General features: G+C 40.1%; 4 protein-coding genes and 1 pseudogene across 7 annotated transcripts in view; 1 reads left to right on the top strand and 4 right to left on the bottom strand.

Annotated features, from left to right (window-relative positions):
* Nucleotides 1-12562: 12562 nt before the first annotated feature.
* Nucleotides 12563-16535, bottom strand: LOC144227299 (cytochrome c oxidase assembly protein COX20, mitochondrial-like; annotated as a pseudogene).
* A 28170-nt stretch (nt 16536-44705) lies between these two features.
* On the bottom strand, nt 44706-54626 carry TLR10 (toll like receptor 10). The gene is made up of 2 exons (XM_077758861.1): nt 54577-54626; nt 44706-47329 (listed from the first exon to the last, which is right to left on the bottom strand). Exon 2 carries the CDS (start codon nt 47265-47267, stop codon nt 44838-44840), a length of 2430 nt encoding a protein of 809 aa, XP_077614987.1. The 5' UTR covers nt 47268-47329; nt 54577-54626; the 3' UTR covers nt 44706-44837.
* Nucleotides 54627-70303: 15677 nt separating this feature from the next.
* Nucleotides 70304-112366, bottom strand: TLR1 (toll like receptor 1). 2 transcript variants are annotated; one of them, XM_077758949.1, is made up of 2 exons: nt 112298-112366; nt 70304-74258 (listed from the first exon to the last, which is right to left on the bottom strand). In XM_077758949.1, exon 2 carries the CDS (start codon nt 74189-74191, stop codon nt 71807-71809), a length of 2385 nt encoding a protein of 794 aa, XP_077615075.1. In that variant the 5' UTR covers nt 74192-74258; nt 112298-112366; the 3' UTR covers nt 70304-71806. The 2 variants fall into 2 exon arrangements, with proteins under 2 accessions (XP_077615075.1, XP_077615076.1); XM_077758950.1 differs by lacking the exon at nt 112298-112366 and adding an exon at nt 82231-82264.
* TLR6 (toll like receptor 6) lies at nt 93353-112360 on the bottom strand. Of its 3 annotated transcripts, none has more exons than XM_077758947.1 (3): nt 112298-112359; nt 97929-98104; nt 93353-96282 (listed from the first exon to the last, which is right to left on the bottom strand). In XM_077758947.1, the coding sequence occupies exon 3, from the start codon at nt 96211-96213 to the stop codon at nt 93805-93807; it is 2409 nt and encodes an 802-aa protein (XP_077615073.1). In that variant the 5' UTR covers nt 96214-96282; nt 97929-98104; nt 112298-112359; the 3' UTR covers nt 93353-93804. The 3 variants fall into 3 exon arrangements, with proteins under 3 accessions (XP_077615073.1, XP_077615074.1, XP_077615072.1); XM_077758948.1 differs by lacking the exon at nt 112298-112359 and adding an exon at nt 98806-98820; XM_077758946.1 differs by lacking the exon at nt 97929-98104 and having other exon boundaries at nt 112298-112360.
* A 10234-nt stretch (nt 112367-122600) lies between the features above and the next one.
* The window catches only part of FAM114A1 (family with sequence similarity 114 member A1), a 67295-nt gene continuing 45716 nt past the window's right edge, over nt 122601-144179 (top strand). Inside the window, exons 1-3 of the mRNA XM_077758944.1 lie at nt 122601-122713; nt 130970-131322; nt 142202-142289. Coding sequence (XP_077615070.1) covers nt 130975-131322; nt 142202-142289 — 436 coding nt within the window. The 5' untranslated portion in view covers nt 122601-122713; nt 130970-130974. The remainder of the gene's footprint in view (nt 122714-130969; nt 131323-142201; nt 142290-144179) is intronic.

Here is a 144179-nt window from a genome sequence, read left to right as displayed (position 1 = left end):
AATGAGCTGGACATTATCTGCTTGGATGCAGACTCTCAATGGAGTTGGACAGTTTTCCTTCTTTTTCAATTTTCTGGAATACCTTTAAAAAGATAGAAATTCTTGAAAGTTTGGTAAAATTCTTCTGAATAACTGCTTGAGCCAAATGCTGGGCAGTGGAGTTCTTTGTTTTTAATAACTATTAAATAATCATGTATTTAAATAATCATTACTCTGTTTTCAATGTTCTCTTTCTTTCTTCCATCAATTTTTAGCTTTCTTATTTTTCCAGAAATGTATCTGGTTCTTCTAAGTCAATACTTATTTGTAAACAGTTAGTCATAATAGTATTTTCTAATTCTAATTTAGTCTCCATGTCTATAGCAATTTTCCTTTCTATTATATATTTTATGTATTTCTGTTTTCTTTTTCTTGATCAGCCTTTCCAGAAGTCTATCATCCCAATTTTTTCAAACAGCTAAATATGTTTTGTTAATTAATCTTCTGGAGTGCTTTTGTTGGTTTTGTTATTATCTGAATTCCATTAATTTCTTTATCTTTATTATCTCCTTCCTTCTCGTTGCGTTTGCATTGTTGCTATTTTTTAACTGCTTGAGAAAATTGCATAACTCATTTGTTTTCAATCTCCCTTGTTTCCTTGTTTTTAGAATGCATTCAAAGTTATAAATTTATTTCTAAGTTCTGCTTTAATTGGGTCCCATAAATTTTGACACACAGGCAGAGTAGCCCCATAGTGTAATACATTCTGCTCAGCGACCATCAGGCCTGGAAGGTGTGAATTAGGAAAGGAAGGAATGTTATTTCTTTGCCCAAAGGAATCTTTAGCTGACTTCTCATAGACCCTCAAGGTTGGAATCGCCCAAAACAGGTGCCTCTTTCTGATTCAGAGATGCCATATAGGGTGGGGGACATCTTGAGATGGGCTGTTGCTTGCTCAGCCCCAAGTCTTTGGTTATCTGTCTTCTTTACTTTTTTCCTAAAAGTCACATTTTTATTCATTAATATATTATTTATGGGGAAGAGTTGAAAAAGGCAAAGGTTTTAAATGATTTATGGAAAAAGTATAGGATCTCAAAAATGCTTCTGAGGAAATTAATTTAACTTCACTAGAGATAAAGGGTGACTGGGTGGCTCAGTCAGTTAAGCATCTGACTTTGGCTCACGTCATGATCTCACAGTTCGGGAGTTCAAGCCCCACCTCTGGCTCTGTGCTGACAGCCGAGAGCCTGGAGCCTGCTTTAAGATTTTGTGTCTCCCTCTCTCTCTCTGCTCCTCCCCTGCTTGTGCTGTTTCTCTGTCTCTCAAAAATGAATAAACATTTAAAATTTTTTAAATAAATAAATAAATTCACTAGTGATCTTTCTGAGAAGGGCTCAATGGATAATATCATATGAATGAACTAAGCAAGAACTAAACATATAAGAATATAAATAAATCCCTAAGAACTTAAATCCTGTTTTTTGTCTTTCTTTCTTCCCAGACTTATTCCAAAGTCTCACTTTTTGTCTACATTTTGCCACTTAGTAATTTTAATTTTTAAAAGTGGAAGAAGTGTTGCTGATGATTAGACCTTCTTTTGAAAACTATAGAAAATATGAAAGCACACCTGGGGACTAGTAGGTATAAACACAAAGAACCAGAAAGTCTGTGCTTATCATTCTCGGTGCAGGCTTACATTCTCCATGGTGGAAAGTCTCCTTTAAAGAGAAGACAAACCAAATGCTGCTGAAGGATTCCTGGAGTCATCTTGTAAAGAAGGCTGCTTTTGGTTTCCATGAGAATTCGCCATTGGGCCCATGTACCTGCACTCCTGGAAAATCATATAATTTTTATTTTTGTAGACCAAGTGTTACTTGGTGGTGGTTTTTTTTTTTTTCAGTTTCCAGATATCTGTGATTCTGTTAATACACTAGAGAAGGAAGGGGAAAACAGACCAGTGAAACTGGACAAGTCAGAAATATACCCTTGCACATATGGGTACTTGATACGTAAGAACAGCAGTATGACACGTGAATGGATGAAAAGCCACTTAGGAAATGACTTGAAAAGAACTGAATCACTATTTGGAGAAAAATAAGCTGGATCTTCTACCTTATATCATATACAATGACAAATATCTGGTATAAAGGAAAAAACTACAAGCTAGCTGAAAGAAGAAATATAGGAAACCATCACTGTGACCTCTCAGGGAGGGAGAGATTTCTTCAATACCGAACATACATAAACCACATGGCAAGGTTTTGATGGATTTGATAGTACTGGAAAAAAATTTTTAAGTGAAGTCAACAGTAGTTAACAGAATGTAAGAAGATACTTCCAATATCTTTACAAGAACTATACAGAGAACACATGTAAATCAATATTGATAGATCTCAAAAACAGGGTGATGTGAGAAAAGTAGGAAACAATATTAATATCACACACCATTCGTATAAATTAGGTACACATATATACACAAAACAAAACTACATGTTTTATAAGAATACACTCATGGACTCCTGGGTGGCTCAGTTGGTTGAGCGTCCAACTTTGGCTCAGGTCACGATCTCACAGTTCACGAGTTCGAGCCCCACATCGGGCTCTGGGCTGACAGCTCAGAGCCTGGAGCCTGCTTTGGATTTTGTGTCTCCCTCTCTCTCTGCCCCTCCCCTGCTCGTGCTTTCTCTCTCCCTCTCTCCCTCCCTCTCTCTCTCTCTCTCTCTCTCTCAAAAATAAATAAACATTAAAAAATAAAAAAGGAATACATGCATATTGGGGCACCTGGGTGGCTCAGTTGGTTGAGCAACCAAATTCAGCTCAGGTCATGATGTCATAGTTCATGTGTTCCAGCCCCACATCAGGGCATCTGCTGTCAACACAGAGCCTGCTTCAGATCTTCTGTCCCCTTTTCTCTCTGCCCCTCCCCCGTGCTCTCTCTCAAAAATAAATAAACATTAAAAAAATAAATACATGCATATTTAAAGCCACAAGTTAAAGCTTCATTGGAGGTAGGAAAATCAGGAACTAAGGAAGAAGGGGGAAGAAAGAAAAGAAAGAAAGAAAGGAAGAAAGGAAGAAAGGAAGAAAAAGGAAGGAAGGAAGGAAGGAAGGAAGGAAGGAAGGAAGGAAGACAGAAAGAGACAGAAAAGAAAGAAGACCTCAGCTCAGGGCCTAAGGTCATCATTAGTCTGTGCATGAGAAACTCAATTGTACGCAGAAAAGAGTGGACTAGTCTAGTACCGTGTATACTAACTGAATAATTGTTAGCTCTCTTACTCTACCACTACCTTAAAAACTCACGGAAGACTGTGCACCCAGCCTAGGCTTGTTGTACATATATTTTCTTTAAATAAACAGAAGCTTTCAACCTCACTAATCAGAATTTTCTTTTTACTAAACCTAAACTAAAACTAAAATGTGAGAAAACGGCTGAACTGAATGTTTGAAATGAAAAGAGGCATCTGGTTAATTTCTTTTAAAGGCCTCTCTTCCCTCATAAAAAAGGGAGTGAAACAATTGGTTTCATTTGAGCTTTTAATTAGACTAAATTTAACATGCCTACAAGTACTTTGCCTGCCAGGCATTGCAAAAATCTCTGTTGCTGATTTTACAAGAATTTAATACATGGGCAGACAAGTTGGCTGGGATTAAACAGTAGATTATCTGAGTAAGTGAGAATGACAAAAAAATCAAGGAGAAACCCAACCTTATTGGGAGGAGTGGCATGACAAATCCCTGGATGGGCTGGCAGAGATGGGCAGGCAGCCGTGTGGGAAGTGAGTCCCAGAAATGCAGTGTAACTTAGTCAAGGGCAGAGCTAGGTTTTGCGAGGTCTGAAATTTGCCTATTTGGGAAGAGGAGGAATTAAAAAAAAAAAAAAAGAGTATAAAAATACAAACACAGGCTGCCTGGAGGGCTCAGTCAGTTAAGCGCCTGACTCTTGATATGGGCTCAGGATATGATCTCACAGTTAGTGGGATCCAGCCCTGAGATAGGCTCTGCGCCAACAGTGTGGGACCTGCTTGGGATTCTCTCTCTCTCTCTTTCCTTCTTCCCTTCTCCCATTCTGTCTCCCTCTCAAAATAAGTGAACAAACTTTTAAAAAACACACAAACACAACATCAGCTATGATTGTGAATATTTATTTTAAATGAGAAAAGAAATCTGAACCTGAATAAAATTTAAAAGCCAATAGATATGAAAATATCATAGTATCTCTTAGCAAACTGCCTGACCATCTCTACAATTACTTACTTCCTGCATTTTTTAGATGCAGAGTCTTTTTTCTGTTCTTTTATTTATTTATTTTTAAAATAGTTCATTGTCAATNCATCCATGTTGCTACACATGGCCAGATTTCATTGTTTCTCATTGCCATGTAGTATTCCATGGTATAGATAAACCACATCTTCTTGATCCATTCGTCTGTTGATGGAAACTTAGGCTCTTTCCATGATTTGGCTATTGTTGAGAGTGCTGCTATGAACATTGGGGTCTATGTGCCTCTATGCATCATCACTCCTGTATCCCTCGGGTAAATTCCTAGCAGTGCTATTGCTGGGTCATAGGGAGTTCTATTGTTAATTTTTCGAGGAACCTGCACACTGTTTTCCAGAGGGGCTGCACTAGTTTACATTCCCACCAACAGTGTAGGAGGGTGCCCGTTTCTCTGCATCCTGGTCAGCATCTAGAGTCCTCTGATTTGTTCATTTTAGCCACTTTGACCAGCATGAGGTGGTATCTCAGTGTCGTTTTGATCTAGGTGCAGTCTTTAACAGCCTCTTTCTAATGACAACAGTTTTATAGTTTTTTTTAGAGAGAGAATAGAAAGACACGCCAGTCTTTCCTCTAGTGTGGTTGATTACTATTGGTCTTTTACTTTTAATAATTGGATGCATAAAACATGTGACTTCGCACATGGATGTACTGACTTTCATAGAACTGCTACAGGTTGGTGCCCTATAAATACAGAAATTCTGAAAAAAATCTAATTTGTGTGATTCCTTCAAAAATTATGTGTACATGCACATATATATGCTTCATTTATAATTTGCTGCATTATTGAGTAGATTCCTTTTTTTTTACCTTTTTTAACATTTATTTATTTTTGAGAGACAGCAAACAAGCAGGGGAGGGGCAGAGAAAGACAGAGACACAGAATCTGAAGCAGGCTCCAGGTTCTGAGCTTGACGTGGGGCTCGAACCCAGAACCTCGAGATCATGGCCTGAGCCAAAGTCAGATACCTAACAGACTGAGCCACCCAGACGCCCCTAGGTTCCTTTTTTTATTGAAGTATAATTAACATACACTGTATCAGTTTCAGGTGTACAATATAATGACCCAACAATTCTATACATTACTCAGTGCTCGTCATGATAAGTGCCCTCTTAATCCCTTTTTGCTGTTTCACCCACTGCGCCACCTGCCTCCTCTCTGGCAACCACTCTGTATTCAGCAGTCTGGTTTTGTGTAGACCATATGAATTCACTTACATGTGGAATTTAAGTAACAAAACAAATGAACAAACAAAGGAAAAAAGAATAGATTCTTGATAGGAAAGAACTGTTTGGATCAGGCGTTGATGAGAACTGAGTCCGCTGCTTATGATTTTACATGCCTTGACGACTGGAAGAATTTTCTATGGATTAGTTTCTGACCCTGTCCATTTCAACACTTATTCTTCCACTGGCCTCTCTGGGCCAGATGCCACCAGACACAATCTTTATTTTTGTTTTGTTTTGTTTTTTGTTTTCGTTTATTTATTTATTTATTTATTTATTTACAAATAGTTTATTATCAAGTTGGTTTCCATATAACACCCAGTGCTCATCCCCACAAGTGCCCCCCTCTATGTCCATCCCCCCCCCTCCCCACCACACCCATCAGTCCTCAGTTTGTTCTCAGCATTCAAGAGTCTCTCATGGTTTGCCTCTCTCCCTTTCCCCCACCATTTCCCCCTTTCTTCTCCCCCACAGTCCTCCATTGAGTTCCTCCTATATGTGCAAACATATGGTGTCTGTCGTTCTCTGCCACCACCAGACACAATCTTATTGCGATACAACCTATGACCCTGCAGCACGTTTCTTTGCAGGCTGAGCTAGCCCAGTGGCTGATAAAAGTATTCCTGGACATTATTCCCATGCCAGGATGAGCTGACATTAACTCAGCCTGGAAGTAGTGTGAAAACACGAATGCATCCTACTAACCCCGAACAAAATGAAATTCCTTAGATAATATCCCTTTAGGTGAATCCCAAATTCACCTGCAGCAATTTCAGTCCCGTTGACATGAGTAGAAGTCAGGGAGCAACTTTGACCAAGTGCGGTTAAAGTATTGTATTATTGCACATTTCACAAAAACAAACGGCAAGGGAGCATGACACTGGCGCCTTTCCAGAATTTGCAAGGACTCATGCAAGTGAATCCCTTGAAGCTTCACAGTAAATCCACATCGGACCCTCTTGGGCTGTAAACTTGGCTGATAAACTCATCTGCAGACCCTATTCAAGAGTGCACCTTCTAGGGTCTCACCTCTGGAGACTCTGACTCCAGTGGAAGTGGTGCTTTGGAGCCCAGTGGGGTGGGGCGAGGTGCCTGGGGAGGTGGGAGGGAGGAGAGGACGGAGGGAACTGAGTCCTCATCATCTTACCTTCAATAAAAGAAGGAAGCGTTATCTCCAAGGCTCATCCTGGCAACCTACAACCTGCTTGTCAGCTTTCAAAGTCTCCTGGAATTCCAAGAAATGATGGCCAGGGTCAGCTTCACCATATTGCTAGCACTGCCCTTGCTCCACAAACATACACACTGTACTTCTTCCTGGGTACTCCCATTCTGACCATTTTTATTTACTTATTTATTTTAATTTTTTTTTATTGTTTAATGTTTATTCATTCCTGAGATAGAGAGAAAGAGACAGTGCGAGCAGGAGAGGGTCAGAGAGAGAGGGAGACACAGAATCTGAAGCAGGCTCCAGGCTCTGAGCTGGCTGTCAGCACAGAGCCTGACGCGGGGCTCGAACCCACAAACCGTGAGATCATGACCTGAGCCCAAGTCAGACGCCCAACCAGCTGAGCCACCCAGGCGCCCCTCCCATTCTGACCATTTTTAGTCAGGCGCAGGCACGTGCATGCACATGCACACGCACCCTCTGCATCTTCCTCCAGGTGACCGCCGCAGGGCGCACATGAAGGCAAGGGCTGAATCTATCCATCGGAATCTTGGACTGGCTACTTGCAGACTGAAAAGTTTTGGTCTCTTTTCTGTGTTCTAAAATGGAGGTAATAGGACTTCCATTCATCTCCCATGCAGCCAGTTCAGGTGAGCAATTAAATCAACATGATCCTCTTAGAACTCATAGAAAGCTGCTTACATCCTAAGGATGATTTTCCTCCTAACAAATAAGGCTTTCTTTCTGCACTGCTGGAGGTAGTCACAACTCTGACCTTGAGAGACTATTTGAATAATCAAATATGATGATTAAAACAATAAAAACCCTTGCCATTAAGTCCATCTCTATTTTTGACGCTTCTACACACTGGCTTCCTTAAAGAGGGGATTGCCCTGGGGCGCCTGGGTGGCTCAGTCAGTTAAGCACCCGGCTTCGGCTCAGGTCATGATCTCATGGCTCGTGAGTTCGAGCCCCACGTCAGGCTCTGTGCTGACAGCTCAGAGCCTCGACCCTGCTTTGGATTCAAAAACATTAAAAAATTAAAGAAAGAGGGGATTGCCCTTGTTCACATTCTTGCAGCTTCCCTTGCCATTCTGAACTCCCAGCAAGCTTTTTAACCTCTCAGACCTCACTTGCCTGATCTGTAAAACAGGGACAGTTCACACCTATGGGCTGGGTTTGAATGGAGTGGAACGAAATCGTATTTGTAAAGCACTCAGTGCAATGGAGAGCTTTGCTCCATAAAACCATAGTTACTGTACTCATTCCGTTACTGTTTGTGCTCTCAGAATGAATAGGAGGCCATGCCAGTGAAAAGAGGAAAGAGACCCCAGAGCTGCTGAGGTGACAGGACATACCTGACCACTGTTAATAGGAGGATTGATAAAGAATTTATTTTTTAGAAAGCAACTTGATAGTGTTTATCAAAATTTAATAATTTCTAGGAATGTGCTGCAAACAGATCTAAACTAACTGGACTAAGTAACATCCGTCAGGTGCTCTTGGTAAAATCAGTTGATTCCATGAGTACAGGTGCACAATAGAGCGTTAATACGGAGCCGCATACCTGAACCGTGGGCATCTGATGAGGGCGTTTCCAAGACTAAGGAGCTGCCCTCGTGTTATTGCAAGACACGCTATCACACACACTGCTCACACTCATGATGAATAGGGTGCATTGGCCCTCCGCATTCATGCTATGTTTTCCTAACATGCCTTCTTGGACTACAGCCTGGAAAATGAAAAATTACATTTCCTGCACTGTCTTGCAGCTAATATTTGGGATGAAAATTCGATCCCACCAAAGCCATGTCAGATGCAGTTCAAAATACTCCCTTTTTTACAGAAAAAGGCTAAGCTTGCAGGCACACTTTGTGCAAGGTCCAGATGGCCTGTCAATTGAAGCCCGGGACTGGGCGAACATACCTGCCCCGTATATGACTGGTGGTGGCCTTCCTGCTGCGGGGAAGGGGTGGTGGGATTGGGTAACACTCAGGGTAGAGGAGAATTTGCCTTTCTTACAGAAAGCTCACTCCCAGGAGGAAGAAAGGCAAAACCCGAGCTGAGCATGTCCAGTACTGTTCCCAAACTCACCATCTAAGTACAGCCACCTCCTTCCTCCCCTGGGCACGCCAGAAAGTGAGAGGAAGAGAGGATGGGGTGTCACAACCTCACACAGAGGAGAGACTTCAAGGAGGGTAAGAAGGGTTCATCTTTCTCCATTAACCTATCGGCCGAAAGTCTCAGAAAGGGGCAAAGCGAACTGTCACAATTTACTCTATTGCCGTGCTGATAATTATTTCAAATGAATTTGTATAAGGATATTGTACTTGTGTACAACTTGTGTAGTTAGAAAAAGAAAGAAATGTGTGAAAATAAGGGATGTGAATTCCTCTTCTATGTGGGCTAAAGTAGCCGACAGCACACCAGAGTTTCTGCCAGAAAAAGAACTGGAAAATCTAGATACAGCAGGAAACAAAATCTTTCCAAAGCATCAGGCTGGATGAAACGAGAAGGATTAGGCAGTGCTGATTCTGGAGAAGTGAGAACTGCAAGGAGGTAAGAAACCCTGAAAACTGAAGAGGAAAAGTCACCTCCTTGGAGAACCCTCTCTCTGTAGAGCAGCTCACCTCCACTATTTTCTGTCCTCACTGTCTCTGGCATGCACTACAACTAATAATTCAATATTGAATTCATTGTGTTTTTATCTGTGTCTATCTTTAGACTATACACTTTGTGCAGGCAGAAGGAGAGTGTGTCTGACTTGTTCACTGTTGTATTCCTAGCTTCCAGCACACAGTACATACTTAGCCAAATTCATTGAATTCAGTTGAGTTGAGTTGTTTAATGGGAACAGTAAATGCTGTATGGCTCTTTCAGATTTCCTGGGCTCCAGAGGCAACCTCTTCTCCAAGAAGGCCTATTCCCGTGAAACTTTATCCGTAAGATCACACCCAAGCCCTTTCTGAGTAACTGCATCCTTGGGTCCGGCCCTAATACCTCTAGGGCTTGGAAGTGGGTGGGGTCGGGAGCCTTACCATCCACCCACCTCCCGAACTCACTCCCGCACTCTCGCACTCCCGCCAGCACCCAGGCCACATCGCTAGAGCCCTGGGCCTTTCTTCTCCTAACCACAGAAAGTCCTGAGGCCCTAACAGAAAAACTCTAAGAACTCAGACACTATCAAGTATCCAGTTTCAGTTTAACTCAACCCATTTCACGACCTCTCCCAAACCCTGTGGGTTCCGCAAGTCTACCTGCTCTCAAACGCTTACCCTGAGACTCTGAAACTGGGCTTGTCCAACGTTAGCACCAGTGCCAGGCCCCTGGCCCAACTTTATCCATTGTCACTAGCCCCTGGCATCCACCCCATCCACCCCAGGGCTTCCCCGGTTTCCACGCTGAAGGAGCCCCTGCCCCACGAGTGAAGACGGTTGATGGAAAGAAAACAAGTTAGTTCCACAGTACCCATTTAACTCCTCAATTGTGATATACTTCTTTTGTTTTTTAAGCTTACTTACTTATATTTCAGAGAGAGAAAGAGGCTGGGAAGAATGAGTGGGGGAGGGGCAGATAGAGAGAGGGGTATGGAGAATTTCTGACATGAGCTCTGTGCTGACAGCATGTGGGGGTCAGACTAAAGAACCACGAGATCATGACCTGAGCTGAAACCAAGAGTCGGTTGCTCAACGGACTGAGCCACCCAGGCGCCCTGAGATACTTCTTATAAGTGTGTTTGTAAGTGTGGCTTGATGTCCTCAGAACCTCATTCCTGTATTAAGTCTTCCTTTCTTTTACTTTCCAAGTATAAACTCCCATGATGGAAATGAAAAACCCTGGGTTCTAGTCATGATTCTCGGCTGTAAGATCTTGTACCATCTGTTTCCTGATGGAACTCTGATTCATTTGCTCTTGAGTTTGATCCTTTCATGTTCCCAGTACAGAATTCGATTTTCTTCTGTGTACCCTGAGGCTATTAGGCTCAGTGAAACTGATTCTTGTATATGAGACTAGAGTACAAACCCGATCCCATATAATCAGATTGCAGTGAGAGAGAGGCATGCCTGTACTGTGTCCTATCCACCCACGATCAAGCGATCAAGGAACCCAAACCCCTCATGAGAAGACTTTTTGTCCCTGTGAGAGAACTGCTTGTGCCATTCATTCTAGCCCCGGTGCCAGATTGTCATTCTCTGTCATCTATCTGGCTGTACGATATACTCCCCTTGGATAAATCACTCCATCTCTTGAGGCCTCAAATTTTGGAGTTTTGAGGAGCACCAAACATGCTCCATAGATTTATTGTGAGGAATAAATGAACCATGAGGTATCATATGCTTAGAATAGCCCTGGGCCCAGAGGAAGCCTCTGTAAGTTCTAACGTGACTTTGTACGGAGAGCCCAGGAAAGCTTTCTCTGGCCTAGGCAACTAGCTCATAGCTCTCCTGATAGGAACCCGGGCCCTCCCAGGGGCTGGATAAACACTCAAGGGGTGGGCTCAAATACCCCTTTTCTGGGATTTGATGCTGGCCACATACTTTTAGTGTCACGTCAAGGCTTTAAACACTCAGATTAATTCAGTTGGTTGGGTTACACCTTTCTTTGTTTACATTTAGTCCCAGATTATACTGGCACCTGGAGGCAGGGACTGAAGTTGGTTTCATCTGAAATCCCCACGGTTTTGCATAGTGCCTGGACAGTTTTCCATCAAGGTCTGTTTCATAAACGCATGGGTTTGATTTTGGTGTTTCAGGTCTCGCTGGGCAGCTACCTACACCACACCTTGGGGGTGGGTTACACCTGCGGATAGCACTTCCCATCTACTACTTTCTCCCTAGCTTCTCATTGAGTAACATTTGCCCAACCTCTCTTCCAGAATCTAGACGTAATTTGCCAAAGCCACTACTTAAAGAAAGCCTGAGCCCAGAGGCGTGTGTACCGCCACAGGGGTCTTTCCTTTTCTCCAACCCTTACCAAGTCTTTCTAGTCTTTCAAGGATGAATTGATAACTGATAAAGGATGGTTAATGTCTCCCCCAGTTTATTCCTTTCTTTCATCTTATTTAACAGTCTACTTTAAACCTCAATCTAGATGTGGGAAATTTGAACAAAACGGGGCAGATATTTTTAGTTAAGGCCCTCAAAAGAGGTGAGGAAGTTCAAGAAACTATCCAAAAGGAATTGCAAGCACAGAGAATCCTTAGGCTTGTAAAGGTGTTCGATCACCACACAGGAGCTTTTCTGTTTGCAGACTGGCCAGGGAGCTTCCTGGGCAAGACCAGCGACATCTTATTCATGGAGGCCGATCCAGGACCCGGCCCAGTGACCACTCAGAAGAGCTTTGTAAGTGCTTATGAACTCAGCATATTGGAAGGTTTCAACCGATTAAACAAGGTCACAACAGCTTGACTCATAGTAAGGTGCTCAGGCAAGGTTTCTTTGGGTGACATCGGCAAAGGAAAGGCAATAAGACACAGTGATTTTGGATCCAGATTTGAGATTCAGAATCAGATAATCCTGGGAGCAAATCCCAGCTTTGCTTGCCTCTTTCACCGTGCCCTAAGCCTTTCCTCAGTAGAGGACTTAATTCAGGTTGTTATGTGAATGCCATGAACTCATGCATGTGAAATTTACATTAGCAACTGCTAATACTTACTCAACATTACCTTGGGCCAGAAACTATTCTAGGGCTTTCTCACTTAATCCCTCCAACAACCCAAGGAGGAAGGTGGTTTTTCTGCTCCTCCCCCCACCTCATCTTCTTCCCCCTCCATCTCTTCCCCTTCCTCCTCCTTCTTCTTATAATTTACACATACTTTATTTACTTGATTGAAAGCCTTCTTATAGTACATAACATGTTTTATATAGGGTTTTCAATGCTCAAGACTCTGCTCAATTACAACTGGCACCAGGTGGTTTATTTTCTCTCGGGATCAAGGTGGATATTTTCATATAAAATCTTGTTTTTGATTCCTTCTCTGGCGATTCTTTCCTGGATTCACAGCTTTGCGTACTTATACCTACATGAACCCAGTACTCTAAAGTCACCAAGATAAATTCCCCTACCCCAATATCACATGGTCTAATTCTACCTTCCCCTTCCTGGGCGCCAGCATGGTGGCTGTGGGGTCAAGCCCTGCCCTTGAGAAAGGTGCTTTTAACCACCTCACTTCCTACAGAGGAGGATGTGGAGGAATAGAGAGGCTAAGTAAAGTCCCTGAAGTCACACAGCTAGTGAGTGGTGGCTCCAGGACTCACACATAGCCCACGGTCCTAATGATTAAGGGAGTGCTTGCAGTGCCACACGCGGTTAATAGGAACTCGGGGAAGGCATGCTATTAGTGTTGCTGTTGCTGTTGTGTTTGAGGAGCAGACAGCCTGAGTCCCCACAGCTGTTCCACAACAGAGCAGGACCCACAGGTGGCCTCAGCATTTCGACCTGAGCCACCGTGGCTGGTGGCTCGGCTCCTTTCTCCAAGGCCTGTCCTGGGCAACCACGCCCAGTGTTCTCACCACACCCTGGTGCTCTCACCACCCCACAAGTTCTGGCCACACCCTGCCCGCTCCCGGAAGGTAAACAGGGCCACCGGAGAAGGGACACATTGTTGTGCCTGCAGTTTTGGCCCTGGAGGCTGTGCACTTTGGCTTATAAACGCCACAAATCAATAACAGTAAAAGTCAGAATTGAGGCCCTCTTGAACTTCAAGTGACCTCAACCCCAAGCCAGTTAGTCACGAGGTTAAATGCCCAGGGACCGAATTCCAGGAGAGAAAACTTCCGGCCTGGCATCTAGTCAGTGACCTTGAAAGAGGGAGTTTGCAGTTTGGAGGATGTGAGGGGGGCATTATGTTCTGGGGAGAAGACAGGAAGTTCGCCCATGTCGCCCAGAACACAAAATACTGCCCTGGTAGCAACAACGGTCACAGTGGTGACAGAGTGCAAGATTCCTTTTCCGAGGAGTGCTGGCTTGCATGAATAGGTTTGACCACAACAGCTAAGGTTTACTGAGTACTTCCTACATGCCAAACACTGTGTTTAATCTTTACGTGCCTTAATTCACTGGACGTGCTCAAACGACCCTATGAGATGGATTTTATGATCTTCCCTTGGCACATGAGAAAGCCAGGTACAGAAAGGGTAAATAAACTTCCTGGGGCTGTCCAGCCCCTATGAAGCATAACCAGAGTCTGAGCCTGGGCGATCTCTAGCCCCTCTCTGGAGGCTGGCATTGGGTTATTTCTCTTTCTGTTTTACCTCTCATTTAATTTGAATCAGATTTCGAGGGGCCTGGGTGGCTCAGTTGGTTATGAGTCCGACTTCGGCTCAGGTCACGATCTCATGGCTCATGAGTTCGAGCCCCACGTTGGGCTCCGTGCTGACAGCTCAGAGCCTGGAGCCTGCTTCAGATTCTGTGTCCATCTCTCAGCTCTGCCCCTGCTCCACTCATGCTCTATCTAATGTTTTAATAAACACTAAAAACAATTTTTTAAAATGTTTTGATTCAGATTTCTTATACCAAAGTATGTTCAGAAAAGGGATCACGTGGCTGGGAGGCGCCACTCACAGGCTGCTGGGGAATATGTGGGGTGGGAGAAGCTGGCATTCTCAGGGCAGTCAACCCTGTTCCGGCTCGTAGTCTGAGAGGCCCCCTTAAAAGTGAGGCCCCCAGCCCAGTCTCTACTGCAGGGTGGAGGCAGAGCTGAGAAGGGGCACGGATCCCTCACAGAGCCATTCTTCTCCCACCGCTATGAAAGGTACAAATTCTGTCAGACCTGGTCTCCTGTCTAACGTGACCAGGTTAAAGTTTGGCCTTCTCGGTTGCTCCTCTCAGCTAGTTCCTACAGAGCCTGTAGCAAAGGTCGCGAGAGAGAAACCACCTCAACGTTAAGTTCCAAAGGGCAGTGCGGTGCGTACAACACGGGCTCCACGACCTTACAGAGCAGGTGGGGGGAAGGGTGTGTTCGAGGCCACCCCAAGAGCTGAGGCTCGTTCAAATCCTATGCTTTCTGAGTGTGGTGAGAAAAATCCCTCCCTCTAATGTCTCTGTGGCTTATCTGGAGCCAGGAAGTGCTGCATAAGCCTGGGGCCTAGGCAGGTTCATTGGGCTTGTGGTTTCAATGCCCACTGAGGGTACTCCAAGAAATGCCCTGTATTGTTCTTTGATTATTTCCACACTTTGGGTCATTCCTTTGATTAGTACACTATAAATACTTCAAGAATGATAGACCAAGTTTTAAGATCAGGGCTCTTTCTGATAAGGGCCAGGAGTTCTGGTTCTCAACAGTTAAGGTGGCTGTCCCCAAAAGGGTGTCCAGAAAATGTGGACTATAGGCGCCCCCTGCTGGAGGGGGGGGGCCCAGAAGTTGGGGGTCTTGAGTTCAGAGCCAAGGTCTTCTCAGGGTTTTTCCCAGCACCTCCTGCTCCCCTCTGATACCTGGCTCTTCTCCTTCTTCTCCATCTAGGACTGAAGTGCACATGAGGAATGAAAAAGCAACATAGCTTAGGGGTGAGGAGCGTGGACCCAGAGCTAGACTGTCTGAGTTCCAATTCTATCTCTGCCACTGCTGTGTGACTTTGGGCAGATCATTAAACCTTTCTGTGCCTTACCTTCCTCATCTGTAAATCAGGAGGATAATACTAGAACCTACCACACAGAGTAGTTATGAGACATAAACGAAGTAATATGTGAAACACTGAGAGATAAATGAAGTAAAAGAGCATAGCTCTTAATTATATACATATTGATAATTGCTATTATAAATGCTATCATCATTATTCTCTTTGTTGTTATTAATGAAACCTATGAGAAAGTTTCCTTCCTCTCTCTCAACCCTAAAGGTCACTCTCATGGCCATCAAAAATTCTAACAATCTGGGAGTCCCTAACAGGGAAACAGCTCAGAGATGGAATATGGTAGAAACAATGATATGTATAAAATACATCTCCCTTTCCACCCCCTCAATAAATATGCAATTACTAGCAGCTGTTAGATAGCCAAACCTTGGCATGCATCATAGCACACATTATTCTAGACACCAAAGGAAGGGAAGAAATCATTAACACTATTCCAACAATAAAGCTTTCTCAAATGAGAAAGGTAAAATAACACGTATCAGCCAAGCACTTGCAACCAGCCAAGTCTGTTGGGTTTGCTGGCTGCTTTCTGATAGCAAAATGACTTGTAGTCCACCTTTTATTATTCCTTCTGGAGAAATTTAATAAAGTTTGGTGTCTGAGGTAGCAACAGTAACCTCACTGAACAATTAGTGTTCTTGGAAATTTGGTGATTATACATACATATATTTGTGCATACACATACACACACATGCATTGGGTGTAGATGCATGAAAATATGTATACTTATAGTTTACGTCTTAAGGCATTTGCATATGTATGATGAACACTTTAAAGACTATAAATATGTACATATACATCCATACAGAATGCCTTAAAGATATTCATGCCTCTTTTGAGTGGAATGTTGGCAGTTGCGGGGAAGGAGGGAGGCATGACGGAATTTTTTGGTAGCTACAGGACGACACAGGGCACTGGATTCTTAAAGAGTTTGGAAGTTGGGCAGGGAAGGGCTTGGAAAGGGAGGTAGTGATGATTGATGGTGATGGTGTATCTAAATGATGCCGCTGGTAAGTGGAAGACCCAATAGCTTCATTTCGGGGGTGGCTAGAAGTTGTGGTAGAAAGAGCTTTGCCATCCTTTTGTTTGGAAAAACTTGTGCTGGGCATTGCTACTTGCAGAACACCTTTGCTGGCCCCAGTGCCTGGACCATGTGCCTCCTCTGAGCCTCTGAAGCATCCCGTACCAGCCATGGCACTCACCACTCTCTTCTCGGACTTCTCGTTAGAACGGGAGCTACGTGGGGGTGAAGCCATGTCTTTCCTTCCCACTTCTGAGTCTCCAGCACAGAGCTGACATGCAATAAATATTTGGTCTGGGTTTAAGTGAATAAGCAGACAGACGGACACATGCAGGAATGGACAAATGAATGAATGAGTAAATGACTAAGAGAACCAAAGGGCTGTGAGCCTGGAATGGAGAAGTACTCCTACCTGAGGCATTCCAGAGAGGCAGGACAAGGGCCTGAGACTTAATATATTCTGGAGTTTGCCTCCTGGTAGGAAAAGGATTAGTGGCAACAGGAGTTTACCACAGCCCAAGGACTTAATTTCAAGTTCTAAGTCACAAAGGCTTTTTTTCTAAGACTGAGGAATCTCCTTACTGGCAAGATAGTTCCCAGTGCAACCAGAGCCTGGTGGGAAGTCATTTGGGATGACATCACCCTGTAGCAGTTAAAATATACGTATATGTATAAATATACATATGCATATATATATATTGGGGCACCTGGGTGGCTCAGGTGATTGAGCATCCAACTCTTGATCTTGGCTCAGGTCATGATCCCAGAATCATAGGATCGAGCCCCATGTCAGGCACTGCCCTGAGCCTGGAGCCTGCTTAACACTCTCTCTGTCTTTCTCTCTCTCTCTCCCTTTGCCCCTCCCCTGCTTGCACACTTGCACGCACACCTTTTCTTTGTCTCTCACATTAAAAACAAGTGTTTAAATATACTAGCAATACCTGGAATCAACAACTATTTTCATATATTCTTGTTGAGTTCAATCTGTACTCCAGCCTTGTGAATTCTTCTACGGATCAGAAAAGCACACCTCAAAGAAGATGGGAGACCCGCCTGAAGTCACACCACTGGAAGGCAGCAGAGTCAGGATTCCAGTGTAGCTCTGTTGGCTCCAGGATTCCTCTACAGCTGTTTGGGAAGCCAGGGAAAATGATGCCAATGGTGAACAGAGGGAAGAATGTCTGTCGGTAGGACAGTTCTCGCAGCTGTAAGAAGTTCTGAAATTTGGAATTGCTCCAATCACGGAAGTTTGCTTCGCCCTCATAGAAGTCTGAAATGGGGTTCCCAGTGAGCTGGTGGCTCTCCTCCAAGCAAGGATTCAGGAGCCTATGCTCCTTCCGTGTTGTGTCCACCGACTTCAACGTGTATTCGGAAAGAGCTTGCCACACCTGTCTGCATCAAGCCGGCGGTAGGGGGAGGAGCATGGAGAATGGGAGGTTTTACGGGTCAGACTTGAAAGAAGCACACATCACTTTCAGCCTCATTCCTTTGGCCCAGTTTTCTGGTCGGTGCTTAGCAACTGCAAGGGAGTTGCAACTGCAGTGAAACTGCAAGGGAGGCTGGGAAATGTAGTGCAGCTCTGTGTCCAGGATAAGAAGGGAATGAGTTTTGTAGAGCTGGACAGTCTCTGCCATAGCCTGCCCCAACAACCAGGAATGTGAGAGCCCAGGCCGGAGCAAAAGCATAGGTGAGAACTTCGCTGGAGGCAGTAGTCCCCAGGCAAGCTTGCAGGAAGCCAAACTTCTCGCTGCACCTCAAGCTGCAAATGTGTGCTTCTGTGATGAGGACCTTGACTGCTTTGTCCTCTTCTTTGGGCAACTACGCCTTCCAATTTCACCCTTGCCAGTCCTGGTAGCCCCAGACCTATGACTGGCAATGGGCACATGTTCCAGGTGGGCCCAATCATATTTCCTTGTCCCCTCAGAGTCCGAGGTTGGTTAAAAGAAAGTCATATGATTCAAGGAGAGCCTATTGGCATTCTTCCTTCACCAACTAAAAAAGTTCTTAATTCTCTGGTTACAAGGCAGTATGGATGGAAGCATGGGGTAGTCTAGCATCATGCCTGCAGCCTCATGGAAACAGCCAGAAGAAGGAAAGCAGCAAATAGGAGAAGAGCAGAGGATAAGAGATTCGATGGCCTTCAAGTCCCTTAATCCTTAAGGCTATTCCTTTCTTGCCATTTCTATAGTTTGATTATATAAGCCAACACTTTCTCCCTTTGCTTATCAACTTCAAGTTGAGTGACTGTCACTTCTAATCCAAAGAGTCACGACTTAACACATCCAATGTACCAGAGGCCAGGGGACATGTAGCCAGTAAGTCCACGGTCCCCAACAACAATTCTTCTCTCTCCCAATATTTTTTTCATCCAGTGCAAGCCTTGCTTACATGGTTTCTCTTACACACACACACACACACACACACACACACTTCTGTACACTGTAATTGGTTGAATTGTAATCCTCCCCCAAAAGATACATTGAAGTCCTAACATCCAATACCTCAGAATGTGACCTGATTCAGAAATAAGGGTCTTTAACAAGGGTAACCAAGTTAAAACGAAATCATTACGGTGGGCCCTGATCCAATATGACAGGTCCTTATAAAAGGGGGAAGTTTGCACATGAAGATGTATATGCACAAAGGGAAGACAGTGTGAAGAGACAGAGACACAAGGAAAACACCACGTGAAGATGAAGTAAGAGATCAAGGTGACACTTCTGAGGCCAAAGAATACCAAAGATTGACAGCAAACCACCAGAAGCTAAGAAGAAAGAGGCGCAGAATAGATTTTCCCTCACAGCCAATGGAAGGAAGATTTCAGACTGTGAAACAATAAATGTCTGTTGTTTGAGTTACCCAATCTGTGTTCCTTTGTTACAGAAGCCTTAGGAAACTAATATGCACTCAGTTTATTGGCAGATAACTTGGTGACTTTGCCAGAGTCATCTATTTCCAGGAAGAAAAGCAGTAGGTATTTTTCTTGGTTGTTGTAAGCTCTCTGAAAAGACCTTAAAGGCTTCCATTTCTCCTTTCATATGGTATATTTATATGCCATGAGTGATCAAATGAATAAAGAAGGTTAGGGCAATGTAGTATATTCTTTGTAATTGTGTGTGTGTGTGTGTGTGTGTGTTGGACATGAGGGAGGAGGCCCCCATAATAATGGTAACAATAGGGGTGTCTGGGTTGGTTGAGCAAGACCGTTCATTTCAGCTCAGGTCATGATCTTGCTTGAGCTTGAGCCCCATGTCAGGCTCTGCGCTGACAGCACAAAGCCTACTTGGGATTCTCTCTCCTTCTCTCCATGCCCCTCCTCCTCTCTCAAAATAAAAAAATATTTAAAAATAACAGTAACAATAATTGCCATTTGTTAATCATATACTTTGTGTAAGATATTGTTCTTGGTCATTTTTTAAATGACCATTTAGTTCTAGGAAAAAAGAATAGTGTCTCTTGATGTGAAGTCAGTTCAAACCTGAGTTTGAATCCAGTTCTGTTGCTTATTAGTTATTTGGTCTTGGTCATGTTTACTTAACTTTCATGAGCCCTTTTCCTCAATGGAATACTAATTTGTACTTCATGGAATTTCTATAAGATTAATCCAATACTATATATAAATTGATTGGCCTACAGTAAGCCCTCTAATAAGTGATAATTTTTTAAGTTTATTAATTTATTTTTTAGAGCGAGAGAGAGAGTATGAGCAGCGGAGGGTCAGAGAGAGGGAGAGAGGGAATTCCAAGCGAGCCCCTCACTGTCAGCATGGAGCTCGAACTCAAGAACTGTGACATTATGACCTGAGACGAGATCAAGAGTCAGATGCTTAACCGACTAAGCCACTAGGCACCCTTAATAAGTGGGAAGTATTAATATTCAAATCCAGACTCACGCTATATGGCATGTATTTATGATCCCCATTTTATACATAAGGAAATTGAGTCCCACACAGCTAATAAGTTAAAGAAAATAAGTTAGACCTACATCTGTCCGGTGGCTTCAAAGCCAACATTTTTCTGCTATACCCTTTTTGCAAAGAAAAAGACCCTCCCAAACAATAATTTGTCAGTACCATAATTACATTTTAAGTGAATTTGAGTTACATGTAATTGTGTGATACAAAACATTCACAAGGTTTTATTTTGTGCTCAAAATGAGAAATCATACAAATCCCACAAATTAAAAAGGAAAGAAGAATTGCTCAATTTCGAACCTGCTCAGACAAGTGAATTGTGAACTGTAACACTTTGGTTCTAAAACAGAAATCCTTTTTCTTTTGTTAGTATCTCATAAACTGTGCTGCTAGTCACATGGCTTAGAACTTCATCAAATGATTTTGGTGATAATTGTGTGGTAATTATAATTTAAAATGTTTTTTATATCCTGTGACCATGTCATCAGAGCATTTATAATGTGGAAGTGCAGAAAAGCACCAAGAGCAATGCATTTATTACACACTTTAGACATCGTTAAAAGGCTTTGAAGAAGACCTAACAGCCATGATGATATGATGTGCTTATAATCTAGCAGATTCCTTTCTACAAAATATGAGAGATCATGCTGAAGAAATGAAAGGCATCATTACAATGAAGTTATACACCAATGGGTGTAGATTTATGTGCTTTGGAATATACCCCACCGTACTTTAAATTTATTAATATGGGAACATTTGCTTTGAATTATATGAGTTTTGAACAACGCAAATTCTTCAAGAATTCATCCATTTCATAAAAATGAACTCACACTAAAGCTATCATCACTGACTCCCAGGAACTCAACCATTGTACTCAGTAGCTATGTTTCCCATGACGATTTATAAATTGAAAGTTGGATTTATACATCAGTCTCTAATGAGCTTGATTATCATGAGTCATCTTTGGAAATACTAGGGAAAAATAATGTCCTGGTTTGTAAACTGAGGTCCATTTTACTGTGACAATCCAGTCCCTGGTATGTGGTTGCATCCAACATACCTAGATGGACCCCAGTTTTACCACAATGTGGACTGAGAGCCAGGGCTTTCTGAGAGGCAAGTGGAAGATGTATAGTGGCATAGAGTATACCGCTTATAATAATAACTTACTTATTATCAGTTGCTTTTTGTATGTCAATACTAAGTACTTTACATGCATTATTTCCTTTTGTTGACCCAACAATTCATGTGTGCAGATAAATGGGAAAAATGAGGCATGGAAATGTTATCTTTGTCCAGGATGTGGCAGAAGTGGTTGTTTCAATGTCTATAACTTGCTTTTTTAAATGTTTGTTTGTTTGTTTGTTTATTATTTTTGAGGGGGGGAGAGAGAGAGAGAGATGAGGAACTTGAACTTAGGAACTGTAGGATCATGACCTGAGCCTAAGTCAAACGCTTAACCCACTGAGCCACCCAGCCAACCTTATAACTTACTGTTAAATACTTGCACATATACAACGTGATATATGTGTTACTTTGGTTAAACAACAACTCAGGCGGTCTGTTCTAATGAGTAGTAGCCAGCAAGCACTCTAACCAGGAAGCTTGTGCTCCCGAGGCAGCTACGACATGCCTCAGTTATGCCTACTTCGGTCAACATCTATCACGTTGCCAATTACCATGGTGAATGTCAGAAATGGGTTTTCATTTGTGATCACAGTGGCTGGTGAAATAGCATGATAGATTTTAGAGATGAGCTTTGTGTGGAGCAATTAAAGGTATTGAAAATTTGTGGCTTAGCTAAACTATTCTAAAGACACTCCCCACAACTGCACACATGAAATAATACTTGGACCCTTGACGCCTGCGGCTTTCACCCTTCAGTGTAAAACTCCAGGCTAAGTCCCTAACTGCTTCCATGTACAGACATGGATTCCAAGGATATTGGCTCACTCTCCAGCCAAACACCAGCTCTCTGGGTGTTCGGTGAGTCTGTTTTGAAAGACCTTATTGGGGCACCTGGGTGGCTCAGTTGGTTGAGCGTCTGACTTCAGCGCAGGTCATGATCTCACGGTCCGTGGGTTTGAGCCCCACGTCGGGCTCTGTGCTGACAGCTCGGAGCCTGGAGCCTGCTTGGGATTCTGTCACCTCAACACAAATGTGGCCTTTCTTCTACTGGGGTGATAAACTGTATTGATTTTTGGAAGGAAATCAAACTCTGGTTTCTGGAATAAGCCCATTAACAAATAGATGTGGTCACGATGTTTTATATTTTTCATACATGGCTGCATCCAGCTGATTAATATTTTATTCTGGATTTTTTTTCATGTAGGTACAGAATTGGCCTGTAATTTTTTTTTCTTATAATGTCCTTGTCAGATTTTGGTGCCAAAGTTATGCTGGCCTTTAAAACAGCTTGCAAATTGTTCCACTTTTTCTTTTTTCTGGCAGAGTTTGTATAAAATTGGTCTAATTTCTTAAAGCTTTAGTCAAATTCTCTTGTGAAGCCATTTTAGCCTGGAGGAGTTTTTTGTTTTGTTTTGTTTTGTTTATTTGGGAAGGATTAAATTACAGATTCAATTTTTGAAAAATATTTAAAGGACTATTCAGATTCCTAATGTCTATTTTGGCAGGCTAGTTTTCTAAGAGTTTGTCTAATTTGTATAAAATTTTTGAAAATATAATTGTTCATAATATGATATATTTAGACTCTAAGGTGAAGTCTTTTTTTTCCTCCCTTTTCTGATTTTAGATCTTCTCTTTTTTGCTCATGATCAGTCTCACCAGGGTTTACTTTTCACTTTGCTGAATTTTTCTATTGTACATTGTTTCCCCATTCATTTTGACTTTATCTTTGCAATTGCTTTCCATCTGCTTCTTTGGGTATAATTTGCAGTTCTTTCTCTAATGCTTGAGATGATTTGTTGATTTCCAGTGCTTCTTTTATTTTTTTTTTTTCCCATGATCTAAACACACAACACAAATAGGGCACCTATGGAAATATAAAACCCTATAAAAACAGCCAAATTTACAACCCTCAGGAAATTTTAAAAGTCAACACTGAATCCAATAGGAATTAAATTAATGCAGCTCCATTTATATTGTACCATTACATTGTTTGAATTCCATCACTGGAAAATCCTGCTAAAGGTGGCAAGTTGAAAATATCATTTACAGTTTTGTGTCTCTCCTACCTCACCCACCACCAGCCCCGTCAAAATGACAGTGAATGTTTAAATATATATACATATACAGTGATCAGGTCATGATCTCACAGTTCATAGGTTTGAGCCCCGCATCAGGCTCTGTGCTGACAGCTAGCTCAGAGCCTAGAGCTGCTTCAGATTCTGCGTTTCCCTCTCTCTCTGACCCTCCCCTACTCGTGCTCTCTCTCTCTCTCTCAGAAATAAATAAAACATTTTTAAAAATTAAAAAAAAAAAACAAAGAGAAGATTCTGAACACATGCAGAGATGAAGTAACAAGGCTCATTCAGAAGAAAAAATATCAGACTTCTCAAGAACTGCACTGGAAGCTAGAAAAAACAGTGCCTTCGCATTTCTAAGGGAAAAATGTTTTCAACTTAGAATTCTATACCCAGCCCAGCTATCATGTATGAAGGTGAGGTAACTTTTTAGATATTTGTAACTGAGAAGGTATTGAAGGATGTGCTCACTCAAAATGAAAGTGTAAAGCAAGAAAGATTTCATGGGAGGGGAAAAAAAGAGGATCTAATATACAGGAGAACATAAAGGGATTTTAAGGTTGATAGTGAAAGTCAATCCCAGAGTGATAGCTGTGCAGCAGATTTGGTGAAGAGCCAGTCACTGTAAGGCAGGAGGAGAGGGAGCACTGGGAAGGATATCTTCCCCTCAACATATTGAGAAGAGATTTACATTTCTTGTGGAGGATTTGGGAATGACTTAAGTAGTTGTACACAGAAAGTGTGCACATTATGATTTATAATAAATCTATATTTGGTCTTTGTCCCTGTTCCTGACACAGAGCTCCTAAACCCCTGGAATCTCCTAAGTGATGAGTGATGGTGTCTTTTGTGATGTTGATGAGATGACTTTTGGACAGCCCTTACATAATACATAATACGGATGGGGGTTGGTTGCCAGGGAACCAACCACATGATTGCAGGATTAGGACTTTCTGTCCCAGCCCCCCGCCTCCAGGGAGGGGAGAGGGGCTGGAAGTTGAATCAGTCACCAAAGGCCAATGATCTAATCAATTGTGTCTAGGTAATAAAGTCTCCATCATTACCCAAAAGGAGGGGCTTTGGAAAGCTTCCTGATAGGGGCGCCTGGGTGGCTCAGTCAGTTAAGCGTCCAACTTCGGCTCAGGTCATGATCTCACGGTTCGTGGCTTTGAGCCCTGCGTCGGGCTCTGTGCTGACAGCTAGCTCAGAACCTGGAGACTGNAAGGAAAGCTTCCTGGCTGATGAACACATAGATGTTCAGGAAAAATGGCAGGCTTGGAGAAGGCATGGAAGTTCTGCACCCTTTCCCCACACCTCACTCTATGCAGCTGTCCCCACCTGGCTGTTTCTGAGGTATAACCTTTTCTGAAGAATAGGTAATCTAGCAAGTAAAATGTTTCTCCAAGTTCTATGAGCTCCTCTAGCAAATTAATCCAATCCAAGGAAGGAGTCATAGGAATCTTCTGACCCAGGGTTCAGAAGCACAGGTGACAACCTGGACTTGGAATTGGCATCTGAAGTGGGGGAGGGGCAGTATTGTGGGACTGAGCCCTTAACCTGTGGGATCTGGCACTATCTCTGGGTACATAGTGTCAGAATTGAATTGAGTTGTAGGACACTCAACTGGTGTCAGAAAACTTTTTGCTGGTGTGAGAAACACACAAACATTAGAATTGGTGTCAGGATTGTACTAAGCAAGCAACAAGTAAAAAAAAAAAAGAAAGATAATGATTAACTCCAGTAAGAAAGAAAATGTAGTCATAATATTCTATGTGGTTCAACCACGGATATTCAATATTACAGTAATATAAACACTAAATATAGATCTTAAAAATGTATGATAAAAATAATACTGGCCGAGAGGGGAAACTCTGTATGTAAAGAGGGTGTTGTAAGACAGCTAAACATAATGTTTTTATAGTAAGAAGACAATAGGAAATAACTAAAACCAAAAAGTTAATTTAACAACAGTGCCAGGCACTGTTAAAAGTGCTTTTTATAAATTGATTCCGTTTTTTATTATTTTAATTTTTTAAGTAAGCTGTACACCCAATGTGGGGCTTGAACTCACACCCTAAGATCAAGAGTCATGCTCTACAGACTGCCCCAGCCCCTGAATTAATTCCTTTTAATGCTCACATCAAACTTAGGAGGTTTTTAAACACATTTTACAGGTAAGGGTATGAAAAATAGTAGTATGAGCATATGATTTAGAAATCTGAAGACAGATTCTTGAAGAGACAGCTTTAAGAAACAGAAGTGATCAGGTGGCTCAGTCAGTTAAGTGACTGACTCTTGGTTTCTCCTCAGGTCTTGATCTCACAGTTTGTTCTGCACTGACAGTGCAGAACCTGCCTGGGATTCTCTCTCTCCCTCTCTCTGCCCCTCCCCTCCTCATACGCTCTCTCCTTCTCTCTCTCTTTCTCTCCCTCTCTCAAAATAAATAAATAAACTTTAAAAAACCCGGAAGTGATCATCTCTGTGGAGAGGAAAACAGGAAGGGAAAGGGACAGTAGAAGATGGCTGGTTTCCAAGCGAAGACTTATAAAACCATTTGATGTGTTAACCTTTGTACATGTTGGACATTGGCAAAACTAAAAAAGCAGTTAACAGTGCACATTTAAAGAATATTTTTAAGTAATAAATAGAATCTACCTATTGTAATCATTCCTATGTGAAAACCTCACGGAAAGAAGCTCTCACACCTCCTTCTTGTCATCCCTGCCCCGTGGGGTCCTGGCACACTCAAACTGCCATCAGATCTCTGCTCCGTGGAGGGTGGAAGGTTCTGTGTCACAGAGAGAAAGCCACTCTTCTTCCAAGATGTGTAGCAAGTGTGTGCACATACACAGGTACATACACATTAACCTTCCATCCAGATAATCTGGAAACTACATGGTCATCTGCTATATTTTCTGAGGAGATATCTGTTAAACAAACAGACATAACTGGAAGAGCCAATTATACCATCTAATTTAATTACAACACAAAATTAAACATCATATTTATGTTGGTCAGTTTTATGAATGATGATCTCACTGATATTTTTATGGAAAAAGTTACTCATTAATAAACATTAGAGAAATAAGAACAATGACGGCTTCATCCATTACTCAAACTGCTCTCGGATCCTTGCTTTCCTCTCTTCCTAAGCCATTCATATAGGTCTGTGCCTTTTAAGGCTCACGTTTTTCCCCTGTCACTCAAGGTAGAAACAAAGGACTCCTTAAATTATGTTAGAAACACATCAGCTCTTGGGGTACCTGGGTGGCTCAGTCCACTAAATGGCCGACTTCAGCTCAGGTCCGATCTCACAGTTCATGGGTTCGAGCCCTGCATCAGGAGCTACAGCTGACAGCTCAGAGCCTGGAGCCTGCTTTGGATTCTGTGTCTCCCTCTCTCTCTGACCCTCCCCCACTCGCACACACTCTCTCTCTCTCAAAAATAAATAAACATTAAAAAAAAAATTTTAAAAGCTCAGAGCCTGGAGTCTGCTTTAGATTCTGTGTCTCCCTCTTTCTCTGACCCTCCCTCACTCACACTCTGTCTCTCTCTCAAAAATAAGTAAACATTAAAAAAAAATTTTAAAAACCACATTAGCTCCCAGATAACACGAAATCCACCATAGAGAGGAAGGAAGGGAAAGACTAAGTGCTGAGGTAAATTAATCCCCTGATGTACATGGTTGGACTTTACTCATAAGCTCCAGTGTTTGTGAAGTAAACATATAAAATCCACAGCTTGTTTATTTGTGAGAAGTTTGGGGAGAGGGAAGAAGGAGTTCCTAGGCTCTTAAACAAGACCATATTTAAATGGTCCTTTTAAAAAGTAGCCTTAATTTTTTTAAAAAGTAATCTCTACACCCAACATGGGGCTCAAATTCACAAACCTGAGATCAAGAGTTGCATGAGCTACCCACTGAGCCAGCCAGCTACCCTTAGCCTTTATTATTTAGAGCAGTTTTAGGTTTACAGAAAAACTGAGTGGAAAAAAAACATAACTGAATAGAAAACAGAGATGTCCTATATATCTCCTGTCCCCACACCAGCACAGGTGACCCCACCATCAGCACCAGAGTAGTACATGTGTTAGAATCTAGAAACTGACACTGTCATATCACTCAAGGCATGTAGTTTACATCAGTATTCATGCTTCGCACTGTGCATTCTATGGGATAGATATATAATAACACGTATCCACCATTATAGTATCCTATAGAATAGTCTCGGTGCCGTAAAACTCCTGTGTCCTCTGCCTATTCATCCCCTCCCCTCAATCTTTTACAACCACTGATATTTTTTACTGCCTCCATAGTTGCACCTTTTTCAGAATGTCGCAGTAGTTGGAATCATACAATCTATAGGCTCTTCAGATTGGCCTCTTTACTTAGTAATATGCATGTAAGTTTCCTCCATTCCGCTCCATTCCTCCTATCCATTGATAGGATCCTTAGACACTGATTTTTAAAGGAATCTTTTCTATTATAGTATAGTAGGTATTCATGGATATTTATGCCTTAAAACATCAGAGAAACAGAATGCATTTCCACTTATTTCCTGAACAGCTGTATCTCTTTTCTACCTCCTAGGAGGGTCCAGGAATCCATGGCTGGCCATTCACTAACATGCTTTGTGTCTGTCATTGACCCCTGTTCCAAATACTAGGGCTGAGTAGCAAATAACCCCAACACTTAGTTATCCACTGCAAACATTTATTAAGCTCACAGATTCCGGGGGTCGAGAATTTGGGCATGACAAACCAGGGACACCTTGTCTTGCCCTACAATGTCTGATGCCTCAACTGGGAGACTTGAGGGCTACAGGGTGCTATCATCTGAAGGCCCCTTCATTCACCTGTCTGGCAGTTGAAGCTGCTATCAACTGCGGGCATCGTTTGCTCCCCGCAACCTGGTGGCTGGTTTTAAGGTGAACGCCCCATGGGAGATGGCATCAGGCAGAAGCCTCACTTCTTTCGATAATCTAGCCTTGGAAGTGAAGCATTCGGCAGGATTCTATTTATCGAGGCAATCATGAAGCCTGCCCTCTCTCTACCCTGGGTCTCAGCGGAGGGGAAATAGATTCTGCCTTGCAACGGGGAGTGGAAAGTTTATACGTGAACACATGAGACCGGAAATATCGCTGTTGCTGTTTCCGGAAAATACAATCGCCTTTGTAGGGCAAAGACTTTGCTAGGCCCTGGGAATTCCTAGTGAAAAGTTATGGTTTCTGACCAGAGAAAGGGTATAGGAAGAGTGGGTAGACAGGCAATACCCCTAAGAACCTTAAGTTCTAGGATAGCGAGTAGTCAGGATGCGTTGGAAAACATAGGACAACATCCTATGGAGTTCAAGAAAGGTTTCACAGGGAAGTTTTTGCAGAATCCCATGCAAAGTCTCACCTGAATTTGTGAAAATACCGATGCAGATCTGTGGGAGTCCACTTCAACACAGGCCACAGGCCTCCGTCGGATAGCACAGAACCTACGGGTCCTTACCAGCCACCAGGCCTGTCACCAGGTTTCCTCAGTGTCCTTGAGAAAGAACTGATGCCGGGTGGAACCTTCCAAACCTCCTATGGGCTGCAATGCGGGCCAAACCAGTACAAGAGGCAGTGCCTCTGTCCTCGGGGATCACCCATAACTGTTGACACACCATTACCATGTCACAGAAATGGGCTTGTTAGAATTAACTGCTTAACTAGGTGGTTTTGAAAATTGTCTGAGGTCAAAAATGACAGAAGTGAAATGGGCCGAGTTGCTTAATGAATATTTCCATTTCCCTCCCCTATACCTGTTCCAGGTTTCAGAGAGGACTCAGGAGAGCACTGTTTGGAAAAGATGGGTTTAAGTTTGCACCTGTATTTACAGAGAGGGAACTGAGAGTCAGAGAGAGTCAAGTGACTCACTCAAGATGACCAAACTTAAGGTTGGTTTGGTGGTTTTGGGTTTTTTCACAGTATGCAAAGCCCTGGAAAACATTCCTTTGAAATGTGTGAACAAATGTCCAATTTGTAGTGGAGTTTTGGAAGATTACCAACCAATCCCCTAATTCATGAATTAGCATTTGGGATGCCACAGAGAGAAACAGGNTTCCCACTCCCCTCCTCCCTGCTCTCCCTCCTCCCCACCCCCCTTCTCCTCCCCCTTGCTCTCCCTCTTCCCCACTCAGCCTCCACTGCCCTGAAGTAGACTCAGTCCCCTCAGGGCTGAGAGAAGCCATTGAAGCTGCATGAATGATACAGCCTTTTAATTTGCTTTTAATTACTGTGGCCTGGTAACCCTTCCAAAGACCCTTCACGGAGAGTAGTTTTATTTTTCCACTTATTAACCTCATTCACTAGACTGGAAAAAGAATTCCCCCTCCCTCAAGACCTCCCCTTTCATTATGCTAGTTCTTTTTTTTTTTTTCCAGCACCAGAAAGTAATGCATGTAAAACTGGAGCCAAGTATATTGTGGTTTCAAACACAAGCCTGTTTGGAGCAGAAGCCCATGGGATTGCTGCATTTCAGCCTCGAGGGACGGCCCCCTTGGCCTTGGTCTGTGAAAGGGAGGGGCCTGAATGGCCCTTTGATTCAGCCCAAATCTAGGGGTTTGAGGAGGAGAAGGCCTGTCATTTGACACTGTCTGTTGCACTTGGCCCTGGGCCTCTTTCTCCATTCAGGCCTCTCTGTGGATGCCCCGACTTGGTGAGTGCCTCAGTGCCTGATATGCCTGGCTCCTCTGTGAAGTATACCAGCAATCCCAAAGGTTTGGGGCATTCCATTCTCTGAGAATGCTGCTCCTCCCAACACACACACACACACACACACACACACACACACACACACACACGTGCCCACACACACGTGCATCCCATGCACAACTTCAATAGGGTATTAACCATATATCTGCTAGTTGATTTTTAAAGTATTTATTCTTTTGGGGGGGCACCAGGGTGGCTCAGGAGACTAAGCATCTGACTCTTGATATGGGCTGAGGTTATGACCTCACAGTTTGTGAGTTCGAGCCCTGAGTTGGGCTAAGAGCTGACAGCACAGGACTCTGCTTGGGATTCCCTCTCTCCCCCTCTCCCGTGCCCCTCCCCTGCTAGTGCTCTCTCTCTCTCAGAATAAACATTTTTTCAAAAAAGTATTTATTGTTTTTGTTCTTTCATTGCAAGCCTAAGAGAATAGAAAAGCAAATCATTCAATTTAATGCAATAGCTTAACAAGGTTAAGAGGCAAATACAGTGTTGTGGTTATAGCCCTGGGTATTGAACAATGAGTTTGAATCCTGGATTTCCCATTTATGATCTTGGAAAATTTATTTAATATCTCTGTGCTCCTCTGGACATCAGTTTCCTCATATATATATGACCTCTTTCATATATATGTATATATATATGACCTCCTTCATAGTGTCATTGTGAGATTGATTAATTCCATACATGCAAAATGCTTAGGACAGTGCCTGCCACATGGTAAGGATTACATAAATGCTACTATTATGATAAAGGTTGCTGGCTTGCATAGATATGCAGCAAATAGTTAAAAGATGTAATTTTTTAAAGATCACACTTAAATACCAGCATAAAAATAAAATTTCTAGGAATAAATTTGGCAAATGATGTGCCTGTTATAAGAAGAAAATTATTAAATTTTGTGGAATGTTATTAGAAACCCAAATAAGTGAAGAAATGTTCTGTGTTCATGGGGAGGAGGATTTATTATCTTGAAAATTCTCTTTCTGCCCATATTAATCTTTACTTCAAAGAAATTTCAAACAAAATTTGGATCAGTATTTTTAGTGTGTATATTGGAACTTGACAAGCTGATTCTAAATGAAGATTAAAGATGGAATAATTAAGAAGTGCAATATTAGCACAAAGGTTGATGAACAGAACAGTGAAATAAGAGAGAATCCAGAGGGGCGCCTGGGTGGCTTAGTCGGTTGAGCGTCCGACTTTCGCTTAGGTCATGATCTCGCGGTTTGTGGGTTCGAGCCCCGCGTCGGGCTCTGTGCTGACTGCCAGCTCAGAGCCTGGAGCCTGTTTCAGTCTGTGACTCCCTCTCTCTCTGACCCTCCCCTGCTCACACTGTCTCTCTCTCACTCCTAGAAATAAATAAAAATAAATAAATAAAAAAAAGAGAGAATCCAGAAAGACACTCTGCTTTATGGAAATTTGGCCTTTGGCAAAGGAAGCGTTATAGATCAGTGGGAATAGGATGAAATAACTAATGCTGGGGCAGTTGGTCAGCCATTAGCAAAAGACTAAAGACTTAAGTGTGAAAAATAAAATAAAGAGGACTATCTTATGATATGCCTGGGGCTAAGAACCAGAAATTTCTTAAACAAGAGTCAGAAAGCACAAACCATTAAGCAGAGATTGATTAAGATTAACTATGTTAAAATTGATTTCTGTTAACAATTTATTATTTTGTGGCCAACCAAGGTAGGTTAATGGTCCTAACCCTGCACCCTTCACTTGCAACAGAACACAATTACATCGATGCCCTTTCAATGGTGACCTTGCAGTACCTGCCTGTAGAGTAAGCAGAATACACATCTCCACACAAATGAGTTTAAGTTTGACCATGTGACTTGCTTTGGCCAACAAAATGATGCTTAACAGAGCATATAAATGTGCTCCCATGGGCTACCTCGCCCTCTACCAACTACCATTAAAAGACCATGATGTATAGGAGGATTAGGAGGAACTTAACTGAGGAACAAGGGGGAGACGAAGGGGGGAAATGGTGGGGGAAAGGGAGAGAGGCAAACCATGAGAGACTCTTGAATGCTGACAAAAACTGAGGACTGATGGATGTGGGGGGAGGGGGGATGGGCATGGAGGAGGACACTTGTGGGGATGAGCACTGAGTGTTATGTGGAAACTAATTTGACAATAAACTATTTGTAAAAAAAAAAAAAAGAAAAAAAAGACCATGCCCTGAGTAGTTAGCTGCTTCTGTCTTCAAATGAAAGATACATGGAACAGACCTAACCAGAGCTGAAGTCCCAAACAACCACCCTGGCCAACCAACAGAACCATGAGTTTGGAAAATAAATTCTTGTTGGTAGAAACAACTGAGATTTTGAGGGTTTTTTTTTAATTACAACATATTCTAACAATAGTTGACTAGCATATTAACTTAATCAAAAGAATTTTTTTTTTTTTTTTTGAAGGATGTTGGGCGCTTACAGATTCAATGAGGTAGAGGCTTGGAAACAGGCAGGAGCTAGGATATTCCTGGAGGATAGGATTCAAAGACCACCAGGAGATCTAAACGAAGGCTCTGGAAGACTACGGCACCACTGTGGGGATGGAATAGAATCTCTTTCTATATCTTTGATCCTCTGGTCAGGATTGAAATACCAAAAGAGAGCATGAAATTGTCTACTGTTTTAAGAGTCTAGGCCACCTCTCTACCCACTAACCAGCAAGCACCAGAATCTTGGTCACTGCCTTCCAGACTATATCTGGGAAGAAAGGATGCCGCAAAAAGAAATAGTGTGCTTTTAGGAAGAGGGAATAGATACTGGGCAGCCAGAAACAAGAGATGGCTAAGACTCATTCTGACCAAGTTTCCTTCTGATTCTGCTATTTCTTCCAACAAGGGCTGGCAGAACAGAACACCAACCAGCATGTGCACTTACCTGGTCAAATCAGTAATTATATTTTCTCCAGTAAACTTGTGTTTACTCTCAAGGGAAAGCTGTCTAACTTTTCCTGTGTTTATGAAGGATCTAACTGCATTCCAAGTGACTTAACCAAGGCAGTGCTTCCCAGGGAGGGTCACCTTAGCCCACTAGCTAGTCTCCTAGGACTCTCCTCTGAGGCCCTCATTCTCCACTGACAACACAGAGGACAAGAGGAATAGTCTAGACAGAGCATGGGAGACATGGAGTAGCAACAAGCAGGTTAGTTGGTGTAAGATTTTGCTTTGAGAACCAAGGTAATCAGAATGGGCTTTATCTCACATAATTTTGAGTTGGAGAATAACTCAAACATAATGGTGTTTTAGGAAAATTATCCTTCCTAGGGTGTATAGGTTGGAGAACGGAAGAGATTGGCCACGACTCTGTTTTTCACAACATAGGCAACTTCCCTAAAGTCGGTTTCCTCATTGGCGACTCCTCAAAGTCTGCCACCCAAGGCCAAGGCAGGCCTGGTCCTGCTAGGCATCCGAGACCAGACAAAATCAGGTGTGTTCAGGATTGTATGATACGGCTTCAACAAAGCATTTGGGATGTGCTTCTGCATTGGGGATTCCCAGCTTGTGGGTACAAGCCCTGCGTCGGGCTCTGTGCTGACAGCTCAGAGCCTGGAGCCTGCTTCGGATTCTGTGTCTCCCTCTCTCTCTCTGCCCCTTCTCCACTCACACTCTGTCTCTCTGTGTCTCAAAAATAAGTAAAACCTTTAAAAAGAAAGTTACTGGATTCATCATAATAGTTTCTTGTTAGTATAGATTTTTCTCAACTGACAACTACTACTAACAAAATTATCAGATAAGGATCTACAAAATGGAAGTGATATGTATCCCCTGCCTCACTGACCTGTGAAGTTTAAATGGCTGAATGCACGCAGGTGCTTAGACCAGTCCTCTAAGCAAAGTAAGTGTGCAGTAATACCAACGATTATTACATGGTGATCGTCATCCATGAAAGGTTAACGACCATTCATTTAGATGATCTCTAAAACCATCTCGTGCCTCTGGGTTTTCACGGCCTTATGAATTTTGCAAAAAACCTTGTGAAGGGTAAAGAAATGCTTTGAGAACTATTGTCCTGCTGTTTCAAACGCAGAAAATGACTAAGCCTATAAGCCGTCCTAAGCATCAGGAGAAGGCATCCTTGGGAGAAGGCCCATATCTCTTCAGCTGACAACGTGGCGGAGAGAGGCACAACACAGAGGCCTCTGGGCACTGACTGGTACCACGCAGTCACCTGTCGCGGCAGTGATGCATGAACTAAGGGCTGTCAGACACAGCTTGACCACCGGAGAGCGCAACAGCAACTACCAAAATAACCACAAGGTGTCGCTGTGACCCCAAAATTTCACACAAGAGCCCGCCCCTGGGGGCAAGACTTCATTTTTTAAAGTTTTCTTTCCCAGGCAGGGGGCGGGGGCTTGTTAAAATGCAGATTCTAATTCACTACGTCTGGGATGGATCCTGAAAGACTGCAGTTCTAACAAGCTCTCAGGTGAGGCCGCTAACAAGCTCTCAGCTGATGTTGATTGCTACGGCAAAGTTCTGGCTTCCAGCGGTTTCCCCTGNGCCACCAGATTTGGGACAGGAATAAGAATGAAGTAGAGCCGCAAAGGGGCTTCAGTCCACGGCTTTCCGAGGTAGAGAAAGAGGAGAAAAAGAAAATTGAGAAACAACAAAAGAAAACTCAGGGTAGCTTTCTTATAACATTCTGATGTCCTGAGTCCAGCGCAGCTCTGCCACCGGAGAATGACTCAGGCGACAGGTGCTCGGGGTCAAGGTGAGCTCTGAAGGTCCGAATGATTTTTCCCTGTACTTCTTTCTCTGGCACGAGGGCTCATTTAGAAATTTATTGCAGAATTTACAAAACACTAAGTGGGCAAATGCCTGAGCCAACACTGTAAAGCTTCCCACCCAAGCCAAGGCTGGGTTTCCACGGAGCCAAGCTGAGAATTGAGGAAGTGCACCAACAGGAAGAGACGCTTTGCTGACGGCCTTACTCTTGCGTGCACAATGGGATCTATTTTAATGCCATGAACTTCTGCTTTCCACACCCGCAGGGGCTGCTGAGAAGCAACCGCTGAAGTGAAACTCTTTATAAACCCCAGGGCGGGGCGCGGGCTTCCTGGCGGCCCTGGCCTGAAGCTTAGTCGCAGCCTGCTAAACGAGAAGTTGCATTATTGCTGGAGAGGTTTCTGTTTCTTCTTCTCTTGGACCTTTCCTCTTTTTCTTTTTTCTTTTCTTTTTTTTTTCTTTTTTCTTTTTCTTTCTTTCTTTCTTTCTTGTTTGTTTGTTTGGTTGGTTGGTTTGGGTTTTCCTTTTTAATAATGGCCGTCGTGTATCCTTTTTGTCTTTTTTCGTTTGGGCCCTGAAGCCAAGTTTTAAAAATTAAAAACGAAATTCCATCTATTCAGTTTTTAGCTATTACATGAAATCAGCTGCAAGCTTATTGAGCTTCCCGCTTCTAAAGACTAAAGAAGATGTTGGCTCTAAGTTCTTTCTGAGGTTCTGACAATGGAAAATATATTCATTTCCCCCCTCCATCCCCTCCTGGCCCTCCTGATGGGGCAAGCCTCCCCATCCAATTTGACTTATAAAATATGTAGCGGTGTGTTCTAACTGAATCCAAAGTAGGACTAAAAATTGGGCTATTTGAATGATGGTCACACCTCCCATTTATATGCACATACTGAAGGCGTAGGTAGGAGGAAGAAAGAGTACCGGGAAGGGCAGGGGTGCAAATGAGAGGTGGGAAGAATGAGGAAAATGGGAGAGATGAGGTACTCATCACACTTGATCCTTGGGCAGGTTTGGAGCTTTTAGGGAGCTAGTGCTGACCAAACACCCTTCATGTAAGACTCTGGATCCCAGCCCTGAGGCTTTGGGTGCCGACCTGTGCATACTTGGTTTTTTTGTTTGTTTCTTTGTTTTTAAGTTTTATTTATTTTATTTTTGAGAGAGAGAGAACACGTATGACAGCGTGAGCAATGAAGGCGCAGAGAGAGAGGAAGAGAGAGAGAATTCCAAGCAGGCTCCACACTGTCAGCACAGAACACCGTGAGGGGCTCAAACTCAGGAAACCTTGAGATGATGTCCTGAGCCCAAAAAGAGAGTCAGATACTTAACAGACTGAGCCACCCAGGCACCTCCTGCACACCTGGTTTTGAAGAGAGTTTTTTTTTTTTTAATCTTGTGTAACACATGTAATTCAACCATTTTTTTTTTATTATATGAATACATGTTTGGCTTAGGGGAGCTGATTTTCCGAACTTTCTAAAGAATAAAATGTTTTTAAATTTTAATTCAAATTTGCCATATAAATTGTCAAGGCCAAGAAACATGACATGACTTTGTGCTCTCTGCACAATTGTGCACCCTGGAACAATATGTACAAAAGCTGAAAGGGAAGCAGCAAAGGACCAAAATTTATTTTTGCCCAATTGGCTAATTACTCACAATTTCACACTCATGAATTTATTAGTAAGCATCGAAAGGTTTCGTGATTTTTTTCACTTCTATTTCTCAGAAAAATATTATAGAAAAGAGCCCAAATAAATATTTGGCAATGTTTTAAAAATGAACAGAAATTTTAATTTTCATGCTTTAATAGTTACAGAAATTTTTCACCAGTTCATTAGGTTGATTACACATACTCATGGTACTATTTTGTTAGAGAGAGGGAGGGGCAGAGAGAGAGGAAGAGAATCTTAAGCAGGCCCCACACCCAGCATAGAGTCAGATGGGGGCTTGATCCCATAATCAGACCATGAGATCATGACCCAAGCCTAAAATCAAGAGTGGAATGCTTAACCGCACAAGCCACCCATGTGCCTAGGTACTATTTTTATTGTAATGAATATACAGTGTTTTTCTGATTGTGTATGTAAGCCACTTTTTACTTTTTAAACAGTTAATGTTATAGATTTGGTGGTTTATGATGAATATTAATGTGCAATTGAATAATTTTCAGTTTTGTGGTTAGAAGTTTATTTAGTTTCTAACAGGGTCATTTAATAAGACATTAGATTTCAAATTATTAGTTATTTTTATTTTTATTTTTTTTAAATATTTTTATTTATTTCTAGGAGAGAGAGAGCGAGAGAGAGCATGAGCAGGGGAGGGTCAGAGAGAGAGGGAGATACAGACTCTGAAATAGGCTCCAGGCTCCAAGCTGGCAGTCAGCACAGAGCCCGACGCGGGGCTCAAACCCACCAACCGCGAGATCATGACCCAAGCGAAAGTCGGACGCTTAACCAACTAAGCCACCCAGGCGCCCCTATTAGTTATTTTTAAATAAACTCTAAGCACTAGTATGATTGTCTTATTTTTCTCTCTAGTTTTTTAAAGTGAGATGTAATTGATATCTGTTACGTTAGCTTCAGGTGTAAAACATGATTTGAAATTTGTATAAACTACAAAATGGTCACCACAACATCGATCATCATACCTAGTAACAAAACGTTTTTTCTTGTGATGAGAACTTTTAAGATCTACCCTCTTAGCAACTTTCAAATATGCAATAAATTATTACTAACCGTAGTCATCATGCTGTACATTACATCCCTAGAACTTATTTATTTTATAACTGGCAGTTTGTACCTTCACCCATTTCACTTACCACCCACCAGCCTTTGGCTACCACCTACCTGTTCTCTGTATCAACGAGCTTGGTATTTGTTTGGTTTTTGTTTTGTGTTTTAGATTCCATACATAAGTGAGATCATTCAGCATTTGTCTCTCCCTGTGCGACTTATTTCACTCAGCTTAATGCCTTCAAGATTTATTCATAGTGTCACAAATGACAGGATCTCCTTTTTTATAGCTGAATAATATTCCATCGTGTGTGTACGTATGTGTGTATGTATACACATATATACACACATATATATATACATACACACGTATATATACATACGTACACACACGATGGAATATTATATACATTATATATAATATAATTATGTATCTATATCACATTTTCTTTATTCATCCATTAATGGACACTTCAGTTGTTTTCATGTCTTGGCTATTGTGAAGAATGCAGCAGTGAACATGGGGGTGCAGATAGCTTTTCTAGTTAATGTTTTCACTTTCTTTGGAATTGCAGGATCATACATTAGTTCTATTTTTAATTTTTTGAGGAACCTCCATACTGTTTTCCAGAGTGGCTGCACCAATCTACATTCTCACCAACAAGGAATTCCCTTTTTTAGGGAATAAAGGTTCACTTTACTCCACATCCTCACCAACATTTGTTATTTATTGTCTTTTTGATAATGGCCATTCTAACAGGTGTGACTGATAGCTCACTGTGGTTTGGATTTGCATTTCCCTGATGATTAGTGATTGACTTGGTGAGATTCTGGATTCCAGCATTGCAGCTTTGGAACGCTGGGATGTTGACACCCTGTTTTAGGAAGAGAGAGTTTGAACCTCCTACTACTGCATGGAACTCAGCATGGCTCCTCACCTCAAAGATAAATGAATTGGGGATTTTTGGGAGAAAACACCTTAGCACAGGCATTAGCAACATCTAGGAGGCACCTCCATTCAGCAATGTCAATAGTGCAAGGCTCTTTCAAGGGCTTCGAAAGGCCCCAGGTCCAGCCACCTGAGTTAGCTACGGTGGGCAGACTATGGTGGTGCCAAATGAGGAGTGTAGCTGTCAGTGTGCTGTGTGAGCAGAACTGAGGCTACTTGGGGTCTCCTAGAATTAATTATTCATGGAGACCTTTGGAGGAGGCCAGAAGTCCTGCATAAGCAGGTGGGGCAAGAACAAAAACTTGGGGTCATTGATGTACCGTGCCTTATTTTAGCCATAGGCTAGTAAGGACTGGCAGCATTTGAGTTACACACTAAATGATGAGATTTATTCTTTTTCTTTTTTTAATGTTTTTTAATTTATTTCTGAGAGACAGTGTGAGCAGGGCAGGGTCAGAGAGAGAAGGAGACACAGAATCTGAAACAGGCTCCAGGCTCTGAGCCAGCTGTCAGCACAGAGCCCGACATGGGCTCGAACCCACGAACCATGAGATCATGACCCGAGCTGAAGTCGAACGCTTAACCGACTGAGCCACCCAGGCGCCCCTGATGAGATTTATTCTTAAACAAAAAGACACTCCATTCAAAAATATGCTCTAGCATGAACAAGTATTTTCATGGTAAATATAAATTTTAGTGAAACCAATAGTTAGCAAGCTCTTGGGAGTCAGTATAGCACAGTACAAATGAAAGCAGGCACTATAATTAGACTACCTTGGATTTCTGTCATTTATTAGCCATGAAACCTTAACTTTTGGGTACCTTGAATACTTAATCTGTTACATAAGAATAATTATAAAATTAAATACATAGATCTATGACAATTAGCAAGTATAACTTACAACATTCTTAGAACAGTGGCTGGCACGTATAAATGTCAAGAAGGGTTAGAATTTGTATTGTTACACACAGGGTCACGATACTAAAAAACAGTATCATGGAGACTGACTCAACTCTTTCCAGAAATCAGGGAACCAGGAGGAGGTTGAGGGCTAATGGGTCTCTGGATCTCCCCAAGACTAATGAGACCAGTAATCAAAAGAAGACATTGACTCTAACGGACAATTAGAACTAACTGGTATATATAGCTTCTTTTTCTGCCCTATTTTTCCCCCAGGGCCAATGGTACTGCCACTGGGAAGTTAAATACTTCAGGTCACTAGGTTTAGAAAGTTCCCAGACACAACTAAAAATCAAACTTCCTCCATAGGGAGAACAGAACGTAATAATGTAGAGTTTTCACCCATCCTGATATAAAACAAGAAATGCTTCCCTTCCTTTCAATTTTTTGTAAAAACTATAGGAGGAACTTTCAATAACCTTAATACTGTGGTGCTAGAATTTGCCTTTGCCAATCTGTCAGATCCATTAGTCTTACCACTAAATTTCACCACACGAGCCATTAGCACTTGAGACAAAACTCTCCTGCTCTCAATGACTTCTGCTAAAACCAAAACAAGTTGAGTAGCCAAGAAATAAGAAGCAATATAAATTCTGGCCACATAAGCCAGGATATTCTCCTTCTCAGAGCTGCCTCCAGGGTGTGCAGAGCTCTGGGAAAAGATTTATTTATTTATTTATTTATTTATTTTTTGCTGTACATGGCCCCTGTCTATATAAATAATTTGATTTAAAAATGTTTCAAAATGTATGGACCCATGGGAGGCTTGGTGTCTTATTGATGAGGATGGATATGGAAGAGTTACTTATGTATTGATTATTATGTTATTGTCTAGGTGGTCCATTGAAAGAGTCTTTGTAGGTTCCAAGAACCTTGTCTTCCTGTTCAAATCCAAGAACCATCTCTTCAGGCATTTTATTATCCAATGCACTCTCTCTGGTTTATTTTCTATGTCCCACTGGGAGAAATCGTAGCAGTGCTGTAATTAATCACAAGGACGTGGGTCTTGAGAGCCTGTTTACATTAAACAGTATAGCTCTTCGTGCCTCTTCAGTTCCCTAATAGTATGTCTATAATACTGGTCACATTATTAGCCATGACACTGCATCATCTGTCCACACTGCCTTCCAATGACTCTTTCTCAACGATTGGTAGTGTGCTTCATTGATGTCAGCCTTCCCCAAAATATGTAGGTCAATGTGAACCAATATTCCTTTTCTGGTCTTGTTAAGTTTACCATTCAGAATTTTATGGTATAAACATAGAACAAGGCATTTTCCAGTGTTGTCTTCCCTTAGACTCTTGAGGTGGTATTCATTGCATTCTCAGAATGGGAGCTTTTTTGGTATTGACTGGACCCTTGCCTTCCATACACTAACAACAGTGGGGGAGGATTGGTGAGGGGTTCACATGTGAAGAGAGAAGCACAGTCCCACTCTTGCAAGATATGTATTTCCCTCTTCAACATGTGCTTAGGACAGGGAGAGCACAATGTCACTACATCAATGGGAAGTAAAAGAGGATATTGATTGGAAGTCCCATTGGCATTTAAGCTTGAAAGCCATCCTTGATGGACTACCTAACACATGACACAGAGCCTACAGCAATGGCAGTTATCACCTTGGACGCCAGAGGCTGGGGGAAGAGGAGTGCAGGGTGAAAGACGCCTGCTGCCATGCTTGCCATCCNAGCTTGAAAGCCATCCTTGATGGACTACCTAACACATGACACAGAGCCTACAGCAATGGCAGTTATCACCCTGGACGCCAGAGGCTGGGGGAAGAGGAGGAGTGCAGGGTGAAAGACGCCTGCTGCCATGCTTGCCATCGTCTGGTGCTATAGACAAGAGGTGGCACCACAGTCAAAACACAGATAGACACAAGATAGACACCACACTGGTGGTTCAAGTCTAAGGGTTGCTGGTAGACTATTGATAGCCCTGACCCCTGAAGTCATCTTGTATTCAGAGTGAGAGTCATCCCCAATCAGCAAGTTAGCACCATTCTGTGTGCTTGGTATCAAGCAGTCTTGGGTATCCCACGCTGCTTCAGCCAGCAGGAGTGATCTGCTCACCAGATTGTCCAACTCACATTGGGATCCAACAACCAGACTCTGAGAGGACCCCCTAGCCATGAGTTCTGGAGCTCCTCAGGATATCTGGTTGACTTCATGTGTAAGGCAGTGGGTCAGAAAGCAGCTTGAGGACGACAAGTGAAGACCAGGATCCATGTGAGTCTGGGTCTGGGCCAGGGAGATCTCACTTGAAGAACATGGCCAGTCTTGGTAGTACCAGACCCTAAGGAGGACTTAGAAATTCAAGGAAAGCCCATCAGAGAGTTGGTAGCCAGGATGGAGGAAGGAGTCCAAGGTAGTGGGGAGAGACTATAGAGTCAAAGCACAAATAATTATGGACAGTATAAAGCAGGATGTGTAAGGGGCCCAGTCCAAGGCTCTGTTGGTGAAAGTAGAAATGAAAGGGTCAAAATGATGAAATAAAATCAAGTCTTTCTGGATTGGAAAGTAAAGCCTCATCAGTCTAGGAGTTAAAAGATTAATGTTTGACCTCAGGCTTAGGTGAGTCATTAAAAATTTCCACTTGAAAGTGACAGTTATAGTTGATAAGCTCTAAACTCTCACTCAGTTTAACTGTTCTTAGTCTACGCTTTTCTTGAATGGTTCATCATAATACATAAAGGAGTTGAACCTCAGGGAACATTTGCCATAAATTAGATTTAAAACTCCTCTCCCTCCAAACCATTCGGAATTTGAGGATTAGAATCCCATTTTAGTATAGACCTCTTTGCCACTTCTATAGAATAGGGAACATTGTCCACACTGGACTGTTAACATCCATTAACTAGTGTCATTTATCTGTAGAGATGTGCAGTGGTTGGGAAGACACCCTGAAGAATCCACAGACAGATTTGAACAATATTGATAGAGAGCTTAATCTCCTTGGGAAAAAAAATGGAAGAAGCTCAAGGTTGATAAATGGCAAGGGAATGAAAGGAACTTTCCACTTCATAAGACCTGGAAGCGTTTTTAAAACATGATCAGTCATTACACTGAGTTCTGTTACAGCATGAAGTCTGTGTGTGCTTACTTCTTCATCAATATCATGGTTGAGGACAGTGGGTCCCTTGATGAAATCTGAAATTTCTTGGGTAAAAGTATATCCTTAGGTCTGCATGGGGCTAGGCGCCACTTCTATCTCAAGGCCCAACATTAAACTTATGTAAAGTTAATTTTCTATTATAAACCATAAGGGTCAAAACAAAACAAATTAGGAAATTCTATTTTCTGGAAAATTGTAAGTTTCTGGAACATGTACAATGGTCTGAGAGGTAAGATTTAATGGTAGTCTAGCTGCTGAAACAGGAAGTTGTTGAGAGCTATGCCTAATGTATTACGTTTTTAATTGTGAAAAACTACATCTATTTTTTAAAACTGCATTATTAAATCCTATTATTGAGGATTCTACCATGGAATAACTCAACCCCATTGACTTCAGGGCTAATGTTACCTACTTTACATGTTCTCAATTAACTGATCTTTAAAGGTAAGTTATTTGAGTAATTTATTCAAGATCTAAAACTCCTCATACAATGTCTGACTCCTCCAGAAGCCGTCAATCACATGAATAGCAGTGGCCAGATGCTAAAAGCCTGGTTGGAAAAGCATTTTCCCCTTTCTCTGCTCTCGCTGCACTGTGGTTTCCTTGGGTTTTCCCTTTTACCAAACAGACTATGGGTTCACGAGGGAGGAAGAAGAGGGACACTCAGCCTCAAGGCTGCTGAGCTCTAGCTCCTCAGAGTAGACTGGTCATTCACCAAATGGTAGCACAATCTGGCTTGGAGATTGACACTCAACCCTGTTTCTATACTCTCAAGTTGACCATCTTGAATACAATTTCTCAAATGACTGCTAGCATTAGGAGTTCATAAGACCACAACTATAAGGAAATAATGTAGATGCAGAGCCTAATTTCGCCCTGCTTAGGAGTTTAGTTTTATTAGATTGAATGAGACGAAGTAGGTGTTGTTGTAGGTCAAGAGCAATGGCATATGGGCAATTTCACATGATTCAAGCTATACTCTGAAATCTTTCAACTCTGGATTCTCTGTCTTTTTTGCCTGACTTTCTATCTTGAAGCCAACTGAGTCCCTGCTAAGTTCTCTAGCTTACCTGACATCCATTTCATAAATACTATGGACACCTTCTTTAAACCAGGGACTGAGCAAATGACTGTTGATATAAGGGCAGAAGGAAGTCTGTCCTTGGCTTTTTTGGAGCTCATTGTCTAATGAGAAAGGGAAACTCTAAAAATATATGATCTGTTTGGTGATAGAAGTATATCTGAAGTGTTATGGAGAATCAAGGACCATCATACTTGCAGGTGAGTATTGACATTTGGGTTGTATGGTCAGTCATGATGCCAAATGTTAAGGCTGGGGGCAGAGAAGGAGACTGAATGTTCTCAGAAAGGGCCTATAACTTGATAGGGCTCAATGATAGAATACAGGGAGGTAACAGGAGATTGGTGTCAGATCTTAAACAAGCATGGCCATTTTCTTCCTTTATCAGGTGGGTGAGACACAAAAATTTTTCTAATTGGGGAGGTAACATTTTTTGAAATATAACTTTGCAAAATTTAGAAAAGCTTGTTTTTTCTATGACTGAGGAGACTAGAAAGGAAGAATCTAGCAAGATGAATAGGATATATAGGCTTTAAAAATTATCTTTCTTGTTTTTCTACCAACAAAAGAACCATAGATTCACTTAAGCAACTCCAACATTATGAAAATATATAACATAGAAACCAAAAGTTTTCTGTAATACAATGGCCCAGACCTAAACCACTGTTACTATACCAAAGTACTGAACTGATATAGATACACTTAAATTTCAATATATAAACCACCATATTAACATAATTTTCTGCATACCAGTAAATATAGAACTACTTCATTTTTTAATGGTTGTGTAATGTTTTATCACATTAATGAACTAAAATTTATTGAATTAATTTTTATTCTATGGAAACATCAGCTGTTTTCAATTTTTCATTATTATAAATAATCCTGGAATGAACATCTTTTTACATAAGACTTTGCAAACTTGTATTTCTGTAGGATACATTCTTAGAAATCCTTCCAGGAACTGACATAAAAAATAGTCATTTTTTCATTTAAATGATATTGCCAAATAACCATCATAAAGCCTGTATCAACTTCTATCCCCATGGTGTATGCAGGCCCCATTTCCCTAGGGGAAAGGAGGATTTTTTTTTTTTTATAGGCAGTCTGTTCTTATCAAAGATATTGCAGAACCTTGAGACTCTTCATTCAGCTCCATGAATGTCTGTAGTTCACACATCTCTCTGGTTTCTAATAAATTAGCATTAATAGAAGCTCGAAGATTTGCCCAAAAAAGTCCACATTTACGCCTATCCTTGGGCCATTCCAAGTATGCTTTCTTTTCCATAAGAGCTTTCAGCTTAGGATACTTGGTAGGGATACAGTAGAGGGGAATGGGTTCTAGTAAGACAAAAATAATGTAATCAGAATTTTCATGGAAGAGATTGTGGTGAGCAAAGTAAAGTTCATAATGGCACCACTCACTCTGGACAAAGTTGGGAGACAAAACAAAGATAGACTTACAGCTTTTCTCAATGCAATTCATAATATTTTCAGTAATGCTCTTGCCAGGGTCAAAGTTTCCTTCATGAAGGCAAATCAATTTCTCTTCTTTCTCTAGATTGGGAATTAATTCATGCTTCACCCAGGTAGAATCATGTTCATTGTATGAAATAAATACATAGAACTGGACATTTCTCTTGAGTTGTTCTTGGGTTGTCTTCCTAATCCTCTGCAATGTCTGTGTCCACTGCCCTAGCATCCTGAGATACCAAGGCAGATCAAAGTAGAGGCAGCAGAAGGCTATAGCCGTCCCTAGAACTAGCATGATAACCACAATGGTGACAATCAACAGAGCTGTGTTGCAAGATAATTCAGGAAGATGAACGTCTTTTAACCGAGTCCCCTTTAGATTCAAAGGGTATTCACAGATGTATGAATCTGACCATCCAATCATCATACCCTCTGAATATTTTTCCAGCTGAATGAAATCTCTTAATTCACAGGTACACCGGAATGGGTTTCTTCCTGCATTCAGAGTCTTAACTTCCAGACAGCTCTGGAAAAAATCCAGAGATGGGCTGAGAATTAAGTTCATTTCAATGTTCAGAACTGAAAGTTTTCTGAAATGACTGCACCCAGGAAGATCAGTTAAAAAATTAAATGCAAGATTTAGTTCTCGCAAAGACTTCAGATGAATAATCTCTTTAGGGACTGTTTGAATTTTGTTATTATTCAGGTCAAGTATTTGAATACTTCTGGGCAAGCACCTGAAAACAGAATCAGCAAATTTGTTGGATGACAGGTTCATAGTGGTCAAGGTTTCTGGCCAAAAGCAATTTTCATCATTTTCATATTGTAACAGATTCTGGCTCAGATCTAAGTGCTTCAAGGATGTGTTGCCGGCAAAGAAACTCACTAAAGAAAGTGTCTCCAATTTATTGCCCTTCAAAATGAAAGTTGTCAAATGAGGCAATTGGATAGGTTGCTTAAACAGGTCATCCGTTAAGATATTATTAGCAAAATTTAAATATTGGAATCTTGTAGGATAATTAGGAAACTGCACGTGTGGCATTTGTGCATCTGATATAGTTAGGTTTTCTATATCCATTTTGGTAAAAAGCAAGTAGACCCTCTCCTGTGGAATATAAAAAATTCTGAACTGTATGTGCTCCAATTTTATAGCTCTCATTACACTATTTGAGTAATCAAATGAATTATGGTCAAGATAAACTTTGCCTCCAAAAGTCAGATGTTGGACTTGGAAACATTCTACTGATGTATGCCAAACAAACTGGAAGAGGAAGAGAAGGTCATCCCAGAGTAAATCAACTTTATTAAGCAGTAGAATAGATGCCTTGGAATTCGCTAACGTAAGATTTTGTTGAGTTTCATAACTTGCAAATTGGCTTTTGCCATCTATATTTGTCATCTCTAGTATTTTTGAAGTCTTGATTCCATCACGCAAAAGAACCCAGAAATCTGTGTTCATTGGTAAAACAATATGCAGTTTTGTTGTGTTTAAGGTGGGCAGGCTACCTTCTTCATAATAAGAAAGACTTCTCAATCCTAAAAAGACAGTATTTAGATGCAAATGAGCAATTTTCTGGAAATCTGATTTTTGTATTTTTGCCCCACTCAAACCTAGGATTTCCAAATGTGACATGTTGCCAGTCTCCTCACAGATAGGCACACTATCAAAGTCATTGAAAGAAAGATCTAAATGTCTGAGACCTGCCAGCGAATACCAAGTTACAATCTTCAATCTGTTGTAGGACAAATCTAAATATCTTAACTCTCTGTTGAATTCGAAGGTCTTGATATCCAGCTCTTCGATTCTGTTATGGCATAGAATCAAAACTTTCAGTTTAGAGACAGAATGAAAATCTGAACTCTGAAGTTGAGAAAGGAGGTTGTAGGATAAATCCAGTGTGGTTGTAGTTGGGGTCAAGTCTTCAGGAACCTTTCTTAGGGACATGTTGGAACAGTTGGTTGTCAATTCCCTTTCTTCTGGCAGCATTGAAGCCCAGCCCTGCACTGACATAACAATACTACAAAATACATGAATGCTTCTGATAAGTGTCATTGTAATTCCAAGGATTCTATTACTGGTTCCCTCATATGAATGATGAAGATGAGTTCAAAATCCTAGAAAGATATATAATATTAAGTGGTTATGTCATTTTTTAAATCCTATATGGTCACTTTTGATCCCCCAAATTCACTCTATCCACCAAGAGTTTGGAACAGAGTTCGAACCTGTACATTGAGTCTTTGACATGATCTGAGACTTTGGCTTATAGATTTCCAAGCCAGGTGCTCTGCCATAACCCCGTCACTGCGGCAAGTCAGAATTCACAGAAGGAAGATATATAGTAATTGGCAGAAGTGCCTTTCTCCCAGTTCAACTTAGGAATTTCATTGCCAGGCCATACTCAATACTCTCCCTTACATCTCATTTTGATAGCCTGAAGCCAACCCCACACATGGGTGGCCTCCCCAGTTAGCCACATCCTCCATCAGTATGGCGCACTTGTTACAATCGATGGACCTACATCGACACATTATAGTCACTCAAAGTCCATAACTGACATTACTGCTCACTCTTGGTGTTTGACATTCTGTGAGTTTGCACAAATGTATAATGGCATGCATTCATCATTATGCGTACATTCACTGCCCTAAAAATCCTCTGTGCTCTGCCTATTCATCTTCCTTGCACTCCACACCCTTTAGAACCACTGATATTTTTATTGTCTCCATAGTTTTGTTCTTTTCAGAATGTCATTTGCCTGGAAACATACTGTATATAGCTTTTCAGATTGGCTTATTTTACTTACTAGTATGCATTTGAAGTTCCTCCATACTTTGCATAGTTGGATAGTTTGTTTCTTTTTAGCACAGAATGGTATTCCATTATCCAGATGTACCTTAGTTTATTTATCCATTCACCTCCTGAAGCACATGTTGGTTTCTTCTGAGCTTGGGCAATTATGAATATAGCAGCTTAAACATCTATGTGCAGGTTTTGTGCAGGATTTAAACTCTCAGTGAAAGCACTTTTTTATTACCAAATACTATGGGCTCCTGAATTGATGACAAGGAATTATTCTTCATCTTTTACATTTGTGGACATAGAGAGCCCTTTGAGCTAATATCTGACTTTCAACAACACTTACCCTTATACGTGGAAGGTCTAAAACATAGAAATAAACAGAATAACTCCTGTCCTTAGGGCTCCATATGTCTTTAGGTTGGTGGAAACAGCAACTTGGATCTCTGTCAAATAAGAGCAATAATGATGAAAACGATTTCCATTTCTAGGGGGTTTTCTACAGAGCCAAAGTACATACACCATGCCTGCCCAGATACATGGGCGCACATACACATAGCTTCTCAGAACAACGGGGTAGCATGAACAGCACAGAAAGGTCTCACTACACCATATCTTCCCAGAGAGTATTCTATCTTTTGTTCCTCCTGCTGGTCTGTGGGAGTGACCAGTCTGAGGAAACTGAGGGTTGGTATGTATTGGGCATATGTATTAAGCAGGAAATACATGCATGTATTAAGCAGGAAAACTCTCATCGAGCTATTTACCTAGCCTTGGTGTTTTTCCAGTGTGTGGTGTAGGAGGACATAAAGTTTAAGAGTTTACAAATTTAATATTAGAATCTAACCCCTTCTCACCACCTCCCCTCCTAACTTCTTTCTTGATAGACTTCCAGGGGGTCTTTCTTCTCAGCCTTGTGCCGCTTCAGTCATTTCCGCCCAACAAACAGAATCTTTAAAATGTACATCAGAATCTGCCATTCTTCTTGTCCAAATCTTCCACTGGTTTCTTATTTCAACTAGCGGAAAATCTTGAGTCCTTGCAAGACCTGACATCTTCAATCCACTTCTCCAACTCTAGTCTGGTCATTTCTTGACTTTCCAAGCATGTTCCCACGTCAGATTTTCGAACTTGTACTTGCTGTTCTTTCTCCAAAATACACTTTCCCCAGATGACAGGTGGCATGCTCCCTCACTCCCTTCATATCTCTGCATGAAGGTCACCGTATCAGAGAGACTTTTGTTGACCACCTCTACAAAATGTCACCTCCCAATCCCTCTCTATTCTCCTTATCTTAAAGTTATTTTTCTTTTCTTTTAAAAAAATTGTTTTATGTTTATTATTTTTGAGAGCTAGAGAAACAGACAGAGCACAAGCAGGGGACGGGCAGAGAGAGACAGACAAATAATTCAAAGCAGGCTCCAGGCTCTGAGCTATCAGCACAGAGCCCAACGCGGGGCTTGAACTCATGAACTGCGAGATCATGACCTGAGCTAAAGTCAGACGCTGAACCAACGGAGCCATCCAGGAGCCCCAAAAAGTTATTTTTCTTTCTAGCCCTTCTCACCACCTAACACGCACATTTACTACTTTGTTGATGGACTCTCTCTTCTTACCCCTTACTGGAATGTAAGCTACGTAGGAACAGAGTTCTTCTACCTGTTTTATTCATCGCTATTGCCCTAGTGTCCTGAAAAGTTCCTGGCAGAGTCGGTACTTAATAAATATCTTGAGTAATGAATATTATGAAAATCTTAGTTCTTTAATTGCCTCTGTTCTGTGTCCAAACAACTTGAAGTCTGGCTCTTCTCTCAGAGTCCTCAGATTTCTGCCTCCATGAGTTTCCTCATCTGTAAAATGCAGGTAATTTTACAGTACTCCTCTCCCAGAGTTTTCAGATAAATAAATGAGATAATATGTATAAAGGCATGATGGGGGGACAAAACAGGCAGAGCTCAGACTAAAGGACACCTGGAATATTACCTCATGCTCCTCTAGATTTTTCTTTCTCTAGAACCTGCTTAAGTTTGTCATTGTTGTTGTTTAGAAAAGTGTTTAGAAATGTTGTTGTTAGAAAATGTGGACATTTCCCAAAATAACTTAGACATGAAAATACTTCATAAAACTATTTTGTAGAATATAGGAAAATGGATATAGAGATGTTCGACCATCTTGTGACATGACTGGGAAGAGAAGACTTTGATTTTGATATTCCTTGTCCATGTGTGCGCAGTGAAAGGGGACACAAAAGACACTGGGTGGGGGGTGGGAATGCGGAGATGGTAATCTGGAACTGGCCTGGGGTTTTCACCTTTCCACTGGGAATATTCCTCCAATTTGTCCCAGGTAGCCTTTTCTGGGTCACTTCTTTTTATATAATACTTAATATAGCATCCAATGATCAATAAAAGAACAAGTCATGAACATAAACAAAGAACCTTTATGATACAACTTGACGTTCATGATAATTTTCCAGATTTTAAAAATACAGCAAAATAAATCTGTTACCAGTACCATAATATTAATCCATTACCCACTTTTAAGATGACCTTAGTAACTTGCGCTGTGTGATGAATCTATACATTTATACCTATTCAAGTCTGATAGCATCTCTACTCCGTACTGACTCTATCATGCAAATGAGGCGGTGGCCACTTGATGTCCTTTTAGGAAAAACCACTAGTATACACTGAGCTATGTAGTATTAACTTTATATACTTGATCCTTATAACAGCAGCCTTACAGCGTCAGTGCTACCACTGCTCACCTTTTACAGATTTGGGAGGTGGTGTTGAGAGAGGGCTTATAACTGCCTCACAGTCACAAAGTTAATAGATGGTGAGTCCAGCCCCTGGTGTCTCAGCCCTTCTGCTACCTTGTCTCTCTAGGGTGAGTCAAGGTAAATTTGTTTTAAAAATATATTATAATACTCTAATCACGATGAAATTGTATCTCACTAAGTCATACTGATTCTTTAAACTTTCCCATCCTAGAGTCCAAGGAACCTAATGAGTCAATCTGCAAATGCCACCTAAGTTTAGGTTTTATATCAATTACTTACAAGGACTGACAGGGATTGAGCCATTCTGTTGAGCCCTGTCTTATTTAAGCCACTGTATTTTGTTACAGCAGCCAACCTAAGTCCTAACTACATACTGTTACATTTAGAATAAGACCCAAACACCTGATACTGGCTTATAACACCCTCCATGAGCTGCTCTTGCTTCTTTCAAGGATCTCTCTTCATACCACCCTTCTCCTGGCCCTCTACACCAGTCACATGGTCCTTCTTTTTGTTCCTTGGCCGCAACTTTACTTGCTCTGAATTTAGGGCTTTGCACTGGCTTTCCCCTTGTTTGGGTTACTCTTTTCCCAACACTTCCTTGGCTGGATCTCTCTTGTCCTTTAGATCTTGGCTTAAAAAGTTTATCTCCTCGGGGCACCTGGGTGGCTCAGTTGATTGAGCATCCGACTTCGGCTCAGGTCATGATCTCACGGTTGGTGGGTTCGAGCCCCACATTGGGCTCTGTGCTGACAGCTAGCTCAGAACCTGGAGCCTGTTTCAGATTCTGTATCTCCCTCTCTCTCTGACCCTCCCCTGCTCATGCTGTCTCTCCCTCTCAGAAATAAATTAAAAAAAAAAAAAACAATAAAAAAAGGTTTACCTCCTCTAGGAGACCTGACTTGACCACCTAATCTAAAGTGGCCACACTTGCTATTAGTTCACATCACCTTATTTTATTTCTCTTCAAAACAGAGCACTTATGGCTCTCGGAAACCTGTTTGTTTATTTATTTATTGACTGTCTCTTCCATGTCTTATACCCATGAGAGAAGAAAGGAGCTGATGAACTTTTTCACTTCTGTGTCTCCTCCTAATAGAATAATGCACAAAGCACATGCTCAGTAAGTACTTTTTAAATGTATATATGAACGAGGGGTGCCTAGCTGGCTCAGTCGTTGAAGTATGTGAGTCTTCATCTCAGGGTTGTGAGTTTGAGCCCCACGTTGGGTGTAGAGATTATTGTGAAAAATAAAGTCTTTTAAAATAAGTAAATAAATTCAATTTTGTATCTCTTAACACAAGGTGGCACATAATATGTTCTCAAAAATGTGTTTTGAATGAATGAACTTGTGTTGTGAATTCTGATATGGTGCAGTACGTGATGGTCAGATCATGAGTCTAGTGTTAGAGACCGATAGATTTGTGTTCAAGTCCTATCTTAGCCACTTACTGCCTGTGTTAACTGAGACCATTTATTTAACTGCTGAAAGGTTCCATTTTTTCATCTATAAAATGTATTTTGTGCAGAGGCATAAAAGAGATAATGTATAGAAATCACTGTTACCGTGTGTGGCTTATCACAAATGGTAGCAGTTATCTAGGCCAAGGGTAGGGTGATTTTAGACAAATTTTAAGGGGTGTCAAGAAACCCAAGAATCAAGATAAATAATCTTTTAATGAAATATTTTAAATTTAATTTTAGCATAAAAATTCACAATGAACAAAGTATCAAAATCTTTCGTAAAGACAGGATCAGTATCACTGAATTTTCTTTTTGTCTCGGAATCCAATGTGGCTTTGGCAGGACACTAACAGTCGTAGTTATTAAGCTGACAATAGCGTTTTTAACAATATCACCTCACAGTGTAATTCAATTTGTAGCAATTTACTGAAAACCCCTAGGTTCAGGGGCTATGGCCCTTGAAAATTGCGGCAATATCTAACCTAGTTGCTACTTCTGGAATACCCTGAAATAAGGTGTCATGGCCTCATTACTCACCTCTTCTCCCTGCCCAATACCACAACCTTAACTGTAAATTATTCTGAAGAAGGGAGAGGAACTAACTCATTCTGAACTTCCCTTAATATAATAAAATAAAAAGGTGCTACCTCTCAATGTGTGTGCACTATGGTATTTCATTACATTTTTAAAAGTATGACATAAATTTTTATGAAGCATGGATTCAGTATGTATTATATATTTTTTCTCATACTCCTACTACTATTCACTCTGCTAAAAGTAGGTGAAAAACAGAGAATGACTTTCTTTAACAGTTTATGATTTAAAAGTCCAAATCAAAAGACACTATGAAATGACTATTAGTGGTTTACCAAAGAATACTTAACCATCTAATTTCTCTCTCCCAGTGATGCAAAAAAAAAAAAAGAGAAGGGGTTAAAACCTTATAGCATGTTGAATGATCTTTGCAACATAAGAAAGAGCAAGAATGACATTTTTTGAGTGTCACCTATGTGTTCAGCATAGAGCTAAATTCTTTCCATACACTATCTTGTTCAATCCCTTCAACAACTTAACAAAATGGTGACCTTTTAAGTATTGTTTATTTATTTGGGGGGGGGGGAGAGAAAGAAAGAGAAAAAAAGAGAGAGAATGGGTGGGAGAGGGAAGAGAGAGAGAGAGGGAAACACAGAATCTGAAGAAGTCTCCAGGTTCTGAGCTGTCAACCCAGAGCCTGCTGACATGGGGCTCAAACTCACCAACCACAAGATCATGACCTGAGCTGAAGTCAGACGCTTGACCGATTGAGCCACGAGGCACCCACAATGGGGGCCATTTTTATCCCTATTTCACAAATGGAGAAGCTAAAACTCAAAGGTTAGGTAACTTACCCAAAGTAACTCAGTGAATAAGTGATAGAGTATGGATTTGAACCCAGACTTCCAGAACCCAAACTGAAGGCATTTCAAACTGTGAAATGAAGTTGTTTTATGATATGATTGCTAACGTTGACTCCACTCTCAGGAGTAGCTGCTATGGTAGCTTCTTCCTCTGTTCTCACCCCATGTGCCTTTCTCTGAAGTGGCATGTAGCTGTTAGTGGACACTGCTAGGTATCATAACGCTCAAGAGACTGTCCCTACATCCATTCCTAAGTTATGAATTCATAAGAACTGAAATAAAACTTAGATAGTACCCAGAACTCTAATTCATAACTCAGTATACATTGTCTGTGAGAAAGCTCTTCTAGAAACCAAGGGCTTAGGGGCTATTAATCATCCTGTACTCTACAGTGGCCACGTGGCCATCTTTGCCCACTGTGGACTTCTGCAGGAAACTGAACAAGATATCTACATTGTGCAAAATCTAACAGATGGGCTTCTACTTTTTGACATAAAACACAAACGCAGAACTTTAAACTAGTAAAGGAACAACAAATATGCTTTAAATAGCCAAAGCAGATGTACTACATGTACATGTACTACAGGGAAATAAAAGCCAGAGAAACCTCACAACAATATTGAGGGTCATCCATTCTGCGTAGAAGAACTGACCAGGTTTAATCAGCAACCAGTGAAAATAAACCCAAGCCAGCAAGTACCTACAAGACAGTTCAAGTCCTTAGATCAATAGCCCCAACATCACTCATTAATCATTGATCTTTAGATGAATATAGGAAAATAATAAATACTAAAAGTCTGAGTAAGGCTACTTTCCTCCCATGTACATGGGTTCCAATGATCTCTTCTTTAGAAAAGACCCATTCCACCCTCATTTCTTTCTCATGAGTGTTAGAGCAAACAAGGCTAACAGTTCTTACCCCGTGGCTTGCAGCGGCTCCAGCAAAGCTGCAGGTGCGGATGATTCATTGACTGGGCCACAACTGGCACAGGAGCGCCTGAATCAAGGTTTTCCATGAAGCTTAACCTCCTTTGCCCCCTACTGCATGCTAGTGGCATTACACGTTGCATGAATCATTACAATTGAGCACTCTTAAAAAATGGCCGTAAAATACACATACATAATATCTACCATTTTAACCATTCTTAAAGTTTATTTAGTTGGAGAGAGAGGGAGATGTAGAGAGCACAGGCTGGGGAGGAACAGAGAGAGAGGCAGAGAAAGAATCCCAAACAGGTTCTACACTGTCAGCACAGAGCCCAACATGGGGCTCAAACTCTCAAACTATGATGAGATCATGACCTGAGCCAAAATCAAGAGTCCGATGTCTAACCTGCTGAGTCACCCAGGTGTCCCTAACCATTAAAAACATTTTTTAAATATTTATTTATTTGTGAGACAGAGACAGATCGTGAGTGGAGGAGGGACAGAGAGAGAGGGAGACAACAGAATCTCAAACAGGCTCCAGGTTCCAAGCCTTCAGCACAGAGCCCCACGCGGGGCTTGAACTCATAAACTATGAGATCGTGATCTGAGCCGAAGTGGGACACTTAACCGACAGCCACCCAGGCGCCCCCGCCCCTAACCATTTTTAAGTGTTGTGCCACTAAGTACTTCACATGGTTGTGCAACCAACACACTGTCTATCTGTAGATCTTTTCATCTTTCCAATCTGAAGCTCTAGACTCATTAAACAATAATCATATTCCCACTCCTCTCCACCTGTGGGGTCAACTATTCCATTCTCTGTAGGAGTCTGACTACCCTAGGCACCTCATATGAGTGGAATCATGCAATGTTTGCCTTTTGTGACTGGCTTATTTGTGCATAATGTTTTAAGGTTCTTTCACATTGTAGTGTGTATCAGAATTTCCTTCTGCTCTCTTTCTCTCTCCTGATAACTGAGCCACCTCAAAACTCACTGGTAATGCTAGAAACATTCTATCCTCATCATCTCAGACCTCCTGCCTCAAATGTGGCCACAGTTGTGTGACTTCCTGGTGTAGATGTCACAGTCTTTAAAGGGTGATTGCCCATTTAAACTTATTGTTAACTCCTTATCTAACCTTTTAAGGTTAGATATTGTTTCCTGAGACTTCATTCTCTGGTTGGGGTGGCAGGGTGGAAATGCTTCCAGTCTGTTCTCTGAAATCTCACGTCCCTTAATGAGAGTTCTTTGGGACCTAGTTACCCTTCATGGTCTTGTAATAACTAAAACAAACAACAACAAAAACAAACAAAAAGATTTCTAATACCTTCCTTGAGAGCAGTGAGGTTCACACATATTGGACTAGGCTGGCCTCCATGATCAAAACCTGTTTGTCAAGGAAATCCTTCTCACTTCATGGCAGTGGTGGTAAGGCCTAGTGATGTACCCTCCATTATCATCCTGGTTCTTTTATGTATCTTTCTTTCTCTAACTGCTCTCACTCTGACTTCAAGATTAAAGTTTTATTAAAGAAAAAATTATTCCTAACTCTTGTTAAACAATAGTAAGGCAGGACTCTGTTCTTCCCTGTTGTAGTATATATCAGATATATATCAGTATATATCAGTATATATATGTCTTCTTTAAAGCTGACTAATGTTTTGTTGTGCATATATACCGTATTTGTTCATCCACTCATCCATCACTGGATATTTGGGTTGTTTCACCTTTCGGCTATTATGAATAATGTTGCTATGAACACGGGTGTTCAAGTCCCTGCTTCTGATTCTGTTGGGTTTATACCTAGAAGTGGAATTGCTGGATCACATGGTAAACTGCCATATTGTTTCCCAAAGCATTTTAGAGCACTTTGATGCTGAGTTACAGCAAAGTTCAGATCAGGGAGCCTGGGTGGCTCGGTCAGTTAAGCGTCTAACTCTTGATTTCGGCTCAGGTCATGATCTCACGGTTGTGAAATCAAGCCCCTCATTGGACTCCATGCTGACAGTGTGGAGCCTGCTTGGAATTCTCCCTCTGTCTCTGCCCCTCCCCCACTCACGTGTACTCTCTCTCTCAAAATAAATAAACTTAAAAAAATTCTTGTATTAAGAATGTACCCTCTCCCCAATTTCACATATATATAAACCTATTATAATCATTTATCTTTTAATTGGTCATTCCTCCTGTGGACAATCCATTTGGAAGTTTTTATCTTCAATAATGATATCCAGCAGTGTCAGCCAAATATTTAGTATAAATAAAATCTCAAAAATAAGAAATTTTTAAACAATAATATTGGTGGAGGATGCTTGGGTGGCTCAGTTGGTTAAGCATCTAACTTCTCTTGATTTTGGCTTAGGTCATGATCTCATGGTTGTATGATCAAGCCCTGCATCAGGCTCTTCTCTGGGCATGGAGCCTGCTTAAGATTCTCTCTCTCTCTCTCTCTCTCCCTCTGCCCATCTCCTCTACTTGTGCTCTCCCTCTCTAAAAAAATAAAATAAATAAAAATAAAAACAAAATAATAACATTGTTACATAAAAATGTAATGCATGTATTTCTGTACATACTTTAGGAGGAAACCATACAATAAACAAAAACAGCATAAAGAAAAACAGCAGTTGGGGCACCTGGGTGGCTCAGTTGGTTAAGCATCCAACTTTGGCTCAGGTCATGATCCCACGGTTCGAAGGTTCTAGCCCTGCATTGGGCTCTGTGCTGACAGTCGGCTCAGAGCCTGGAGACTGTTTCAGATTCTGTGTCTCCCTCTCTCTCTGACCCTCCTCTGCTCACGCGGTCTCTCTCTCTCTCTCAGAAATAAATACAACATTTTTAAAAAATTAAAAAAACAACAACAACAGAAAATGAACCGTCTACTGCACACTAAACACATGCAAACATGTCTATAAAAATAGGTACTGGAGGCACACCCATCAGGAGTGTGGGGTAGGGAATTCCTAGCTTGTTGGATGAACTAAGCTCTAAAATCTCTTTCATTTCAGAAATTCTCAAACCACTATGATTAGGACACTCACATCCTATGTTGTCCTCTCAAGGAAAAAAATTACTTGAATTTTTTTGGTGTCTAAAGAAATATTCTTCCTTTTTTAAGCGCCCAAAATATTTAAACACTTTGCCCTGCCAGTGAATGGAGGTTTTTTTAACTTATTTTTTAAAGTTTATTTATTTATTTTGAGAGAGGGGGAGGGACAGAGAGAGAGGAAGAGAGAGCTATCCCACAGATATCCACACTGTGAGTGCAGAGCATGATGTGGGGCTCTATCTCACTAACCATGAGATCATGACCTGAGCTGAAATCAAGAGTCAGACATTTAACTGACTGAGCCACGCAGGTGCCCCTTCTTTACTTATTTTTTAATTTACTTGTCAAAAACAAGTGGAGCCCAGTTAAAGAGTAGTATTCTGGGGTCACCTAGGTGGCTCAGTCGGTTAAGCATCCAACTCTTTTTAAAAATTTTTGTTAATATTTTATTTATTTCTGAGAGCTAGAGACAGCGTGAGTAGGGGAAGGTCAGAGAGAGAGACACACACAGAATCTGAAACAGGCTCCAGGCTCTGAGCTAGCTGTCAGCATAGCTGACAGGCTTCAGGCTCTGAGCTCAAGCCCACGAACAGCGAGATCATGACCTGAGCCGAAGTTGGACACTTAACCGACTGAGCCACGTAGGCGCCCCATAAAGCATCCAACTCTTAATCTCAGCTCAGGCCATGATCTCACACTTGGTGAGATCGAGCACCGCGCTGGGCTCTGTGCTGATAGCATGGAGCCTGCTTGGGATTCTTTCTCTCCCTGTCTCTTTGCCCCTCTTCTGCTTGCACTCTGTCTCTCTCAAAATAAATAAATCTTAAAAAAGAGAGAGAGAGAGAGAGAGAGAGAGAGAAAGAGAGTAGTATTCTGTGTCATTATCATCATCATCACAATAGCTTGTTTTACTTTTCTAAAGTAAATACAGGAGTATTATAGGAAATATTACATACAGTATGTTGGCTAATCCTCTCCAGAAACTCCATAAAACTTATCTATAATTCCCATTTGACATATGATGAAAATTGTTCAGAGAGAATAAGAAACTCACCCAAGGTAATCATCCGGTAAGAAATGGAGTCACGGTTCAAAACTGAACCTGAGTCCAAAGGCCACAGTGTTTTCACTATTCCAGGTGCCCAAAAGTTTATGTACTACTCTCTCTGCCTTCATCTGGAATTTCTAAATATTTAAAACCTTATTTACAATTAGCAATAGTAAGCTCAGAACCATATTCACTGATAATTTGGGGGTGTAAATTTTTTTATTGCCTTCAAAAATTTTCCCCCTTTATCTGTCCCCTTTCTCCCCTCTTCTCTTACTCTGAGCTTTGGAAATACTGCCATCGTAACACCTCCACACACACATACAAACACATACACTCTCTCTCTCATGTGATTTCCCCCTCTTATAGATATCCTTCATATATGTTTCAATGAACAGAGAACCCTGTGTTATCTCAGGTGGTTGGAGGTTTATTTTAAAGACACTCCAGGAGGAAGGAAGGCTACAAGTTCTCACAGAGAACTAGAAAAATGGCTGTCACAGTAGCACTGGTGGCTGGACCATCTTGTTGTATTCTCCAAAGTGGACAAGGGCTGTTCTCTACTCTAGTAATGAGTCAGCTTCTCTTTGACTCTTCCTCTTTCTTAATCTGCTTCTCTTTCTACTGCCAGCTTCTCTTTATTGCTGCCTTTGCTTCTATTTCTTACTACAGCCTGTTCTCAGTGTTATAGTTTATGGGCAGAACATGCCTCATCCTGAGGATACTTCCCGAAGATAAGAAATCTGATTGGATCTTTGTATCCAAGGAGCTCCAAAATGGAGTATCTCTATTGGGCAGAGGACCCATGGACCATCTGACAGTCTACTGGCCTATATTACATCTTGCCTTTGATAGGGCCTAGGTTCCTGATCTGGGCACTCAAGGCTTCCAGCTGGTAGAAGGAATGGACTGAGATTGCTTAAAGCCATCACAAGTTAGCTCATAGTCTAGTACAAAGTATATGTTGAATAAAGCTCCTCTAGTTTAGTTATAAACATCAGGAAGAGAAAATAGTGACACAGTGTATTTTTTCTGAATTATATTTATCAAAAATAAAAGGTAATAAAATTCTCACATGGTTAGGAAATTCTAATAGCTTATCATTCATTTACTATACATAACAAATATAAGGAAGGGAGAAAATTTTAGTTTGAACGGATAAATTGAGTGGTCCTAAATATGTAATGGAAACCTAAAGAAAGACTTTGCAGAGATTTGGTAAATACTTCATTATCAATGACTAGAGTAGCACTGTCCAATAGAATAAAAACAATGAAAACCACACAAGTAACTCTAAGTTATCCAGTAACTATATATATCTTATTTTATTTTGTTATTTTATTTTATGTTTATTTATTTTTGAGAGAAAGAGAGACAGTGTGAGCAGGGAAGGGGCAGAGAGAGGGGGGACACAGAATCCAAAGCAGGCTCCAGTCTTCACGCTGTCAGCATAGAGCCTGATGTGGAGCTCCAACGCACAAACTATGAGATCATGATCTGAGCTGAAGTCAGACACTTAACTGACTGAGCCACGCAGGTGCCCCTCTAGTAACTATATTTAAAAGACAAAAAGAAACAGGTTAAGTTAGTTTCAATATATGTTGAATCACCGTATCAAAATATTAACATATAGTCAATATGAAAACTATTAAGATATTTCTTTTTTTTTTTTCTTCATACAATGTCTTAGAAGTCTGGTATGTGTTTTACACTTACACCACAATTCAACTCAGACTTGTCACATTTTAAGCACTTGATAGCCAAATATGGCTAGTGGCTATCATGTTGAACAAATTGGGCTAGAGCCTTAAGTTAATTAACGACCATCCTATAATTAGCCAACAAACTGGAACTCCTATTCACCCACAGAATTTTCCCCACTAATGCCAAATGCTGATATTTCTCATTTCCTCGCCTCTTATCATTCCAATTCCTGTTCCCTTTCTCAACTGATCCTATTCACTCTACAAATGGCCCTACTGTAGAAACATCTATCAGGACCTTGGGACCTGTGTTCTCAGAAATTACCCTAAAGGCTTTAGGGATAAGCCTATATATATATTCAAGGTAGAATGGGGGAGAAAAGAGGGAAGATAAGCAAATACTAAAGAAAGATTAAAGAAGTATAGAGAAAAGGGCATCTGGGTGGCTCAGTTGGTTAAGTGTCCAACTTTGGCTCAGGTCATGATCTCATGGTTCATGGTTTCAAGCCCCATGTTAGGCTCTGTGTTGACAGCTTGGAGCCTGGAGCCTGATTCAGATTCTGTGTTTCCTTCTCTCTCTGCTCCTCGCCTGCTCATACTACTGTCTGTCTCTATCCCCCTCAAAAAGTAAGCTTTTAAAAAAAATTAAAGAAGGAAAGAGAGAAAATGGAAGGCTTTATAAGCAGAAAAGATAGAAAATCTAAAGGAGAAAACAAAAATATAAAGGAAAGAATGGAGAAAATAAGGATGAAGACAAGGGACAGGATAGGAATGGAGACTATAAAAACAAGTGACAGGTGGGGCAGGGGAATAAAATTTATAGCTAAACAGGGAGTGGCAAAAGGAAAAAAGTAGAGAAGGAAAGGAGGGAAGTCTGGATTTCTCATCCAGGTGCCAGTTATTATTATAACTTTATTAATAAGCTGCTTAATGTTTGTTGTATTGTTTTTTTAAACAATTGTTTTATTGTTTTATTTTGAAAGAGAGAAAGCATGAGTTAGGGAGGGGTAGAGAGAGAGAGGGAGAGAGAGAGACTCCCAAGCAAGCTTCTTGCTCAGATTGCAGCCAGACATGGGGCTCGATCTCATGACCATGAGATCCTGACCTCAGCCAAAATCACAAGTTAGACACTAAACCACCTGAGCCACCCAGGCATCACACTTAATGTTTGTTTTAGACCAAGTTATAGAGAAACACAATAATGTAACAAACGCCCTGTAAAGACACATCAATGTGAGAAATCTCCCCAGATTTCCTGGTTTTCAACCACATATGTGCAATGTTTTGATTGAATCTGAAAAAATTACACACTGAATCAGATATCTTCCAATATATCCAGTGGTGTGCTAGAGCCAGGTTATACCAGCTCATAAAAGCAAAGTTTTAATTTTCAAGAATTTTGTGAACCAGTTGGCCAAAACAACCATTATTAAAAATTAAATTTTATATGCTTGCAATTAAATAATATATATTAAAAACAAAATAATAGGTACTCAAAATTCCTTCCTTCCTAATTATTTTAGTAGATATTTACTGTTTATTATATTCTTAAAGTTATTCATGTCTTTTATAACTGTATGGCAGAAACACTATAAAGAATTAATAGCATTGTCTTTCTTGGTTTTTACCTGTTATAGTGGAACACATACTCCAGTAATTTCCTATGAAAGTCTTTTGAGGGTTAATTTAAGCAGGACTTAAATGTCCTGCTTCATATTTGATTGATTGTTTGGCTGTATGTAAATTCCTAAATTCCAAATAACTTTCCCCATACAATTTTATTTTCTAGCTTCTGGTATTGAGAAGTGCAATGCTATCTTATTTCTGACTCCTTGTACATGTGTTTCTCCTTCTCTCTGGAAACTTTTAGGATCGTTGTCTAACATTATGCTAAAATTATTCTAAAATCTCAAGAGGTGATGTCTTGTACCATTCACTTCTCTGGGTATAGTTAAGAGTTTCATGTCTTCCAATAGAATTTCTTTGCTTTATTACTTTGACAGTGCCTCCTCCTCCATTTTCTCTGTCTAAAATACTTATTAGATGCAGGTGGACCTCCCAGATTTAGGCTCTTATTTCCTATTTTTTCTCTTACATTGGTATTAGTCCTTTTGTTCCTTTTTTAAATGTTTAGTTCTCTTAGAGGGGGGAAGGGCAGAGAAAGAGGGGACAGAGGATCTGAAGCATGCTCTGTGCTGACAGCAGAGCACTCGACGTGGGGCTCCAACTCTCAAACTATGAGATCTTTCCCTGAGCCGAAGTTGGACACTTAACTGACTGAGCCACCCAGGTGCCCCAATCCTTTTGTTCATACTCCTTATAACTTCCCTTAGTGTATTTTCCAAGGCTTCGGTTTCTTTGGGGGTTAGGGCTATAATATTTAAGTTCTAAGAAGTATCTTCAAGTTGTCTTGGAAGAGAGATCACCATCCTTGTAGGCCTGCCTGTAACCACATCATCAATATGCAGCATTCTTTTCCCTGCCTCTTAAATACATAGTACCTGGGTCCTTGTTAATGAACTTCGATAATGGATCTTTATTAAGGGGGGCCATCCACTTGTATGGGTGTTAATTTGCGGAATTCAAGAAGTGGCTGTGTCCTAGTATGAGGATGAAGTCCGTCTGAGGGCTCTGGAACAGTGAAGGTAAGGAAGCAGGGATAAGTGGGTCCAAAGTGTTGGGGAGCCACAGAAAGAAATAGCCCAACAAGAGGTGGCCAGGAAATTCACATGCCTCTGAAATCCTCAGGAAGGTCTGCTTTCGTGTAACCACGCAGGTTGGGGACTTGAGTGGTTTTACTTGAAAATAAAAGGAAAAACTAGAAACTTCGGTGATATTTGGGTTACATTAGTGAGGTCAGAGTTTTTCATTGGTTTGTTTTCCGACTTAATCTTCTCTTGAACTGTCCATCTTATTGTCAATATACCAATCGGGGCTTAATGCTTTTCTATTTTATTCAACTAGTTCTTTATGTAAAAGAACTAGCTCTGTGAAAAATACTGGTGATATTTTTATAGGAACTGCATTAAATGTGTAGATTGCTGAGGCGCCTGGGTAACTCAGCTAGTTGAATATCTGACTCTTGATTTTGACTCAGGTCATGATCTCATGGTTCATCGGATTGAGCCCCATGTTGGGTTCTGTGCCGACAGCATGAGGCCTGCTTGGGATTCTCTCTCTCCCTCTTTCTCTGCCCTTTGCCTGCTTGTGTTCCTTCTCCTCTCTCAATTTTATTTCTGTTATTTCTCCTCTCCCGTTTGTGATTTTATTTATTTTCGTCCTTTTTCTTTTCAATAAGTCTGGCTAGAGGTTTATCAATTTTATTGATTTTGTTTCAGAGAACCAGCTCCTGGTTTCGCTGATATGTTTGTGTGTGTGTGAGTGTGTTTTAGTTTCTACATCATTTATTTCTGCTCTATTCCATATCCCTTCCTCCTTCTGGCTTTAGACTTCATTTGTTGTTCTTTTCTAGCTTCTTTTGGTATAAGGTTAGGTTGTTTACTTGATATTTTTCTTGCTTTCTGATACAGGCCTATATTGCTATGTATTTTCCTCTTGGGACCACTTTTGCTAAATCCCAAAGGTTTTTGAACGGTTGTGTTTTCATTTTTATTTGTTTCCGTGTATTTTTTTAACTTCTTCTTTGGTTTCCTGGTTGACCCATTCATTGTTTAGTAGCATATTATTTAACTTCCATGTATTTGTGGTCTTCCCAGACTTTCTCTTGTGGTTGACTTCTAGTTTCATAGTATTGTGGTCAGAAAAGATGTGTGTTACAATTTCAGTATTTTTGTGCTTGTTGAGGCCTGTTTTGTGACCTAATATGTGATCTATTTTGGAGAATGGTCTATATGCATTTGAAAATAATATGTATTCTGTTGTTTTAGGATGGAATTGCTGGGAGCCGCTCCGGCCTCACTGGATGACAGTCACAGCGAGGAAATAGCAGCGTTTGCACAGCTCCTGCCATGAGAAAAGAAAATTGGTATCTCCTGCTACTACTGGCTCATGTTGGAAATGAGCTGCTGGTATTGATCAGGCCTCACAATATTCCAAATCAGATCGATATTCCCCACACAGATTCCTCATAAGGAAAAGCATATCCCTGCCTTTTCAAAAGAGATTTTAGATGAAAGCATTGGGGATGATTGTCAAAAGGCTCTTCCTATGGGCCTTGCAGATCCAAGACTTAGATAATAAAGGGGGCTAAGAACACAAGAGTTACAACTGAGTCTGACCCTGAGACAAAGCCTAATTTAGAGTTAAGGACATATCCACCCCCACCCAATTGTTTCTGCTTGGAGCACCGACTCCCAAGGCATCTTGTGATCAGTATTCAGAGTGACTTATTCTGGCCTTGAATATGCTGATTGCACCCTGTGAAGGAACCTATTGAGGAGCTTCTTCTTTTGTGATTATGGGAGCAAACATTGTATTTCCTGAAAGATCTGTTTTTCTTAATACTTCTCCTTAAACAAACAAGCTATTGACCCTGCTCACAAAGAACTAACTTCACCCTTTTTATGCTAAAAACATTGTCTGGTATGCTAAAGATACCTCCCTTCCCCATAGGATAAGCATCTAAATCACCTACCTCAATCACTATTGATAAAGGTTATGCAGAAATCTTCTACAAATCTATGTTCTGGGAAATTCTTACATATCAAAGAAGTTTGTCATCAGAAATCATTGTCTAAGGCAAATGCCACTTCTGTGGCATCCCCCAAACACTTAATTATAAAATAAAGTTGAGCCCCAGTCAGAGAGGAAATGCTTACCTGGTGACCAGAAAGATTCTCATGGCTCCCTCATCCCTCCCTCACCAACAACATCCATCCTTCAGGGACCCCTGGATCTGGCCGGAGCCGGCTTCCGGCATGGACTATTCTGAATCTATCTGTTACGTCCATCTGGTCCAGTGTGTCATTCAAAGCCATTGTTTCCTTGTTGCTTTTCTATTTAGATGATCTGTCCATTCATGTAAGTGGGATGTTAAAGTCCTCTCCTATTATTGTGTTATTAATTAATTCCTTTGTTATTGTTTTATATATATGGGTACTTTCATGTTGGGTGCATAAATATCTACAACTGTTATATCTTCTTGTTGAATTGTCCCCTTTATGATTATGTAATGCCCTTCTTTGTCTCTTATTACAGTCTTTGTCTTAGACCCTAGTTTTTCCAATATAAGTATTGCTTCTCTGGCTTTCTTTTGATATCCAACTGAGTGTTAAATGTTTCTCTTTCCCCCCACTTTCAATCTGTACGTGTCATAAGGTCTAAAATGAGTTTCTTGGAGGCAGCATTGGCAGGTAGATTTTTTTTTTATCCTTTCTGACACACTGTGTCTTTTGATTAGAGCATTTAGTCCATTTACATTTGAAGAAATTATTGATACAGATGTATTTATTCCCATTTTATTACTTGTTTTGTTGTTGTTTCTGGGGATGTTTTTCTGATCCTTTCTTGTCTTTGTCACTTTTGGTCTCTTCTTTATGCTCAGAGTCCCCTTTAATATTTCTTGCAGGGCTAGTTTAGTGGTCACAAACTCCTTTAGTTTTTGTTTGGGAAACTTCATCTCTCCTTCTATTCTGTATGATAGTCTTACTGCATAGAGCATTCTTGGCTGCAGACTTTCCCATCCAGCACTTTGAATATATCATGCTACTCCCTTCTTGCTTGCAAGTTTCTGTTGAGAAACCTCCAGCTGGCCTTATAGATTTTCCCTTATAAATTATGGACTTAAATTTTGTCTTGCTGCTTCTAAAATTCATTCTCTATCACTATATTTTGCAAATTACAACATGTCTTGGTGTTGGCCTGATTTTGTTGATTTTAATGGGATTTCTCTGTTTCTCTTGGATCTGGAACTCTGTTTCCTTCCCCAACTTAGGGAAATTTTCAGCTATTATTTTCTCAAACAAATTTTCTGCCACCTTTCTATTTTTCTTCTTGCTACTCTTATAATATCGATGTCACTGAGTTCCCTAAATCTATTCTGATGTTCCATAAGTCTTCTTTTTCTCTTTTGTTCAGCTTCATTATTTTCCATTATTTTGTCTTCTTTGTCACTAATCCATTCCTTGGCTTCCTCCAGCCTGTTCTTTGTGCTAAGCCTATTTCCAATCTTGTTTATTGCCTTCTTCATCTCTGACTGATTCTTTCTTCACTATTTTATCTCTGTGGTAAGGGTCTCACTGACGTCTTATATTCTTTTCTCAGGCCCAGTGTGTATCCTTATCATTATTGCTTTAAATTCTTCATCAGGCATGTTACTTATATATGTTTCACTTAGAGCTCTGGCCGTGGCCTGATCTTGTTCTTTAATGTGGAATAAATTCCTCCATCTTGGCACTTTGAATAAATCTCTGTCTTCTTCTCTGTGTTAGAAAAACCAGTTATGTATCCTGCTCATGAAAGTAGGAGAGGTCATGTAGTGCCCAGGGCATAGTGCTTCAGGGAGTGTCACTGGTGTGTGCTCTTCTGTTATGTTTTTGCTACTCTATCCTTCAGGCCAAGTTACCTGCAAAGGCTCTCTTTGTGGGCAGTGTTTGGTCCTTGGCCTGAATGTGGAAAGTACTAACTAAGTGTGCTCTGGTCTGCTTGTGAAATGAGACCTGAAACCAACTCCACCAGAATTGAGGCCCTGCAGAACTCTCTGGTCAGGAGACATGGTGTGGGCAGAGATTGTGCTGGTCCTCCGGGGCAGGGGCCCACTCTGCTGGGACTGAGGCAACCCTCACTGAGGAGAGCAGTCCTGTGACAGCACAGAGGGGTGGTCCTTGGTGTAAGCAAGTTAGGCAGCCAATGTCCTCTCTGAGCTGCTTCCCTCAGGTGGCTGTGTTTATGCTGAGGGACAGGGTAGTGAAATAGCACCAGTCATTTCCTTTATTCCTGAAGAGGCTCTGTGAATGCTGCCTCTCAGAGGAGCACTCCTAGAATAGGGAATAACTCCCCTTTTTGTGCCCTGTACATTTTTCAGATTGTTGTTTCCACACTGTCTCTCCCCAAACTGTTTGCTTGTCTTCTATCTGGGAGCTGTTGAAAACTTAGTTTTGATATAATTTCCTTTTGTTGGTTATAAGTTTTTCAAGTACAGAAAACTATAAAAGCAAAAGTAAACACAAACACAGGTTTAGCAGTGATAATGTTTTTGTATATTTTCATCTAGACCTCTTTCTCTGCATATTTTTTTGCTTCCACCCACAGAATCAGTTTTATTTCAATGCATTTCTTTCTATTCTTTTTTCTATTTTCTAGAATTTATTTTTATAATTTACATCCAAGTTAGTTACCACATGATGCAACAATGATTTCAGAAGTAGATTCCTTAAGTGCTCGCTTCGGCAGCACATATACTAAAAAACAGAAGTAGATTCCTTAAGCCCCTTACCCATTTAGCCCATCCCCTTCCCACAAGCCCTCCCAAAACCCCGTTTGTTCTTTATATTTAAGAGTCTCTTATGATTTGTCCCCCTTCCTGTTTTTATATTATTTTTACTTCCCTTTCCTTATGTCCATCCGTTTTGTATCTTAAAGTCTTCATATGACTGAAGTCATGATATTTGTCTTTCTCTAATTTCATTTAGCATAACACCCCCTATTTCCGTCCACGGAGTTACAAATGGCAAGATTTCATTCTTTTTGATTGCCAAGTAATACTCCACTATATATATATACTCCACTATATACAGTGTATATATAAATACATATATATAGTATGTATATATACCACATCTTCTTTATCCATTCACCCATCGATGGAAATTGAGCTCTTTCCATACTTTGGCTATTGTTGATAGTGCTATTATAAACATTGGGGTGCATGTGTCCCTTCAAAGCAGCATACATATATCCCTTGGATAAATTCCCAGTAGGTCTACATATTTTTAACATATGAAACCATCCTATACACATATAGAATTATTTTAAAGCCCTTGATATGTATTGCCAAAAATTTTGGCCTCTTATTATCACTATATAAAATGACGATTTCATAGCAATTTCATTAGTATAACAGGCTGATAAAAATGGGACAATTTTAATCTCAATTTGTTATGGCTTCTGGAGTGAAGTGTGAGATTAGATAACAGGTTTTGTAATCCTTTGCTGACTTCCAGCCAATAAATGGGGTTGGAAAGTCTGAGAGGAGTTAAAGATTAGAAGAGGATTTTTGGAGAGTTTTGGGTGTATTATGAGTTCCATTTATCCTCAAGGAGATGTCAGATGTGCTCCCTCTTACCCCAATCTTAGTAAAAAGGCTTCAGTAGAACCCATTTGGAAACTTGCCAAGTAAACTCTGCATTTGGGAGGATATATTGTAACCAGTCTTTAATTCATATCAAGGTCTAAAGGTCTTGGCTAGGTACTCTAAGAGTATATTTTACAAATGATGAAATTTAGGCCTAGAAAGTTTAAATAAATTATTCAAGGTCAATTGCAAGTAAGCAATGTAAGTAATGGAGCTACAACTGAAACCCAAATGTTCTGAATCAGAGCTTGAATATTTACCCATTCTGCAATATTCTCATTTACCTGTGAAATCTTTATTATTTCCATTACTATATATTTCTTCATAAATTGACCTGACCTGAATTCTTCGTCTTTCAATTTGGAATTCTTTGGATTCCAACAATACAATTTCAACTTCTAGCAGCCTCCTTAAAATATTTGAGATCAGATATTTATATTCAGGATGGATCAAACTGCTATTCTTAAAATGTTGAATTTGTTAGATAAACTTTAACTGACTCTATTACTCTCCTTAAGGACTTTTTTAGAGTTCAAGATGCAATGGGTTGAATTGGGCTCCTCACAATTCATTTGTTGAAGTCTTAAACCCCTGTACCTCAGAACATGACCTTATTTGGATATAGAGTTGTTGTAGATGTTATTAGTTAAGATGAGGTCATTAGAATTGTCCCTAGTCCAATATTCTTGGCAATACTTATTTAAAATAAGGGAAATCTGGAGCACCTGGCTGGTTCAGTCAGTAGAATACATGATCTCAGGATTGTAAGCTCAAGCCCCACATTGGCTGTAGAGATTATTTAAAAATAAAATCTTTTTTAAAGGTGTGGGGGAGTTTGGAAACAGACATAAAAGGAAGACAAAGTGAGGAGACAGAAAGATGGTCATCTATAAGTCAAGGAGAAGAGGCCTGGAACAGATCCTTCCCTCCCACCCCTTGAAAGGAACCAACACTGCCGATATCTTGATATTGGACATCAAGGCTCTAGAACTGTGAGCCAACACATTTATACTGGTTAGGCCACTCAGGTTGTAGTACTGTTTTCACCAGCCCTAGCAAACTAACACACAACTAGTGCTGAGTATTGAAGCTTGGGTATGAAATCTTGAAATTCAAATGGAAGTACAATCATCCTAGAGAAGAAAAATTCAGTCCTAACAACTGTTGCAACTTCCATTACAGAACAAAAGCTTTTATACATTTTTAAGCATATATTTCATAATTTTAATTTCCTTTCTGCTATAATACCTCATAGGAATTTAAATTATGAGTTCCCTAAGTTCTAACTCCATAGCTTAACTTTTCAAGACCTTTGATAACATGATCTTAATCTAACTTTTCGTGATTATATCTCACTGTCGTTTTTCATAAATTAAAGGGCCTAGTCAAATTGGGACACTAGTCCCAAAATAGGCCTGGGTATTCCTGTCTTTGTTCCTGTCATCTCTCTATTTAGAATGGCCTTTCCACTTCTTATCATCATACTTTGAAAAATCCAAAGTTAAAGTCTTCCTTCAGTGCCCAGTGAGAAAACTTTCACTTCTAAGAATCTAATTAGTTCTGAAATACCATTGTATATTTTTGTTTCTTTGATTTTTATTTTACTTATCTGGCTTTATGTAATATGCTCTGATCGATTTTAAGTAAATTAGTCAAGAAGCAACTAGTACAGGTAAGTGTTATTTGGGTTTATTCTTCCAAACATGGAGACTGAGATAAGAGCTTTGTGTGCAGGTCATTTGTTTGGAGAAGTAATCTCAGGGCTCAAGAGTAAGGAGACTGAGAAGAATGAAACAAAGAAGAAAAACCAATCTCAGAGTAAGCAAGCCTCAGTCCCACCAGGAACTCATTGAGGAATAGTGTATAACATAATAATGTTTACCCAAGAATAAAAGACAGCAATATTTTTCTAATAGGTCCTATCCCTTATGTGGTCAAGAGTCTCCTTAAGGTGTATCTCCAGCACTTCCAGATTTATGCATATACCAGAATGGTTGAACAGACTTCTACAAACATTATGTGCAGTGCTATTAATGAAGCCACAGGGAATAAAGTGAGGGATACATGGCGCAGCTATGAAAAGATGCTATCTGACTACAGCTCTCAGAGCTGGCAGTTAGACTATAAGGACAGACAGAATTATTGATGGATATAAAAAATATAAAATTATGCTAGAAAAAAATGTCTAATATGGTCCATTCCTTGCACTGTTCCAATCTGTTCATGCCCTACTTTAATAGTTCTTAAAGACAAGAATGCTATGTATAGAAACTGTACACATGGACAGTATTCCTCTTTCTGATCAAAAGAGCAGATTCCCATGCATGCTAGGTTAGGCAACTAGAATCTCAGCAAGATCTCAAGCCACAAAAAAACATGATTCAGAATTTCCATTTGACACGAGACGTAACTCACTCTTGGTTTGGGTTCCTCCAAATGCAGACCCTGAGACAATCATTCAACTACAAGTAGTTTGAGAGGTGGCCTCAGGAAACACCCTTGGAGGAATGAGGATATGAGAAAGGAAGCCAATAAAAACATACACTTAATAAGCTGTTTCTACCATGGAGAATTAGAAATCCATTCTACTGGGGGAACTCAGAGATAGTATAAAGCACACCCCAGATTTATCTCCCAAATGGGTGAGAAATTTGGGGTATTTATCTGCCACTTCTCCTCCTGACATTGGTTGAGAGCTCCCTCTAAGAAAAACCTCCAGCATTTCTAAATTGCCCCTTGTGTGAGCAAAGTGGATTATCACGGCCAGGAGAAAATCCTTCAGGCAAAGAGTCTGCAGCATTAGCAATAAGCAGCTTTCAACATATAAGGGGTAAACCTGAATGGAAATGATAAGGGCGCCAACAGCTATAGATATCTGCTATAGAAATTAAAGTTGTTTAAATAGCTACTTCTCTTGATTACATGACAAATTCAATGAATTCAGTTCTAGAGGAAGAAAGAAAAAAGAAAAGAAGAAAAGATGAGTTCCTTATGTGTTAGACATTAACAACTTAAATTAAAATTATTTCATTAATTTTCATTACCAGATCTAAATGAACTGGGGCCTGAAAGTATGTATTTTTATACATATCACACATTCAAAATTGCATTTACATTTCTGTTGATGAAAATAAAGTCATGGTTGGAACTTCCAAAAGCAGCAGACATTTTTCAATCTACATGTGATCTATTTTTTTTGCTTTGTCCATCAATTTAATATTAATAGATGCTCTTAGATTAGCCCAAAAAAGTCCACGTTTGCTCTTCTCCTTGGGCCATTCCAAGTAAGTCCTTCGTGCCATGAGATTTTTGAGCTGGTGATAACTACTGGGAATGGAATACTGTGGAATAGGTTCCAGCAAGACCAGGATTAAGTTATCAAAAGCTTCATGGAAGAGATTGTGGTGGGCAAAGTAGAGTTCATAATGACACCACTCACTCTGAACAAAGTTGGGAGACAAAACAAAGATGGACTTGTAACTTTTCTCAATGCAGTTTATGATATTCTCCACAATGCTCTTGCCAGGAACAAAGTTTCGCTCATGGAGACAAATCCTTAGGTCTTCTTTTTCTAGGTTTGGTAGTAATTCACTCTTCACCCAGACAGAATCATGCCCACTGTATGAAATAAAAGCATGGAAGTGGAGGTTTCTTTGGAGTTCTTCTAAGGGTATGTTCCTTGCCCTACGCCGGGTCTGGGTCCACTGACACACCATCCGGAGATACCAGGGCAGATCAAAGTACATACAGAGGGCAGTCACAGTAACAGTCGACACCAGCAGAGCGACCCCAATGGTGACAAGCAGCAGGGCTGTGTTGCAGGATAACTGAGACACGTGAAAGTCCTTTAGTGGGGTTCCCTTATAGCTTTCTGGATAGTCACACTTATAAGAATTAGGCCAACCCTCTACCACTTCACTTGATACTTGGCCTATACTTTGGATAAATTCTCTTAGCTCACATGTACATTGGAATGGATTGTTTCCTGCTCTCATGGATCTAATCTTCTGGCAGCTGTGGAAGAAATCGGCTGATGGGCTGGAAACTGAATTATGGTCAATGATCAGTACGGAAAGGCTGCTAAAAGCACCACAGTCAGGAAGGTGGGCTAAAGAATTGGAAGCGACATTGAGTTCCTGCAAAGCTTCTAGTTTCATGATTGGTTTAGGAATGCTCCTTATTCTGTTATTGTGAAGATCAAGTACCGTGACTTTAGGAGGTAGACATCTGAAAACAGAGTCAGTAAGTATATTTGAAGACAAATTTAAACTTAATAAACTTGTAGTCCAAGAACAATCTCCTTCATTTTCATCATACCTTAGCAAATTCTGGCTAACATCCAATTGTTGAAGAGACTTCATCTCCTTGGTCATATAAACTATATTTGCAAGTTCTTTTAGTTGATTCATTTGTAAACTAAGTGTCTCCAACTTAGTCAACTTTCCACAATTTTTAAAAACCATGTCTGTTAAGAGATTATTAGAAAAATCCAAATATAAAAACGTGCTAATTTGGGATGGGCAAACCATGTGGACCATGTGTGTACCAGACACTGTAAAATTTTGGATGTTCATATTTGAAAAGATTTCATAGATATACCTTTGTGGAAAGCTGAACACATCAGTGACAAGTTGCTGTATTGATAAGGCCTTCATTGAAGTGTTAGAATAATCAAAATGTCTGAAGTTAAGGTGACCTTGTAGTTTTACATTTGAAATTGAGAAATACTCTATGCTTGTATGCCAAACCAATTGGAGGATCATAATGAAAAAATTCCAAGTTGTTTCAATGTTGTTTAAAGTAAGACTTGATATCCTTGATTTATTCTGAAGTTTTAACAGAACATTTCGGAAATAAGAACATCCATTATCATCTAGCACACATTTGATATTGGAAAGTTCCAGACTTACTGCAGTGCTGACTGATACATCCAAAATAAAATTGAATTCTTTTCTTCTGGGGAAAATAATGTGTAGACTTTCTGTGTTAAAATTTTGAAGGCTCTCAGGGTCTTCTTTTTCCCCATAAGTGTCTCCTAAGACCAGTAAAACCTTACTTATATGCAAAGAAGCAATTGGTAGCACACTAGATTTTCGTAATTGTGTGGCACTCAACCCCAGAAATTCTAGTTGAGACATGTTGCCAAACTCTTTGCATATGGGCAGGCCAACAAATGCATTAAATGAGAGGTCTAAATGCTTGAGGTTCACAGTAGGATGGCAAGAAATCTTCCCTAATTCATTGTGGGACAAATCCAAATATTCCAATTCCTGGTTGAATTTGAAAACACTAATATCAAGATACTGAATTCTGTTATGAGACATTATCAAAATCCTCAGATTTGATAGTGATATGATGTCAGAAGTCTGAAGCTCAGATATATAGTTTTGTGATATATTTAAGACTGTTGTTTTCAGGGATAGGTCTTTGGGAACATGAAAGAGATTTGATTGTGATCTATCAACTAAAAATTCACTTTCATCAGTCAGTTGGATTCTGATCTCAAGTAGTAACATGAAGATGATGGTAAAATGTAAGATGCTAGAATTAGTTTTCATCATTTTGTAATATTAGACATTCCTAAGCATTGTTGCTGTCCTTTAGAGCATCTTGATACAGGTACAGATCCTAAAAAACAAAACAAAACAAAACCACTTTAAATAATTGTAGTAAACTAGGCATGACTGGCATGAAACATTTTTTTCCTACAGACTCATAAAATGAAGGCTACATTCTTTGAAGTCACACAATCTGATACCAGAGAAATATACATATTGATAAACAATTATACTACCTCTAACCAAATAACTTTGAATATGGATGGTGTAATGGGTTGAATGGTGATGCCACCCAAAATATATGTCCACCTTGTAACCCTGTCCTAATCATCAGAAACTGTGAATATTACCTAATTTGGAAAAAGGATCTTTGTACAGATAATTAAGTTAAGGATCTTTAGATAAGGGGATCATCTTGGATTATCCAGGTGGTCTCTAAATCCAGTGACAAGTGTTCTTATAAGAGAAAGGCNGACCTAAGCGAAAGCCGGACGCTTAACCGACTAAGCCACCCAGGCGCCCCCAGTGACAAGTGTTCTTATAAGAGAAAGGTAGAGGGATATTTGATGGAGATAATAGAGATGCAGAGAAGGACATTTGAAGATGGAGGCAGAGATTGGAGCAAATATAGCTACAAATCAAGGAATGCTGATAGCTATCAGAAGCTGAAAGAGGCTTTAGAGCTTAGTGCTACCAACACCTTGATTTTAGACTTCTGGTTCCAGAACCATGAGAGAATAAATTTCTGTTGTTTTTAGCCACCAAGTTTATAGTAATTTTTTATAGCACCCACAGGAAACTAATACAGACAGTTTTACATATTTATGGAAAGTCCACTGACCACAACCTTCCCAAGATCATAGAGAACTCAAGCTAGGATTCACAGCTGGTGTATCTTCTACTTTTGACATGCACCACCTCATGGCTTTCTGAAAAGTTCCTTTCACATGGGGTTTAATTCAGGCTTTTCTTGAATTACTTTCTCCTATTTACACATGGTTTCATGCCTAACTTTGGTCTTATTCAGAAAGTAATTAGAAAATGATTAAAGGTCTCTCAGAAAATCCATTTATTCATCCATTTGTTTATTCATCCAGTATTTATTGATAATCTACTGGCCACGTTTTAGAAATTATAGATAAAGCAATGAACAAAATAAAGCCCTAATTCTCAAAGAGTTTATTATCTGGTGAGTAGACAGAAAACAAATGACTAAACATAATTTCATGCAGTAATAAATAACATATGGAAAAATTAAGCAGAATAAACGAATCAAGAATAAAAGTAGGAAGGGAGGATATTAGATGGTGGAGCAGCATGGTGACCCTCAGCTCATCTCATCTCTGAAATGCAACTACATCAGCACCAAACCAGTTTGTACACCTAGGAAATTGATCTGAGAATTGACACAACAATCTGCATAACTTGAGCCACAGAACTTGGCAGGTACATGGTGTGGAAAGGTGAACTGGGGGAGAGAAAAGCCACAGAGGGTAAGGAGATCTTTTGGCAGAGAGAAGGCAGAGAAAGGAGGAGTGTGCAGTGCATCAGGAGAATGAAGGAAAAACACTACCTCTAAAGTAGTTGGAGAGAGAGAGAAAGAGTGAAAACACTCACAGGGAACTGAACAAGAAATATGTTCTCCAAAACCACTGATGGGACGAAAGGAGAGGGTTTCAATAACACCAAGATTCTATAAACACGCACAGAGTCTGAAGTTGTGGAGCTCAGTGACTGGTGGTGCTCTGGTGAGGAAGTAGGGCAAATCCCCAGAAGCAGACAGCAGCATCTGAGGAGTCCATGTGCAATATGGGGAGATGCAGTTCCCCTGCTTGGAGAGCATTTTGTAGAGACCAGACATCCTCCCCAAAGGCAAATGTGCCAGCGGACCCTGGAAAGCAGCCATGTTTGCTGGTATTGGGACAAAGACTCCAAAGTGAGGTGAAATCTGGCACCAGCTATATGTTGTGATTTGCTATCATCTCTGAACTTCTGCTACTGTGTGATCTCACAAACGTTTTCTGGGGCAAGCTAGTACCCAGCCATTGCTCTGTGAGACCCTCCCCCAGAGAGTCAGCATGGGTCCAAGCTGCATAGATCTCTGAAGTGTGGGGTTTTAAAACACAGCCTATCTGAGATAAAATTCTGGAGGGAGATGCCACTTAGCAGGTGGATGGCTTGGACACAGACAGGTTAGAGGGGAGTGGACACAGGCCGGAGACAAAGAAGGGGTGCTTAATCATGGATCAGTGAGTGTGAAGTTCCTGTGCCAGAAACGGAGCTGGGTGAAGCCATTTCCACCTCTCCCATGCATGCACATGTCCATGGGCATGTCTGCCATGCTGATCCACCCCAGTAAGCGAGGCAGTGCCACCTAATGGAGAAGGGAGCTGTTATACTAAGCCTCACCAACTGTGCTCTCCAAGAACACCCCCTAGAAGACAAGCACAAGTCCCTCCACCTGCAAAGTGTCCGGTTCTAGGACATAGTTCATAGTTTCAGTTCTAGGGGAAATTGAATGTAACTTCACTTAGGTTTCATTCTGTTTGCTGGTTTATTTATTCATTTTCTTTTGCTTCTGTTTTTATTTAAATTGCTTTCTTTTTCTTTTCTTTATCTTCTATAAAGAGAAAGTTTTATTTTTCTATTCTTTTTTAATTAAAAAGTTTAATTATTTACTTTATTCTTTATTAGTTTTAATTTTTTATTCTATTTCATTTTTTATTTCATTTTATTCTATTTTACTAAAAATTTTTTTTAATTTTTAAATTTCTTAACTTTTTTTTTCTTTCCTTGGTTTTCTTTACCATTTTTCTGTATTCCATCAAGCTTCTTTCAACAAGCAAACCAAAACACGCCTAGGATCTAACTTCCTTTGTTTGATTTGTTTTGTGTTTAATTTTTTAATTTTTATTTTATTAATTTTTTCTTCCTCCAAAATGATAAAGGAATTCACCCCAAAAGACAGAACAGGAAGAAATGACAGCCTGGGACTTAATTAACACAGATATAAGCAATATGTATGAACTAGAATTTAGAACCACGGTAAAAAAAAAAATACTAGCTGGGATGGAGAAAAGCTAAGAATCCCTTTCTGTAGAGATAAAAAGTAAAATCTGGCCAGGACAAAATTAAAAATGCTATAACCAAGATGCAATCTTGCCACAATGGCAAGGATGGACGAAGCAGAGTAGTGAACCAGCAATGTATAAGACAAAATTATGGAGAGTAATGAAGTAGAAAAACAGAGGAAAACAAAGGCAAAAGAGCATGATAGAAGACTTAGAGAACTCTGTGACTTATTAAAAAGGAATAACATCTGAATCAAAGGCGTCCCATAAGATAAAGACAGGGAATAGGGGGCAGAACTTTTGTGTGAGCAAATTACAGTGGAAAATTGTCCTAATCTGGGCAAGGAAACAGACAAAAATCCAAGAAACACAGAGAACTCCCATTAAATTCAACAAAAACTGACCATCACTTAAGCATATCATAGTCAAATTCACAAAATACACAGACCTGAAAGAATTATGAAAGCATCAAGGGGGAAAAAGTACTTAACCTATAAAGGAAGACAGATCTGGTTCACAGCAGATCTATCCACAGAAACTTAGCAGGCCAGAAAGGAGTGGCAGGATATATTCAACATACTGAAGAGGAAAAATATGCAGTCAAGAATTCTTTATCCAGTAAGTCTGTCATTCAAAATAGAAAGAGAGATGAAAAGTTTCCCAGACAAACAAAAACTACAGAAGTTCATAACCACTAAACCAGCCCTGCAAGAAATTTTAAGGGGGAACTCCTTGAGTAAAGAAAAGATGAAACAAAACAAAAAGAGCAAAAGCAACAAAAACTAGGGACCAGTGAATATCAACAGAAGCACCAATTCTACAGGTAACACAATGGCACTAAACTCATATCTTTAAGTACGCACTCTAAATGTCAATGAACTAAACACTCTAATCAAAACATAGGGTATTAGAATGGATAAGAAAACAAGACCCATCTAAATGCTGCTTACAAGAGACCCATTTTAGACCTAAAAACATCTGTAGATTAAAAGGAAGGGATGGAGAACAGTCTATCATGCTAATGGTCATCAAAAAAACACTGGAGTAGCTGTACTTATATCAGACAATCTATATTTTAAAATAAAGACTCTAACAAAAGATGAAGAAATGTATTATATCATAATTAAGGGGTCTATCCACCAACATCTAGCAATTGTAAATATTTATGCCCCCAACGTGAAGAACCCCAATATACAAATCAATTAATCACAAACATAAAGACACTCATTGATAACGATACCATAATAGTAGGGGACTTCAACATTCCACGTACAGCAATGGGCAGATCATCTAAGCAGAAAATCGACAAGGAAAGAATGGTTTTGAATAACACACTGGACTGGATCGACTTAACAGATATAGTCAGGGCATTTTATCCTACAGCAGAATACACATTCTTCTCGAATGCACATGGAACATTCTCCAGAATTGATCACATAATGGCACACAAATCAGCCCTCAACAAGCACAAAAAGAGATCATACTTTGCATATTGTCAGACTGCAACACTATGAAACTCAGAATCAACCACAAGAAAAAAAATTTGGAAAGACCATGAATACTTGGAGATAAAGTACAATCTAATGAAGAATGAATGGGTTAACCAAGAAATTAAAGAGGAAATTAAAAAGTACATGAAAGCCAATGAAAATGAAAATGCAACAGCCCAAAACCTATGGGATGCAGCAAAGGCAGTCATACGAGGAAGTATATAGCAATCCAGGACTTCCTAAATAAGGAAGTCTCAAATTCACAACCTAACCTTAGACCTCAAAGTGCTGGAAAAAGGGTAGCAAATAAACCCCAAACCATCAGAAGATAGGAAATAATAAAGATTAGAGCAGAAATCAATACTATTGAAACAAACAAACAAACAAAAAACAGTAGAACAGATCAATGAAACAAGAAGCTGGTTCTTTGAAACAATTAACAGAATTGGTAAACCACCAGCCAGCTTAATCAAAAAGAAAAAGGAAAGGACCCAGATACATAAAGTCAAGGATGAAAGAGGAGACAAAAAATTAACAATAGAGCTCCCCTATGACCCAGCAGTATCACTGCTAGAAATTTACCCAAGGGATACAGGAGTGCTGATGCATAGGGGCACATGTACCCCAATGTTCATAGCAGCACTCTTAACAAGAGCCAAATCATGGAAAGAGCCTAAGTGTCCATCAACGGATGAATGGATCAAGACGATGTGGTTTATCTCTACAATGGAATACTACATGTCAATGAGAAAGAATGAAATCTGACCATTTGCAGCAACATGGATGGAACTCGAGGGTGTTATGCTGAGTGAAATAAGTCAGGCAGAGAAAGACAGATACCATATGTTTCCACATATAGGTGGATCAGGAGAAACTTAACAGAGGACCATGGGAAAAAATAGTTGGGGAGAGGGAGGGAGGCAAACCATGAGAGATTCTTGAATACTGAGAACAAACTGAGGGCTGAAGGGGGTGAGGGAGAAAGGAAAGGGGGTGATGGGCACGGAGGAGGGCACTTATTGGGATGAGCACTGGCTATTATATGGAAACCAACTTGACAATAAACTATGAAAGAAAAAAAAGAGGAAAACAAAAAGAATGAAAGAGGAGAGACCACAACCAACACCACAGAAATACAAACAATAATGAGAGAATATTAGGAGCAATTATATGCCAACAAATTCGGCAATCTAGAAGAAATGGACAAATTCCTAGAAACATGTAAATTACCAAAACTGAAACAGGAATAGAAAATTTGAACAGACCTATAACCAGTAAAGAAATTGAATCAGTAATCAAAAATCTCCCATAAAACAAGAGTCCAAGGCTGGATGGCTTTCCAGAGGAATTCCACCAAACACTTAGAGTTAAAACGTACTCTTTTGAAACGGTTCCAAAAAAGTGACATAGAAGAAAGCTTCCAAACTCATTTTATAAGGCCATCATTACCTTGATTCCAAAACCAGACAGAGACCCCACTAAAAAGGAGAACTATAGACCAACTTCCCTGATGAAAATAGATGCAAAAATCCTCAACTAAATACCAGCAAACCAGATCCAACAATTCATTAAAAGAATTATTCACCACGATCAAGTGGGATTTATTCCTGGGCTGCAGGGCTGGTTCAGTATCTGCTACTCAGTCGATGTGATACATCACATTAAAAAAGAAAGGATAAGAACCACATGATCCTCTCAAGAGATGCAGAGAAAGCATTTGACAACATACAGCATCCTTTCTTGATAAGAACCCTAAAGAAAGTAGGGAATAGAAGGATCATACCTCAAGATCATAAACGTCATATATGGAAGACCCACTTCTAATATCATCCTCAATGGGGAAAAACTGAGAGCTTTCCCCCTAAGGTCAGGAACAAGGATGTCCACTCTCACTACGGTGGTTTACCTAGCCCTAGTACTAGGACTCTAGCCTCAGCAATCAGAAAACAAAAAGAAATAAAAAGCATTCAAATCAGCAAGGAAGAAGTCAGACTTTCACTCCGCACAGACTACATGATACTCTGTGGAAAACCCAAGACTCCACCATAGAACTGCTAGAACTTATACATGAATTCAGCAAAGTCACAGGATATAACATCAATGTACAGAAATCTGTGGCATTTTATACACCAATAAAAATAAACATTAAAAAAAATTTAGTGTTTATTTACTTTTGAGAGACAGAGCATGAGCATGAGCAGGAGAGGAGCAGAGATAAAGGGAGACACAGAATCTGAAGCAGGCTCTAGGCTCTGAGCTCTTAGCACAGAGCCCAATGTGGGGCCTGAACCCAAGAACCATGAGATCATGACCTGAGCTGAAGTCAGAGGCTTAACTGACTGAGCCACACAGGTGCTCCATAAAAATTAAATAAACATCAAAAAATATGTAGATTTAGCCTCACTCTATATGATACAATGCATCAATACATTTATTTGAATTATCTTTAGAGACTTGGGGAAATTGAATCAGGACTTTGACTTGACTTAATGGATAAAATCCATACAATCAATCTGGCCTATTAAGCTCAGCACCACAAATAGTAATTGCGAATGTTCTCTCCACAAGGCCAACTAGCTGTTAGGTTGAAAGGATCAGAACCAGTTCAAGAGTTTTTTGGCTTTGTTTCCTAGGTGGTTTTGTAAACTTTTCCTTTTTATAGTAAAGATGCACTTCTTTTCTTTAAAGTTTATTTATTTTGAGAGAGACAGAGAGAATCTGTGCTGACGGCATGAAGTGCAACACAGGGCTCCATCTCCCCAACCAGATTAAGACCTGAGCTGAAATTATGAGTCAAAAGCTTAACCGACTAAGCCACCCAGACGTCCCAAGAAGCAGTCACTTTCAATTCTTTTGATTAAATTGGGTGTAGCCTGGGAAACATTTTCAAGATCTACAATTCCACCTGACTAGTAGCACCCAGAATGGTTTCAGTGGCTTGAGAAAACAGGAAAGAAGATCTAGCAGAGCAGCCCTAATAAATTAAAATAAACCTGCCCATAAAACAGAGGGATTATAGAACAGCACCGCCTCCAGGACTAATTTACCTACACCCCCATTTTCTGCAGCATTCTCATTGCAAAGGGAGAAACGGGGAGGGATGGGATGAAGAACAATGCCATCTGAAAAAACAGTGAGCAGCTCTGTAAGAAAATGGTGAGGTGTTGCCATCCAAATATTCATCTCCCAACTCTCATATATCTCCCGAAAGCCAGCCATGCATGAGATGAGGTGTCATCTAAGGGAAAACAAATACACACCAAAAAAAAACCAACCCTTTCTTTGACTTATGATGAACAGCCGATAATCAAACGCTAGTGCAAACCGCAGTAAGTACGTTTCAGAAAAAACCCACTTAGAAAAACACCCCAAACCAACAGTGTCTCTTAATCATAGAGACTTTTGAGATTTTTGTGTCTGATCACTAGTTAAACCATTATCTCCTTTCTACAGGATATTTAAAAAATATATTGCTGCTTACCAACACAGTCTGCCCATCTGTCGCATTGGCAATCCGCAGGAAATTTAAGTACTTCCTCGAACATTTATTTCACTGGTAACTACATTTAAATATTGGGGGTGGGGAGAAAAGCTCTTTTATGCCATCTACTGAAACCCACTAAAATTACACAGGAAGTGTAAACCAATTTTCTCCTATTCATATGTAGAATATGGGCTGGTGGGTTAATTGATAGGCTTGTATTAAAATAGAATTTGTGTCTCTTTCACTCTAGACAGCTGACTGCTCTTTACATATGAAGTAAAAGAGGTGCTGTTAATAAACCACAGATGATTATTGGCTGAATTCAAAATTCATATAGTAGCGGCTGTGCTGAGAGAGGAAGAGCCAGTCTCTCTGTGTTTCAGGTGCTTTGCTTCTGTACTTGCCTTTTGATCCGTCCACTATTAAAGAGGGAGGGGTCAAGAGCCACACTCGGCTAGAACTCCTAAAGTGAGATCATTCATGTGTTAATAGAGAATGGATGTTAACTATGTCCCTTTTTTTTTTTTTTTACAAACTGGTTTTCCAAAACAATTTGGTGCTCAAATCTTTTTCCATTGATATTTGCAAACTTAATTCAAAAAGTGATTCTTTAGGGGCACCTGGGTGGAAGCATCTGACGCTTGATTTCACCTCAGGTCATGATATCCTGGTTCCGGAGGGTGGAGCCCCGAGTCAGGTTCTGCACTGACAGCACAGAGCCTGCTTGGGAATCTCAATCTCTCTCTGCCCCTCCCCTACTTGTTCGCTCTCTCTCTCTCTCTCTCTCTCTCAAAATGAATAAATAAGCTTTAAAAAAAGTTATTTTTTAAAACTCTATATGAGAAACATACTATCTAACAGTAAGGTTGAAGACCTCTCCTTCCAGTTAGTTGCCTGCACACTGTATGAATCCATTCTGACAGTACCACTCTTTTAAAATAACAAAAAGCAACGATTGATGTGGGAAACAAAGACAGAAGGAAATGGAAGAAAAAATTAAATATCCTTATAACCTGTGGCCCATTAACAAACACTTGAGGCTGTTTCTCCAGGGACTCCCTACTGTCTCAATGCTAATGATTTGCTAGAGGGAAAAACAACCTTAGCTTGACAATGGCTAGTCCTCCAGTATCCTGTGGGTCTTCGTTAGCGTATGAAAATCTCATTGGAAACTTCCCCTGGACTTCACCTCTCTCCAGCTCCGTAGTATTCAACCAGTCTCTCCTCATGGTCCTGGGGCAGCTATTACTGCCCACCTGTCCTGTCCCCATTGCTTGAATAAAATCACCTTTTCGCACCAAAGACATCTTCAAGAATTCATTCTTGGTTGTCGGCTCTGGACCCGTCACTATCAACCCAAAACCTCATCGAGAACCACCACAATAGGCAAATATAATTAAGAAATGCCATCTGTCTGCCTCAGAACTTGTCCCCGGCCTAGTATTGTATGATGGGTAGTCATAGACTGGATACGATTTTTTGCTATAATCAGCTTTTTCTTACCCAGTGAGCAAGGCCAACTTCTTTAAACTCAGAACTTGGGTATTCTTTTAATTTTACTATGCTGTGTGTCTCTCTGTTTCCTCCTATCCCCCTCCCTCCAACACTTTGTTTCATAGGGGAAATGTATCTATAAATATATTTCTGAAACTGCAAGAATGAACCTCTTCCTCCTCCAGTCTTACCATTTCTTCCCTCAGACCCTTCACTGAAGATGAGGATGGTCTTTGAGGAAGAATTCAGCTCCTGGCTTCCAGAGGTAATTGACTTTGAACCAGGTCTAGAGAGGAAAGCCCACAGGGCAGGAAGCCAAGCACCTGAGCACTCTGAAGTTCTGTGCTTCCCTTCAAACATTCCCCCACCACTCTAAATGTCCACCTGCCTCCTTCTTCCCTCTCTGTTGTCATTGGATGAACACACACTTGTAATGTACATACTTGTGCACTGATCCATGTGTCCTAAAAAAACCTTTAATTAGCAGGAATATAATCTGTTTGTAAAATTTTTAACACTTTATTTAACCTAATAGCTACAAAATATTATTTCAACAGGTAATCAATTTCAAACATTATTAATGAGGTATTTTTTATGTGCTTTATTCTAAATCTTCAAAATCCAGTGTGTGTTTTATGCCTACAGCACATCCCATTTGGACTACCCACATTTCAGGCGCTCAGTGGTCACATTTGATAGTGGCTACCATATTAGACAGTCCAGGTCTAGATGGAGTATTATCACATCTATGCAAATAAGGACAAAGCTAAGTCCAGTTAACAGCAGCCCAGAGAACTAACTTCCAATAGAGCCTCTATATCTTAGACTCTAGGCCACTCCTCACCTTCTTTCAATAGCAGTTTCTGCCCATCCCTAATTCCGGACCCAGGCATTGTTTTGGATCTAGGGCATTGTAAATATCCTGCCTCTTAGAAATAACCTGCAGTTGTTTTTTTCTCCTTTTTTAAACAAAGCTTTATTGATACATAATTCACATACCATACAAAAGTTCACCCATTTAAAGTATATAATTCAGGGGCGCCTGGGTGGCTCAGTGGGTTAAGAGTCTGACTTTGGCTCAGGTCATGATCTCATGGTTCGTGGGTTCGAGCCCCCCTTCGGGCTCTGTGCTGACAGCTAGCTCAGAGCCTGGAGCTTGTTTCAGATTCCGCGTCTCCCTCTCTCTCTGACCCTCCCCTGCTCACACTGTCTCTCTCTCTCTCTCAGAAATAAATAAAACATTTAAAAAAATAAAGTATATAATTCAATGGCTTTAAAATATATTCACAGAATTATGCAACTGTTACCACAATCAATTTAGAATATTTCATCACTCTAAGGAGAAACACCACACCTCTTTGCTGTCGCCCTCCACACCTGCATGTGCGCTGGTCTTGGAAAGCTACCTTAAGATGGTACTAATCCCTGTAGATTTGCCTATTCTGGACATTTCATGTAAATGGAGTCTACCATATGTACTTCTTTGTAATTAGTTTCTTTCACTTGGCTTGGTTTTCAAGATTTACCCATATTAGGCTGCTCTCAGTGTTTCATTTTTTATTGCAAAATAATTTTCCATTGTATGGATATACCACATTTTATTTATCTACTTGTCAGATGAAGGACAGTTGGATTAAGCTTACACTTAACAGCTTTTATGAATAATGCTGCTGTGAACATTTGGGTACTGGTTTTTCTATAGACATATTTTCTCTTGGGTATGTACTTAGGTGTGAAATTGATGCATCATTTGGTAACTGTTTAGCCTTTTTGAAAAGTTCTAGGCTGTTTCCAAAGCAGCTGCACAGTTCTACATTCCCACCAGCAGTGTAAAAGTCTTCCAATTTCTCCACCTCCTTGCTAACACTAGTTATTATCTGACTTTTATTATAGTCTTCTTAGTGGGAATCAAGTGGTATTTCATTATGGTTTCAATTTGCATTTCCTTGATCCCTAATGATGCTGAGCATCTTTTCATGTGTTGATTAGCCTTTTGTATATCTTCTCTGCAACCTTGATACACTTATTAGTTTTAGTTAGTTTTGTAGTGGATTCCTAAATATTTTCTACAAACAAGATCGTGTCATCTGCAAAATATCATCTTCTTTCTCTCCAGTATGCATGCTTTTTATAACACGCACTTTCCTTATTGTCATGGCTAGCATTTCCAGGACAATGTCAAATAGACGTGCTGAGACCAGACATGCTCATCTCGTTCCTGATGTTAGAAGGGAAAGTGTGGAGTATTTCACCATTAAATATAATGCCAGCTGGGAATGTTTCATTGATGCTTTTTAGCAGGCTGAGAAAGTTCCCATCTAGTCCTTGTTTGCTGAGTGCTTTTATCAGGAAGGAGTAGACAGTATGGTTTCTTAATCAATAAGGACAAGAATAGTGCTATGACCACAGTGCCTAGTTTGGGGGGTGCCTCTGCTTCTTCTCCTCCCTCCCTACTCTCTCTCACACTGCCATTCCTCCTATCCACCTGTCCCTAAAGCTCAAATTGTGTCCTATCAAGCTAGCTGGGAATGAAAAATGGCATTTTGACTTTTAATTAGTTCTCCCTTAATTACTGAAAGTTTTCCAGCCAAAGTTTTGAAACTGCTACCTGAGTAAATCGTAGGCCAAAGCCAGCCTTGTCTCTAGCTATTTACCTGAGGGAAGGTTCCCTCTTTCAGTGTCACAAAATGTCAACAAGCACCTATGTACACAATTTTGGTTGGAATTTTCTACTATTGTCTAGGAAACATTTTTGAAAGGAATGAATAAATTAAAGGGCATCGACAACTTTATGCTCTCAATACATAACTGCCAAAGTGCTCTCCATTAAGTTTGTGCCAATCTACCTGCCCCTAAGGGGGTCAGAATACTCACTCTCCACATTCTCCACATAAGTAGCATTTTGGAGACAATTTCATACATGAAGAGTGACACCTTGTTAATGTTTCATATATATTTTCTTTTATTATAAATGTCTCAGATGGCTTTATTCAGGTTTATTGGCAATTTGTATCTTTTAGTGAATTCGCTGTTCACATCATTTGCCTATTTCTCTAGCAGGATTATGTTTTTACTATTTAACTATGCATTCTATTTTATGTCACTGACACCTTCTGTCAAATTTTTTGCAAACATCTTCCCCCATTGTTTACTTTTCATTTCATGATCTTTTGAACCAATAAATACATATTTTTCATATAAACAAGAAAATTGACTTTTTCTTTGCTATCACTGTCATTCAGTTGTGTGCTGGTAAACCAGGTTACTCACCACCACCAGCACCCCCCAAAAAAGCCTGATTTGTAGTATTTGCCAATATCTACAGTATAAATATTTCCACTATGGTTGATTTCTAGCTGCCAACTGACTTGTTTGCAAAATTCCTGAGTATTTAACAGGAAGCTCTCACAATCTATGCAAACAAGTTCCAGCAGACCTTTGTTACACCCAGATCGCAGTATCCTCACCGACCAGAGACCACCAGGGAGACCGAGTCACGCATGCAAAGGCAAAGGGCTTTATTACGGGCTTGAGCTCAGGCTCACAGACCTCACCAGCGCCGGGGATCCGTGCTGAGAGCCCCGAACAAGGGCAGAGTAGGGTCTTTATGGGGTTTGAGAAGGGGGAGTTGCAGAAGTTGTGACATGGGAACAGTGATCCAGTCATAATTATACAACATCACTGACAGTGGGTTTGACCATACACATTGTCTAGAGTATTTGTTACTTTTGGCGGGATCCAATTACAACGTTTAGAGTACCTTTAAATTTAACCAATCACAGAGCGACCCTAGGGTCTTAACTTTAACATTAGGTAACAGGGTCCTATCTACAGTTTCTATCTCCAGGCCTCTCCCTTAACAATGTGGAGGGTGGTCGCTGGCCTTTCTTAATTGGGTGCTGCAAGGGTGGTTTCTCCTGCCTTGGGCAATGTGTAACTGCCTGATAGTTTCAGGGAAGCCGAAACTCAGGCCTTCTAGTTTAGAGGGGAAACTTAAAGCCTGTCATGGAGTCAGTTTGGATTAGACGTTTAGACTTGTGGCCTTACACCTTGCTACATTGCTTTTAGGTCTAGAAAGTTCTCTATAACAAGGTCAAAAAAATATGTGCATGTGTGCTAGTTATTTTAATTTTTTTATTTCCCAAGTAACATATCTTAACTGAAGAGAATCAAAAAATATAAGTCAATAAAAAGAAAAAAATCAACAATAATCTCACCATATACAGATAAACCAATATCATTTTTGTAGTAATGTTGCAGGATTCTCGCTCAGAGAGTCGTGACACCGAGACTTTTCTTTCCAGGAAGCAACTTTATTTTGCCGGCACCGCTCAGTTGGGTTCGTACCCAAAACAACTGAGTGGCCCACATCATATGGCATAGGGTTTTTTATGCATTTTCTATTTCTTTGTCTCCCATATAGGGTAATACACATAAACATGTAGTCTGATTAAGTTGTTTCAGTTTACAAGAACATGGGGGATGTAGGCAGCTGGACTCATATCTAGGTGACCTTGAAGTCTTCTCTTCTCTCTTCTTCAATTTTTTCGTTCTCCTTAGGGAGGGGTTCCTACCACAGTAACCATGCAGATTTAAAAAAAATTTTTTTTTACTGTTTTATTTATTTCTGAGAAAGAGAGAGAGAGAGAGTGTGTGTGTGTGTGTGTGTGCGTGTGTGTGTGAGCAGGGGAGGGTCAGAGATAAAGGGAGGAACAGAATCTGAAGCAGGCTCCAGGCTCTGAGCTAGCTGTCAGTACAGAGCCCGACGTGGGGCTTGAACCCACGAACTGTGAGATCATGACCTGAGCCGAAGTCGGACACTTAAACGACTGAGTCAACCAGGCACCCCCCATGCAGATTTTTTTTATGTAAGCAAACATGATTTAGGCTCTTGATGCCTGCTGTCAAATTGCTGTTCAGAATGTTTGTACACACACCACACACACACACACACACAGATGACATTAGACTGTATGCTGTTTTGTTATCTGCTCTTCTTAATTTATAACACATCATAAATATCTTTTTATGTCAGTAGATATCTATCTATTGATGTGATCTGGGCCAGGAGTGAATGGTCAAGAAAAAATTCTTGAGACACTTTTGGTGCAAAGGTGTTTTTATTAAAGCACAGGGACAGGGCCTGTAGACAGAAAGAGCTGTGCTGTGATTGTGAGGAAAGATTGATTACATACTTTTAAGTTTGGGGGGAGGGGTTGGTAAAGACAAAGAAATTTCCAAAAGGATTTTCATATGTTAAAGAAGATCTACAGGATCCTGGAGATCTGGCTATTGTCAAGCTAAGGTTGTGTTTGGCTTCTAGCAAAGCATTAAAGTTAGAGCAGTTGTGAATTCCTTGAGGAGTGTCCTGCTCGCCTGTCTCAGTATTTGTCAGTGGGCCCCAAGTTGTAAGGAAATTTAATTTTCTCCACATTTCTTTTATCCTTTGTTCTCATCATCATCTACAACTTTAGTATTGGCTAAATAATATTCCATTTTATTTACAATACATATTTTAATTAACAATGTATTTAACCAGTCATCTGTTTTTGTGTATTTAAGTTGTTTTCTTTATAAAAAATCTTTTTAGGGGAGCCTGGGTGGCTTAGTCGGTTAAGTGTCCGACTTTCGCTTAGGTCATGATCTCGTGGTTCGTGGGTTCGAGCCCCGCGTCGGGCTCTGTGCTGACTGCCAGCTCAGAGCCTGGAGCCTGTTTCAGAGTCTGTGACTCCCTCTCTCTCTGACCCTCCCCTGCTCACGCTCTCTCTCTCTCTCTCTCTCCTAGAAATAAATAAAACATTAAAAAAATCTTTTTATGTTTATTTATTTTTGAGAGAGAGAGAGAAACAGAGCCTGAGTGGGGGAGGGGCAGAGAGAAAGGGAGACAGAATCTGAAGCAGGCTCTAGGCTCTGAACTGTCAGCACAGAGCCCTACATGAGGCTTGAACCCACAAACCGTGAGATCATGACCTGAGCCAAAGTCAGATGCTTAACCAACTGAGCCACCCAGGCACCCCTAAGTTGTTTTCAGTTTTTGCTATTATAAACAATTCTGCCATAAGCAGCATCTTCATACATTTCCTTAGGGTGTGTCTGAACAACTATTTCTTTAGGTTATATCCATGAAGTAGACTTTCTTAACCAATGGACATAAATCCATGCCATTGTTCTCTGCCTTTTCTTCTGCTACTATGAATGATATGTCTTTTTTATGATTATTTAATCCAAATTTAAGATAGAGTTTTAAGTTGCTCATCTACTATATAATTCACTAGCCTACCAACAATTTCAATTTCCCTTCCCATCCATTGGTTCCACTGATTACATAATAGGGTATTGACTGGACCTTTTCCTATGACTTGGATCTAAAACCAAAGACAAGAAAGTCCACCCAGTCTGTGGTAATCTGTTATGTCAGCCTTAGCAGATCCATACACCACCCTCCTTGATAATGGTCGTAAGGCAGACAATTCCACTTCCCCTCCTTGACCCCCATTCTTACCCCCACCAAAGTTAATTGGTCTGGGGTGGAGAGATCAGAGAGAGAGAATTTGGGAAGTTTACCACTTCTGCTTTCAAATTTCATGGAGCTCAGCTGTTGTCCCTGCCTTTGGGTTCTGCAAGACACCTCTATATCCTTGAAATCACCATCTCCTTTCTCAGGTTGGTATCTGCCATTTGCAACCAGAGGAATTCAGCAGAGAAGGTAAAATTTGTAGAGATAAAAAATATTTATCTAAAAAGAAATGGCTCTAGGGGTGCCTTGGTAACTCAGTCAGTTGGGCAATTGACTTGATTTCAGCTCAGGTCATGGGATTGAACCCTGTGGGGCTCTGCACAGGCAACATGGAGTCTGCTTGAGATTCTCTCTCTGCCCCTTCCCTGCTCATTGTCTTTCTCTCTCTCATTCAAAATAAATACGTAAACATTTTTTAAAAATTAAAAAAATGTTAAAGTTTATTAATTTATTTTGAGAGAAAGCATGTGTGTGCGCACACAAGTGGGGGAGGGGCAGAGAGAGTGAGAGAGAGAATCCTAAGCAGGTCTTTACTGTCAGTGCAGAACCTGATATGGGGCTGCAACTCTTGGCCTGTCAGATCATGACCTGAGCCAAAATCAACAGCCAGATGCTCAGCCAACTGAGCCACCCAGGCACCCCTAAATATCAAAGTTCTATCTTTTCAATGTCAACAATACTCTCTGGGAAATAGATTGAAACCATTGAAAAATATTTGATCATTTAAAATGTGTGACATAGTTTGTTGTTTGCTGTTTTGTTTTGTTTTGTTGGTTTAGAAAACAGTCCAACAGAGGCTAAGGAAAATTTATAATTTGAGAGAGGTCCTGTGAAAGAAAGTAAGCGCTCTCTTGAAGAGAGCTAATGCCAATAGAAGATGACTCTAATAAAATTCCATTAAAGCTTATTTCAATTATTAATTACAAAATGGTTTATTATTTATTAAATAAACTCATTTAGTTATTATTGAATGGGCTAACTCCAGAAGGGAAGGGCTTTATTTTTTTCTCTAACCACTGCCTTACAACCAGGTTTTGTAGAATCTCCCATTATGGGGATCTATTCAGAATCTACTCTGAATCTTGGGCAGATGCCATAGATTTTAGTGACGTATCGTTTTGATAATTGCACCTCTATATCAGGCATTAAAATGTCCGGGACAGTCCAATTAACATCAATCTCACATCTAATTCAAAATTTTGCTTGGCTCTATCTCAGGTCTTTCTTGCAGTGAAACAGGGAATAAGTGTGGTCAGTTTCTTTATTCTTCCACCATCTTCTCTGCCTTCTTTATATTCTGGATGTGCCCAGACCACTGCAAGAGAAGAGCATACTAGACAAAGAGGAGCCAATATCCCTACATTTAACTATTGGGTAAGGCAGACAAGCCATGGTGTCAACTCTTACTATGGCAGGGTCCAAATGTTGTCTCTTTCACAGAATGCATTTGTTGGTTATTCAGAGGACTCAGGTGGACCCCACACTGCACAGTTCCTTGATTCAGGGGCATATTCTCTGGCTGATGGCTTGCAGCAATTGCCCCTCCATACACCTCTTCCCCCTAACACTATGGCTTCTACTACTATAGTCCCTTTGCAAACAGGCTGCCACGAGACCTGGTGGTTGAAGTCTCATCATGACAGCTCAAGCCCACCCATCCTTCCCACAGTCAACAAGGTCTACAAGAAATTCACAGACTTTGCCATGCCAAAAAGTGGAAGTCGGGTTGCAATCACTGCTTCTCTTCTCTCCTCATTTTGCCATTTTGGGCTACCCCTGTCAACCTCTCACCTACTGAATTGTCCAGGGGGGTAGCACTCATCCATTCATTTCAACAAATATTTATCAAGCATCTATATTTGTAAAACATTCTTTACCAATCTGTATGTGCACAATGCCCACCCCAGACACAAAACTCCCAGGGATACTCATCAAGCTCTTCCAAGAGCTCTCACATCATGCACTGAACCTCTGTACTCTTGTTATTCTACAAGACCCAGGCTGAGAGTGGGATGCCAGAATACTTAAAAAAATTTTTTTTTAATGTTTGTTTATTTTTGAGGGACACAGAGAGACAGAAAGCACATGCAAGTGATGGGGGAGGGGCAGAAAGATAGGGAGACACAGAATCCGAAGCAGGCTCCAGGCTCTGGAGCTGTCAGCACAGAGCCTGATGTGGGGCTCAAACCCATGAACCTTGAGATCATGACCTGAGCTGAAGTCAGATGCTTAACGACTGAGCCACCCAGGCACCCCTAGAGTACTTTTATATTATGTTTAGAGCCCCTCTCATTTACCTTTGGAAGAAATCCAAAGCAATCCAAAGCAATCTTCCCATAGGTCTCTTAATAATAGGTCTCTACTTAATGACTATTTAACCATCCTTTTGAGTCTATTATGGAGATGGGTAATATGGGTTGGTAGTTACCGGTCTCTTTATGCTATTTTTTAATTTATCCAGCCTGGCTATGTCTAATATCTCCACTTGAAATGTGGCATTTATTGCTTTTTGTCAGCTTTGAGGCATTTGCTAAAACTCTAAGACAGCCAGAAAAGTCCTATTCAATAACCAGTTACAAATAAATATGGCTCAGAGTTACCTTTGCAAATAAATACATCCACGTCTTTGTCCTTAACAACCTGTGACTAAAGGCTATACAGTTGACCCTTGAACAATATTGGGGGTTAGGGGTGCTGACCCACTGTGTAGTCACAAATCTGTGTATAACTCTTAACATCCCCAAAACTTAATTACTAAGGGCCTCCTGTTGACCAGAAACCTTACCGATAACATAAACAATTAATATATATTTTGTATGTTAGATGTATTAAATATTGTATTCTTATAAGAAATTCACTAGAAAAAAGAAAACATTAAGAAAGTTGCAAGGAAGAGAAAATATAATTAGAGTACGGTACTGTAAAAAGTCCATGTACAAGGGGATCCATGTAGTTCAAAGCCATGTTGTTCAAGGCTCAACTGCATTTCCCTTTTTATATATAAATTATTATATATAATATTATATATATNTGTATATATCATGAGTCCCCACTGGTTAACTGCATATTTGTGTGACAAGGTCAGAAATTTAATAATTTACTCAGATGTGAACAAAAAATTCTTTATTTTCCATCACTAGTCTCAGTTTTTCCCAAGCTTCAAAGTTGAACAGGGTGACAAAGTTCACCCAGAGTTCAATGAGACACTCCAAGAGCCATTGGGTATAATTCTGAGGCTGACTTTCCTTGCTGCCATAAAGTCTCATAAACCCCTGCTCATACAGAAGCCATTTGGGAAAGGAGAAGGGAGAGGAAAGTTCCCTGAATGACCATTTACTCGAGTGTTTCCACTCGAGTTCAACAGAATGGTTGAACCAGAAGAGACTGAGCTACCTGTAACAAATTTGAGCACCACCTCAGCATGCAGCCTTGTTTCCAAGCTTAGCTGAAACCTAGTTATCATTAAGTCTTCCGAGAATGTGTAGATATAATAGAGGTATCATCTAGACAGAAACTTAAAACCATCATGTTCATCAGAATCCAAGTTAATGATGGTTTCTTTAATTTCCTGACTTTTTATAAGTTTCTGCATCATTGTTTTCAGCAACTAATGTCAACTTCATGTTAAAAGCAGCTCTAATATTAGCCCAAAAAAGTCCATGTTTGCTCTTCTCCTTGGGCCATTCCAAGTAAGTCCGCTGTGTCATGAGAGCCTTCAGCTTGTGATACTTGCTGGGAATGCAGTTCTGTGGAATGGGTTCCAGCAAGACCAGGATTAAGTTATTAGATCCTTCATGAAAGAGATTGTGGTGGGCAAAGTAGAGTTCATAATGACACCACTCACTCTGAACAAAGTTGGGAGACAAAACAAAGATGGACTTGTAACTTTTCTCAATGCAGTTTATGATATTCTCCACAATGCTCTTGCCAGGAACAAAGTTTCGCTCATGGAGACAAACCTTTATATCCTCTTTTTCTAGGTAAGGTACCAGTTCATTCTTCACCCAGACAGAATCACGTTCACTGTATGAAATAAAAGCATGGAAGTGGAGGTTTCTTTGGAGTTCTTCTAAGGGTATGTTCCTTGCCCTACGCCGGGTCTGGGTCCACTGACACACCATCCGGAGATACCAGGGCAGATCAAAGTACATACAGAGGGCAGTCACAGTAACAGTCGACACCAGCAGAGCGACCCCAATGGTGACAAGCAGCAGGGCTGTGTTGCAGGATAACTGAGACACGTGAAAGTCCTTTAGTGGGGTTCCCTTATAGCTTTCTGGATAGTCACACTTATAAGAATTAGGCCAACCCTCTACCACTTCACTTGATACTTGGCCTATACTTTGGATAAATTCTCTTAGCTCACATGTACATTGGAATGGATTGTTTCCTGCTCTCATGGATCTAATCTTCTGGCAGCTGTGGAAGAAATCGGCTGATGGGCTGGAAACTGAATTATGGTCAATGATCAGTACGGAAAGGCTGCTAAAAGCACCACAGTCAGGAAGGTGGGCTAAAGAATTGGAAGCGACATTGAGTTCCTGCAAAGCTTCTAGTTTCATGATTGGTTTAGGAATGCTCCTTATTCTGTTATTGTGAAGATCAAGTACCGTGACCTTAGGAGGTAGACATCCGAAAACAGAGTCAGTAAGTATATTTGAAGACAAATTTAACACCACTATACTCCCACCCCAAGTGCAATTTCCATCATGTCTATCATATTCCAAAGAATTCCAGCTAACATCCAATATTTCCAAAGATGTCATATGCTTAGTCATGAGACCTACTTTGTAAAGGTTTTTTAATTTGTTCTTTTGTAAGATAAGTGTTTCCAATCTAACTAGTTTGGAACAATCTTGAAAAACACTATCTGTGAAAACATTCTGGGTAAAGTTCAAAAACTGAAATGTGCTTGATGTCTGAGGACAAAGCATGTGTATAAAAGGTGTATCTGATAGGGTTAACTTCATAATGTTCATCTCAGAAAAAAATGTATATAACACTGTCTGTGAATAAATAAAAACTCTGTTTATAACACGCTCTATTTTCAGTGCTTTCAGTGCTGTTTTAGAATAAGTAAAATCTTCTTTATCAATGCTTTCAACTATTGTTAAATTGTAAATATTGAGATGTTCTATAGGTTTGGGCCAAAGAAACTGAAAAACTCTAACCAAGCATTTCCAAGTTGTTTCCACATGTTTGAGAGTAAAATTCAGTAAAGTTGGACCTCTACTGAGTTCTGATAGAAATTTAATTAAAACCTGACAGTTGTCATTATTCAACTTAATATTAGTCAGTTGTAAGCACTGTAAACTGTTAACTGATATATTCACTTGGAAAGAGAATAACTGATTTGGGTGAAAAACAAGGTGAAGTGTTTTTGTATTCAGAATTTGAAGACCTTCTGTTTCACTTTCTTTTGCATAATAACTTTCTAAATCCAGAAGGATGTGACTTAGATGCAAATGAGCAATTGGTAGCAGATCTAAGTGTCGTAACTTTGTAGCACTTAATCCTAAGAAATTTAGTTGTGTCAAGTTGCCAAATTCCTTACAGATGGGCAGGACATCAAAGTCATTGAAGGAGAGGTCTAAATGCTTCAGACTCATGATAAGATGGCAAGACATCTTCTGCAACTGATTGTGAGATAAGTCCAAATATTCCAAATCCTGGTTGAACTTGAAAATGCTAAAATCAAGCCACTGGAGTCTATTATAGGAAAGTCTCAAAACGTTCAGTCCCAAGAGGTAGCTAATGTCAGAGAGGTGAAGCTTGGATATGTAGTTTTGAGAGAGATCTAAGACTTTGATTTTTGGTGGCAGGTCTTTTGGAACATGAGTAAGTTTCATTTTTGACATGTCAACTGCAAATTCACTTTCATCAGAGAACTGGATTATGGTTCCAACTATTAAGGTCACAATGTACACAAAGCAAAAGCTTCTGGTGACAAATTCTTTGTCTTTGGTCATGATGTTGAAAGGGCTATCCCCCAAAGGGCTGTTGCTATTCTTCAGAGCATCTTGATATGTGTCCAAATTCTAGAAATACAATATACATTAAGACATATAAATATTGGATGATTGCTCTCAGATCTCTATTTCCTAATACAAAAATCTCAATGATCTTTTCATTCACTATCAGAGTCATTTCTGTCCACATAATTAAATGTAATATTGTCGGAGNACTTGCTTTAACCTCACCAGGAGTTTTCTCGACTAGTGGGCTCAGAATGGCTCCCAACATGATATATTTCCCGGTTCTGCAGCTTGCTGGTGCCAGGGGAGGCAATACAGACCTTATCATCAAAAAATTGTGGTTCTGTGTTGTGACGTGTCTAGGCATTCTATGAGGGATCCACTCAGGGGCTTGGCTTTGTCTCACTCTTTTCAGAACTTCCTCAGGGCTCGAGGAACCTCCTGGGTTATGTTTACCGAAAACCTTTAAGGACAAATATACTAGCCACAGGCACTGGAATGAGGAATAGCAATGTGACAAACAGCACACACACCAAAAAGCCAGGAAAGGAAGAAGCTGGCAAAAGAGACACATGGGAGAAAAGAGTCTTTGGAAAGCTCCATGTGAACCAGGAAATCTAGAGAGCCACCCATTCCAGAGCTGGATGCATGCTCAGAAAAGATCTAAGAAGATCCTAAACTTTCACCTCTGGCTGGCCTTTGGCTCTGTGACAGCAGAAACTGAAAGGTAGGGCAGAGTTGTAAACAGCCTGGATAAACATCCAGCAAATGCTTCCACACAGAGTCAATCTACAAAAATAAGTTTTGTTTTATTTTATCTCTAGATGTTTAAGAAAATCTCTGTCAAAGCACTAGCTGGCCACTAAGTGAATGGAGCACAGAACACAATGGCCACACACAACAAAGAATACAGTCTTTACAAAATAGTTTCGAGTAGTCACTAAACAAACAGCCAACAATCCCCCACGACAATCAGCCACAGCAAAATCTGGGAGACAGGAGAACCTGAGTTAACCACATTGTAAAATTTCCAGAGTTACCACATTATAATATTCAAAATGCCTACTTTAAACAACAGAAGCATGCAAATAAGATAGAAAGTATTACCCATTTATAGGAGAAAAATGAAAAGAACAAAGTTAGAGAACTGACACAACCCAGGGCACCTGGGTGGCTTAGTCAGTTAAGCATTGACTTCAGCTCAGGTCATGACCTCACAGTTCAAGTTTTAGCTCTGCCTTGGGCTCTGTGCTGAGAGCTCAGAGCCTGGAATCTGCTTTGGGTTCTGTGTCTCACTGTCACTCTGCCCTTCCCTGGCACATGCTCTGTCTCTCTTAAATATAAAATTAACATTAAAAAAAAAAAAAGAAACTGAGAAGTGACACTACTTCAAGACTTCCTATAAAGCTACAGTAATCAAGACAGTATGATACTGGTGAAAGAATGGACAGATAGCTCAATGGACCAGAATGAATAACTCAAAAATAGGCCCACACAAATAGAGCCAACTGGTCTTTGACAAAGAAGCAAAGGCAATTCAGTACAGAAAAGACAGTCTTTTTCAACAAATGGTGCTGAAACTACTAGACATCCCACCCAAAAAAAAAAAAAAAAAAGAAAGAAAGAAAGAGGAAAGTGTCTAGTTATAGATATTACACTTTTCACCAAAATTAGACACAAGTGGATCAAAAACCTAAATGCAGGGGCACCTGGGTGTGGCTCAGTCGGTTAAGCGTCTGACTTTTGCTCAGGTCATGATCTCATAGTCTGTGGGTTCAAGCCCCGCGTCGGGCTCTGTGCTGGCAGCTGGCTCAGCCTGGAGCCTGTTTCAGATTCAGGGTCTCCCTCTCTCTCTGATCCTCCCCTTTTCATGCTTTCTCTATCTCTGTCTCAAAGATAAATTNTTCTCTTTCTCCATCTCGCTCTCTCTTTCAAAAAAAAAAAAAAAAAAAAAAAAAAAAAAAAGAAACCTAAATGTAAAATGTAAAACTAGAAAGCTTCTAGGGGATAATATAGGGGAAAATTTAGGTAATCCTGGGTTTGGAGATTACTTTTTAGATACAACATCAAAAGCACAATCCATCAAAGAAAATACTGTTAAATTGGACTTCATTAAAATTAAAATTTTCTACTTTGCTAAAGACACTATTAAGGCAATGAAAAAACAAGTCACTGATTAGGAGAAAATATTTACACAACACATATCTGATAAAAGACTTGTGTCCAAAACATACAATAAACTCTTAAATTCAGCAATAAGAAAATAACACAATTTAAAAATGGACAAAAGATCTGAACAGAGACCTCACCAAATAGCAAATAATCATATGAAAAGATACTCGATCTCATACGTCATCAGAGAATTGCAAATTAAAACAATGAGATACCATTACACTCCTGTTAAAATGGCCCAAATCCTGAAACAACACCAAATATTGGTGAGGGTATGGAGCAGTAGGGACTTTCATTCATTTTTGGTGGGAATTCAAAATAGTACAGACATTTTGGAAGACAGTCTTATAGTTTTTTACAGAGATAAATATACTCTTACTATACTATCTGGCAATTACAAGCCTAGGTATTTACCCAAATGAATTGAAAATCTAGTCCACAGGAAAAGTTTGCATGTAGATTACAGCAGGTTTATTCGTAACTCCCCAGAACTAAAAGCAGCAAGAGTCCTTCAGTGGGCTGAAAGGTAAACAAACTGCTGTAGATCCAAACAATGGAATGTTATTCAGTGCTGAAAAGAAATAAGCAAGCAAGCCACAAAGAGTCATGGAGGCACCAGAATGCATATTTCTAAGTAAAAGAACCAAATCTGAAAAGGCTATGTGCTGTGTAATTCCAGCTCTATGACATTCATAAAAAGGCAAAACCAAAGATAAAAAGATCAGTGGTTTCTAGGGTTTCAGAGAGGGAGGGATGAATAACAGGGCACAGAGGATTTTTAGGGCAGTAAAACTGTTCCTTCCATATGATATTGTAATTGTGGATATATGACCTTATGCATTTTTCAAAGCCCACAGAACTATACATCACAAAGGCTGAATCCAAATGTAAATTATGGACTTTAGTTAATAATAATATATCACTTATATAACATATGACACTAATGCAAAATACTGTAAAGGGAAAACTGTGTCTAGTGGAGAAGGGGTACATGAGAACTTTCTGGACTATTTACTCAATTTTTCTGTAAAACTAAAACTGCTCTAAAAATTAGAGTCCATTAATTTAAAATAGAAGCATATAGAAATGCAACAAAATTTCTGTATATTAATTTTGTATCCTGTGACTTAACTGAATTCATTTATCAATTCTAGTAGATTTTGTTGTTATTGTTGACCTCTTTAGGGTTTTCTATACATAGTACCATGTCAGGTGCAAATAGTGAAAATCGTACTTCTTTCTTGCCAATTTGGATGCATTTTATTTCTTTTTCTTGTCTGATTGCTGTGGCTAGGACTTCCAGTACCATGTTGAATAAAAGTGGTGACAGTGGACAGTCTTGCCTTGTTTCTGATCTTAGAGGAAAAGCTCTCTGTTTTTCACCATTATGATGTTAGCTGTGTATTTTCATATAAGGCCTTTATTATGTTGAGATATATTCCCTGTAAACCTAATTGATGACAGTTTTCACCATGAATGGATGTTATGCTTTGTCAATGCTGTTTCTGCATCTATTGAGATGATCATATGGTTTTATCCTTACTCTTGTTGATGTAATGTATCACATTGATTGGTTTGCAAATACCGAACCACCCTTAATCCCTGGAATAAATCCCATTTGATAGTGGTGAGTGATTTTTTTTCAGTGTATTATTGGATTCAGTTTGCTAATATTTTGTTGAGGATTTTTGCATCTATGTTCATCAGAGACAATTGGCTTATAGTTCTCTCTCTCTCTCTTTGAGTGTCTTTATCTGGCTTTGATAACAGGGTAACATTGGTCTCATAGAATGAATTTGGAAATTTTTCTTTCTCTTCTATTTTTTAGAATACTTTGACAAGACTAGATATTAACTCTTCTTTAATGTTTGGTAGAATTCATCTGTGAAGCCACCTGGTCTTGGACTTTTGTTTGTTTGGAGTTTTTTTTATTACTAATCCAATTTTATTACTAATAATCAGTCTGTTCACATTTTCTTCTTCCTGGCTCTGTTTCAGAAGGGTACAAATGGATTTTATCCATTTCTTCTATGTTGTACAATTGGAAATTAAGAATGTCAATACAGTTATAGTTGCACCAAAAATAATAAAATACTTAGGAATAAACTTAACCAAGAAGGTGAAAGATCTGTACTCCAAAAACTATAACACTGATTGAAGAAAGTGAAGATGACACACAAAAAATTAAAAGATATCCCATGCTTAGTGACTGGAAGAATCTGTTTGTTAAAATGTCCATACTACCGAAGGCAATCTACAAGTTTAATGCAATATACCAACGTCGTTTTTCACAGAACTAGAACAAACAATATGAAAATTTGTATGGAACAACAAAAGACCCTGACTAGCCAAAGAAATCTTGGGAAAGAAGAACAAAGCAAAGGTATCACAGTCTTAGGTTTCAAGATACACTGCAGAGCTATAGTAATAAAAAAATGATATTGGCACAATAATAGACACATAGATCAACAGAGCAGAATAGAGATCCCAGAAATAAACCCACATTTACATGGCCCATTCATCTACAATAAAAAAGGCAAGAATATACAATGAGGAAAAGACAGTCTCTGCAGCAAATGGTGTTGGGAAAACTGGAAAACTTCTTACACCAAACATAAAAATAAAGTCAAAAGGGATTTGAAAAATTGGATAAAAAAGGAGAAAAAGTTAATAGAAATGGTTTCCGAAGAAGCACAGGTGTTGACTTCCTAGACAAAGACTTTAAATCAACTCTCTTAAAAGCTAACTCCATGACTATGGTCTCTTTTCAGAGGATACTTTATTCTCTTTTAAAGGGCAGTCCTTTTATCCCTCCAAAATGTTATATCGCTCCATTTGATAATCTAAAATTGTACAAAAGGGCAATCAAGGAGCTATTCCCAGAAACTACAAGACATTCTCAAGAATCTACACCAGTATTCAATTTGGCACTAAACTCTGCCATCTGCTGCAACCAGTGACTTCTCATGGGTAAAGGGTTAACAAACCCATTTATCTCTTTCTCCAGTGACTAATCTTACCTAGGATTAACTTTCTAGCTCTTTTCTGAAAACCTGAAATGTAGAATGTCCACTGTGTCATCAAAAAACATTACTTTTAGGTAAAAATGACTCCTGAATGGTAAATAGCATCCATGTTAAAAGGACTGTGTACGAACTGTAAGTACAAAGTAGGAAGCCTGTGTTATGTTTCCTCTCCTATATCTTTCTGATAAAAATGGACCACGTGTGGTCTATTGGGGCTGTGAGTCTGAATGATTAGGTGAGCCTGAGAAAAACTCGTGGTGGTCATTGTGAAGCCGTGCACACCGTTGGCCAGACTTTCAGATTCTCAACTCAATTTGGTCAAGGCAACATTATATAACAGGAACGGAGCGGAAGGTGGGTGACAGGTTGGAAAGCCAATCTACCTGTGGCTTGATGGCTAAATCTCTGTGGCACATGATAGGGTAGATCCTTTTGTGAGGGTGAAGATTGGAATAAGGCCAAGTTTGTGTTACAAGGAAGAACCACCTACTTCCTCCACCTCAATGATTTGACCTCACCAAAACAAGTTGTGGCTGGGCTGGCAGAGGTGATACCGCTGTTCATGGAGCCATTTGAGAAGATATGATTAATATAGTTCAAACTGGGCATTTCTGACTGGTGGGAGGGGTGGAAGCAGGCACACTAGCCCACAGATCCCATGCTTGTGACTGACACAAAGGGGTGGGGCTATAATCACGCAAAAGGGCAAGCAAGAAGCTAGTCTCAGAAACTAAGACATACACTCATGAGTCTACATCATTCCAGCTCTGATCCACATGGAAAAGAATTTATGAGATCCTGCAGGGAACAAAAGCTAGCAGATATATGGGGATCCACAGCTGCCTAACTCCCAAAACAGTATCCTAAAAGCAGCAATGGCAGCTGTGATGGCCTCTAGGCAGCAACCTGCACCTATACTAGAGTGCCCATGACCACACCTGTCTAGAAACCACCTACAAGTAGATGTTAGAAGTAGTCTTACAGACCAGGAAGAGGTAGATGAGATCAAATATATACTCTACTCTTTGTGGTCATAGAAAGGTTTTTTTTTTTTTAGCTACAGGATCTCATTCTTTGACACAATTCCCATAAAAATGGGTATGTGTTTTTCCAACTCACATTAGACCAAAAGTAATAAATTGAGAGAGACAGGATTTGGCATTTGATAATCTGAAAACATCAAGTTCCTACAGCAGACACACTGATAAAATAGGAAAAGATAGAGAAATATTAAAAAGTACAATGAAGAAGTCAGAAGGCATGTAAATTTGAAGCTGCTGTATATAAGAGATAACAGCTCTTCCAGAGCCCAGAACGTCTCGCTGTACCATGACAAATTATAGACAATGATATTCATGACACTGATGCTGAGTGAATGAGAAAAGATAAACCTGTCTGAAGGGTGGAGGCAGGTGCTTGAACCCACAGACCCCTTACTTGCAACAGATACAAAAGGGTGGAATGTGAGGTTCACTCTACCCCATTCAGGAGCTGATCTGCATAAGTAAACATCTAGAAGTTCCCCAGAGACAAGAGCAGACAACATTTCTTAAATAGGGCCTTGTGTAGCAGAAATAATTGAAAGCAGATTTTGATTACTTGTTATTCAGCCTTATTAACAAAAAGATCCACTGTTCATCATCTAAGGGTATATTTGAAATAGTAAAATAGTTAAGAGATAAGTCAGGTTTCAATTAGCCATTCTTTGAAAAAGTAAAACTCTTCTGGGTTGGAGAATTTCATTACAAAATGGCATATGGTTAAAAGTCCCTCACTTCTTCTCTTCTAGAACCTCTCCCCAAACACCCAGCAAAACACCCATGAAAACAGAAAGTTTTAAAAACTTAGCTTGCCACCAAAAAACAAAGAAGGGTAGAAAATTAATGGAGGGGTCCAAAAGCAGCTACATTTATGAGAGGTATCAGGAACATATTAAGGGAAACAGGGCATACTCTACATTTGTCTCAGGAAAATAAACTCCTTAACAAAGGGTAGGAAGGAATTTTATTCCTCTCTCTGTTTGCATATCTCTGTTTGCAGGTGTATGATCTTTCATGTAGAGAGTCTGAAAGACTTCATTTAAAAAAAAAAACAAAAATTCAGTGAAGTTGCAGGATACAAAACCAACATACAAACAGTTGCATACCTATGCATTAACAACAAACTATCTGAAAAAGAAAACAATCCCATTTAGAAATGCATCAAAAAGAATAAAATACCTAGGAATAAATTCAACCAAGGAGGTGAAAGACCTGTATAGTGAAAACTATAAAATTTTGATAAAAGAAGCTCAAGAAGACACAAATAAATAGAAAGATATCCCATATTTATGGATCAGAATTGTTAATTTCTTAATATTGCTAAATTATTAAAATGTACACACTACCCAAAACTATCTATAGATTCAGTGCAATCTCCAATGGCAAAATTCCAATGGCATTTTTGACAAAAGTAGAAAAAAATAATTCTAAAATTCGTATGAAATTACAAAAGACTCCAACTAGCCAGAGCAATCCTAAGATGGAACAAAGCTAGAGGCATCACACGTCCTCATTTCAAACTATACTACAAAGCTATACTAATCAAAACAGTATGGCCTTGTATGTTATTAGCATAAAAACAGACACACAGTATGGAAAAGAATCAAGAGCCTAGAAATAAACCCATGCATATACAGTCAACCAATATTTGACAAGGGTGTTAAAAATACTTGATAAGGAAAGTGTAGTCTCTTTAGTGAATGGTGTTGGGAAAACTGAAAATGCACATGCAAAAGAAGTGGACCTCTTACTCCACTTACAAAAAATTATTACAAGTGGATTAAAGACTTAGCTATAAGACGTGAAATCACAAAACTCCTAAAAGGAAACATGGAGAGAAATCTCCCTGACATTGGTGTTGGCAATAAACTTTCGGATCTGACACCAAAAACACAGGCAACAAAAACAAAAATAAACAAATGAGACTACATCAAACTAAAAAGCAAATAGACATCAAAAGAAACGGCAACAAAATGCAAAATCAGCTAAAAAATTGGAAGAAAATATTTATAAGCATATTTATCTGATAAGGGATTAATATCCAAAATATATAAGGAACTCATATAACTCCATAGCTAATAATAATAATAAATTTTAAAAAATAATTTGGTTAAAAATGGACAAAACACCTGAACAGACATTTTCTAAAGAAGAGATACAAAATAGCCAACTAGTATATCAGAAGATGCTCCATGTCACTGATCATCAGGAAAATGGAAATCAAAACCACCATGGACTATCACCTCACATTTGTTTGAACGGATATTATCAAAAAGACAAAAGATAACCTTCGGTGACAAATATGTTGAGAAAAGGGACCCCCTGGGAACCACTGGTGGGAATGTAAATTGGTGTAGCCATTGCGGAAAACAGTAAGGCGTTTCCTCAAAAACTTAAAAATAGAATTGCCATATGATCCAGCAATCCCACATATGGGCATATATCTGGAGACAATGAAATCACTGTCTCAAAAATCATGCATCCTATATTCATTGCAGCATCATTCACAATAGCCAAGGCATGGAAACAACATAGGTGTCCATTGACAGATGAATAGATAAAGAAAATGTGAGATATTTAGAGATAGATATAATGGAATATTGTTTAGCCCTTAAAATAAGGATATTCTCCCATTTGTGACAACATGGATAGACCTTAAGGACATGAGGCTAAGTGAAGTAAAGTCAGAGAAAAATAAATACCGTATGATCTCACTTATATGTAGAATCTAAAAAAGCCAAACAGATAGAAACAGATAGTAGAAAGGGGTTGCCAAGGCGAAAGGGGTTGCCAAGGTCTGGGAGACAGGGGAAATGAGATGTTGGTCAAAGGGTACAAACTTCCAGATATAAGATGAATGAGTTCTGAGGATCTAATGTGCAGCCTGGTGATTATAGTTAACAGTAGGGTATTATGTACTTGAGAGTTTCTAAGAGAGTAGAGTCTTAAAACCAAAAATAAAAGATCATTGTATGAGGTGACAGATGTGTTAACTAATGTTATGTTGACCATTTTGAGACATATAAATACATACATATATACATACATAANTCTAATGTGCAGCCTGGTGATTATAGTTAACAGTAGGGTATTATGTACTTGAGAGTTTCTAAGAGAGTAGAGTCTTAAAACCAAAAATAAAAGATCATTGTATGAGGTGACAGATGTGTTAACTAATGTTATGTTGACCATTTTGAAACATATACATACATACATATATACATACATACATACATATATATACACATACATACATATATATACACACACACACATATATAATCATAATATATGATTATCACATTGCAGACCTTAAACTTATAGTGTTATGTGTTATTGATACCTCAATAAAACTGGGGAAAAAGAGGCAGGGAGGGATTTGAGGGTGCATATTACATTCTGAGATGTGTAAGTCATACAATACTTGTAAAGAGGTTTAAGATAAGAACACTAGGTGGCTGTATTCATCAGGAATTACAGTTTTTATATATAATTCTCCATTAGGTCAAAGTATCAGACACTTGGGCAATGAGGATAAAAGAGACTACTACTTCATACTGGTTAAAACAAACAGCCCACAATGAAAATATAACAGATAAGAATACTTACACAGTGAATAACTGGATCAAAATTTACAAAGTAATAATGCTAAAAACACAGAGATGTTGAAGGTGAAAACATGTAATGCATTTCTTTGGGTTACAATTAGATCAAACAGCATAAGATAAACATAGGAAGATTTGAATGAAATAATAAAGGATTTAATAGAGACTTAGACCCCATAAAAAAAAGAATATTTTATATCTAAATCCCCAGGTTTCATGCAGCATTTACTAATATTGATTCTTAAGTCAAATAAAATTTTTAATAAACACCCCAAAGCAGAAATTGTCAAAGTCATTTTGAAGGAGAGGCAGAGTAAGCAGGGGACGGGCAGAAAGAGAGGAAAGAGAGAATCTCAAACAGTCTCCACACTGTCAGCACAGAGCCTCGTGTGGGGCTAGAACCCACAAACCATGAGATCATGACCCGAGCTGAAACCAAGAGTCAGACACTTAACTGACTGAGCCACTCAGGCATCCCCAAAATAAACCTTTTAAACCACTTTTTAAATGTCCTAAACATTTTCTGGATCAAAAAAAAATTATGTTTTCAATTGCAAACATTAAAAATTATGAGTCAACAGGGTGATATGCACATACTCTAATCTCCTCCTCTTGCTCTAAATCCCCAGAATGATGGTGGAAAAAATACACACACATAGAAAGAAAAGAAAGGAAGAAAAGTCTTTAGGGGACCTGAAGACAAGAAAAGTCTCTGAAATCCACAAGCAGACTGGACTATGATAGAGGACTAGCTTCCAAAAGATACTAACCTCCTAATCCCAGAACTTGTGAATATTCTATTACATGGAAAAAGGGAACTCAAGTTGAAGATTGAATTAAATTTATTAATCTGCTGATCTTAAAGTAAGAGGGTTATCCTGGATTATTCAGGTGGAATCAGTGTAGTCACAAGTGTCCTTAAAAACTGAACAGGGAGGCAGAAGAAGAGGTCAGAGTGATATGATGTAAGAAGAAATTGAGTTGCCCTGAGGAAGGTGCCATGAGCCAAGAAATGCAGACAGCATTCAGTAGCTCAAAAAAGGAAGTAAATACGTTCTTTTCTAGAGCCTCCATAAGAAATGTAATCTTGTCAACATCTTTATGTAAGACCAAAAACTTACGTTGGAGTACTAACTTACAGAGCTGTAAGGTAATAAATCTGTTTTTTGGCCACTAGGTTTGTGGTAATTTGCTATAGCAGCAATTTAAAATTAATATAGACTACTTTGGTTCATCCTCTTGATAAATAGGCTGTGAAAACAGATCAACAAGCAGTTTGATATGGAGCCTCAACCACATTTTAGGTTCCACAATATAAAAGCCCATGGCACTTACAAAGCAAACACCATAATAGAAAGGAATCAAACTCAAGATATAAGAGAGGTTAACACCCAAGGAAACAGATAAAAGAGCATAATTGCCATTGATAATAGATATCCTCAGAGAGAGATAAGAATTCTTAAAAAAAGAATGGAGTAGGAATCATGGAAATTAAAACTTAATAATTAAAATGGAAGCCTCATTATATGAGTTGAATTGCAGTGTGGCAATGCTGATGTGAGAATTAGTGAGATAGAACACCCAGAGAGGAATTTTCCCAGAACACAGCACAAGAAGCATAAGAGATGGAATATGAAAGAAATACTAAAAGACATGGAAGACAGATCCACCATCTAAATTACCAGAGGATAGAGTATCCTCTGAAAAATAAGCTGATAACTTTATCACCCCATCCCCCAAAAAGCAATAACAGGGATGTGAGAAGGAATATTTTGCAAGGAAAGTAGGAAAATTTATTGCTAAATTCCAATAAGTATTGATGACAAAAATTTCAATAACAATCTAGAACTAAAAATGCCAACAATTGCAAGGGAATTAGTAGACAGTGGGGGAGAGGAAGAGAGTGAACTAAAAGCATGTTATGATCCTTGCCTGACTGAGGAGAATCTATAGATAGAGACCAGTTAATTCAAGAAAAATATAAGTTTAAGTATGTATATTATAAAATTAAGAGTAATTATTGAAAAGTACAATTAAAAGAGGTAAACTCCAATCATTTGAGGGTGGTGAGAAGCTTAGAATAAAGAAACCCTAATCCATCTAGCTCTATACTGAAGGAATAGCACATTATGATTAATTAATATGTTTCTAATAAGTAAGAATGGCTTATTATTAGAAAATCTATGACAATAATATATCAATAGATAAAAGGAGAAGAACAGATGAGCATCTCCATGGATATTAAAAATTCACTTTTTAAATTTAGCATTCATCTTTGACCAAATATATAACTTTAATTAAAGTAGATACTGAAAAGATACTTTGAGGGGTGCCTGGGTGGCTCAGTGGGTTAAGCATCTGACTTCAGCTCAAATAATGATCTAGGGGTTTGTGAGTTTGGGGTTCTCCCTTGGGCTCTGTGCTGACATCTTAGAACCTGGAGCCTGCTCTGGATTCTGTGTCTCCCTCTCTCTTTGTCCCTCCCCGACTCACATTAGGTCTCTCTCTCTCTCTCAAAAATAAACATTAAAAAAAATCAAAAAGAAAAAATGGGGAGGGCACCTGGGTGGCTCAGTTGGTTGAGCATCCAACTTTGTCTCAGGTCATGATTTCAGGGTTCATGAATTCGAGCCCCGCATAGGGCTCTGTGCTGACAGCTCAGAGCCTGGGACCTGCTTGGGATTCTGTGTCTCCCTCACTCTCTGCCCCTGCCCCACTCATGCTCTTCTGTCTCTCTCTTATTCTCTCTTGAATAAATAAACAAACAAACAAATAAATAAAAAGATACTTTAAAGCTTGATGAAAAATATATTAAGTATTTAACTTAAAGGCATTTCTGTTACATTCAATGTCAAAGATGGCCACTGCTATTTAACACTGTTCTAGAAGTTGTAGTCATTGCAATCAAGGTGAGAGGGGAATGAGAGACAGAAATATGGAATGCAGAAAATAGAAATATCACTCTTTTTAGATTATGTGATAGTCTATAAAATCCAAGGGAAGTAATTAAAAAACTGTTGAACCAGTAAAAGAGTATGATAAAGCAGCCAGTACAAAATAAGATATTTTTTGAAAAAGAAATCTAATTGTCTAAAAATAGTGAGTTGTCAAATAAATTATGACTATCTCCATATAACTAAATATGACTACGTGGCCTTTAAAAATAATGAAAACCTGATTCCATGGGAAATTGCTTACTATCTTTATGTAAGTAACATAAAGTTTATTTTTTTTAATGTGTAGCAATAAATATGTACAGATATATGTGGGAAAATTAAGATACATATCAAGATATTAATAGTAATTATCTCTACATGGTAAAATTATAAAGGAATTTTATTTTCCTCTTAGCTGTTACTTGTATTTTTCAAATTTTCAACAATCAAAATTAAGAACACATTATTTGCACAGAAAATTTACCAAAAATTAAAAATCAATAGTTAATAATATGAATTATGCCCAATCTCACAAAAAATAAAAATGCAGTCTATGCTTATTGCAGCATTATTTACAAAAGCCAAGATATAGAAGCAACTCAAGCATCCAACCATATGTGAATGGATAAAGAAGATGTGGTATATTTATACAATGGAATGTGACTCAACCATAATTATTACTTGCCATTTGCAACAACACAAATGGACCTATAATGCTCAGTGAAGTAAATCAGACAGGGAAAGTTACATACCATATGATTTCACTTATATGTGGACTCTAAAAAAACAAAACAAATGAATAAACAAACAAAAAGCATAAAACAGACCCGTAAATACAGAGAACAAACTGATGGTGGGGGGATGGGCAAAATGGGTGAAGTGGAGTGGGAAGTACAGTCTTCCAGTTAGGGAACGAATAAGCCAAGGTGATAACAGGTACAGCTTAGAAAATATAGTCAATGTTATTATAAAAGGGTTTTACGGTGACAGATGGTAACTACACTTATAGTGAGTATAGCCTAACATTTAGACTTGTTGAATCACTATGTTGTATGCCTAAAACTAATGTAACATTGTATATCAACTATACTTCAATTTTTTAAAATGTACGTTAAAACAAAATAGGACATAACATCCAGATGAATCATTATCTTGGACTGAATATCAGTTTAGGCAGACCCAGCAAAGAAGTTACTTGAGTAACAAGGGGAGAAAGGATTTTAAGATGGACCCAGTATTAAATTCTATTAAAAAATAATAAATGTTAATTTTTTATAATGTTCTTCGGCCATGTAGGAAAATGTACTTCTTTTAGAGATATAAAATGAAGCATTTACAGATGGAATGTTAGGATGTCTATAATTTAAGATTTTTAACCATAAAAAGATAAAGTGAATCAAATGGGAATTTTTATTTCTTAAAGGTTAAAAAAAGAGGTATTATTATTTTTATCTGCCAAATTTGAAATATTCAAAAATATAACAGCCAGTGTTGGCAAGTGAGACTAAAATAAGAACTCTTGTTTACTACTGGCAGAACTGAAAAATTAGTACAACCTTTCTGAAGGGCGATTTGGTCACATATATAAATTCTTTTAAAACATGCCTACCCTTATTTTAGCAATCCCACTTTTCAGAATTTTCTTCTAAAGGAATTATCAGAAATATACCTAAAAATATTCCTATGAAAACACTCCTCACATGATGAGATATTGAAAAAAAATGATAAAGTTTAGTGTAGAAAATGGTTTAATCAATGATTATACCTATAACATGGGATAGCAAGCAGCCTCAAATATTGCACTTTTAAAGTAATATATTATATAAATATAATTTTTATATTTATTTAAATATAAATTATAAATAATATCATGTTAAGTCAGTAAGAGAATACAAAGGTGTACACGTAGGAGGGTCTAATTTTGTAAAATGTGATTAAAACCTGACAAAATACACAAAGCCTAGGGAAAAAGAGGATGGGAAGAAATCTATCAGATGCTAATAGTCATTATTTCTGGATCTCTGAATCATAGCTACATTTAATTTTCTTTCTTATACTTTTGTATATATTTGCAAAATTTTTCATTTTGAACTTTTTTAACTCAAAAGATCTGTCTGAAAATATAGCTAATGTAAAAATATTTTCTATTTAAAGAAGCACGCTTATATTATTTGGGATTTCAATATATACACGGAACTTCTTCCACACAACGCTAAGTAGTTGACGCTGTGGATTGGAACCCACCCAGAGGTCCCTCCATGGTGTCTGTATTCAGGGGACTGAAACATAGCCACCACGTAGGAAAGCTGACCAGCTACCCTGAGAGCATCCTGCCCCCCAAACACAAATATTCCTCCAAAGGCATGTATATCCTCCAGTGGCTTCTCGTGTATACACTTAGCAAGCCAGCCAGGAGCTTTTCTATTTATGAAAAATAAAGCAGAGGGGAGAAAAGGGAGCAGGAGTTCAGAGAGTTCATCATTTGCTTTAAAAGGAAGGAAAAAAAGAAAATAGGTAAAAGTTTCTTTTTCTTTAATGCATCACATAAAAAGAGAGAGAAAAAAAGACAGATGGAAGATGCTGTGTTTCAAGGGGGAAAAACTATGGTGGATAGGATCTATGAAAATCAGGACTACGAAAAAGACAAGATGAAAAAATATTAAGTGAGGGTAAGTGTGAGTCCGTAGTCAAGTTAGCAAATACGCACGAAAGAAAATACTTTATGTGTCAACACTGAGGTAAGAGACCTGGAAGAATTCGGTGCTAGACCCAGCCCTGCCACTTCCTCCATTTAATAAATGTTTGTTCAGAGCTCGCTACGGACCAGCACTGTGCCCTGGGGCAGGAGCCAGGGATAGACCTGAACAGCACTGCTTTCAAAACGCTTCTACATTAGTGACAGAGACCAAGGAACAATTACCGTGCCTTGTGACAGGGGGGATCAAACACCTTTGCCTACTATAAAAATACATAAACTGTGGAGCGGCAGAAACTGCTGCGCATGTTGCTGAAACGTAGATGAAAACAGAAGAAATAACATCCTGTTTTTTCCTGACCTATGGCTAGAGTGCTAGCGATTTTTATATCTTTTCAAGGCAGCCATAAAAACACCCTACTTCTTACCCATCTTGTAAACTCCAAGGACCTTCACAACATTTTTAAAAAGACACCTAAAATCAGCTTGCAAAAATTTCAAAGAAACATTTCTTATTACCTGTTTCCTATATCATCATTGGCATTTTCCTGCATATTTGAATTATGCCACAAATTGAAAAAGCCGTAAAAGCCTTCTTACTTACCAAGGTGTTTCCTTCTCAGAAGAGAAAGTAACTTCGAAGTGCTCTGGACGGTAAAAGTGCTTGACAAACTGCAAGTCCTTTGTGGAAGTAGCGCGGGGCCATAGAAACGGTTTTCTGCCATCTGTTGGACCTTCCTGGAATTACTTCCCAGACAGGAATTTCCCTTTGAAAAGTTATGAGAGAAGCATGTGGCTCGGCAGATGTGTTTGAGCTACTGACTGAAACAGTAAGCCAATTTTTAAATTCATATGAGCACAAGGCTTAGGACAACTTCAGTGTGAAGAAAAAAATGCTTTTTCTAAGGTAATGTTTATTTGCAAAGTTTGCAGCCAAAACGTTAACTTGTCACCAGAGGAGAAAGTTATTGAACATGGTCTGTTTTTTGTTATCAGGATATTTAACGTTTCCAAAATTATTGCAAGCCACCATTGTCAAGCAATTTTGGAGCAGTGTTTTAGCTGGATGAGATATTCTAAAGCGGAATAAGCTTAGGTCCAAGATTTGTTTTTTTTAAAAAGTTAACTTTCAAGGAAAGTTTAGTAGTTGATACATATATAGCCACATCTAGGGGGAAGTCGTGAACCTGTTTCTCCACATTCCGACCACATTTAGTATTATTATTTTTAAAGTTTATTTACTTTGAGGGAAAGAGAGAGAGGAAATGGGGCAGGGGCAGATAGAGAGAGGGAGAGCAAGAGCCTGACACAGGACTCAAACTCACAAACTGAGATCATGTACTGAGCTGAAGTCAAGAGTCAGATGCTTAACCAACTGAGCCACCCAGGCACCCCCAACATTTTCTATTATTAAATGCATTAATTCTTAATTCTAGAATAATAAATACCACTGAGATGCTGCAGGACTAAAAATCAATTTTCTAAAGGCCATTTAGAATAAAGTTTTTAAATTTTTTAAATGTTTTATTTATTTCTGAGAGAGAAAGAGAGACAGCGTGAGCAGGAGAGGGTCAGAGAGAGAGGGAGATACAGAATCTGAAACAGGCTCCAGGCTTTAGCTGGCAGTCAGCACAGACCCAGACAGGGCTCGAATCCACGAACCATGAGATCATGACCTGAGCTGAAGTCGGACGCTTAACCGACTGAGTCATCCAGGCGCCCCTAGAATAATTTTAGACCAATCAACCAAGGTTAATACAAAAAGGTGTCTGGTTAACCAGATACTTCAGGCAGCCAGGATATTCAATTCCCGAGACTTTCCACTTAATCAAGACTCTGTAAAGAACTGAACATATGAGTTAAATAGTCATTCTATAATCACCGTCTGGCATTACCTCACCTATACAGAAAGCAAATTAAGATCCTACGGTCTGACCCATAACAAAGTGAGACATTTGAATAAGAATCACTTCCGCTTTTGCGAGGAAGGAAAGCACAGCTTCTAACTATTCATCCTTACTCATCAAACAAAACAGGAAGTCTTCTCCGGTCTGGGGAGGGTCAGCAAGGAGTGGATGGGTCTCTGATGGACCAGCCCAAGGAAACAGCTGGGAGTAGCGGGTATCTGTGACACTGGAAACCAGCTTTGTGCAACAGGCAGAGGAGAAAGGGGCCAGCTGGGGTTTTGAGGGAGTTTCAAGCAACATTGGACTAAAGCCTTGAAGAAAACATACACACGTATTTATACACACATGTGTGCACACACAGATACATCACTGCAAATTTGTGGTCACATTGCACAATGACTTAACCAACCCTCATTAGGACATTTCATAATGCTGCTTTTCGGAAACAAGGACACTATTCTTGTTGAGGCTGTTATAATTCTGAGAAAGTCTTTAAGGAGATGGATGACAAAACCCACAGAAGTCAGGTAATATGGGAGGCAGGATGGTAGAGGAACAGACCGTACTGGGCTGAACACACAATGCCGACTACTAGCTATGTGGTCTTGGGCAAATTACTTAACCTCACAAAGACTCCATTTATTTATCCAAAATGGGAGTAGTTGTGATTTTTAGAGATGATAATGAATATAAGGTGGCTGAAACAGTGAACACAGAAGAGAAGTTATTATACTAAGGAACTTTGGAATTCTATACAAGCCTTACATTTTTACTTGTTGAGAGGAAAACAGTTCAGGATATACTATTAAGTGAAGAAAAGTAAGGTGCAGAAGTGTGGTACCATTTTCATAAAATCTGGTCTATTTACTTAGGTTATCTCTTTGCCAGGCATTGTTCCGAGTGCTTTACAAATATTAACTCGCTTAGCCCTCATAAAGATGTTGTAAGTACTATCATTATCCTCACTTAAACGGGGGGTGGAGCAATCAGGTAACTGTCCAAAGTTGTGCTGGTCGGTAGTGGGGCCAGGGTTTGAACCCAGATGCAGTCCAGCCCCAGCATCTGTGTGCTTCAGCACTACCCCAGGCTGCCTTCCAAGATACCACCTGTCCTTCATAGACACACAGAGGAGAGAGAGAGAGAGAGAGAGAAGCAGGCTAGAAAATGGGCAGATTGGAGTTTTGCATCAGAAACCAGGAGCCCATGTCAACACCTTGATTTTGGACTTCTGGCCTCCAGAACTGTGAGAGAATGAATCTCTGTTTTAAGCCACCCAGTTTTGCGGGAATTTGTTATGATAGCCACAGGAAACTAACACAAAGATCTACATACCTATGCTGATATATGCATAAAAATATTTTTTTTTGGAGAGGATACTTAAGAAATTGTTACCTGAGAGCAGAAGAATCAAGGGAGAGCGAGCTTCTTATTTACCACTTACGCTCTTTTGTCCCTTTTGAATTTCTTTTTACTATGTACATGCATTAGTTTTGTTTTTTTAAAAACATAGTGGAATAGGTAAAATAACAGTCTAAGAGTGGCAGATATGTGGGGCGCCTGGGTGGCTTAGTCGGTTAAGCGTCCGACTTTCGCTTAGGTCATGATCTCGCGGTTCGTGGGTTCGAGCCCCGTGTCGGGCTCTGTGCTGACTGCCAGCTCAGAGCCTGGAGCCTGTTTCAATCTGTGACTCCCTCTCTCTCTGACCCTCCCTTGCTCACGCTGTCTCTCTCTCTCTGTCCTAGAAATAAATAAAAAACATTAAAAAAAAAAAAAAGAGTGGCAGATATACTATCTCAATACAGAGAGAAGCAAAACATTATTTTGATGAATTTTACCTTTTAAAAAAATGCCTTTCCTTTCCCTGGATAAATCAATCAATGAATACTTGTTTCTACCAACAACTTAAATTTTTTTTAATGTTTATTTATTTCTGAGAGAGAGAGAAACAGAGCGCACACAAGTGTGAGGGGGAGAGGGGCACAGAGAGTGGGGGACAGATGATCCCAAGTGGGCTCTGTGCTGAGAGCAGACAGCCCGATGCCGGGCTCAAACTCATGACCCACGAGATCGTGACCTGAGATGAAGTTGGACACCTAACTGACTGAGCCACCCAGACACCCCCATCAACAGTTTTAAAAACACGTTACGTGAAAATTGTATCATAATATATACAAACCACTAAAAATGAAACTGATAACTTAAATATTGGTATTAAAATCTAAATAGGCTGAAGTTAAAAAAAGACAAGTCACATTCTAGGAAAATTATTTGCAACACATATAACCACAAAAAAATTAGTATCCAAAATATATAAGGAATTCTTACAAACCAATAGGAAAATGAATAATAAACCCCATGGTGGGAAATTAGCAAAGATATAAACGGATAGTAATAGGAAAGTAAAAAGAAATAGATCAAACATATGGTAAGGAATGCAACCTTATTATAATATGAGAAAAGACAAAACAAGACAACCAGGAGACACCATTATACACACCTCAGACGGACAAACATTCAAACATCTAATACCAAACGTTGGTCAGAACATGAGGAAACAGGAACTCTCATACATGTTCAGAGACTCTGATTTAAGTGGTCTGGGATGACACCAAGCATCAGCATTATTTTTGTTTTGTTTTATTTTATTTTTATTTATTTATTTTTTAAATCGTTTATTGTCAAGTTGGTTCCCATATAACACCCAGTGCTCACCCCCACAAGTGCCCTCCTCCATGCCCATCACCCCCCTTCTCCTCCCTCCCCCATCTGCCCTCAGTTTGTTTTCGGCATTCAAGGGTCTCTCATGCTTTGCCTCCCTCCTTCTCCACTATTTTTCCCCTTCTTCTCCCCCACGGTCCTCCGTTAAGTTCCTCCTAATCCTCCTATAAGTGCAAACATGTGGTATCTGTCCTTCTCTGCCTGACTTATTTCAGCATCAGCATTATTTTAAAAGGTCTCGAGGTGATCCAGTTTGGAAGGATCAAACGGCACTCAGATGTAAATATCATTCCAAACACATCGCCCTCTAGTGGTCCCTATTTTCCTCAACTGCACCCCTCACACTTCAGAGCCAGGAGATGATGTAGGTGCCCTTGACACTCACTGCTATTTCCAGATCAGCCTTTGAAACCTACCCGTCCTGGTTGCAATCACCCATAGAGGCCTATCGTTCCTTCATTCATTGAGTATTTCAGCACTGCCCACTGTCCAAGTACAACACCAACCCTGCCATAATTCTAGTGACTTCAATTAGCTACGTAGAGATACTTTCATTACCCCTCTCTTCTTAGTTCTTTGATACTCTCTCTGCTAACGATCTTACACTGCAACCTACCTTGGCCATGCATTTCCTCATTATATCCTAGATATTATTATTTTTTTAAAAAATTGTTTTATTTCTTTCTGAGAGAGAGAGAGAGGCAGCATGAACAAGGGAGGGTCAGAGAGAGAGGGAGACACAGAATCTGAAGACAGGCTCCAGGCTCTGAGCTAGGGGTCAGCACAGAGCCCGACGCGGGGCTCGAACCCACGAACTGTGAGATCATGACCTGAGGTGAAGTCGGACGCTTAACCAACTGAACCACCCAGGCGCCCCGCCCTAGATATTATTATTGCCGATGGCTGTACCTGCTCTATAATCTCAATCGCCGGCATCCCACTCTCCAGCTATGATCTCCAATTCTCTCCCTCTGCTGCCAACAATTCCTCAGCCCCACTGCACTGGACTGGAAGCTCATGATCCGTCCTTTTAACGATCTCTCTGCATTCGCCCTCAGCTACCTTACTCCACTCTCCTCTACCCAGGTTAAATCCAACGCACCACTGGACTGCATGGAGCCTGAGCAGCTCAATGCGGTTGAAGAAAATACGCACGCTGACTGTTTTACTTGAAATTCATGACTGGGTCCCAACCTCAAGAGAGAGCACCGATAGGGGGTACCCTATCTACCCCCCTTCCTGAACCTGTCTACTCTCCCTTATACCTCCTTTCCTCTCTTATTCTGCCAACACCCCCTTTCTTTCCTCTATCTCAGCTGATGATGCTTCATTTTTCATGCAGAAAAGCAAAACAACCAGAAAAGCTTTCCACAACCTCCCCCAAGACTCTACCAGCCAACTTGTATGTGTCTTCCTTTGTTCTCCTGAATGAACTCGGTCAAAAGCTTCCTCCCCATTGAGCACTGACTTCCGTCCCTGCTTGTCCACTCAAGGAAATCACTCTCTCACTCTTGCAATGATCTTTTCTCTACTACATCATCATTTTTTTTTTGCTCTAATGTATGGTTCTAATTAGCATATAATGCTACAACTTCTCTCATATTTGAACCCTCAATCTCTTCATCTTTGCTCCCCTTTACCCCAAACTCCTTGAAAGAGTTCTCTTACTCACTGTCTCTAAATAGTCTCCTTCCTTTCTCTCAAACCTAGTCCAAGCAGGTTTCTTTCTCTACCACTCCAAAGAAATCATTCTTGTTAAGGCCACCAACCATGTCCACATTGCCGAGTCCGATTTTCAACTGGATTGACCGATTCTTAGTTTTCATGAGAACTATCAGCAGTATTTAACATAGTTAAAAAATCTTGAAAAGTTTTCTTACTTGGCTTCTGGGACCCCATAATCCCCTCTTCCATTGCCACCCCCATACACCTCCCTCCCAACTTCCTGCTAAATCACTGCATTCCTTCCCAGTCTCCTTCTGAGTTTTCCTTATCTCTCTGACTTGGCACAGCCAAGACTCAGTCCTGGACCTCTTCTCTTCTGCAACTCTGGGCATTCTCATCCTGGTTCATAGCTTCAAAACTATTGATTTACTGATGATTCCCCAGTTACTATTCCAGCCCAGACTTCTCCCCTGAACTCCAGACTCTTACACCCAACTGCCTGCTAAACATTTGCTAAACTTTTCTTATTGCAAATCAAGTGCTTGAATCCTCACCTCAAACTTCAAACCTGTCCCTTTTGTATCCTCCCTGATCTCAATAAGTGACACTTCTATTTTTGCAGTCATTCAGGTCAAAACCCTTGGACTAATGTATGACTTCTTTCTTTTCCTCCAAGTCCACGTCCAATCCTTGAGCAAATTTGGTTGGGTTTTTCTTTGAAATGTCTCCATAAGCAAAACATCCCTCATGCCCTCCACCACTCCCCTGGTGGCCAAAACCATAGACCTCTCTCACACAGATAACTGTAATGACCTCCTAGCTGGTCTGTCTACTTCTGCTCTTCCTTCCACCCACCAAACTTTACCCTATCCCAACCCAGTTACAATCAGACACTAGACTCATGGCACACTCCTACTCAAAGTCTGTAGGGATTCTCTTCTCACTCAAAGTATAAGCCAAAATCGCTATTATGGTTTGCAAGACACTCACTGCCTCGTCTGCCTCATCTCTTAAAACTTCACTATCTCGACGGCCTCATTCCTTCCACTCTGCCCCATCCTCCCTCTGCCCCAGGCACCCTGGCCACATTGCCATTCTCTGAGGGCACCAAGCATGTCCCAACACTGCTCTTGCAGTCCTCTCTGCCTGAAACTGTCCCCACATATCACCATTGTTCACTCCCTTACTTCCTTAAAGTCTACACTGAAATGTCACTTTATTGTCAAGACCTTCCCTGACCATGGTTGTTCCCGCTGGTGATACTCTAGACCTCTGGACACTGTATACGGCTTTATGCCACCACCTGATATGTTATCTTGTTCGAGTCTATCTCCCTTTCAACAGAATGTAAGTTCTTTGAGAGGAGGACTTTGCTTTACTCCTTAATGTATGCCTAGCATCTAGAGCAGATCTAGGTATAAAGCACATACTCAAAAAAAGTTTTGTTTAGGTTGTGATGTAGGCAGGTTGGGGCCAAGGACCCAGAGGGGGTCCCACAGGACCAGCCAAGAGGGTCCTTGGCTACACACCGGATAGAAATAGCCAGGAGGGAGTGAGAGTTTATTGAAGATATAGAGAGAGTGCACATACAGGTAGAACATCTGGAAGACTCAGAGAGGAAATGGAAAGAAAGTCTCTTCTTTGTTCCTGGTCTGGAGTTTTTACTGAGGATTGTGGTCTGGTGTATGTATCCTCTCAGGCATCCAAGAACTGGTTAGAAGAAAGACAAGTGTCCAGTTATCCACCATAACTCACCTATTCCTTGGAGCCAAAGGAAGTCTTGGCATTGAGATGTCTAGCACCAATGGTCTAGGATATGCACATGATGGATTTATCCAGTCATTCTCTTACTCCTTTCTTAGATCTTACCTGTTATGTTGGAAGACTAAAGAAATCATTAACTCCTTATCCCTTACAAGGAGGACATGCATTATTTGTACTCTGAGGAACATGTATTGGTGTTAAGTGCTAGAAAGAATAGAAGCAAGAAAAAAGCAAAAAGCAGATTTTTATGGAGTCCTTCCGTTTCCCTCAGTTGAACCAGTTTGGAGTATAATTTCAAATATCTAATAAAGGTGACCGGGCTATTCCATTTCTAGCCCGGAATATAAGACAGCAAAGGAGGCCATTTACAGCACTATGTTTAATAGTGAAACGTGAAATACAGTAAATATCCATCAATTGGGGAATTGATAAATTGTGGATAATCATATAGTGGAATCCTAGAAGGACTTTAAAATGAATGTACTGGATCTACATAAATGATCCTCAAAAATATAATGTTGTATAGGATGTTATTTATACAGTTTTAAAACACTGAAAAACAATTCTGTATAGTATATGCAGATCAAGAGATGAGCAGTAAAAGTATAGAAATATGGGTGGGAAGACATACAACAGGCTGGAGGATAGTGGTTACCTCCGGGGAAGGTGAAGAATAGAAGGGAAAAGACTTCAAACATATCTTTTAACATTTTTTTTCTTTTAAAAGAAGATTCTAGGGGTACCTGGGTGGCTCAATCCCTTAAACGTCCAACTCTTGGTTTTCAGCTCAGGCCATGACTTCACAGTTGGTGAGCTTGAGTCCTGCATCAGGCTCTGCGCTGACATTGAGGAACCTCCTTGGGATTCTCTCTCTTCCTCTCACTGCCTTTCTCTCTCTCTCTCTAAATAAACTTTAAAAAATAATAAATAAAAGAATGTTCTAAAATAAACATGGCAAAGCAGAAAAGTTATTCAATCTTCATATAGTCATAATAGTACCTACCTTTTTCTTATACAAATAAGTATTTGTCATATGATTCTCTGCTTTCCTATATGTTTTAAAGAGTATTTTATTCTTTAATACTCCCGAATATTTTAAACGAATTAAAAAATTGTAAGTTGCAAAAAAAAAATAACAGTTTTTGCAATAAAAAACCTGGTGGGCTTAGAAGCATCGGCATTTCAGTAAAAGGACATAATTTGCAGTCAGCAACAAAACCTGTTGCTGGAGTTACTTGCTCCATATTCTTTTATTGGAAAGGTGTGGTTTGGGTCAAAGTAGAAAAGGACACCAGCCCTGACGACGGAATGTCTGTTTGTGTGACTGCCATTCAGCGCAGCAGGGAAGGGCCGGTGTGGCAAAGGCGCTTGCTTGCCGTCACAGGCATGGGGTTTGTGTCCATGGTACACCAAGACACACCTGTCACACCTTTCGAACAAAATTTGCTAACACAATTGCAGAACTCAGAACGAATCGCTGTTTTTAAAGCTGTATTGTCCCTAACTTCTACGAAATATAAACGTATCCATATATATTTACAAGAAAATGATTATACTATACGTAACACTTGTATAGTGTATACTTGTATACACTATACATAAATTTCCCCTGCCCTACACTTAATATTTTTTTTTAACAATTAGTGTTTTTGTTCAGCTGGTTGATTTTAAATCAGATTACACTCCCACAGACAAGGTAAGGGCACGCTGTTTAACTCACAGTCGAGGCAACGAAAACCCTGGCCGAACCTGAGCGACCCCTTCCCGGGGAAACTGCCCGCAGGGTTTTCCCGGCGCTTTTAAAGGAAGCAAATGAATGCGCTGANGGTCAGAGCCCAGGGCACCCTCTCCCCATTCCCCTTCCCCGGGCGGGCGGGGGAGTGCGAGGACAGCCGCAGGTGGGTGGTGGGGAGACCCTGCCGTGTCTCCTTGTCCTGGTCCCCAACTCCTGCCCACCGCCTTAGTGAGAAGCCATCGACAGGGACTTGGCACCGCGCGCGGGACCCGGGAGGACCGGACTCGGGGGGTGAAGGTCTGGGGAGGCGCGGGAGGCGCGGCCGAGGGCCCTGCGTGGGTGCGGGCGTGTGAGTGTGTGTGTGTGAGTGTGTGTCGCTCCGGGTCCACGCTCATGCACACACCCACACGCCCGCGCTCGGGGTCTGCCCCCTCGGCCGGCCTGAACCTCCGCGGAGACTGCCTTGTGTCCTGAACGTATCCGGTCGCGGCACCAAGCAAGTCTGGAAAAGTTTCTCCAGTGCCCCAGGTCCGAGTCAGAGGCAGGCTGCAGAATCCCTGCCGCCGGGGGCGCAGAGGGAGGAGGTCCCCATAAGGCAAAGTCCTCCATCCCAGGGTTCGCCCGTCCTTGGCCTCGGAAAACCGAGCTCTGGCCTTGACCTCCCAGACAGCCTCATCATCTCTCCTCCTTCAGCTTCACATGCTCTTCCACCCCAGCCAACACGCTAAGCTAGTGCTCCCTGGATTTACATCTCCCGGGCGGAGCCTCCCCCCTGCCCCCAGCTCCCCAGCCCCCTAGGCGCTCGCTCACCGATTTTCTGTCCTGGAATCTGGTGAGTATTTCCAGCCATCTCAGATCTGGCGCCTGAACTTCACCGTCCTTTCCTAGATAGGAAGTTATCTGTGCCCTATTTATCCCATCAGTTCCCATCCTGAGTATTAGGGATACAAGCAGGTGGGCTTCTAAAACCAGTCTCTCTGGAACTCCATCCTGAGATAACTGAGGATACAGCCTCTCTCCTCAGAGGCCTCTCTCTGCACTCTTTTCCTCCTAGTGCCCCTTTCCAATCTCACCCACATTCACTCCCAGCTCTCTCCATCCTTTCCTCCATCAGAACCTGAGCTCAGGAAAGAATCTGCTAACTGCTTACATTCTAAGCTTTAAGCAAAGGAATGAAACTTCCATGGTGGCCTTTGAAGCACAGGAGAGCCAGTGCAGAAGGAATTTGAGGGTGAGTGAGAGCCTTCTAGAAAATCAGAGATTCAGTCCATATAAGTAACCGTTCATTTATAAATCCAGTGTATATCAAATATTCTTCTTCTTTAATCAGCATCAAACAGTGCTCGCTTCGGCAGCACATATACTAATCAGCATCAAACAATGTATTTCAATTCTGTAACTATCTGAGGCTCAGAAACCAAGCTAAGCGCTTGCTGGTCACAGCCCTGGAGGAGGAAATGACACAGAAACAAATACTCCTTATAAATGCCATGGAAGTTAGTGCAAAGTATCACTCTCTCACACGTACACACATACAGCATGGAGGAGGGAGAAATTAACTCTTTGGGAAGAGCGGGGCAAATTAAGGAAAATTTCAAAGTAAGATACACACTGGACATGGAGAGACAAATAGGAGTTTGCAAAGCAGTTGAAGGCAGGGTAGCCCAGGCAGAGGAACCAGATAGGCAACGGCAAGGATGTGGGAATGTTTACAGGCAATAATGCAAAGTCTGGCGAGGCAGGAGTGCAGGGTGTATTAAGAGTTACAGGCGGTGGATAGAGAGATGGGAGCTGAATTATGAGGGGTCACAGATGTCACTCAAAGATGTTTAAACCTAATGGTTTTTAAATGGGAGCAAATAGGTTCTGTTTGTGTTTCAGAAAAACACGTAGGAGCCAGGTGGAGGCTAGACCCGAGGAAAGAGAGGCTGGGGCTTGGGCCGGGGCATTTGTTAAGCTTCACAGAGGGGAACTCTTATAAGCTGATTAACCTCTGATCCAAAGTTTTTGTTCCTGGTCCTTCACTGACCAGCCCCTTTTTACAATTGGGGGCAGTGATTTTTTACAAGGTATCATGTTACCAAACTCATATTTTGCCCAATGAGACCATTTAAAAAGTCGATCCACTGCGCTACTGTTTCATAAAATGAAAGACGTTTTAATACCAAGGAAAGCATGCAGGCTAACCTTGCAAGATGAAGGCAGTCCTTTAATAAATTTAGATTGACAAAAAGCTTGCTATCTTGTCCTCATTTTTCTCTATCATCCCGGACTGACCCCAGTCCTGCAGGTTTTGGTGTTTGGGAACCAAACATCCAGGTCATTTTGTCCAGTTTTTCTACGGAGGAGGAAGCGAGGAAGCCCACCAAGAGTGCGTTGTGTGCCCACAAAGAGGTGGGGAGCAGGGCATGCTCTTTCCACCTCAGAATTCTGTCCCTCTCTCCCCCCACTATTCCTCCATGCCTCCTCCCGGCCCAGCCACACGTTCCTCCTATTTATCTAGAATTCATTCCCAATACTGGGCATTTGTACGTACCCGGGTCCTATCATGCCTGAGTAACCGTATCAAAGCCATTTTCAAGGTTCTCCCTTAGACAAGGTCAGTCTAATTCAGGCACATCTTTCCCTTATTTGTTGTGCCGTTTTCTGCCATCATTTACCCATTTCATGTTAGCTGAAGTTGTTTCCTGGACCTTCATTGACCAAGAATAAAATGAAAACAGATTATTCATTTTCTGAAGGATAGTAGCCACGTCTTCCGCTTTAAACTTATTTTTGGAGCCTATGATGTTGCTGCTCCAATACCTAGCATAGTTCTGGGAACATTTTAGGTGATGAATGAATTTACTCATGAAAAACTAACTTATTCCCAGCCCACAAAGACTCCTTTATATGCCACTCTTCCTCTCCTTGAAGTGCTCTAAAGAAGCCTCCTTGTTTCTGTGGGTTGAATTTCGCTAGCATCGAGGCCACAAGACATGGCTGCAGTGACCAATGTTCCAAACCATAAATCTGGAGAGATTTATAAGTCTGGCTGCTTCTGGGGCACCCAGGTCGACATGGGGACTGTCCTAGGAAACACAGTGTGTGTCACAGCTGTAGTCCTGGTGCACTCTGACAGTCCCTGTGCAGAAACAGCTCTGTATTTACAACACAACAGTTTCTAATGGCCTCAGATAAGAGGGCACTGTCTTAAAACTGGTTTCACCTCTCCTAGCATAACACCCAGAATAAACCAACGTCTATCAGAACAAACAAATGAAAACAAATTTTGGTTTTGGTTTTGGTTTAGAGAAAACGTAGGTCGTTAAATATAGGTTAAAGATACATACAATTAGAAGTTAAAGGGCATCTGAGTGACTCAGTCAGTTAAGCGTCTGACTCTTGATTTCAGCTCGGGTTGTGATCTTTTGGTTCATGGGATCGAGCACCATGTCAGGCTTTGTGCTGACAGCATAGAGCCTGCTTGAGATTCTCTTTCTCCCTCTCTGCTACTCCCCTGTTTACATGTGCTCACTCTCTCTCTCAAAATAAATAAACATTAAAAAAAAAAAAGAAAGTGAAAGTAGGGCTAAATATTATGGTGACCATTTTTATTCTCTAAACTGATGTAAAAATACAATCTTTTTTAAATTTGTAAGTTGTCCATAAATATTTCAAACAGTATGGGTTCAATACCTTATAGTGAATTTGGAGCATTTCTGATGGAATGGTTTCCTGTTGCTGGTGGAATGCAGAGCAGCTCCAGGGAAGAGAGGTTTTTGTCTCTGCAGTTTTTCTGCAATTGAGAACTGACCTAAGTCAACTTGCCATCAGCTTGTTCTTAGAAGCTTGATGAAGTCCTACCTCTCTGTCCTTTAAGGCCTCTGGCATGGACTCTTCTACAGGCAGGACTCAGCTAACCCAATCAGGTTTTGAGATTCTCTCGAAATCAAAGTATAACTAGAAAATCTCTATCTCAAAGAGTACTAAGCTGCTGAACCCAATAGAATCTTATGCCCCAGTAACAGAAGGGCAGGTTGCACCTGTACGTTATTGTTTGCCCGTCCACATATCTTAGGCATCTTCCATTTCACCAGTGAAAAATGGTTTCTAATATCCCTTGTGCAAATTAGCACATCCTGGGGTTTTGACTAAAGGAGGTGAGAGTTAAACCCTCTCTAGAAGTGGACACCCAATTATAGATTTTGAATGCTAACTAAAGCCCTCTGGAGAGTATATTTCTGAATAGGGCACTTCAGATGTTAACCAACCACCCGTAGGCTGTAAATTGCAGCAAACCTGCGTGCATGTCACATGATATATGTGGAAGTATTTTAGAGTATGTTATGAACAGCACTGTGACACATTTGGGGCAAAGCATAATCAACAAAAAAATGCTTTTTATTTGCCCATGGGTGTTTTTTATAGTCAGGTTTATTCTCACATCTCTATTTATAGAAAAGTGAAATCATTTGGAGTACCTTAATAACCCAGATTAATAATAAGGATTTTCAAATTACCGTACGAAGAAATGAAGATATCAGACAGTGTCTATGACCAGCTATTGTTGAATAAAAAATGGGAGCGAAAGTGATGTTGAAGCATCATTTATTCACAGGGCCATTCTTCTAATGCCCCTAGGACCCAGGCAAGGATAGGATAAATTAAAACAAAAATTTTTAGATCATGGCAACCAAGCAATGTTCTAGTCCCTGGGTCAGCAAACATTTTGTAAAGGGCTGGATACTGAATATTTTGGGCTTTGTGACTTTGTGGGCCGTATGGTCTTCTCTGCTACTCAACTGAGCCGTTGTAGTTATAGAGAAGCCGTAGATAGCACATAAACACATGAACATGTGTGTGTCCCAGTAACATCTGATTTACCAGAGCAGCCAGAGGGCAGGATCTCGCCAGCGGGCTATGGTTTGCCAACCCCGAGTCCTAACCCAGTCCTGACTCTGAGATTTTCAAGAAGATTTTATTCATGTACTAAAGGACAGCAGCTTTTCAAGTACTGTCACTCAATTCTTCCTTCCTCCCATGAACCACAGCAACTGCCTTTTCTGGGCACTGACCTTGTTTTATTCTCTCTTTATTTCAACTAGGCATTGACCATATTGATGCACCATCTCCAACCTTGAATATCCTAAACTTTATATATCAGCTAAAGGGAAGTATGCAGGTTTTGCCTTTTCCACCCATAGACTTGTTTATAGGAGTATTATTGCTGAATCCAAGGATTTCTATTTAAAAAGAGACCTTCTAGGGGCAGCTGGGTAGCTCAGTTGGTTAAGTGTCTGATTCTTGATTTTGGCTCAGGTCAGATCTCATGGTTCATGGTTCGAGCCTGGTGGCCGGGCTCCATGTTGATGTTGCAGAGCCTGCTTGGAATTCTCTCTCTCTCTCTCTCTCTCTCTGCCCCTCACCTGCTTGCGTTCTCTCTTTCTAAGAATAAATAAATGAACTTAAAATAAAAGGAAACATTCTAACTTAGTTAACTGGGAGGTGAAGGAACCTCCATATGGTTCACTTGGAACCATTTGCTGTAAGATAGATCTTAAGTAGTAAATGAGGGTAAAGGCATTTTCTGTTTGCTTTCATTTCAAATCACATTTAAAAAGTTTTTAATTCCAATATTGTTAACATCCAGTGCTTCAGGTATACAATATAGTGATTCAACAATTCCATACATCACCTGGTGCTCATCATCACAAGTGTACTTCTTAATCCCTGTCACCTTTTAAACCCCCCCCCCACCTCCCTTCTGGTATCATCAGTTCTCTATAGTTTAGAGTCTGTTTCTTGGTTTCCCTCTCCCTCTCTCTTTTTTTCTTTGCTTGTTTGTTTTGTTCCTTAAATTCCACGCGTGTGTGAAGTCATATAGTATTTGTCTTTATCTGACAGACCTGTTTCACTTAGCATCATATGCTAGCTCTATCCAGAAAGTTGTTGCAAATGACAAGATTTCATTCTTTTTTTTCTGGTTGAATTGTATAAATAGATATTTGCCACATCTTTGTCCATGCATCTACTGATGGACACTTGGGCTGGTTCCTTAGTTTCGCTATTGTAAATAATGCTGCTATAAACATAGGGGTCCACCTTCAATCTAGTTATCATACGACTGGGTATTTGCCCCCAAAATGCAAAAACACTAATTCAAATTACATTTTAATTTTAAGTCTCCAAAAATATTTCTAAAACAACATACAGATTTGTTGAGCCTCCCACTATGTTTAAGAAGCCATGTGAAGTGCTATGTAAAATATGAAAACAAAACAAGAGAGATCCTTTTCTTCATGGAATTTACAATATACTATAATAGGAAAAGATTCAAGTGACTCTAAACCAAAGGCGAGTATAAGTGTCCAAGGTGAGAGAGATGCAAAGCACTCTGGCAGTTCAGAGGAAGAAAAATTATATCCAGTTGGGAAGAATGAATAATGGAGGCAGTGCTTATTTTAAGTGGGTCTTAAATGTGTTAAAACAGCATATTGAACTAACAACCACATGAGGGTCTTTTGTGAAGGTCAGGCATTGCACAGATACTTACATTGTCTTGGTTCGGGTTTTGGAAGAGAATAGTGAGAGATAAACATAGTGGGAACAGAGTACAGAGGTGCTTGGATGCCAGCTGAAGCTTCCCGCCTCATCCTAATAGCAAGTGGAAGGCCCCTAAGGATGTATGAACAGAAGGGTGAGGGGTGGGGAAGCAGAAGGGAGAGCAGTAGAGAGCTGAGTCCAGTGTTGAAGTCATCAACGTGAACCATAACAAGAACCTGATCTAGAGTGGTGGTGGTGAATAGAAGAAAAAGAAAAGGCATGAATTCTGAATAAAGAGCCTCTAGGATTTGGGCACAGGGAGAGAAGAGGCTGGTGGCACTGCAGTTGGGCTCTGACATGGTTCAGATCTCAAATCTGTCACTTACTGAAAGTATGACTTCTGAGCCTCAGTTGCTCATCTGTAAAATGGAGCTTTAATAGCTAACTCACAGGAGAGAATACATGTAAGGAGCCTAGACTTGGTAGGCACTCCATAATGTATAGGTATCGATATTCTGTATTCTTGAGGGAGTGAAGGTTTAGTTAATGACAGCCCTGAGGTTTTAAGCCTAGGTCATTGGGGAAATCAAGGCACCATTAAAAGAAACACAAAAGTCAACAGGAAGAACTAGTATTAACAGTAAGACAACATGTGGGGCACCTGGGTGGCTCCAGTCGGTTAAGAGTCTGACTTTGGCTCAGGTCCTGATCTCACAGTTCATGGCTTCAAGCCCCACGTCGGGCTCTGTTCTGACAGCTAGCTCAGAGCCTGGAGCCTGTTTCAGATTCCGTGTCTCCCTGTCTCTCTGACCCTTCCCTGCTCATGCTGTCTCTCTCTTTTTTTTAATTAAAAAAAACCAAAACAGTAAGACAACAAGTTTCCTTTTGGATGGGAACAATTGTCCAGCAGGCCATTAGAACTACTTATCCAGAAGTAAAATTTTTTTAATAACAGCATTATTAACATTTGACATTATAGGTTATATGTATTATATATATTCTTAATATATTGAGATATAATTCACATACCACAAAGTTCACTCCTTGAATTTTGAAAGTTCAGTGGTCTTCATATATTTACACAGCTGTACAGCCATTACCACTGTCTAATTTTAGAACATTTTCCTTGCGCACAAAAGAAATCCGGGACCCATTAGCAGTCAGTCCCTCCTCATTCCCCTTCCCCTCAGTTCCTGTAAACCACTAAATTACTTTCCATCTCAATAGAATGAGGTAGATGTTTGAAACTCACCACATGACAGTGGTGTGCGAAACTGTGAGAAAGGAATGTGATTCACCAAAGAAGAGAATATAGTACAAGAAAAGATAATGGCCAGACAACCTTGGGGAATGGCTATGCGAGGGGACCAGCGGGTTACATGTGCACGTGATCCTAACCCCTTACCTCCGTGTAGCCAGTATGTTAAATGGGTTCTTAGTGTGGCTTTCCTGACAACTGAGGTTTGATCAATTGGTAAACACTGAGGTCAACAAAAATACCCACTGATTTGATTGAGACTTGACTTCTGGTATATTGAGAACCCTGTGTCATCATTTTAGCCTAAAAAAATTATCATCCTGGGGCAACTGGGTGGCTCAGTTGTTTGAGCACCTGACTTGATTTCAGCTTAGGTCATGTTCCCTGGGTTGTGGGATTGAGCCCCACATCAGGCCCCACACTAAGCATGGAGCCTGCTTGAGATTCTCTCTCTCTCTCTCTCTCTCTCTCTCTCTCTCTCTCTCCCCCCCCCCCCGTGCCCCTCTCCCCAGTTCTCTCTCTCTCTAAAATAAAAATTTTTAATTTTTTAAAAAAAATGAAAATTATCATCTTGAACTAGCCTTTAGATCTGTACTATCCAGTAAGGTAGCCACTAGCCATACATGCCTATGTAAAATGTAAAATGAAATCGTTTAAAAGTTCTGTTGAATGGTGCTGTTCTACGTGATACAATACCTTGCAAGCCTGGTAAAGAGTTTTCTGCTTTGTAGGTAATTTCATAATAATGACATTCCTCATTTGACTTAATACCTCGCTTCTTTCCCTTCCAATTCATCCTGTGTTTCCCGGTATAAACTCTTGTTAAACAGAGGCCAGGCCTACACCAGCTGGTGTCCAACAAAGCACACTCACATGTATATATGTTGTTTTCTCAGTGTGAATCTCTGATGACACCACAAAGTTAAATGTCAAGTAGTTTTTGATGAGCTCTATTTTCTATTTATTCTCTTTATTGCTATAATTATAATTAATAAAGTGATATTAAATACTTTCACAGACATAGATAATACTCATAGTTCCCATATACAAATCCCCACATACCAAGTCTGAGATCTATGAATGTTTAGAGATAGCACTATACAGTTGTATTAGTTTCCTACTGCTGCTGTAACAAATTGCAACAGACTTAGCGGCTTATAACAATACAAACTTTTTCTCTTACAGTTCTGGACATCAGAAGTCCAAAACTGGTTTTCAGTGGGCTAAAGTCAGGGTGTTGGTAGGCCTGGTTTCTTTTGGTATCTCTGAGGGGAGAAAGGTTTCCTTGACATTTTTTAGCTTGTGTGGCCGNCCCCCTTCCTCTTGGTCATCTCAGTCTCTGTGCCTGTTCTCTCTTTACCTTTTCCTCTCTGTAATCATATCTCCTTTAGCCTCTCTCTAAGGACACTTATGGTTTCATTTAGGACACATCCAAATAACCCAGGATAATCCCCCCATCCCAAGATCCTTAATTTAACCATCTATGTGAAATCCCCTTTGCTATGTAAGGAAACATTCACAGGGTCCAAGGAATAGGACATGGATACCCGTGGGGGCCATTATTCAGCCTACCCCAAGGTTACATAAAGTTTCTTATTGGTAGAAGAAAGTTTACCCCTCCCAGATTTAATTATTTGGGGCTTTGAATTCAAGTTCAACAATTCTGATTAAAGCCGAAATATTTGTTTGTAATCACATTGACAGATAAAATGTCTGACGATGCCGGTGACACCTCAGCCACTGGAGACAAAGCAGAAATTCCCAAGATGCCCAATACCGAGTTTTTACCCAAAGAGACGGAAGCACACTGTGATTCAGCTACGATTTCAAATGAGCCGACACCAGCTGATGCCAAAGGAGATGGGCATGAAAATGCAACCATTCAGTGTACAGAGGCTGCGGACACTGGGCGCCCCGAGCAGCCCCAGCACAGCGGTGCCGCTCAGCATCCTCCCAATGGAGAAGTGACTGAGGATGCGCTTGCTGAATGCATTGACTCTGTCAGCCTCGAGGCCGAACCTGGGTCTGAAATACCCCTGAAAGAGCAGAATAATCCGGTAGGAGTGGTTCATTTGATTCAGTTCAATCTGAGTTCTTATTGACACCTACCGTGGGCACAGATTTGTGCCAAGTTCTGTGGGTGGGGATTCAGAATATACTATGGCATCACCTCTGTCAGCGAAAGTGGTGGTGAGAAAAGGCATATACGAGAATAATTGGTCACTGTAATATTTTGTATTTTGATCATTATAGTAATACTAGTAACAGCCACTGATGACTAGACACATCATAATGCCAGGCACCCCGCCAGCCACTTTCATGTCATGTAATTCACTCCATACACCTGTTCTTTGAGGTTCTGAGATGGACGTTATTAACCTTAATTTATAGATGAGGCAATCAGGCTTGGAGATAGTAAGGAGCTTAGTAAGATATTAAGCTACTTGGTAATAAGTGGAAGATATTGAAATATTGAACATAATAAGTCCAAGTTATTAATGAGCCTGATTCCACCCTAAACAAGTCAGTGTTTCTTTAATAACACTTAAATTTTAACACATATTTACAAATCCACTGTGCGGATCTTTACAAATCCACATTCAGATCACTGTTTGATCATCAATTATACCACCTTCCAAAGGACCAGAGGCAGAGCATGTTCACTGCCCTTCCCTTCAGTGTCCGCACCTGTCTTTCAGAGGATAAGATAGACCAGTGTCTCCAAATTGGTACCTTGTACGATATCAGTGTGACCATCGAGCTGGATTTTCTTGGCATCTTCACCTTCATCCATGTGGGGACCTGTGGGGATGGAGAGGCTCTCAGCATGAAAGAAGGAGGCAGGCCACTCCCCTTTCAGTCCTGCACCTTCCACGGGGATGACAGAATGCGAGAATGGCGGTTTTTCCTCAGCCAGGCCCCAGCCCTGCCCATCTAAAGTGTGCCACCACAGGTCACCTCCTTGAAGGGACATTACTGCATGCAATGAAGGGAGGAAACTAAACAGGGAAGCAGCGCTGGACATTCCCTTTTGAACCTTTTAATCTGAGCAAGGCACCTAATTTCTCTGTGCCTCAGTTTTTCCCTCTATAAAATGAGGACGTTACACATGAAGAGCATTAGGTATACTTCTGGCTGATGTTTTGTGATTCTTTTATTCAAAGTCAGGCTTCTTGTGCCTCCATTTCCTCAAGGGGTTTGACTCTTAGAACTGTTCTAAGATGAGATGGACTTCCTCAGGGAAGAGGGGGTTTCCAGTGGCTCGAGATGTTTAAACAAAAGTAAACAGTGGTTTTGCAGGGATGTCATGGAGGAGATCTGAGGACTAGCTGAGAGTTTGAATGACATCAGGTAAACATACAGGGAAAATTCTGTTTGTGAGTTCCAAGGTTCACAGACTTCAGAGCCAGTCATGAACCCCCTAAGGGATTAAACACTCCTAGACCAGAGGTTCTCAATTCTAGCTGAACATTTTAACCACTGGGAAAGGTTTAAAAAATGTTCGGGGCACTGGGTGGCTCAGTAGGTTAAGCATCCAACGTCGGCTCAGGTCATGATCTCATGGTTCCTGAGTTTGAGCCCCGCATCGGGCTCTGTGCTCACAGCTCGGAGTGTGGACCCTGCTTCAGATTCTGTGTTTCCCTCTCTTTCGTCCCCTACCGTACTCACACTCTGCCTCTCTCTCAAAAATAAACAAATATTAAAAAAAAAAAACAAAACTAATGCCAGACTACTATATTAGTCTGGGTTCTCTAGAGAAATGGAGCCAATTGGGTATATATTTAAAAATCCTATACCTTTATGTAACCTGACTCTGGAAACTGTTTTCCCTGCATGCTTTCTATTGTGGGAAGCATTGGTTCTCAATTTTTATTATAAATGCTGTTAATAAATATCTTTGTACACTAAGAAAACCATATTTTCCACACCATTGTGACCTGAGATGACCTAAAGAAACTATACTAGCTCCACTAATTCGAGATATACGTTCCTAATGGATAGATTATACATTCCAATTTCAGGCTTCTTTTTTTTTTTTAATGTTAATTTTTGAAAGAGAGATAGAGACAGAGTGCAAGCAGGGGAGGGGCGCGCGCACACACACACACACACACACACACAGAATCTGAAGAGGTTCAAGGCTCCGAGCTGTCAGCACAAAGCCCAACTTGGGGTTCAAATTCACCAACTGCAAGATCATGACCTGAGCCTAAGTTGGATGCTTTACTGACTGAGCCACCCGGGCACCCTTCCAATTTCAGACTTATAATAATGATAATAAGACTGCTAATAATAAAGCTACCACCCAAAAAAAGTCAGCATGCTCCTACCTCTTTTCCTTCTTAATTTTTTGAGCAAACTGAATGAATCCTCCTTTGAAAGCACTTTATAAACCTCCTTAATGCTCTAGGGTTAGAGCCAATTAGTAGACAAATGTTGCCCTCCTTTTCTTGCATGACACTGATAGTTTTCAAGGACTTGGAAAGGAGAGCATTTCTTTTTAATGAAGCATCACTAAAGTATCTGGATGGAAGTACAAATATTGGCCGCAGGGTTGGGACCATGGCTCTGGATGTATGTGTTTGGCATATTGCACCAGGAGCTCAGTGAAACCAAGACACGGGAGGAATGCCCATCAGTATGTTTGTTCTAAGAAGGTAGAAAGCCGATATGGCTGGTGGAAGGGCCTTGAGGGAAGAGGATATCTCTTCCACCCAGGTCATATGTAAACCCATCTAAGTAGNTTCAACCATCTCTCTTGGTAACCTATTCTTTTAAATTAATATTGGAAGTCACTTTTGTGTGGTCTTCAAGCATTGTCCATTTGCTATTTTATTGCCCTTGTTGGATACTTATTAAAAAAAATCCTTAGCAATGATGAAAACATATTTTTCTGTTGATCCAGAAGAGAATTAATTTTACAGAAAATCTTGAATCAAAAATTCATTTACAAGTTGACTGTTTGGATCTTGAACACAGATCCCTTGAGGAACGGCGGGTCCCATAGGAAAACACCCAGTGCAAAAGCTGACTTGATCCCAGGTATATCTGAGCCTTAAAAAAATCTCATTATCCCTTTAAACAAGCTTCTTTGGGAAAATAACACTTTTAAAGGGAAAAAAACTTTGCAGAGTAGCCTTTGAGAATGCATAAACCATTATCTTCTAGGACACAGTGGATTTTGTGATAATGTGCTTAGATGGGTATATGTTTTTTCTTTAAGTAACTTGTATCTGCATAGTTATTTGGGGTCCGAGTCCCCTTAAAATCCACATTATTAGCTTCACCTTTGCCTGAGTCAGTCCAGTGGCTGTTACCTGGCGTGACTCAGAGGGGCCAAGAGAAGAGGAAGAGGCCAGTGGTTCTGCCAGCTTCCAGCTAACTCCTCTGCTTTGAGGGACCACACCACTGACAGTTTATGTGCTCAGAGAAGCCATCTCTGTCTTTGATGCTGCTTCTTTTTCTCGTCCATTCCAATGTGCAGACTAGAGGTCACTGAGCTGAGACTTCCTGCAGGATCTTCTCTACTCTACAGCATCCATGAGAGATGGCCCCCCAAACTTACTTGAACATTGGAGGTTAGACTGGACTCTCTAAGGCCTCTACCAGCTTCATGACACCACGTGTTGTGCCTAGGGATCTGAGTGGAGGAATCTGAGTGGAGTGCAGTCTAGTTGGAGAAGGGAGTATTGTATACAAGTCATTATAGCCTGTCCTATAGTACTAGATAAGACACACACAAGGGAAGCCTTAGATGGGGCACTTATATTCATCTTCAGGAAGTGAGACGTCTTCAGCCTTAATTTAGAGATGTTTGTCTTAAAGTGCGAGTCAGGAGTGACATTTATTTCCAGAGATTTTCTGGGAACTTATTAGATACTGGCCTATCAGCTCTTATAAGATCCAATCTAGATCAAATTTCCCTAAGTTCTTAACCCCAAAAAATGACCCAGAATGGGAAAAAAGTCATCTCTATTGTTCAACATCAATACATAAGCCCAGTTATGAAAGTAAAGAATTCTAATGTTACCACTAAGGGGACTCGCAAAGGAAAACATAAACTACCACTGGGTAGTTCTCTCCCTAGAAAGGAAAAAGAGAATATATTAAGAGCCATAAAATTGCTGTCAAGGGAAACAAAGAAGAGAGAACATAGACGAAGATGCACAGATGGCAGATTTTTGCCTCTTAAATGAATAAGTAGAGTTTGCTTCTGTTTTTGTTGTTGTTGTTGTTTTGTTTTGTTTTTTGTTTTTGAGTATTTCCTCCTTTAAGGCTACTCTACATGATAGTACTCATTTTTTTGCTTTGGTGAATGCTGGTGCCATTTGGCCATATAGGGCAATACTTCCTAAATCTGGTGGTATATTGGAATAACCTGGGGAGCTTGTTAAAAATCTCAGCTCTACACTGAGATTCTTATTCAAAAGATCACAGTGGAAGCTAAGACTGTATTTTATAATTTTTTTAAAAATTTATTTGAGAAAGAGAGAAGGGGAGGGGCAGAGAGAGAATCCTAAGCATGCTTTGCACTGTCAGCACAGAGCCCCATATGGGGCTCAATCCCATGACCCTGAGATTATGACCTGAGCTGAAACCAAGAGTCAGATGCTTAACTGACTGAGCCACCCAGGCTGCCCAAGATTCTGTGTTTTAATAAGATACCCCAAATGTTAATCTTTTTAATTTTTTTTAATGTTTTATTTATTTCTGAGAGAGAGAGAGAGACAGCGTGAGCAGAGGAGGGTCAGAGAGAGAGGGAGACACAGAATCTGAAGCAGACTCCAGCCTCTGAGCTGTCAGCACAGAGCCTGACAAGGGGCTTGAACCCACGAACTGTGAGATCATGACCTGAGCTGAAATCGGAGCCACCCAGATGCCCCAGCCCAAATGATACTCTTGTAGTCAGTCTGTGGACCAGTGTTGGGGAACCACTAATGCTAGGATGCAGAAACAGCTGATCGAAGAACTGGGTGAGATTGAGAAGATGGTGAGTTCGGCAGTGAACATGCCGTGGGACAGCCACCTGTGTGAGCAGTTGGTTATCACAGCCTGAAGCCTGAGAGAGAGATTTGGAGGCCATTAATACTGGGATGTTATTTAAGAAATGGGAGTGGGTGAGATTGCCTAAGTGTTATATGTAAATAAGGAAGCGCAGAGGCCAAGGACTTGGCCCTGGAAGGCTCCTGTCCCTAAGCCAATTTGGCTCTTAGATTCTTTTTCAAAGATTGTGGTAAGCAGCAAAGCAGTTGAGATGGCAAGAATTATCTCTCCTTTTCACAATCCTACCATCACATTCTGTGAGGGAAATCAATCACAGATTTCACTATACCACACTGACATTTTAAAATTGAACATTAATTAAGAAAATTAAAAACAGATCATGAAAACTGTTTACGTGTAGGCTTGAGAATGTCCCATTGTTCTGTCCTTTTGGGTGCTTTGACCACCACCCTGAATTATTTCACTTAAGACAAATGCCTAAAATTCTAGAGGCAGAGTTTTCTTCCCTTAGAGCTGGCATCAAAAAACTAGAGTTCCCTGAAGTTCAGAGCTGGATAAAACACGATTTCTCACAGGGCAAAAGCCTATCTTATCCCTTATTAATAAAAAGATAGAGGCTCTAAAATAAATATAACCATCTGTAAACCTTGAATACCTTTAATATCACCATGTAGAACCCCTTTCAGATATTCAGAATGCTATTTAGTAAATAGTTCATTAGTTAAAAACCACTTCTGCAGGTGTTCCTGGGTGGCTCAGTTGGTTAAGCCTCCAACTTGATCTCATGTCATGATCTCACAGTTTGTAGGTTCGAGCCCAGCATCGGGCTCTGTGCTGACGGCTCAGAGCCTGGGGCCTGTCTTCAGATTCTGTGTCTCCCTCTCTCTCTGACCCTCTCCTTCTCATGCTGTCTCTACCTCTCTCTCTCAAAAATAAATAAAACATTAAAAAAATTTTTTTTAATAAAAGCATTTCCTTTAAAAAAAAAAAAAGAAAAAAAGCACTTCTGTAATTCAGTATGTTAATTAGCAAAGCATCAGGTGTTAATAAAAATACAGATAATGGAAATGCTCATTATATATGTCTCAGGAGTATGGTCTTCATGATTAGGGTGCCAGCTGATCACCCTGAACTATGCATATTTTATTAAGATGCTGGAAGCACTTGGATTGTATCTTAATACGATATGCATTTGGTGACTTTCTATCGTAGACTGAAATCATAAAAGTTAAAGATGGACCAAAAAAGTAAGAGTCAGAAGATAGGGCATGGAAGCCATGAGTAAAGAGTATTTTAAGAAGGTATAAGTAGTTAAGCTTCAGATGCCAGTGAAAGGTCAAAAAACAAAATAACTACAATGAGTCCATGACTTTGGCCACAAGAAAGCCAATGTGGCATTCATGAGAATGGTTTCGTGAAGTAGTGGTGGCCATGGGAGAGTACTGTGGCAGATGGAGTAATGAAGGGGGGTAGATACAGCAGGTAGGCACTTTTTGTAAGAGGTGAAGAAGCAAGATGTGGGGCAGAAACCAGATAAGTTTGAGACAAAACTTTCTGTCCTTGTGATTTTCATTTGTAGGTTTGAAGATGGAGGAATCATGTACATGGTTCAATGTGGGAAGTAGCAGGTAGAGAAAGGTTGAAAAGCCAGGAGAGAGGAGAGAGGGGAAGACCAACCTACCCAGGCCCAGCAGAGTTCACGTGGAGGGATAATTTTAACTAAGAGGAAGACATCACTTCCATGATGCTAGAAGGGAAGGAGGTAATTGCGAGTGAGGGGTGCAGTTAGGTCAAATTTGTGTTTAGATAGGTATTTGGTGAGGCTGGTGTGTATTTTGTGCATAAAAAGGACTGCTCAGACTTTTAATTTCGTTTTAAGCAATTAGTGGTCAATGTATTAAGTTATAAATTCAAAAATGCAATTCTTCCTAGGCTTTGTGTTCATCTCACAAATCTTATTCTATTTGGAAGTCTAGCAAAATTGACACTTTCAAGGGGCTTTTGATGAATGGTTGGTCGTTTTTATGAACTTAAATATGTTCAAATATTTTTAAATTGTGTCTATATAAATTTAATATATTCTGTTTTCTGTTTTAAGTACCTCATTTATCTACTCAAACAAAATCTTGCTGAGTGCATAGGAAGTGCTATAAACCTATTAAATAATGGAGTGGACCTAAAGACCTGTTAGATGTCATGATTCTATGCATCAATGTAGGAAGATTTCAACTTAACACCGGAAGTCTTAATCATTCAATTATCCATTTTAAATTGTCTTTTAAAGGTTCACTCTAATTTCTTAAACAATGTGCAGAAAAGACCAAATATACATAAAAATATTAATAGCATGACTTTGATGCTTTAAACCTTTCAATTTTAATTTTGAATATTCCCAGAGTTGAATGATGGCATACTCACTGAGGAAGAAAATTACCTGGAAATAACTGAGGCCATATTTAAGCAAATATTTTGACAGAACTGCAGGCATCCAGAGCAATTTACACCTTCCCTGAATGTCACACGGAGCCCCTTTTTAGAGCAGCTATGTCATCGGTAACAAAACTTAAAAAGGGTTCGGTCTCACAGATGCAAGCTGTGTGTAATACCTAATTCTTGATTTACTCAAGACGTATGACAATCAGGTTGTTGTAAACAACAGGCACCTCTATTTCCATCTAAATGTTAAAGGCCTTTGAATTCCATGGAATTCTAATATTTGTACATTTTTTCTAATGATAATATAAACTTGATAGCATAAAATAAATGTATTTTCTATTTAATGATAAAGATCTTTAAATGGAACACAAGATATGTAAATGTCTTTTCTATTTAAAGAACTTTGAACATGATAGAATCCTGCATTCTTTATATTCTTGGACCGTACAACAGCTGTGGACATGTAAATGATCTCCAGTTGAGTTTTGGGTAGCCCTCTTGATCAAGCCAAGTCTGGCTTTGCTCTCGAAATGAAGTCATTCTTCTGAGAGTTTATGAGGAGGGGCCAGAAGTTAAGAGAGTTCCCATCTGGTAGCCACTGTATTCTCTGCAAATTAGGATGTAAAGCTGTTTGTTTTAAGTTTATTTATTTCTTTTGAGAGAGGGAGAGAGTGCACAAGAGTAGGAGATGTCAGAGAGAGAGCGAGAGAGCGAGAGAGAGACAGAGAAAATCCCAAGCAGGCTCCACACTGTCAGCATGGAGCTTGATGCAGAGCTCGAGCCCATGAACATGAGATCATGACTTGAGCTGAAACCAAGAGTCGGACTTAACCAACTGAGCATGCAGGCACCCCAAAGCTGTCTGTTAAATTAAGTAGGGGTTATGTGGGGTGAAGGTGAGAAAAAAGTTTTAAAATAACCGTATTTGTTTAATGAAATATCTGAGTAGATCCATGCCCCCTACTTTATAGACTCATAAGCCATTTAAAGCAGAGATAATACTCAAGATGAGAATTCACGTTGAACATTTAGTTTATGTGGTTTTTATATCAAGTGTGCACATTTAGTCATTTGAGTATTTGCCATTGATAACAAATATTCTTTGCAGCTGATCATGAGATCACAGCTCAATGTCAAAGGAGCTTTATTAATAAAGCAATTGAAGCAGTCATTTATACTGCAAAAAATTCTAGGCTCATTTAACATTTATTTTCATTTGCTAGTCAATTACCAGCTGTCAGAGCATATTAAGTATTATAAATTTGAGTCAGAAGCTGTCACCCCTAAGTGTATTAACTCTCCCTAATCATATAGGTAGTGATTTGTCCCGTAAAAGAATGATATTAATCACCAACTTACATCTGTCTTCATGATGGTATAAAATTGCCACTGGCTTCCACTGCAAAAGTGAACTAAATCAATGTAGACACCAAAAATGAAAGCAAACAGTCATGAATCATGAGTATTTCATTCATGTTAACAAGCTCCTCATTGTTTCCAGACAGAAATAAACGTCAGCCAACTTTCAAAGCTTTTTTGCTTCTTAGTGTTAAAAATGTAGATGATAATGATGATGATGATGATCATCATCATCATCACTGGTTAACATTGATGGAGTTTATATTATGTGCCAGGCACTATGCTCAAAGCTTTATATGAATTATTTCTTTTAACATTCACAATAATCCTGTGAGGTTACTGGCTCTTATATTGATGGTTCTTATACTACCATACCTTTCATTTTGTAATAAGTAAATGATAGCCTGAAAGACTTGAATAACTTTCCCAAAATAGAAGAGCCTGGAGTCAAACCGAAGCCATTTAATTCCATAACGTTTTCTCTTGACCAGTATTCTACAGTTTGATATTTACCAGACGAATCAGTTAAGAATGCATTTGGGTACAAATAACTAAAATCCAACATATAGTGGCTTACCAGATAGCAACTTATTTTTTCTGGCCCAACAAAAAGAATGAAGACAGGCAGCTACTCACATTGGTTTAGTAGCTCAGCAGTGCCATGACCCATGACTTTGTGATTCCTGAACTTTCCCTCATGGCAGCAAAAATGGCTGCTTCAGTTTCAAGTATCATGTTTACATGCAGGGCAGGAAAATAAGGATGACGGGAAGAGTGGGCGTCAGCCATAACTGTGTAGTTTGTCATGAAAGCAAAAGCTTCCCATTTATATCTCACTGGCCAAAACTGTTTGACATGAATGACCACACTCATCTGCAAAGGTGGAAGACAGTAGGGAGAAGGGAGGAGGGTGACTGGTGGGCCAGCCTTGGGTCAAAAGTTATAGACTCTACAACATCTGTAGAAATATTTCACTGAACTTTCTCTCTCGCTTTTTTTTTTTTTTTGAGTAAAGAGCTGTGATTCTCTAGCACCTAATATATTACTCCTAATGTATTCTTCTCTCGTTTTCTAGAATGAATTCCTAAATAATAAGGGAAAGCCGTAGTTCCACTAACTGAGTCAGGGCTCATTGGTTGCAAGCAACAAAAACTATTACACACTTAAGAAAATGGATGATTTTCAGTCATTTATTCAACAAATAAATGTATTGAGTACTCATTATATGCCATGTACTCTTCCAGGCTCTGGAGGTATACCAATGAACAAAACATTTAAAAAAGAAACAGACGGACAGACTTACTAACTATGCAGGAATCCTCTGGAACCCAAAGATAGCAATGCAGGAGGGCCTTGAAGAGGGACAGGAGCCAAGGGCTGAGGAGCTGTCAGGAATTCAACAACTTCTCTCAGCATATCTCCTTCATTCTGCTCACTCGGATTTCGCTTAATCCGTAGTCACCATGATGGATAGAATATGGTCCCTACACTGCCTGACTTTTCATCTTCTAGTCAAGCAGCCAGCTCAGGCTGAACCAGAGTCCCTCAATCTCAATCCAAATACTTTGGCAGAAGAGGTTGAATTCACAGAGCCCAGGGACAGTGAGAGATATAGTTACAGTGGTCATTGTGAGTGGAGTGGACACCTTGAACAGCGTCTACCTCGAAAGGCTACCTGTTCTGCTGCCCATCCCCCAGCTTATCAGGGCTCTTCTAGACACTTTGCCTGTCATCCATCAGAACTCCCTCCCATCACCCCAGAGGTGTCTTCTAACCTGGAAGAGGACATTTGCTTAGCTATGTTAAAGTTGCCCGAGTTTTAAACTTTTTCAAATCACTTTGCACCCTAATACATTAAATGTTTTCCCCCTTACAGCCTTTGTCCCTATCTTCCAGATAATGGGATATTTGGGTCTTTGTTAACATCAAACTCACTTCAAGCAGAAGCCCAATGCCACTACTAATCAATTTTGTTCAAAGTACACATTGAAATGTGGGTTGGTGGCCCTTCTAAATTCTAAGCCAGGGAGATATGGTTATTTTTTTTAACTTTCTTTTTGTTTCAAACCAATGGGTGTTTTTTCATTCATGCATATACTGACTTGCTAACTTTGGGGCTAATCTGTTTTTCTACAGGCTGTGGATTCCCCTTCACATGGAGGGGGATGGGCAGGCTGGGGCTCCTGGGGCAAATCTCTGCTCTCATCAGCATCTGCCACAGTAGGTAAGAATGATATGTTGCATTTGAATGGACAAAGTTCAGAAGCCTAATAATAGCATTTGACATTTTGATCATACCATGTACTGATAGAGTTTAACATTAGCCCATAAGATAATAAGAGCAAATCATTTTTAGTGCTTGCACTTCTAAGTACTTCATGTATATTGATACATTCTTTCCTCAGAACAACCCTATAAAAGAGGTATTTTGGTGGGCACCTGGGTGGCTCAGTCAGTTATATGTCCTACTTTGACTCCGGTCATGATCTCGCGGTTCATGAGTATGACCCCTGCACTGGCCTCTGTGCGAGCCTGGAGTCTGCTTCAGATTCGGAGTCTCTCTCTCTCTCTTTGCCCCTCCCCTGCTTTCACTCTGTCTCTTTCTCTCAAAAATAAATAACCACTTAAAAAATAAAATAAAAGCTTTAAAAAAAAACAAAGTCAGCAGTAGCTGGGTTGAGATTTGAACCTACAGTATGGATTTAACCACTATATTATATTGCCCCTTAAAATATAAGATTTGGGCTCTTATAATATATCCTTAAAGTTTTGTACTTATCATCCCACTGGAATGTTTTAAAATATACAACTAACCTACTCTGTGAGAAGATTTGAGGTGTTTTAATAAAATATGCAGGTACAAAGGATATAGTATATATCCCAAGGCTGATAGAGATAACTGTAGTTGAGCATTGACCTTGACTCTGAGCTTCTTGGCTGCCAGTAGATTATCAATTTTTCATTGAATGGTAAACCAAAACTTAGTTTATCTAGCTAAATTTATTTTCCTGGTGTTAAATTTTTGAAGACATTTCTTGCATCAGCTCTGTATATACAAAGAGAAAATATAATGGACAGTGCCTTCATCAGTACAGGTTTGGCAGATATTCTTCATGTCACCAGTTCTTATGTGCATCCTTCATGAAAACTGAAGATGTAACATCAACATTGTCTAAGATAATTTAGCAAAGGCATTTCATCTTAAAGGTAGAGAGCGAGGAGCCACAGTACCATGGCTTTCAGATCATCTAAGTCAGGTGTTCTCAAGGTATAGTCCATGGCTGTGAGGACCTTGTAATGGGCCATAAATTGGTCAATTCACTGGATAGGAGGCCTAGGAGGGTTGAAGTTCTTTTGCCCCACTCCAATGGCCCATGGTCACAGTTTGAGAGCCAGCTGTCTCATTTGCTAGAATTTAGACTGTCTGGAAGACATAGACAGACTGCATTCCTCTCTTTTCATGTCTGGAATATCAGAGAGCTCTGGCAAGAAGGAGATGGTGGTCAAATAAATGTTGGCCTTTGGGGAGAGCCCAGAGAGCAGATTTTTTTCTGTTGCTAATTAAAGGGGCCAGGTATGCTGTGGATTCTATATACACAGATGGAAAAATCAACCACGTTAAAGTAGAAGAGCCTGTTTGGGTTTCCAAACAGGACAGAGTCTCTTCAAGAGAGTGAAGACAGGCACCTGCAGCCACCTTGCTTCCTAGGGAAAACATTTGAGCTTTTAGTGGCTCTCAGATGGATCTTGCCACTGGCAGTGGAATGACACGCTTTCTGACCCCAAAACTAAAAGTGTGGAGTCCAGAAATTTCTGACATTTGTTACATCATGGAACAGTAAATAATGTGGTTGTCAGATTACACAGCTCTCCTCATGGTTTATGTCATTAAACATTAAAGTGCCCTGTAATAATGATGTCCACAACTACCCTGGCTTATAATGAACTTGGGGCTTCAAACGGTTCTATTACAGACAAAGGATTTACTTTCTCGTTAAAAATTTAAATATAAGTTCCTGCCACAGGAGACACTGAAATCAACTGCCCTCTGGGTAGCAGTTCAGGTATTTTTTGTACACTTGCAAGTGCACCTACCTGTACCTGCTCTGCCCTC

Source organism: Crocuta crocuta, unplaced genomic scaffold (assembly GCF_008692635.1).
Source record: "Crocuta crocuta isolate KB4526 unplaced genomic scaffold, BGI_CrCroc_1.0 scaffold223, whole genome shotgun sequence".
NCBI lineage: Eukaryota > Metazoa > Chordata > Mammalia > Carnivora > Hyaenidae > Crocuta > Crocuta crocuta.
Note: the sequence above shows the minus strand (reverse complement) of the source record. Positions and strands in the feature narration are given on the sequence as shown.

What these genes read in the sequence shown, in the direction of transcription:
- TLR1 (XM_077758949.1), bottom strand. Translation starts at nt 74,191, where the DNA reads ATGATGAAAACTAATTCTAGCATCTTACATTTTACCATCATCTTCATG.
- TLR10 (XM_077758861.1), bottom strand. Translation starts at nt 47,267, where the DNA reads ATGACACTTATCAGAAGCATTCATGTATTTTGTAGTATTGTTATGTCA.
- TLR6 (XM_077758946.1), bottom strand. Translation starts at nt 96,213, where the DNA reads ATGACCAAAGACAAAGAATTTGTCACCAGAAGCTTTTGCTTTGTGTAC.